The sequence below is a fragment of the Astatotilapia calliptera genome, chromosome 4 (assembly GCF_964374335.1).
Source record: "Astatotilapia calliptera chromosome 4, fAstCal68.1, whole genome shotgun sequence".
Taxonomy (NCBI): domain Eukaryota; kingdom Metazoa; phylum Chordata; class Actinopteri; order Cichliformes; family Cichlidae; genus Astatotilapia; species Astatotilapia calliptera.
The window spans coordinates 30,154,487-30,298,665 of NC_137425.1; the positions used below are offsets into that span (position 1 = coordinate 30,154,487).

The 144,179-nt window shown below is 39.2% G+C and overlaps 4 protein-coding genes and 2 long non-coding RNA genes across 7 annotated transcripts; 4 read left to right on the forward strand and 2 right to left on the reverse strand.

Moving 5' to 3' along the window:
* Window positions 1-27,526: 27,526 nt before the first annotated feature.
* On the forward strand, window positions 27,527-30,977 carry LOC145428614 (uncharacterized). Its single transcript, XR_013908913.1, has 2 exons — window positions 27,527-29,414; window positions 30,059-30,977. It is a non-coding gene; the product is annotated as an uncharacterized LOC145428614 (long non-coding RNA).
* Window positions 30,978-37,440: 6,463 nt separating this feature from the next.
* cbx1a (chromobox homolog 1a (HP1 beta homolog Drosophila)) lies at window positions 37,441-45,867 on the forward strand. The gene is made up of 5 exons (XM_080301040.1): window positions 37,441-37,721; window positions 39,757-39,991; window positions 40,343-40,514; window positions 42,264-42,358; window positions 43,126-45,867. Exons 3-5 carry the CDS (start codon window positions 40,404-40,406, stop codon window positions 43,274-43,276), a joined length of 357 nt encoding a protein of 118 aa, XP_080157166.1. The 5' UTR covers window positions 37,441-37,721; window positions 39,757-39,991; window positions 40,343-40,403; the 3' UTR covers window positions 43,277-45,867.
* LOC145428615 (uncharacterized) lies at window positions 40,521-41,788 on the forward strand. The gene is made up of 2 exons (XR_013908914.1): window positions 40,521-41,354; window positions 41,439-41,788. It is a non-coding gene; the product is annotated as an uncharacterized LOC145428615 (long non-coding RNA).
* Window positions 45,868-48,964: 3,097 nt separating the features above from the next.
* nfe2l1a (nfe2 like bZIP transcription factor 1a) lies at window positions 48,965-60,329 on the reverse strand. The gene is made up of 8 exons (XM_026165937.2): window positions 60,020-60,329; window positions 57,968-58,337; window positions 57,269-57,451; window positions 52,835-52,897; window positions 52,599-52,736; window positions 52,334-52,478; window positions 51,302-51,934; window positions 48,965-51,153 (listed from the first exon to the last, which is right to left on the reverse strand). Exons 2-8 carry the CDS (start codon window positions 58,241-58,243, stop codon window positions 50,210-50,212), a joined length of 2,382 nt encoding a protein of 793 aa, XP_026021722.2. The 5' UTR covers window positions 58,244-58,337; window positions 60,020-60,329; the 3' UTR covers window positions 48,965-50,209.
* Window positions 60,330-61,206: 877 nt separating this feature from the next.
* praf2 (PRA1 domain family, member 2) lies at window positions 61,207-67,044 on the reverse strand. The gene is made up of 3 exons (XM_026165938.2): window positions 66,824-67,044; window positions 64,981-65,198; window positions 61,207-63,703 (listed from the first exon to the last, which is right to left on the reverse strand). Exons 1-3 carry the CDS (start codon window positions 67,000-67,002, stop codon window positions 63,564-63,566), a joined length of 537 nt encoding a protein of 178 aa, XP_026021723.1. The 5' UTR covers window positions 67,003-67,044; the 3' UTR covers window positions 61,207-63,563.
* Window positions 67,045-70,527: 3,483 nt separating this feature from the next.
* copz2 (COPI coat complex subunit zeta 2) lies at window positions 70,528-86,715 on the forward strand. 2 transcript variants are annotated; one of them, XR_003272282.2, is made up of 10 exons: window positions 70,528-70,682; window positions 78,004-78,072; window positions 79,046-79,130; window positions 79,849-79,940; window positions 81,693-81,748; window positions 82,359-82,436; window positions 82,646-82,697; window positions 82,946-83,054; window positions 83,614-83,652; window positions 85,312-86,282. XR_003272282.2 is itself a non-coding variant. In XM_026165939.2 (9 exons), the coding sequence occupies exons 1-9, from the start codon at window positions 70,665-70,667 to the stop codon at window positions 85,357-85,359; spliced, it is 537 nt and encodes a 178-aa protein (XP_026021724.2). In that variant the 5' UTR covers window positions 70,532-70,664; the 3' UTR covers window positions 85,360-86,715. The 2 variants fall into 2 exon arrangements, 1 of the variants encoding a protein (XP_026021724.2); XM_026165939.2 differs by lacking the exon at window positions 82,946-83,054 and having other exon boundaries at window positions 70,532-70,682; window positions 85,312-86,715.
* Window positions 86,716-144,179: the final 57,464 nt, after the last annotated feature.

Genomic DNA, 144,179 nt, shown 5'->3' on the forward strand with positions numbered 1-144,179 from the left:
AATCTGACTTTCCTGTTCTTGAGCATGCCAATGGCTTGTACCTGGTTGTAAATCTTCAGTATTTGCATTCAATTACGTGTCTCTTGATTATAGACTTAGACAATGGCGCACCTACATCCTCAAGAGTGTACTTCATCCACTTTAGTTGTCTTCTAGGTCTTTTTCTCTTTGTCTTTATTTGAGTTTTCAGCGTAATGATTGTCTTTTTCATTTGTATCAACATCTCTGAACCTCATGTTGAGAGTGCAAGTGAACAACTACCAAATATTACTTCAACACTTAGAATAATCCATCCATCCATCCATCCATCCATCCATTTTCTTCCGCTTATCCGGGTCCGGGTTGCGGGGGCAGCAGCCGAAGCAGAGAAGCCCAGACCTCCCTCTCCCCAGCCACCTCCTCCAGCTTATCCGGGGGAACACCAAGGCGTTCCCAAGCCAGCCGAGAGACATAATCTCTCCAGCGTGTCCTGGGTCTGCCCTGGGGCCTCCTCCCGGTGGAACATGCCCAGAAAACCTCACCCAGGAGGCGCCCAGGGGGCATCCTTGTCAGATGCCCGAACCACCTCAACTGGCTCCTTTCGATGTGGAGAAGCAGCGGCTCTACTCTGAACCCCTCCCAAATGGCCGAACTTCTCACCCTATCTCAGAAGACCCCTATGAAAAGACCATAGAGGAAACAGTTCACCCTGCCCGGGATAGGGTTATCAGGGCCCCACCCTGGAGCCAGGTCCGGGGAGGGTGCCCGAGGGCGAGCATCTGGTGGTTGGGCCTTAATTCATGGGGCCCAGCGGGGCACAGACAAAAAAGGGACATGGGCCCATCTTCCTGCAGGCCCACCACCCACAGGAGGCACTGTAGGGGTTGGGTGCAATGTGAGTTGGGCAGTGGCCAGGAGCGGAGGCCCTGGCGTACCAATCCCTGACTACCAAAACTGAAAATTGGGGCATGGAATGTCACCTCTCTGGTGGGGAAGGAGCCTGAGCTAGTGCATGAGGTTGAGAGATACCGGCTAGATATAGTCGTGGCTCACCTCAACGCATGGCCTGTGCTCTGGAACCAGTCTCCTGGAGAGGGGCTGGACTCTGTCTCAGTCTGGAATTGCCCCTGGTGAGAGACGTCGGGCTGGGGTGGGTATCTTGGTATCCCCTCGGCTTGCTGCTGGTATGTTGGGGTTTCTCCAAGTGGACGAGAGGGTTTGTTCCCTTCGCCTTCGGGTCAGGGAACAGGTCCTGACTGTCATCTGTGCTTATGTGCCGAGTGGCAGTTCAGAGTACCCAGCCTTCTTTGAGTCCCTGAGTGGGGCACTGGAGGGTGCTCCTCCTGGGGACTCTGTTGTCCTACTGGGAGACTTCAATGCTCATATGGGCAATGACAGTGAGACCTGGAAGGGCGTGATTGGGAGGAATGGCCTCCTGGATCTGAACCCGAGCGGTGTTTTGTTATTGGACTTCTGTGCAAACCACAGTTTGGCTATAACGAACACCATGTTCAAACACAAGAGTGTCCATAAGTGCATGTGGCACCAGGACACTCTAGGCCACAGGTCGATGATCGATGTTGTAATTGTATCACCAGACCTGAGGCCATATGTTTTGGACACTCGGGTAAAGAGAGGGGTTGAGCTGTCAACTGATCACCACCTGGTGTTGAGTTGGATCAGGTGGCGAGGGAGGACGCTGGACACCCAAATGTACAGTGAGGGCGTGCTGGAAATGTCTAGCAGAGGCCCCGGTCCGCGAGTTCTTCAACGCACAGCTCCGGCAGAGCTTCAATAGCATTCTGGGGACTGGGGACATTGGACCATGTTCAGCACCTCCATTGCCGAAGCCGCTGCACGGAGCCGCGCCTCAAGGTAGTTGGTGCCTGTCATGGTGGTAACCCCCGAACCAAATTGTGGACACCTGAGGTGAGGGGAGCCACCAAGCTGAAGAAGGAGTCCCACCCGGCTTGGTTAGCCTGTGGGACTCCGGAGGCAGCTGATAGATGCCAACAGTCCAAGCACAATGCGGCGCGGGCGGTGGCTGAAGCAAAAACTTGGGTGTGGGAGGAGTTGGAGAGGCCATGGAAAAAGACTTTCGGACTGCCTCAAAGAGATTCTGGCAAACCGTCAGGCGACTCAGAGGGGAAAGCGGTAGAGCAGCACTCTACCTGCACTATACACAGTGCAGGTAGAGTGCTGCTGACTTCGACTGAGAAAATTGTCGGGCAGTGGAAGGAATACTTCGAGGACCTCCTCAATCCCACTGGCATGTCTTCCGTGGCGGAAGCAGAGTCTGGGGACGAAGGGGTTGACCCGCCAATCTCTGGGGGCAAGGTCACTGAGGCAGTTAAACACCTCGTCCGAGGTCCAAGAGAACAACTGGTCCCTGAATGCTATTGACACCCTTTTCTCAACGAGAAGTCTGGGCTCAGGTGAGCCTGAGTGTCCAGGTGGTACTTTCCCTGCCGGATACACGATGGACGGGTGGCAGAAATGGAGAATTGTGTGCCTGGCAGGGCTGTTGATCGAAGACGCTGAAGATATCTACCTATTCGGAACCTATCTACCTATTCAGAACCAATATAACAGGGTTCTTGCTGATCGGAGCTGGCTTGGCCCTGGCTTATCAAAGAATTAAGAAAGCGGAACTGGCTGTTCAAACCCCCACAAGGCTGCCCGCTGGGATTGAAATGATGGGACGAGGCATGAGTTCTCAGAATGGGCTTATTGAGTGCAGCATGGATAAGATCTTGGAGAAGCTCACAGCTGCCGTGAATGCTCAGAATAAGACCTCTGAGCGCAAATTGGATTACATCTTGGAGAAGTTCACTCAGAATAACACCTCTGAGCGCAAGTTGGATCACATCTTGGAGCAGCTCACTGCGGTCGTGAGTTCTCAGAATCTGCTCTTTGGGTACAAGAATGACAAGACCACAGAGCGCAAGTTTGATAACATCATGGTTCGCGGCTCTCCAACGGGAGATTGAGAGACCAGTGTCGGACTGTTAAGAACAGCTTTGAAATTCTCATCAGTGGTTCGCACTAAAGAAAAAACCACCATTATAATGCGGCTATCCCTTCGGCGCCAGCTGCGGGCTCAAGGCTGGAGCTTAACTAAAACACCCTGATAACGACTGTGTTTAGACTGTTCTTCCCATTCTATGCAAGGTCACCTGGGTTGGCTGTAAGACTGTTTACTTAGCCTGACAGGGCGAAGGACTCTGTCTCAGCTGAACTCTGGACATGCACACACATACACATACAGACATATATATATGCACATGCTGATGTACACTCATCCCCCCTCCCCCTCCAAACGCCTTTGACGCTTATTCCCTTCCGATGCTGACGGTGGATCAAGGAAACCAGCGCATAGGCTGCAGGCCCGGATGTACTGTCTCTCACCCTTTACCCATCCCTGTTGCTTGTCGTGTGTTTCTCTGGTGTATTAAGATTTTTTTTTTTCATGTGCTATGTGCAGAGGTGTTTTTTTTTTTTCTGTTCTCAAACTGATCCCCCTATTGGAGCTCAGTCTGGGGGGAGGTTGTTTTTTCTCCTTATCTTTCATCATGTGGTGCATTTTCCATTGTTATACCTCTCTGACCTGTCTTCCCCATTTGATGTTTTTGTGTAATGTATGTATGGTCGAGGGTAAGATGGCGCCGCCATTGCGTGCAATAGGTCGGCAGCCTTAACATGAAATTTCCCCTTGTGGGACTAATAAAGGTATCTTATCTTATCTTATCTTATCCCTGGTGAAAACTTAAGGATAATCTTTGACTAAAATTTGAAATATGACAAACAAACCCATGTTGTAGTCAAGAGCAGGTTATCCCAACTGAGAACAATCTCCAAACTAAAACATTTGTTTAAATCTATCAGATCCAGAAGGTGTTGTGCTTGTTTTTGGTACATCTAGACTGCACTACTATAATGCACTGTAGACTGAAGTTATTAAATCTTGTCTTGCTCATTTACAGTTAGTCTAAATTGCTGCAACCTGATTACTGAATGGGACAAAACAGAAAAGACAGTTTGTGTTACTACAGTGTTGGCAGCTGTGCACTGGCTCCCTATGCATTACAGTATCCAGTATAAAGTGAAGCTATTTGTATTTAAACCTCAAATGGCCTTGCACCTGCATATAGACACGCTGCATCCACACACTATCATTAAGGTCTGCTTCCCAATCACTCTTGATCGTACCTGAAAGAGTGTCATGCTTTTGTTGTCACTCTGGAATGATCTCTCAACTGACTAAAGAGTGGTGATTGTCTTTAAATCTAAATACTCATACCATTTTGTCAGGCTTTTTGAGGTAGCTGATCCCTGGAACTGTGGCTTGTTGTGTGTGAATAGTGTAAATATGTTTAGTATGAACTGCTGTGAATTGTGATTTTTTTATTATTATTATTAATTCATTTTTAATGCGCTATATAAATAAAATTTATTTAGTTACTCACCTTGCTAAAAAAAACTCAATCGTTGTTGCATGGAAATCAGGGGAGATCAGGGGCATCAATCGTGCAATTATTTTCATCCTCTGAAAATAGGATATGTATAAAAATGGTCATAATTTCTGAAAACATTAAAGGAATACTTTTGTTAAACTCCTTGAATTAAAGCTGAGCATCGGTACCTCAATTGCATCTTGATTGGTTGACCTTACTTGGTTGTGTCACTATCCAAGCAATCCAGACATCTTCTCCTTCTTATGGCTACTTTCTCCAGCTTTAATATTTGAAGCAGCCCTAATCATTACTGTTATAGACCGTATTGCTCTGAGGCTAGGCTATTTTAACAACAAACACACAGTAAGGCAGCAAAGGGAAATAAGTCAATTTTTCATTTTTGTTCCTGCAGCAGTTCCCAGGATTGTTGATACTGTAAAAAAAATACTATGTGTTTTCATATGGACTATGTATCTGTATTTATGCTCACAAAGCTATTTAATGGTATTTTCCTTGTGTGTGTGTGTGTGTGAGAGAGAGAGAGAGAGAGAGAGAGAGAGAGAGAGAGAGAGAGAGAGAGAGAGAGAGAGAGAGAGAGTATTTTTGCCTCCTGCTGTGCTGTAACTGTCTTTCTGGGAACAGGCTTATCCGGCATAGTCCCCCCTCTCAGGGTTCACAGCAGAGGTCAAAGGTGAAGTGTCAGAAAGGTCATTTCCTTCGTGATAATTCTCCGATTCAGACACAAGGGACATTTTTCACACTGTGAGAATCATGCAAAATCGTACACACCAGTGACTTGGCACAGTATGGGGGCAAGTAAGTATACATATCTATCTGTCTCCAGATACATATTTTCTTTGCTTTTGCTGCAGCAAGAACACTGACAGAGACTAGAAAGAGAGAGCATATGTCTACTGACTTCTCTTCATTGGATTCCTGTTAAATCCAGAATCAAATTTAAAATACATTTTGTCACATACGATCACTTAAATAACTGATTTCATAGCACAAAATCCACCCATTACTCACTCACTATGTATATATGTACCACTCTGCATTTATTCATTTGTTTTTTATTTAATCATTATTTAATAATAATAATACATATACATAAACATACACGTATACATTTATACATAATCAGGCTCTCTTCCAGCACATCTTTGTCCAGTCTTGCTATCCTCACCCACAACCAATTGTGGTAGATGGCTGGCCCTCCTTGATCCTGGTTTCGCTCCTTGAGAGGTTTCTTCCTGTTAAAAGGGAGTTTTTCCTTCCCACTTATTTACATTATTTAATACCTTAATTAAGATTTAGTGTCTCTAATCACTTCTTCAAAATATCTTGATAAAGAAAATGCAAGCTGTCCTTCAAGTATGTTTTAAGTAAGTTTTAGTAGTTATAGTTTCATAGTTGTTGTTATTTTGTACTTTTGTTTTTGTTTTATTGTTCCTTTGTGAAACTTATTAGTGGTAGCCAACCATTGGAACCACAGTGACATTCGCTGGCTAAAAAAACAACAGTGGACGAGAGTGAGCAGGATATTCTACGAGCATAAATAGCAAAAAAAAACTTAAGGGAGGGAAAAAAATTAATCAACATACTAAGTTGGGACTAGATGCATTTTTATTTGAAATCTTTGAGGGTGATAGTGTCCAATTTTCAGCCTTTGCAGATAAAATATGTTTTGCTCGACTAAAATGAGGATTTGGTGAGTCAAATTGTTTTTTGTTGCTGTTAGATAGCATGCTATTCCCTTGTGTTCTTTACTAAATAAGCTGTTGAACACACTAATAGCTAAGATGACAGTAAGTGTATTTTATATTGGGTCATTTATTTTAGTCGACTCATGTTGATCAGAGATAGAGAACAGCAGCTATAATAAATCCAGGTTAACCCCTTAAGGAACTAATATAGGTTAACTTGTAGTTTAAACAAATCAGAATTTCAAACCTAAACTGGAAAGTGAGAGATTTTGTTTTATTTTCTTTTGTGTGTTTGTCTTCGTGTTTAATTTATTTCCTTCTGGGTTCTGGATACAACAACTAAGGTCCACTCAAAATTGTGTATTTCTGTGTCTTCCATTTTCCTTTCCATTGAATACAGCTTTAGCAGTGAATTTCATAGTGTCTGCCAACAACCTTCTGTTAGAGTTTTCGGTTTTACATTATTATTGAACTTTGTTTTTTTATATTATTTATCATTTCTAGTCTTTTGGTTTCTTTGTTAGAGTTCTCGGTCTATTGGTTTATGTCTCTGTGTTCCATAGTTGCTCTGTCTCCCCTGTCAGCTGTATCTCCTTGTGAAGTCCGCGTCTCTGTGTTATGTTTCCTGTTTTACTTTGAAAGTCCGTGTCTCATGTTAATGTATCTGGTTTTGCTTCCTTTCTCTCGTTAGCCCTGATTTGTCCCAGCTGTGTTTCCTTCCTGTCTCCCATTCCCTTATTGCTCCCTCTGTTTATTTAAGGCCTGTGTTTTCCTTTGTCAGTGTTGTGATTTCCCTCATCCTATGCTGTGTGTTCTGTCTGGCTGCATGTGTAAGTTTATTTTGGTATTCTCAGTTTAGGTATGTTTGAGTTCACGTTTTTGCTTCTGCACATGGGGTCCACCATTCCTGCCTGCACACAGCTCATGACACCTTCAGCAAGCACTCAGATGGTTGACAGCTGGTTGTCAAATGGACATTAACTAGCCAAGGAATGTGTGGCCTGGGGTTATCAAGATTAATTATTTGATCCTTTGCTGAATTTGTAAGTTTTCGCACTTACAAAGAAATAAACAACCTCTAATATTATGGTAGTTTCATATTAATGGAAAGAGACAATAAAATCAGCTAAAAATTCTCCCACAGCAGCCTAGACTTATTGTAGAACAAGTAAACAAGGATTCATATGCTTTATCAAAGGGGAAACTTTTAACCCTTATCTTAAAAGTAGAGAGGGTTTCTGTCTCCCAAATCCAAACTGGAAGCTGGTTCCACAGAAGAGAAGCCTAAAAACTGAAAGGTCTGCCTCTCGTTCCACTTTGAAATACTCTAACAACCACAAGTAAGCCTGCAGTGTGAGAGCGAAGTGCTATATTTGGGTGATATGGTACTATGAGGCCTGTAAGATAAGATGGGCCTGATAATGTGTTTTGGTTGTTGTTGTTTTTTTTGGTTTGTTTGTTTTTCCAGTTAAGCATCCAATTTAGATTTGTCTGACCACAGAACAGGTTTCCACTTTTCCTCAGTCCTTTTTATGAGCTTGTTTCACCTTCACATACAGCTGCTTCTTTGTGCCTGGTTACAACTCATTCAGTGCTGATGGCACAATGACTTGCACTCACAGGCATGATTTCTGGAAGCATTTCTGACCTATGCAGTGAATTTTTTTTTTTATTTTTTTTTTTTTTAACTACATACACAGCAATTTCTCCACATTCTCATAGTCTTTTGATGGTATTAAATACTGCAGATAATGAACTATTCAGTCTCCACAGCTGCTTCACAAATATTATAGAATAGTTAACTGTTCACTGGTAATTTTGAGACGATCCACAAAATCTAAACAAAAACATATTTATGAGACAGAGCTCTAAGGTAGCCACAGTATACATTTTAGAAAAGAGAACTTGTTTAAGAAAAGAGCTACACATGTGACTTTTCTATTCATTTGAGTACATAAGTAAATTTAGGCTTTGTGTTTTTGTCATATCTTGTTAAATGTGTTCCCAAGTTCCTAAACATTCATGCACACACACACAGAGCGCGAGACGGGCAGAAACGGACACACTCACACAGGGTCTGATTTATTCCTCATCTTGTTCCTATATTCCTTCACCTCCTTCCACTTTTCCTCCCTTTCAACCTTCTCTCCATGTGATCCACCCATCGATCCTCCTCCACAAAAATTCCTCCTCCACTGCCCCAACATCTTCTACCCATTCCTTCTGTGTGACCCTTTGACCAGAACCACACAGACAAGCATTTATGCAGCAAAAGCAACATTCATATTCTGATGATTAAGCTAAAGCTAGACTCCAACTGTACCTTATTTCCTTCCACAGAACAGAATTGAGTACTTGAGCTTGAATGTAATGTTTTAACATGATTTAATGGTCTTCATTTGTACATGAGTCTGTTTAATGTGGATGTGAAATTGGGGACTCTCCTCAGGGTGAGGGATGGACTCCTGGAGCTGGTTACATTGAATTACACTGAAACTATGCACTATATTGTTGTACTTTTTGTGCAAACACTAAAAAGGTTTAAGTGTTTACATTTTAAAAGTTCAAGCAATTACATGGCCACTTATATTGTGCAAAAAGTGATAATACTACAAAATGGGTAATGTTATTAAACTAATATTATTAATTACACTTCTTTACACTAAAAAGGAGCAGCATTGCCAGTAGCGGCATTCTGGTTAATCTAAGTCTACAGGAAGTGAAAGTAAGTCTATATGATGTCCTCTGAACTAATGGAAACATTACTATGTGTAGTGTTAATAGGCTCGCTGTTTGAGGTCTCATGGTGTTAGTGATATTAAGAGGCATAATTGAGTTGCTCAACAGACCGAGGACCAATCGGCATTCTGTGTGTCACCCTGCAGAGAGACAGGGAGACTGAGCGCCACACAAAACGCACTCACACACACTAAGCCAATACATCAGGGTTAAACTGGCCTAACTCATTTTTCTGAAAAGGTCGTTGTTAAACCCTCAAGTCTCACCGAGATATTACTCTTATCATTTCTACTTGTCACATTTCTCTCTGCATGCAAGGCCTTTTATTTTATTTATTTATTTTTGTCCTCATTGTTTTTCTTTTGCAAAATATCTGTAATGTCAGTAACTGTGTGTGTGTGTGTGTGTGTGTGTGTGTGTGTGTGTGTGTGTGTGTGTGTTTATAAAAGTTGGTTACCAGTGCTGTGTGTTACACAAAATACATACCATGATAAATGTATTTAAATCTAAAGGGTTTAAGTGAGTGAAATGAATGCCAGAATGATTTAAAAGAAACACACAGGGGAGAGAGGAAAAGGGGGTTGAGCAGACAGGGATGGAGTAAAAGCAGGGGGGATGAGCTCAGCTGTGTTCTCATCTCATTTTCAATCTCAAACCAATTAATTGGGCTGAATTACTCTCACAGCGGACACACACACTACGTTCAGATTTTGTAACCTAAGGATAACGCGTGTGCTCGCTCTCCCACATGCACATGTACCATTTCCCATTTGAAGCACAAGATAAGCAAGTACACATGCACACACCCTGCTGTGAGCGCAGCAGCAGTCAGCACAGTCGGACATGAAATACTGTCCAGTAGCATCATCCATCTGCTGTGCTTACACCTCCTTCACCCTTTCTTCTTTTTCCCTCTCCCCTTCTCTATTTTTCTCTTCTCCATCATTACTCTCTTCTTCCTCTCATCACCACTGCTGTCAGTAAATTACATATTCCCTTTAAAAAATTGTCTTTGTAAAGTGGTGAACACAGATGGAAAAGACAAGAATAAAATTACACCATTACACTGAGCTCACATGTGAATTTTTCTCATTTTGAGGGAGGGAAATGTGACAGCAAAACAAAGTCTATCATCTTGTTTCCATAACAACACACTTAATTTGCCAAACTTGTTGGCTTTTTGTTGCCGAGTTTAAAAAAAAAAAAAAAAAAAAAGGGGTGCCTGTGGTCCCTCATAGCTATTACAGTTAAATTTGATTTGGATTTGCAGTCGGTATTTATTTTAAAAAAAATCTTGAAGCAACTGTTGTCATTTGGCACTATATAAATAAAGTACAGGTAATATGTAGGTAACGCCATATTATCAGAAGAACATAATGAAAACCTTAATGGTTAGAAACCTTCTGTTAGTTATGTTGTGAAATCCTGAAATGTAATTTAAAAACAACGCATCTAATTCTTGTTCAAAAAAGAATAGCGCAACAAGATTTGCTGGAAATCCAAAAACTTGTTAGCCACAAAATATATTTTTTGTTTTCAGTATATGCAGTAATAATCTTAAATATCTAATAATGAATACATTAAATGTGCTTTTTATCATAACTTATTGTCATGTAGTTGCAACAACAACCTCTTTATAGTGTGTCATGGATTAAGTCAACCAGTGAGACAACCAACCAGATATTAGCTTGTTTCCTTTCTGTCAGAGGTGCAAGAATTCATCTTATTCATTGTACTTTTTTGAACCACCACAAATGGTTCTTATGAGGCATTGTGCTGCTAACAGAACTTCAGCTCTTTGCAAGCACCTGCACTAATAGCAATAACTAATAGCTAATGCAAAACTAGCCAAAAACCCAGAATACTACATGATATTGATATTATGATATTTTACTACCACTCACAAAAAAGAAAATACATCTGTAACACACGTCAGTGTTAATTCGCCAAGTAACATGTGGACACAGCTGTTAAATGTTCTACAGTGCGTATATTTCCATGTTGCCTTTTCAGGCTAGCTCACAACATTTCTTTATCACAACTGATCTTTGCACAGCTGTCTGCTCTCTCTAATAATAAATCCATAAACAACATAAGTGAACAAACAAGAAATGCTCAGTTCCTAATGGAAAGCTCCCAGCAGTCTCGGCCCATTCAAGCATAACTAAAAGTTTTAAACCTCATCTTAAAAGTACAGAGAGTGTCTGAATCCAACCTGAGAGCTGGTTCCACAAAAGAGGGGTCTGAAAGCTAAACCTCTACCTCCTGTTCTACTTTTAAATACCCTCTGACCCACAAATATAAGCCTGCAGTCTAAAAGCGAAGTGCTCTATTGTGGTGATATGGTACTATGAGGAGCTAGCTGGAGTCAGTCCCAGCTGTCACAGAAAGTTGGTAGCCAGAACAGTTTAATGGTCTATTACAAGGCCAACTTAGAGACACCATCATTCACACTCACATTCACCACTTTGAAAAATTTAGAATCACCAATTAACCTACTATGGTGGATGTCCTTGGAAGGAGGCCAGATTCTGCCAACCTGTCCAAAATCTGGCAGGTTATGAGCCAAACCTGCCTGCCTGCTGGGAGGTTTAGCACCAGCTGGGGCAGTTGTGGCTCAGGTGGTAAAGTGGGTCATCTGTAAATCGGAAGGTCCTTGGTTCCTCTTGTCGATGTGTCAAAGAATTGTTGGTCTGCTCAAAGCTGCCACAATGTATCCATCAGCATGTGAATGTCTGGAAATGTTGGATAAAAGTGCTTAGGTATAGCTAAAAGCACTCTGAATTTGAGAGTGTAAATGGGAACCCCCTTAACGCCTGGTGTGTCATATTTCATACACAAAATTTTTGTGGGGTTGTTTTTAGACTTTGACATCAGCATTGTGACTTTCCCCCTATAAAAACTAAATAAATTGCACAATACATTGTAAAATTGCACAGAAATATGCTAAATGTAGCGAATATGACACAATTCAAATATATATACATATTTTAGATTGTCAGAAGATTCAAAAAACATTTAATTTTCAAAAAAATTGAATTTTCAGGCAATTGTTTTAGGCTTTAAAGGGTTAGATGTTAAAATTGAATAAAAATGCACAATGTAGGTACCAGTCCATTTTGCCAGCCAGCCCCTGCTGGTTTCTGGAATCAGAAGTCTCAGCATTAGTGTTTTGAAAACTGCCACTTGGTTCCTCTGAGTCAGAAGTGACCATATTTAGACTAAATAATGTTGTTAAGCTTTCCAGTAGTGCTAGCACACTTAAATAAAACTGTGCCCATATAATGCATGGGTGCAATGCACAGACACTTACATGCATCAGCTATTGAGAAAACAAATGAAGTTAAACTGAAGATACTTGAACGTGTTTGTGTTATTTCCTGATCCCATCTGGTGACAGAATAACTGACTAATCATTTAGTTTAGTTTTTTTTATTCAAAATTCATCAGCAACAGTGGGAAAGACATATAGAGTCACTGACCAAGTCCATATTGACTCAATGTGTATTTAGTCACTCTCTCTATTAGAGAGAGAAGTCCAGAGGGCAAAGGTGCCAGGCCACACTCCTCCTTAACATATATAAACATAAAGAGGCTCTTCTCTGACCTCTGACCTGCTGACTTCCCGTTTGTCTCACTATCTCTGTTTGACCTTCTCTGTTCATTTTGCTCCCACACTTCCACATCCTACAGTTCCACTTTTTATATCAAGACATGCTTCCACAAAGACAACGAAATAGGATCAGTCTTTTTATCTTGAAGCAAGCTGCCTGTTTCCTTAACATTCATATACTGAAAAAGTTAAATGGCTCCTGCTGTGGTTGTGCTGTTGCTTTAGAGATTGAATTTAAGTCTCTTGATCCTATAGAGTGAGCCTATGGATACTTCTACTCCGCTTAACAGAGCAGACATCTTGGCAACAACAAATAGGTGGAAATGACAAATAATCTGTATTTGAAGGCACTGATTTAATCTCCGTGTATTCAAGCTTTTACTGCATCAGTGGTACTTGTTTCCTTATCTGTTCCCTCACATACACTCATTGACCAGCAAAATGGTAGTTACCGGTGGACATCTGACACACACGCGCGCACACACACTCTCTCTCTCTCTTCTGGCCCTGAGAAAAGTAACAGCAGCTACAGTGACCAGTCCAAGGGTCAGTCTGGGGTCACTATGTTACCAAGGTAACAGAGACAAGAGTTTCTCAGCAGTCAAACATCAGCAAGGTCAGTAAATGGTCAAATACCAAGACTGGATTAAATGTATGCACACACACAATATTAAAATATACTATTATCACAATATGAAACCTTAAACAAAAAAGTCTAACAAGTGTTAATTCATATAAAACCAGCCGGACAAATGGATGGATGATGGCTGAGCTCATTAACTCTAATGATTGTACCAAAATAAAATGTTAAAAGATTTGTAGAACTGGGACCTGGACGTGAGGTGTTCCAGACATGGCCCAATGGATGGACACCCCAGACCAAGAACACGCTGGATAAGTTACACAGAGGAGTCAAAAACAGGATGGATGGATGGTCTTAACTTCAAAGCAGAAACTCAAAACAGCAAAGACATGCTGTAAATAACTAAAGAAATGACTGCTGCTCAACAAAATGACTTCCAGTCTGAAACTAGTCCAGATTAACTAAAGTAAAATTTGGGATTTTTATGGGCAGCGTCTATAATTGCAAAACTTTAACTTGAAAAATAAATAAGTAAATGTACATAACGAAAAAAGTTTTACATTTTTAAATTACCTTTATTTAACAGATCAAACCCAGACCTATCTAACACCCAGTGGTATTGTATTTTTTTACATCCCATTACAATTTTCCTTAACCCTGTGAAGCCTGAACCATAAATTTTTGCTAGAAAATTTGGAACATTTCTTCTTTTTTAAATTTAATTGTGCAATTTATTCAGGTTTTTCAAGAAAACAAATATTCCACTGCTGATATGGAGGTCTTAAAAGCTCAAAGTATATTTGTATTAAATACACTTGGTGTTAATCAACAAGCACATACCAGTTCTACAGTCAGCCTGCTGATGTTGATATTAAAATCAGTTGCTCTAAAACAAAAATTACCCATATTGAGTTTCTACATATAACCAATGAAAGAACTGTAAATCCTGGAATAAGCCACAATTCTAGTGTTTTTAATGTATTTATTTATTTATCTGTATAATTCTATTGATTGATATATATTTTTAATTGTATTTCTTTCTTATTTCCAAAAATTGTTTGTTGTAATTACAAATACAACCAGGTGGTAAAACAAATTACCACCTGGTAAACAGCATTACCAATAATTTTACTATGCAGCCATGGGGGTCTTTTCTTTTTTCCTTGTTCCTCCCAACAAATCCCATCCTGATTGCAAAGATAATTTTTTTTAACAATATATTTAATGATATAGTCGTCAGGTAGTAACAGTAAAAATATTTGTAAGCATATATTTGGAGATTTAGAATATACTAAAATCACTTGTTCTTTTGAATCAAATTCTAAGCAATATTTTGCTCAATAAAGATAATAATAAACATTATAACCAGATATGATTACAGACTAACAGAAGTAAAGAATGTTGCAGTCATTTTTGTCCAGCAGGAGGCTCTGCCCACACACATAATGAATACTCAACAGTGACCTGGCCTTCAACTCTATGCCTCTGCAGAGGCATAGAGGGACCTGGCATTCAACCCTGACCTTTGCTCCTACCCCCTACCAACTAGTTCAGCCTGGGGTCAGCTTTCCTACACAAAACAGGTTCAGAGAGTGGGCAGTGGGCAGGTACTGTTGATCAGCTGCTGCTCTTGTTACAACTACTTTAGGCACTGGCAATTTATTTCCATCACATTAAGCCTAACACTTTAATAAGATAAAATACTGTTAAAGAGCACTACTACTGTATCTACCAAATACAGTAAAACTTCTTCTGACTGTCACTGTATAAATAGGAGAAACATTTAAAGATGAAGATGATGTCGGCCAAAAAGTCCCATCTCATTGATCTCATTTTTTTTGTGTAAATAAAGTTTGCATTTCCGAAGTCTATCACAGCTAGTCACTAGCTTCCAGTGAATATCAATTAGTAATTTTGTCAGGAACATTAGCCGTCATTTGGAGCTCTGTTTTTGGCCACTTTGCAAGTAAGCCATTCACTCATTTTAAGCCTGTTTTAGTTTTTACCCGACTGCTGATAAAAATATAATTTTAAGCATCACAGAAGAAAAAATAAATAAATATCAGATGTACTCTTCTGATGCCTAACCTTACAAACCATACTTTTAATCTTAAATAGCTGCAAAAATAGATTTTTTTTGTGTCCTTTTTTCCACATTTATGTGTGCATCTGCAGACTGCAAGTTTTCAGTTTCTGCTGCAAGAGTTTTAAAGCTGCCAAAATAAAACACTGCTGAAATATCACAATTCTACTTAATGAAAGTGAATTTATATAAAGACACTTTCTGTATCCCTTCTGTTATATAGAATATCTTAGGCCCAATTATTGTATTGGTCTCTATAACTATGGAAACTTGTGTGTGTGTGTGTGTGTGTGTGTGTGTGTGTGTGTGTGTGTGTGTGTGTGTGTGTGTGTGTGTGTGTGTGTGTGTGTGTGTGTGTGTGTGTGTGTGTGTGTGTGTGTAATTGAAAGTAAACTAAATCAAATTTTATCTTTTGGTTCACTGTTGAAAAACAAAAATGTAAATAAAAGCAAATGTTTGGTTACTCAGTAATAGCAGAAATAAAGCTGAATTTTAAGGAGGCTATTATTGGGATTCTGTGTGTATATCTCAATCTGCATATGTGTATTTCAGCCTGAGTGGAGGGTTGTTGTGAAAATTGGTCAATAGATTTGTGAATCTATACAGAGATTTGTGAATTTGTAGAGGAATCTGCAAATGTGTAGCCAAAGTTTCTGATCAGATTTGTGACTGTGTAAATAAATGTGTAAGCATGCATAGATAATAATGGCTGAAAAGTCTTTTTGCATGTGTGATTTTTGCTAAAAAAAAAAACAAAAAAAACAAAAAAAAAAACAGTACAATGCTTTGAATCCACTCTGAAATACGTTTTAAATTTCCATCTGAATATATACAATGATGGTATGATGTTTGTGGCATTACCTTTGATTATATAGAGTCATATAATGTCATAATGGCTCTGTGGAAATAAAGTTTTCATAATTTTCCCCTAAACATTTCTTTAACTTCTTCAAAAGTTAATTCTATTCACCTGAACGTTTTCAGTGGAAGAAACATTTCATCACTCATCCAAGTGACTTCTTTAGTCTCAGCTGACTGCAGGTTTCACCAACCTTATAAACAATACATTTTTATAATGACTGAAACCAGCCCACTGAAGGAACAATGGGCTGGGAGGTCAGTTCCTTCATCATAATTATGCAAATTCTCATGACCACTGATCAACAACCACTGATCAGAGACCACTGATCAATGGTCATGAGTACCATTCACAGAAATTTTGGGAATGGCTGCAATCACAGCATTGTAAGATGGCGAAAGGGTACATCTTTCTTTCACTTATAGCATACATTTTTCATTTTGCATGGTAGGATACAGTTTATGAAGGACACTATATGGGGATCCAGAGATGTGCAGGCTCAATGCTAATCCAAATTACCTTTAATATCCGGGATTAGTTAGATATCAAATTCTCCAGTAGCTCCTATATAGTGAGGGGTTTTTTTGTTTGGTTTTGTTTGTTTGTTTGTTTTTTGTAGCTAACTACTTCAGCTAGCTCCTTTCTGGTAGTGGGTGCTGCTAGGTGAATCATGAACTATTCCCAGTTTCACATAACATTTTGTTTGGATTTTTATTTTCGGCAGGGGGGGGGGTGTTTGTTTGTTTGTTTATTACAAAGCTTTAATATAAGGTACTTATAGCTATAGTTCTTATAGGCCTGAGTACTTCAAGCATAATTACTGGTGGCATGTACTGAGCTTAAAGGACAGTATGAACCTGTGAGTGTGAGCTCATAGTTAATGAACCCTTGACTTACAGACAACTCTCCACACACATGGTGGCATACATTTACAGATCAATGCACTGAAGAAGGAATTAACTGAAAGCGTGGCTTTATTTGCAGCAGAGAAAAATATAAACAAAAGCAGAAAGCAATAAAGATTAAACTAACCAAACCTAAACTGGGAAGCAACTAAAAAACAAGTACAAAGAAACTAAAGACCTGAATACCTGAAACATGAAACCTAGAAGATGGAAACCTGGCCCACGGAACCACAAGTGGAGATACGCAGATGATCCAACGACAGGCAAAGAAAGACAGAGGATTAAATACACAAAGGATAACAAGGGACAGCTGGAATTACTCAAACACAATGAGACAGGGAGGAAGTAAAACTAAACACACTGAACACTAGGGGAGGGACTATCAAAATAAAAGAAGAAACATGAGACATTCACAAAGATGCAGACTTGGCACTGTGACATGGAGACATGACTGACTATAAAGAGAGGGAATACGAAACACAGAGACAAGAGTAACTAAACGTGGAACACGGGGAAGGCACAGTGACAGAAAACTAAAGAACTATAAATATAACACAAACAGACAACAATAAAGATATCCAACAAATCCAAGAATATAACTTAAACAGAATTATACATACTGGGTCACAGACACAGTACCGTGACAAATACATGATTGAGACACACACGCACACACGCACGGACAAATGGTTTTGCTGCAATTATAGCCTCATAAATTTCAAGCTTTGAACATTGGGAGGGTCTGAATGGCTTCTAAATGGGGTCAAACTGAGTTCAAAAGGTTGCATTTTTATGTACATAGACATATAAGTGAAGTGTGCATGTAAAAACAAAAATTGTCCTTTTTCTTTCTATCATGTGAGATGGTTGTGTGTTTCTGTTTGTTTGCTTTTTTGTTTTGTTTTTTTGTTGTTGTTTTTTTTAAAGAGAGAAAAAGCACTGCTTTAAAAATTTTATTGATATGTAATGACATTTGGAGTATGAACTGACATGATGAAAACTGATACCATAGTGATAACATATATGTTATGGTTAAAACTGTGGAAAGTTTGTAGTCCCGAGTGTTAAAAACATGCATTTACATTTTCATATTTAATCAAATACCCATTTCTCTAATGAGATTCAGCTAAAAGCACTGTGCTAAACAATCTTGTTTATATCACATTTTGTCAGATGAATCCACTTTACTTTTGGTAGATATTTTTAGTTGGTGATAGTCTTGTTAAATAAAATTTACATTGTTGTATGCTTCCTATGAGTAGTTAAACTGTCAAAAAATATTGCCAGCATTTTGCTCTCATCTTTGTTTGTTTCCATCTCTGTTTTTTCTTCTTTCACTGATCTTAAATAGTTCATTTTCTATGTTAATAATTTGAAGCATTATAGATTGGTTTTGTATTATTTTTGTTTTCAAAATATGTTATAGAGTCATTTATTGGTACAGAATGTAATTTAAATGTAGGTTTATGTCTCACCATTTTGAACAAAGGTTGTCTGTGAGTATTTGGGTACACACAAACAAATGTGCACTTGCCCCAATTTTTCCTCATATAATTAATTCCAAACTTCATAGTGGGTAAAATTTCTGACCTTCATGATTAAAGATCTGTACTATAAACAGCAAAGTACCACAATTCCACACTCAAAGGACTGGGAAATTTTCCTGTTTATCATAATACAAGGAATAATTAAATGTCACTCAAGTAAAGGGGGTATTAAAGTGGAGTAACCCCTGCAAGTTGAACTTGTTTGTTCACAGAAATATGCTAACTGGTTTCTATTGTGTAGTGTAACGCAGGTCAACAACGGTTCAAATCTAGGTCAGATTGAGTCATAAAAGCCATACAAAGTTCATCTGCTGATTAGTCTGGTCAACTATATCACCACAATTGAATTTGTCTGCTTCCTAATTTTTTGTGCTCTTATAGTATGCTTGTTTTTTCCACTGAGAACAAGTTCATTCTCATCCAGAAGTGTATATAAAAATTAATAAATACACATTTCACAACTGTATTCTTGTTCAAATTATTGATGGTTACAGTGGATATTTGTGATACAAGGTATTCTATCCACAATTGTTATTATTCATCTCTAGCTCTCTACTACAGCTTGTCTCTTGTCCTGTCTCGGTCGCAGCAGATGGCCGCCCCTCCCTGAGCCTGGTTCTGCTGGAGGTTTCTTCCTGTTAAAAGAGAGTTTATCCTTTCCACTGTTGCCAAAGTGCTTGTTCATAAGGGGTCATCTGATTGTTCGGGTTTCTCTGTATTATTGTCGGGTCTTTACTTTACAATATCAAGCGCCTTGATGTGACTGTTGTTGTGATTTAGCACTATGAATGAAACTGAAAATAACTTCCTGGTGTGATTGCCCTGAGTGGCATATTGGCAGTGGTTACATACTGAAAGATCCTAGATAGATGCATGGATTTCCCAATGGGATTCTGGCTTCCTCCTGTGGTCCTAACATACATGGTAGGTTATTTGGGTGAGTGAACATCTTACCCAATGTAGCTAATGAGAAAATCAAAAGTGCTTGTAGGTTCTGTGTGTCACTTCTATAGAGCCTCATCCAATAGTTGGTTTAAGTCTGAAAAGTGGTTTCTATAGAAACCACTTTCCAGACTGAACATACTAACAACTATATAATAACCATATAATAACTATATAATAACTATATAATAATAATAACTATAACTACATAATAACTATACACTGAACATACTAGCAACAGTATGTTACTGTTGTTAAACACAGAGTTACTGAAATACCAACTATAGTTGGTATTTCAGTAACTCTGTGTTTGCATGCATTTAGCTTCTCATAAGTAGTGTGTTTAATTGCTAGCCAGGTTTAAACCTATGAGGTCATCAGTGATGACCCCAAGGTGTGGGGGTGTGTGTGGGTGCGTGGGGGGGGGGGGGGGGGTGAGTGTGCATGTGCACTTCCTACAAGGTGTTTAATTCATTAATTCTGTAAATTCCTTTAGTTTGTTCTGTTGCTTTGGAAATGAAGATGGACAGGAACGGTTTCAGGCTTGCTATCATTGCACTGCATATGTCACACATGGGAAGGTGATGGAAGAGAAGAGAACCATAGTGGGTTCATCAGTAGGGCAATGACTTTCTTCCTATTCTCCATCACACACATACACCCTGGGGACATGCGACACAGCATGCTGCCATGCATTAAGGAGTGTGTATGTGTGCTTGTGAGTGTGCAGATATACCAAATGAGCACCTTCTGGTTGCTCCGGCTCAATGAGTGACTGTGAAGGGAAAGGTGTAAATAATAGAAAGAGAAGGAGACAGTAGAGTGGCTCCACTTACAATCCACAGACCAAATAGGTTCTTTTGAGATTAACCTCTTAACCAGGTCACTAGCGAAGACATAAAATTATGATTTGTAATTTAGCCACATGCTAAACAGGCATGCTTAGTTTTTTCTGGTTTGAGAAACTAGCAGATTTAACATTTCTAATTAACTGTCGTTCAACCATTTTGCCCATATGCATCTTCTATCAAGATATCACTTCATTCAATTCACTATGCCTTAACTACTTTACAGTTTCTTCAGTTAACTGAGGTTTGTGAGAATTATTTATGCATATGTGTCGTTTGGAGCCTGCCAAGGCATTTAAAAAATATTGAGCATCTTGAGCTTTTACATTTTCAGCCATTATGTTGTTTGCTGGTGCACTTGACATTATTGTCCTGTTGCATGACCCAATTTTTGGTCTGGTTTTAGCAGTTACATGACCTCACATTGACTCTAAAATATTTTACTATACTGAGGAATTTATAGTCAGCTCAGTGACTGCAAAGGGCTCAGGTCCTGTTTACAAGACAAGCCCAAATTATTACCCCTAAACCACCATTATTGACAGTGGTATGAGTATGATGTGTATGGTTACATTCCCTAACTGTCAAAACTTGAGGGACTTGAGGCTAATAAAAAATGACTTTGAAAAAACAGATGCTTAGAGCAAACACTTGCAAACTTTTAAGGACTCCAATTTTTCAAAGTTTTTTTTTTTTTTTTGCTGGCATCATCCCATTTTGATTAGAGGAGCTTTAATCAGAGTTTTCCATTCCAACATTACTGAAGTCAACAGTATTTCTTCTGTCTGGTTCATCTCAGTAAAGGAAGGTAAAGTGGTGAAGAACTAACTAACTGCTCTCCCTGTGCAGAGATTAGTAGGTTGGCAGGATATGATGACAGTTAGGATGTAGTGTGGAGGGACGTATGTAGTTGGTAGGCTGACATCAGTCACCAAAATTGAAAATTACAACCACAAGAAACAAGCTAAACTAAGGACTTCCAGTGAAGATGTTCCCAGGACTGCTTTAGAGAGACAAAACTAATTTGTCTGCTGTTGAATAACTGTTATTTAAAGCCTTAACATATTTACCCTTATTTACAAAATATTTTTTCACAATTTTTTACTTTTACGATCTACATTTTAACAAATATTACTACTTCCTTCTTACTTACATATTCTAAGCAGGCTCATTACTTTGAAAATATTTCAACATTTAGAGGGAGAAAACATAACAGACAGGCAAATCCTATTGCAGTCAGAGATTATTCATAGCACTGTGCTCAGATTCAAATCACCTGCATCAATGTCCACAGTTTGTGGAAGCAACTGTAAATATGGGGAAGTTCACAGTAATGCACTGTGTTTGACTGAAAGCGGTTGTGGCATTCATTGTAATTAATATTAATTAATAGCTTGTCTATAGTGTTTGGCATCAGCAAAGGTGGCAGGACAACACAAGAGGCTTGGTCAGAGGCCAACAGGAGTGACACAGACCCTGTGGTGGGACCCAATGCAGACTTTTGTAGCAACCTGGATAAACAAAAGATCAGACTTTATTCTGGTGGAATACGGAGTCCTTGAAAAAGTCCTAAAGTCTCCAAAACACACACTCACAAAGCTGAACAAAACAGGGAGAACTGAACAGACTGAAATCACTGAATATTACAGATGATCTGACAATAAAGAAAGGAAGACAGTGTGATTGGGGCAGAGCGAAAACACTAATTTGTCTGCTGTTGAATAACTGTTAGTTTTCAGTTTGCAGTTTTCAGTTTTATTTGTCATATGCAAGTTAGCACAGGGTCAACATTGCAATGAAATGTGTTTGACGAGCAGCAGTCACTCAGCAGCATGATACAGTAGGAGAAAATATAATAAAAGAAAAGAAAATATTAAAGAAAATAGAAAAATAGTAAGGAGCCAAATATTAGAGAGACATGGTAAAAGAGAAAAGATGACTAAATATATATGTATCTATAAATATAAATATATGTACACTAGTGATTAAATAAGAAAATCTTGAAAAGAAATATGACGGGAGGGCAGATGGGATATTGCACAGGAATGAGCAGCAGAAAATTACAGTATTGCACTTTTTTAAATATAAATATCAATGACAATAAAATGGAGTGACCAGTGCAGATTAAACAGAGTACTTGTGAAGCTGCAGGGTAGCTTCTGAGTGCTGTGTTGTGTGTGTTTAAGTGTTGTGGTTGAGGTGTTCTATGGCTTGGTGGTAAAAACTGTTTTTAAGTCTTGTAGTCCAAGCAGACAGGCTACTGTAACGTCTGCCAGATGGTAACAAGGAGAAGAGCTGATGTGCTGGGTGGCTGTGGTCCTTGATGATGCTGTGTGCTTTACGGAGGCATCGCTGGAGATAAATGTCCTGAATGGCAGGAAGCCTCGTGCCAGTGATGTGCTCTGCTGCCTTCACCACCCTCTGTAGTGATTTACGGCTGCTGGCAGAGCAGCGTCCGTACCAAACTGTGATGCAGCTCGTCAGCAAGCTCTCAATTGCACATCTGTAAAAATTTGAGGTGATGTTGGCATTCATGCTAAACTTCCTCAGCCTCCTCAGGAAGTAAAGCTGCTGGCGAGCTTTCCTGATAGCAGTGTCTGTGTGAAGGGTCCAGGAGAAGTCCTCAGTGATGTTGACTCCAAGGAATTTGAAGCTGCTGACCCTTTCGACCTTGACACCTTGATGTGGATGGGCTGGTGTTCTCTGACTGGTCGTTTCCGGTAGTCCACTATCATCTCTCTAGTTTTGCTGATGTTGAGAGTCAGGTTATTTTCCAGGCACCACTCGTACAGCGCCATCACCTCCTCTCTATAGGCCGTCTCATCGTTGTCTGTGATGAGGCCTATGATGGTTGTGTCATCCGCAAACTTGATGATGATGTTGGACTCTTGTTTAGCAACACAGTCGTGTGTGAACAGGGAATATAGGAGGGGGCTAAGCACACAACCCTGTGGCGTACCTGTGTTTAGGATGAGTGATGATCCTAAACACAGGACCAGGTGTGCTTACCAACTCTCACCACTTGGGGCCTGTTTGTGAGGAAGTTTAGAATCCATCTGCAGATCGGTGTTCCCAGCCCAAGGTTGACGAGCTTCGTGGCAAGTTTTGAGGGGATGATGGTGTTAAATGCCAAGCTGTAGTCGATGAAGAGCATCCTTGCATATGTATTCCCTTTCTCCAGGTGAGTGAGGGTGGTGTGCGTTGCCAGGGCGATGGCATCCTCTGTGGCTCTGTTTGTCCGATAGGCAAACTGAAGAGGGTCCAGTGTGTCAGGGAGGGAGGAGCAGATACGACCTTTGACCAGCCGCTCCAGGCACTTCATGATGACGGATGTCAGTGCAACAGGACGGTAGTCATTCAGACAGTAGACCACTGATTTTTTGGGAACGGGAATGATGGTGGATGCTTTGAGGGACGTGGGGACCACTGACTGCCTCAGGGAGAGGTTGAAGATGTTGGTGAACACCTCTGCCAGCTGGTCGGCACACACTCTGAGTAGCCGGCCTGGGATGCCGTCTGGTCCTGGAGCTTTGTGAGGATTTACCTTTTTAAAGGTCCATCTCACAGCTTCTGTTTTCAGAGTTAGAGTTGCAGCCTCACTGTCCTCCTGAGGGTAGAGGATCTGCTATTATTATTATTTAAAGCCTTAACATATTTACCCTTATTTACAAAATATTTTTTCACAATTTTTTACTTTTACAATCTACATTTTAACAAATATTACTACTTCCTTCTTACTTACATATTCTAACCAGGCTCATTATTTTTAAAATATTTCAACATTTAGAGGGAGAAAACATAACAGACAGGCAGATCCTATTGCAGTCAGAGATTATTTATAGCACTGTGCTCAGATTCAAATCACCTGCATCAATGTCCACAGTTTGTGGAAGCAACTGTAAATATGGGGAAGTATAAGTCTTCTATGTAGAGAAGATGGAGTGGGAAAAGTTTGTTAATAACTCCTTTAGTACATCAGCAAGAAAACTTGGGATTGTCTTTGTTTGCCTTTCTGTATAAGTCACTGCTTGAGCCTAACATCTTAATCTTATTAATATTAGCATATAACCAGCTGTTGTTGTTTACCTGGGTTCTTGTCAGCTGTCTGGAGATGGGATGGGAATCTGCTGACAATAAGTAATTATAATTATATCTGTAATAATCAATGTTTTAATGTGTTAGGGTTAGGGTCGTCACCTTTGATGACTTAGACCTCGGAAGGTTTGTTGTCGTATATATGTGACTTTGGTTGGTTTGACTTCTTTTTTATTTAATGTCTAGAACTACCATGCACCATGCAAAAAAAAAAGCTTTTGCTTTCCAAAACCTTTCAATGACCTCACTACCCTTTCTGCAAGAATTTGAGTAAGTCACACTCAAACAAAAATACCTTCTCCTAAAGCTAAACACATGGTGGCAAGCGTTTTGTCATGGTAATTTGAAAGACAGACACACACTTGGTTTCTTCTTTTCTCTGCCATTCTGAAAGCAATGAATGTCTTCACTAGATTGGAATCGGTGTGTGTGAGTATGTTCATTTTCTCTCTCTCTACAATTCCATTAGCTACTCTCTACTTATCTGTTTTTTTCCTGTATCTCCATCCATCCACTCTCAGGTCATTTTAAGGTTGGAAGGAAAACTGAGCTGCCTGCTTGCCACTGATGAAAATCTCTCATCCTCCCATCACTTGCTGTGTTTTCATCTTCACATGTATTTCCTGTGTTTCCTCTCCTCTTTGATCTCTGCACTTGTCAAAGCTTGATAAATGCATATGTACTGAATCTTCTCTTGCAGAGCTTACGCCATTCCAAAAGAGCTGCATTCAATATTTTTACTGGATTTTGCAAGTACAAATGTAAAAATAAAGACTGGTCTAGAAACACAGGCCCCAGAGAAAGCCTAAAAGCAAAACTGATACGTTTATATATACATGGATCAAGCTTTTCCACTTATGAGCATTACAAAATATCAGATTCTTTGATTAAAAAGTCAGAGGCGCAAAATTATGTGCAAGGACAGGAAATCAGTTTAGTACAAAACTGAAGCTATATTTTAAGATTGAGTCTTGGTTAAATATTTGCTTATTTTAAAGATGTAAGTATTAATGTATTTCAGAATTTATGTATCGACTGCAATAATAAAGCTCGTTGAAAGATAACTCCCATTTCAGCCTTCACCTGGATTCTTGTCCATAGAAACTAACGCTAGGTTTGAATGTTTAAGTATTTTTCCTGGGGTTTTTTTAAGTATTACTTTCCTTGTCTTTCCAAATTGTTTTCCACCCTTGTGCTTGTCACTGATTGTGTTTATATCTTTTTACTCTTGTTTATAAGATGATCTTTGTGTTTTGTCCACATGTCACCAGTACTAGTACTAGTATTCACTGGTGTGCTCCTCATTTGGGTTTTTGCCATTGCTGCTTTTAGTTTGCTTATCTAAAAAAACTAAACTAGCAAAGGCTGCTTGTATCTGAATTATTTTTCACCCTTAAGAATTGACTTTTATATTGTCACTTTTGCTTAGCCTTTTTACATAGACCAGTATGCAGGATAAAACAAAAACTTTTCCTAATGGGAAAAGTAGTGTCGGTGTGCTCGTAAAGTGGTGCCTTACCTTTATTATGTTCTAAAGGTTGAGTGTGGCTAAGGGGTTATAACAGGTTGACCTGCATGATAGCCAATTCAATGCTGTAGTCTCTTAGGAATGATAGATAAACAAATGGTTCCTTCAACTGCCACCTTACATCTAAAAATTATGTGCAGTCAGCTGCAGGGTCGGGGTTCAGGAATTTCACAGTGTTGATTATTGAGATTTGCTTCATATCACCACTGCACCAGTCAGTATCAACTCTCTCTATCTCATGCTCGCACAGCATGTTAAGTGTTGCGGTGAACTGATGGTGCAGCTGATGTTTAGATGTTTAACTCACCATTAATATTGATCATTTCTTTAGATGGTGCATATGTTCAGCTGAGTGTGTGCGTGCGTGTGTGTGTGTGTGTGCGCGCGCGCGCGCGTGTGTGTGCGTGCGTGTGTGTGTGCGTGTGTGTGTGTATGTGTGTAAGAATTCCAAGCGGTAGATTTGAAGAAAAGCAGCAGTGAAGTTTTGGTTTCCATGAAACTTGGGTTTATGATGTAGGCCGGTGAAGGTCAATCCTATGTCTAATTTTACTGTTATTAAATTATTAATTCTTGGTATTACTTTTTTTATCCTATTAAATAGGCTCTATGTGGGGAGTATACACAGTATCTATTCTTATCTAGTTGTATAAAGAGCTTTGAGTGCTCATGTACAGTAGAAAAGCAAGTCCATTAAGCTGTTTTCATTCTTCAACTCCAACCTCTGTCAGGATATTCAGACTAGGATACTGTCCCAAGTTTGCTCTTTCTCATGTGAAGCAAGAGCATGCAGGAGGCAGAACACAGACAGGTAACTCATTAGTTGACTACTTCTCACACCAAGAAGGTAGGTGAAAGGTCTTTTTTGTTTTGTTTTTTAATTGACAGAAACAGAAAATCTAATCTTATTTTATCAGACAAATCTGCCTACAGTCCCTTGACCTGAAATCCTGGACTGCAGCACTGCGCCCCCTGCTGCTTGAAAATAATATTTAACGGAAACTAGTCCCTTTTATTAGGTTTGGAGTGGTGCACAAGAATGTTGAATACAATTTTATTTTTTAAACATAATTACAATTATAATTACTGTTTTTGCTTTCATAACATTGTCAATAATAATAATAATAATAATAAATGTGTCCGTCTTCTAATTTTTGTATATTTGTACAGCAAAAAAATGAATTTAAAAGAACTGAAGACATACTTGCGTCAGTTGCTCTTGAATATTGTTATATTATAATGTGTACAAGCACATGTAAAAGGTGCGTGTGTGTGTGTGTGTGTGTGTGTGTGTGTGTGTGTGTGTGTGTGTGTGTGTGTGTGTGTGTGTGTGTGTGTGTGTGTGTGTGTGCATCTTATTTGTATATTTTTATATTATTTATATATATTTATATTCATTACAAGTAACCCTGAAATATTAAAAATAGCATTATTTTAATAATTAAAATAACATTCATATTCAAATGAATATCATGAATTATAAAATTAAAATACTTGTTTTTAAATATATTCTAATGAAAAGGTGTGTGCAGTAATTGCATAACATAATGGTAAATTAATAACAGAAAAACAAATAATTTAGGCAATTTATTTAGAGATGTAGGTTTTCTGGCATAGAATGAGTTGGTAACAGAAAATACAGAAAATAGTGAAAGATCGATGTTTCAGACGGAAGATTAAAATAAATAAATAAATAAATACATTCAGAATAGAAATAAATCTTTCTCCTGTAGCCAGGTTGCATATTTAAAATTATATCATATTGTGTTCACCAAATGACATTATATTTATGTATTTCCACACCATTTAGAGAGGTATTATATTACTTCATTTGGGTTCTTTTATGGTGTTGAAATCCCCTGCTGATGCTCTAGTGCTCTTACACACCAGCAGTCTGTGGTGTTCAACAGTTCCTGCAGTTATTTAGTGTTCAGCATTCTCCTTGACTTTATTACCTCAGAGCAGAGCTTCCCACGCATTCACTTATGTGTCACTACAGTTTTTCACTTCTACATTCAAACACACAAAGAGTAAACAGCTGTTGTATATTTGTAATGTTAATAAGGATCACTGCGGCTTGTGATATCTAACAAAAAGTTTCGCTTTCACGCTGGAGATCATTTACGCGAAGCCTCACAATGCCGACATCTGGTTGTTAGTACTGGCACTGCAGTCATAAAACATGACGAACATTATCTTTCAGTATAATTAAAATTAAATACATATTTTTTAAAGGACATGGGGAGAAATGAAATGAAATGTGTAATGAAATTATGTCTGTCCAAACTTCATATATATTTATATTCTTCCTATTGCTACATTTTTTTTTCTTTACATTTTTTCACTTTTTACTCTTCTTAGCCTGTCTGAGACTAATTTGTTTCCTAGTCCAACAGTCAATGATATTTTAAGGAAGACCTCCTCCTTTTGGTTTTCTTTTTATATGACTGTGGGGATTTGTTTTGGGGGGGTTTCTTTTTTACTTTTTTGTTTGTTTTCATGCTTACCCCATCACTGTTTTGTATTGCTATTTTTAATTTTAGATTTTAATATGTTTCTAGATGTTTATCCTGTGACAAGATGTTTCCTCTAAAAGGCTTTAAATGTTTGTTAAAATGTTCATTTTAATAATAGTAGTAGTTGTTCTTCTTCTTCAAAACAAATACTAAAAGCTGCACCTTCATTGTTTTGCCACTAGATGTGGTAATTGTATAAGTTTAGCCAAATTTTAAACGTCAGGACTTTTATAAATACTTTTTGCAGCCACCAGTTGTCGTTTTCTGATGGAACTACAGTCATTATATGGCTGTTTCCATTTTTCTTATACTCAACAGAAGAACTGTGATATAAAGATGAACAGGCTCTTTATATTACTTCCGCTCTCTTCCACTTATTCAATTCAGGTTCGAGGTGGGTGAAGGGTGGGTGGAGCCTATTCCGGCTGCCATAGGGAGGGAGGGTGCGTCCTTGATAGCTTGCCAGTCATTCTGTTTCTCTGTGTTAACCCTGTGACAGACTGGCAACCCATCCAGGATTCACCATGGTCTGAGTTACTGGTACAAGAGCCAAGAGAGCAGCCTCACCCTAAAATCAGCAAGCTCTTTTAACTCCGGTCCTGCTCTTTCAGACTGGATTATGGGCTAAGAACGACAAAAATGCTTCATAGGACATGAGAGCTGGAAGGCAAGTTAATTCAAGAGAAATTGTAACGCACGTTAGTGTTCATTTTTGCCCAGCGTAACACGCACATTTCAGTGCTCACAGTCCTTTTATTTATACTATAACTTATTTGTACTGTCTGCTCCAAGCTTTCAGTTCTCCTGTAGACAACATTTTAACACATAGCTTTCTATGAATTGCCATCTTATTGCAGTGGAGGAGTTTGTGTCTCCCAGTGATCCCAGGAGCTATGTTGTTCCATGGCAGATTGATCCCAGGTGAAGGGCAAGACTGCAGTCGATTTACACTAACCTCCTGATAGAGTCTCTAGGGCGAGCATCTGGTGGGCCAAAAACACGACATGGGAACGTCTTCCTGTGAGTCCACCACCCACAGAAGTGGCCGTAAGGGGTTAAGTGCTTAGTGGATTGGGTGGCACTCAGAGGTGCAGGTCCTGATCCAGTTTGCAAAACAAGCTTGTAGTACACAGAATTTAACCTCACTGGTGGGGAAGGAGCCTGAGCTGGGAATGTGCAATGTTGACTTGGAGAAGGCATTCAACCAGGTTCCTCGGGGTATCTTGTGAAAAATGCATACATTTACCTTCATCCTGAGAACCAGGGATAGAAGACTAAAGAAGAACTACTTGTACCTGTAGAATGGAAAAGCTCCTGGGTTCTTTGAAGTCTCCAATATCTGGTGCACTCTGCAGGAGAAACATGTAGCTATATAAAGAGAAAGGAAACAGTCAGAGAAACTCTCCTTTTCAAATAATAACAGGAATACAGAAGGGAACGTTATTACGTTGTGTTTACTTAGTGCAAGCCAAGTGGGAACTTCTGGAGTTGAAAAATGATGCCTGCAAAGAAATACCAGAAACTGCAGTTTCTGTAAGCGAGTCAATCTCCATACACAAGTTACTGTTACTGCCATTACTACTTATGTCCTCTAAATTTTTTGTTTGTGCTGTTGGTACCATTTTGCATTAGATCACTTTTTTTTTCTTTTTTTGTGAAAATAGCTTTATCCATCATCCATCCATCTTCTGCTGCTTTTCCGGGTCTGGATCGTGGGGCATACCCAAGCCACAAAGGAATGTAGTCCCTCCAGCCTGTCCTAGGTCTGCCCCAGGGCCTCACACCTGAATGACCAAACTCTTCACCCAAAACTCTTTACTAAGCTGCCAGAAATCTATTTACAGGCAGCTCATTATAACCACAAGGCTGGTCACATGGGATGTATTTAAACTCTGCATCGAATTCTAACCCAATTCTATTAGCCAGGTATCCGAGGAGATATGCATCACTGATGTAACTAGGCTTACCTTTGCATCCTTTACCATTAATGGAGGTTCTATTTAAACCTCATTGGACCATTTTACCATTATGTAACATGATATCCAGAAGCACTGCTTTTGCATTTCATCTCTGCCAAGAGCATGGCCAGGGATTGTTTGTTTTAGATAATCTCCAGAGTCAGCATCCTGAAAGAAACTGGTTTTGACCAGGGTTAACATTATGTCTTTGTCTTATGGCATCTGTCTATTATACACTGAGTAGCTGTACAAAAGAATGATAAATAATCAAAGTAGTCAACAAATAATTAATAAATATGTATGACTTATCACGTATAGGTATGGTTCTTAATGGTATGGCAAATGTTTTCCTAAAGTGAGGAGTGCTAACTAAGGGTAAATGTGCCCAGAAAAGCATCCATTGTTACCTAAAACAAAGAATTCAATTACTCTCAGCAAGCAAGGAAACACCTTCATTACAACATAGAACAGGATAAAGGACATAATAAATAAAACTGAACTGAACTGAATTAATGGTGGGACACACTACAATAAAACAGAGGAAAACCCCAACAATCAGACAACCCCCCATGAGCAAGCATTTGGTGACAGTGGGAAGGGAAAACTCCCTTTTAACAGGAGGAAACCTCCAGCAGAGCCAGGCACAGGGAGAGGCGGCCATTTGCCTCGACCGGTTGGGGGTGAGAGGAGGGAGACAGAAAAAAAGACACCAGGGTCACCTGATACAGCCCTAAGCTGTAACAAAAGGAAAAGTCTTAAGCCTAATATTCAAAGTAGAGAGGGTGTCTGTCTCCCAAATCCAAACTGCAGAAGAGCTTCCTGAAAGCTGAAAGCTCTGCCTCCCTTTATACTTTTAAACACCCAAGAAACTAAAAATAAGTCTGTAATCTGAAAGAAAAGTGCTCTGTTGGGGTCATATGGTGCGCATTAGATCTTTAAGTTAGGACAGGGCCTGATTATTCAAAATCTTGCATGTAAGAACAAGGATTTTGAATTCAATTCTTGATTTATAAGGCAGTCCTACATATTTGTTTAATATGCCAACGTGTTGAATGTGCACATTGAAGGACATAAGGTGGTCAAAAAGGACTCCAGGATTTCTCACAGTGTCATAGGTGAAAATTTCTCCATATTACTGTAAGCAAAAATAATACCATTCAGCATAAGTATGTATTTAGAAAGTGTCTGTTTCCTTATTTAACATCTTGCATTTATGCACCATGCATCAATAATACCTAGTGATGACCAGATGACACCACAGGAAGTCGTGAAGTTTCCTGTGTAATTGGTTCAGAAAAAGTGTAATTTCATGAGGCTTCAGACCCCCCCCCCGGTCATAATCTTTGCTGTCATTTCAGCTGTTTATAGTGGCCTCTTGGGTGTCTTATAACAGTAACACTTGAACCACCTTCTATAACAGCGAGGCCTCAGACATGATCAGTGACATCACTCACCCTGAAAGAAACAGGCCATGATATGTGCTTTATAAAAAACTTCCTGGATTTCTTGATACATGCTCCAAAGCTTCGGCACAGTACATCCCATCACTAATGATATCTAGTGATGGGTTAGAGGACACCTCACGGAGTGTGTGACACAGTTTCCCTTAATATTTTGACATTGTAGTGACATTGTTTTGATGTGTTTCTCGTAGCTAGATTTAAGAATCATTGTAGCAACCCAGATAAAGAGTGTGGAGAGGGTCAGAACTTCGTTCATTCATTCTGGCATCTGCACACCAAATGAGTGATGAATGATCCTGTTTACATAATCAGCTGATGATGAAGTGCTAACTGAATAAAAGAGAAAAATATTTATTTCAGATAATTTGATTATAACAAAAAAATAATAGGATTAAAAAATACAGTGTCCAATGCAAAATTTACAAAAATATGTTTTGCAAGCAAGTATAAGTGAAAAATTGAGATCAAAGTCAAAGTTTTGTTCAGGAAATGGGTGCTTGTGACAGTGGGAGTGCTTGTGTACTTGTGTGTGAGGGGAGAAAGTACGGTTTACACATTTTATTAATAATGAGAATTTTTTTGTAGCGTATTGTCACTGAGGCAATTTCAAGTCTTAAAAAAAATTAAAGCCAATTTGTAGAAGTGTAGTAAGTGTGTTTTTGATTCTGTCAGTATTCTAAGGTATCCTGCCCTGTGACGGATATCACTGGATTCAATTATCGCAGTTGTATTAGAATTCATTCTGTTTTCCAAAACTTCCATATATACCTGCTGCCATAGATTAACTAAGAAAGAAGATGTCTGAAATGGGTGCTAATGGTAAATGTTGTGATGAAGGTCCAGGTTGTGCTTTTTCCAATCTTCTCCCAATAGCAATTGATGGGGTCAGCTCAGGGCTAACACATTTTATTGCTTCATTGACTTTAGATGAACTTAGAAAGAAAAGACTCTTGTATCTGGGGTCCAGCCAGGGCTGGACTGGGACAAAAAATTGGCCCGGGCATTTTGACTAGAGACCTGCCCACCAGGTATTATAGGAAAAACCATAAAGCCTTTGAATGAAAACAAACACTGTTATCACAGTGATGTACACTGTCTTGTTGGTACATATGTATCAATCTAATAAACTTAAATCTACACCATCCTCCCTATTCTGGTATTCTAAACAGTACCCGAAAGTAGACTGCTTGGTCGAGTTAACCTCCTGAACTATCTACAACACATGGTGAAAACCTGAAATTAAGACAGAGAAGACTAGAGGTGAGACATGATAATTACTGATTACTGATGACAGATTGAGATATATTTTGATAAACCATTCATTTGCCACATCAATATGGCAGGGCAAAATATTTTTTCTAACATGGCAACCTTTAAAAAGTGAAAGGAGATAGAAAGACAGCTGAGAAAGAATAAAACTTAATTGACTTTTTGATGGCATTGTACACACAGTACTGGTACAGTATCTAGAAAATGTGGGAAAATACTGGCATCATATACAGTACTTACTTCTGAAGAAATTATGATGGGACCCTAAAAAAATTACTATGTACAATAATGGATTTCTATATATTTTTGATCAGATGAAATCGTTTGTTGTAAGATTCAGATAATTATTTATTAAAAGTGAGACATTTCAAATGAGAATAAGAAAGAAAAGTATTTTATTTGTGCCCCCCTTTCTGTGTTAATGCCCTACCTGGGCCCCTGGCAAAACTTTGCTAGACCCGCCCCTGCACAGTTACCAGCTGTCAGCTACTTAGAAAAGGATCCTGGTGTTATTTCTCAGAAACAGTTCATAACTTCTCCATCACCTGTTCAGCTCTGATGATTCAGTAAGGACATCTCCTGGTTTCATCTTCATGTTTCCTTCTCACCAGATAACCAAACCGATATCATGACCAGCAGCTTTTACAGCTGTGGCTCCAGCAAACATCAGCTGATACTAGAAATTAATATTAAATAAATTCTAACAACAGCTGATCAAGCTTAAACATGCTGCTGCTGTTTAGCGCGACATCCACTGGTTTCTGGGCGATAAACAAACAAGAGAGAGAAACACTGATCAGCTGATCATTGATCAGTTTCATGATTGAAGTAGAAACAGGAGAGGGGGGGGGGGGGTGAGAATGAGAGGAGAAGAGGCAGCTGTGCAACAAAGACACAGAATAACTCCAGCTTTGTGTCTTTTTCATTGTAGCTGAAGTCTGGGACAAACTGTGTTCCTTTTCACCTCAATACGAAATGCACAATATTTTCTCTGAATACGAGACGATTCCGTTTTTTACGGGACGGTTGGCAACTCTAATAACTAACCTTATAAATAAAGTAAGATAAAAACAAGTTCAACATCAATAATATCATAGCACCCGCCCAGCAGTATATAAACTCCGTCATGCTAGCTAGTACGCAGTACGAGTTATTGTAACTGACTGTAAAAAGTCAGCATAACGAAAATAAACTACACCTAAACTTGGTTTATATCTGACCCAGATAGACTGCAGGTCATAACTTCTTACCTGAAGTTCAGTTCACTGCCTCAGGTCTCTGCTCCTCCTGCCATTCCGTCATCCACCTGCCAGTGTGTTGCATCTGCAGGCTTCCACCACTTGCTAATGTTACTGAATCTGTGGAAGCTCCGCCATAGCCACTACCAAACAACTGAGTTATTTTTACACATCTCCCTTCATCTGGCCAATCCACCACCTTTCAGTGTTTATACCGTTACGGAAAAAAACGAAAGAAAAAGACCATCAGCCCATAAAAATGAAAAATCAACAAATGCCCGGTGGGCCGATGGCCAGTCCAGCTATGGGTCCAGCAGTGTTTCAAGTCCCGTCAAGCTGAATGGTTCCAGACTGCACAGTGTATCTGTGACTCTTCTATGAGTTTGTCATTGAGCTGTGTTGCAGTTTGTGTGAATACAGGTGAGGCATTTCGCTGAAATGCATTGTCCAGCATTTGTAGTATGGGAATGATCCATGAATCCTAAGGGTTTTTTTTCTTAAGAGAACTCCACTGTAGCTTGATTTATAGGAGTGAGTATGCTGAGTGTTTTCCTCTAGGCAGTTCTGCAGGATTTTTTTTTTTTTTTTTTACCATAGCTGCATCTCTCACAAACCTGCTCACAAACCTGCTCAACTCTAAGGATAAATTCTAGTAGACTCGCAGGTGTCAAAAGGCCCAAAAGCAATGATGAAATTATCAAATCAATTCAACTACTCGATTATTGAGAAAGAAAAAATACACACACACACATATATATAAATTAGTGATGTGCGAATCATGAACGAATCATTCAATTTGAAAATCACTTTACTGACTCGTGAATCATGATTCACAAGCCCAACTGACTCACTGACTCATCCCTGTTGCTGTTAGCAAACTAATTTCATTAGTAGAAATATATCTAGCTGCTCTGAACTGGAAGAAAAACCCTGAGTAGAAAGCTCACATCAATACAATAGCTCCTCGGTTCACAGTAGCATCGCTCTGCAAACATGCTAACAGCACATTTGAGTTACTCACCCGCTCCCTTCCTGTGCTGAATCGTAGCCAGTGTTGGGGAGTAACGGAATACATGTACCGGCGTTACGTATTTAAAATACAAAATATGAGTAACTGTATTCTGTTACAGTTATCGTTTAAAAAAGTGATATTCAGAATACATTTACTTGTCGAATTAAAAAAGGATTACATGGCGGTCTTTTCCTGCTTCATATGTTAGGCTATGCCCTCTTTATTTTTGGTAATTCCACGCCAGTGGAAACCCAAACAAAACATGCAATAACAGGCTCTAATGCCTGGGTCTCAATCTTGCGGCCCAAGTCACCCCTACTTGTGGCCTGCATAAATGATGTGAAGAAATATTTTTTTAATTATTATTAAAAAAATTATTTTAATGGGAAGGCAATAGGCAGAGTGTTGGCCCTAAGGAATGTAGCCTCATGGGCAGTGTAGTTTGTGGGGAGAATGGACTGCCATACCCGTTTATGTGTCTGTGAGAGTGAGGGAGGGAGAAAAAGGAGAGCCAAACAGTACGAGTTGTCACCAACCAGAAACGGGAGATGGAATCATGTAGATATAATAATAACCAGTGCAGCCAAAAAGAGTGCCTGACGAGCCCATTTGTAAGTAAGCTATTGAGACTCGACTGTACACTGTGTTCGTGTTTTCCTCCGAAACAATAAGTTCAGTTGGAGCAGCCTTTCAATGCCTCTCTCTGTCTCTCGTTAGCAAAGTTGACCAAGACAACAAAGTAAAGCTATTTTTTGGCTACGAGCCCGACACGAACCCGACGTATTAGCCAGAGGTCCCTTTACTACGTTTTGGAGCCGCGGACCTGTTTTATATATGCGCGCAATAGTTTTCTATATGAGATGACTGCAAAAAGTTCAATCTTTACCTAATGTCCATCCTATTGTTACTCATTTTATATTAAGATTTAAAAATCTTGTTGATATTTGTATGGCGAGTAACCTTCAATAATAGTAATAAATCACACAGCAATAGTACATCCATATACTTGTAAAAAGCATGATAACATATTAAGTAATAAAAAGTATTCAGAATATGTTACTCTCATTGAGTAACGTAACAGAATAATTTACAAAATACATTTTGGGGCATGTATTCTGTAATCTGTAGTGGAATACATTTCAAAAGTAACCTTCCCAACACTGATCGTAGCATAAGCAAATCACTGACTCACTCCCCCCCCTCACAGCTTCTTCTTCTTCTTGGTTGGCAACCAATGTTAAGGAGCATTACCGCCCCCCTGGCACACAGCTCAGTGGACATTTAGATGAGAAAATATATATTTGACACATTTAAGGAAAATACTAATAAAATTAAATAAAGATAAATAAAATAAATGTTCCCTTTAGAAATATTTTTTTGCTCTTTTATGCTCTATAAAAATAGTTTTTTTTTTCTTTTTCAATCACTCATCTTAGCAGTAGGATTTACATGAAAAGAGAAATAAATTAAGTTTGAGGGAAAATGTAAATTTTTTGCACTCTCTGGCCAACTGACTCAGTGACTCAAATGACTCAAAAAAACGATTCACTTTGGTGAGTGACTCATTCAAAGTCAGTAAAAATTTACCATCACTAATATATATACAGAGATGTGAAGAAGATAGATAGATAGATAGATAGATAGATAGATAGATAGATAGATAGATAGATAGATAGATAGATAGATAGATAGATAGATAGATAGATAGATAGATAGATAGATAGATAGATAGATAGATAGATAGATAGATAGATAGATAGATAGATTCTTCACATCTCTGTAATAAATAACTTTACTGTGTCACCGATTACTCTGCAAAGGAAAGTTAGTCAACATCCAACGACACGTGTTATAAACGGGGAAGCTATCATTTTTGTATGCTCTGCAAAGTCCAAGGGCACTGGCTCATTTTCGAAGCCTGTCTGAAGCGGATATGAGAGGAAATGCAGGTTTTAGCGTCACCACATTACATTCATTTTTATCTCCTTTGGGTTGCTTGGGTTGGTTATCGATAGTTTAGGCTGCATCAAAATGTTACTTAATCCACTGTGGTACTGTTCTGAACAAACGGTTTAAAAGAAGGCCAAGCTCTTATTTCAACTCCCATGCCTTGCTTGTAACGTTACCTACTGACGTAACATCCGGTGGTGCTGTTGGCGGGCAGAAGGTGGTCGTGCGGATTGTTAGCATCGAGGCAGAGGCTATTGTGTGACTCATTAAGAAAGCACGTTGCAAATATCGTTCTCGAGCACGCTGCAAAGCCAGCTCATATTCTTGTGTTGTCACTGCCGTGCATCCAGTTTCTTTACTCGTCTGTTGGATACGGCTAAATCTCCCTCGGGCCTGCCATTAAGCCATACAACCGCCGCGAAGCTTTCTTTTCAAAGGTAAGGCTCGTGTTCGTTAGCATTTTGAGGCAAAACGTGCCCGCGATCTGCCTCCTGCCCTTCGCTTGCAGGAGGCAGATCGTCTGGCTAGTCTCCGTGCTCATGTTGTGAACTTTACATTTCTGGCGAGTCCAGTTCAAGTAAACCCAACTAGTCTGGAAATTATATTAGCATTCGTCCATTCTTAAGCTAGTGCTGCGCAAGGAGCTCACGTCATGTGCATGCATAAGGGACAAACTGCGAGCCACACTCGTTGTCTTTGGCACTTGAAAATAGATTGGAAACACTGGTATTGTTGTATGTGTGATTACAAATTCATCATTGAATTTGTGTGTACAGGTTGTCGCAGTTTGCGTTTGCAGGTGGTGGCATGCTGCAAACTGCATTCATGGTGATACAGGCAACATGGAGGCGGGCGCTTTTCTTCGCTACCAAACCACCAGACTCGAGAAATTTAAACGGCGTATCATTTAGGATTTCGCGCTAGAAATTTGCTGCCGACTGAGGCTCATCTCATATCATTAGTCTTTTAAAGAGTGAATAGGAAAAACGTATTAGTTGACACGTATGTAGGCAGTGTGGTCATCGGCGTTTTACCGCCTCGGTGCATTCATCTTTGATGCTCGAAATCGCAGGGAAAGTTTAGCCTGCAGTATAGGCGAACAACCATTTGTTGCTTCAGCTGGAACCCCTGCATGCCATTAAACAGTGATTTGGTCAAGCCATTAAGCCATCAGCACCGTCCTCTCTTCCTGGCTAGTATTTACTGTATTATCCTATTTAGTATTCTCCTATTTGCCTATGTTGGTTCCACAAAATTGGCCAACTAACACTCTCCAAACTTTATACCGTTTTCATAATTTGCATAATTCTTACGATCCCCCACTTTCTGTGTGCACATTGTGGAAGCAAGAATACTGGCAAAGTTCTGAGAACCCAGTTTTTAGTTTTATTTTGTTTTGGGAGTTTTTGTTTTTGTTTTTGCTCCAATGCATGCATTAAGAGCAGAACAATCCTTAAATGATCATGAACTAGGGTTAGGGAAGCTATACTTTAAACAGAAACATGTCAATGCACAAACAGGGCTAAGTAACATTTGAAAAGCTGGATGGAAACCTGCAGATGCAGTTAGTAGTGTTCCAGCTTATGGTACTGTCTAAGAATGCTGTCAATGTAGAAAAAAACAGACTGAGTGATTGTCTGCAGTTTGGAAATGGACCAGTTCCGAAAAGTCCTGTAGCTGGTCATGTTTTAATGACCTGGGTGCTTGGAGGAATTTGTTTCTTGAGGGGGCTGGGATGAGGAGAAAAGAGAGGGGATCACATTCCTAACAAAGACTGTTTTCACCATTTGAGTTCACCTGTGACGCAAACTGGCTGAAAGAGACCTTGACTTTTTTTTTCTTTTTTTTTTTTTCCTTTACCGACAGTAAGGTTTAAATGAGAATGATCTAAATGTATTTTAGATAAGACATTTAGATGCAGGTAACCCCAACCTTTTAAACAGTACATTTGAATAATGAATGAAACTAGCACCACTGACCAGCAATGGGTCATATGTTTAATTTTTATGATTGTTAATGTGCAACTTGTTTAAGGTTGGAGAAACCTGCAGAATCAACTTCTTGGGATTTCCTTGCCTGGATGATTGAGCATGCATCAAGACAGTATGCAACATATAAGTGTAATCTATTGACCTGTAGAACGAGTTGTGGGGAAAAATAATTTGGTAGTGTAGAAGCATCATGCATTTTAACTGAGAATCATCTGCATGAACATTTGTTTTACCTGGAGACGGCCCTCTCACGCAAATTCTAGATGTTCAGTCTCTGCTAAACACATAGACCCACTTTTGTCATCTACAGGCTGACCAATTGCTGCTGATCAGATATGCGCTGTCAACATTTCATAGTTTTTGATCAAGGAGATAATGCAGACCACAAAGTAATATTTTGATGTCTTTTAATTGCAATGATACTTTTAACTTTCTAACCAGTTCATTATAACCTGTGCACTTTTCCTCCTGGGACCTTCAGAGGTTATCTTATCAGACATCAAGCTGGCGACCCAAGCAGGAAAGAAGCCCAAGAAGGCAGAGGAGGAGGAGCAGCCTGCAGCAGCTCCACCACCAGCTGCAGGAGCAACAGCAGCCCCTGTAGCAGGAGCAGCTGAGGAGGAGGAAGAAGAGGAGTATGTGGTGGAAAAGGTTTTGGACCGCCGAGTGGTGAAGGGCAAAGTGGAGTTTCTGCTCAAATGGAAGGGCTTCTCAGAGTGAGTGCAAATGTATCTTTCATATTTTAGTTAGATTCTTTATTCTGACACATCTTTATCAAATGTAGTGACTAGTTTTGTTTAACTGTGTTCAATTGAAAAGTGAACTTTACAAAACTTTAACTTTTTAAAATTAAATGTCTGAGGTTTTGTTTTTTTAGCTTAACCAAATTTCAGCTTTTTTTGTAGCTTTTATATTTGTCATGGTGACGTGCTCATTGAACAAGGCAATGGACTGAAAAATGTAAAAGAACTAGGGAATACAATTAGGAATTTTAGATTAAAGATTGATTTAATTTGAGCTAGAATATCTGCAAATCACATCTTTCCATCTGCACTCATGTTATCTAGTGAGGACAATACATGGGAGCCAGAAGAAAACTTGGACTGCCCCGACCTTATTGCTGAGTACATGCAGAAACACAAAGAGAAGGAAGAGAAAAAGAAGGAGAGCAAACGGAAAGCAGCCAGTGAAACCTCGGGAGATGGAGAAGAGCGAGGAAGCAAAAGAAAGAAGGAGGAGGTGAGAACCTCAGTAAAGAATCTGAGCAGTCAAGCTCCCCCCGCAAAAGTTGTTTGTGTTGTAAATCTCCCCACAGTTGCTTTAACCCTCCTGTTATGTCTGGGTCAAACTGACCCATTTTTAAAATCTTTAAAAAAATAGTTAAAAGGGTTTTTTGAGTATGGAACTTCTTGTACTTGGCTTAATGAGGGTAATCAACAAATAAAATAAAAATGGTTCATTTACGTATGTGCACCCCGAAGGCCCATTAGGCCCTAATGTCACAGTGGATGAAAGACTAGTGGCATTTCGAGCTCGCTGCCCATTCAGGCAATATATGCCTACCAAACCAGCCAAATATGGCATAAAAATCTGGGCAGCATGTGATGCAAACACTAGCTATGCATTGAACATGCATGCTGAAAAGCTGGGTGGAGGAGTCCCAGAGAAGAATCGGGGCACAAGGTCTCAGGGAGCACAGCATAACATGTGACAGTTTTTTCACAAGCTACAACTTGGGTCAGGAGCTTCTAAAGAGAAAGACTACAGTGCCACCTAAGGGGGGGTGGACAACTTGGACAAAGTCACAGTGTCCTACAGGACCAAGCGAATGACTGCACGCTGGCCACTGGTCATCTTTTACAACATGATTGATTGTCCGCCTATGACGCATTTGTCCTTTGGACGGAGATCTTTCCTGAGTGGTACATGTCAAAGCTGTACAAGAGGCGCATCTTTCTTGAGGAGCTGGGGAAGGCACTTGTGGTACCGCATATACAATGGAGGCAGCACATGCCAAGGACCCCACCTGCTGCAGCTACAGTGAGGGAGAGGGCTTCACCCATTACACCAGTGCTTGAGGTAAGTGTGTGTCTCTGTGAGAGTATGTTGTGTGTGTCTTGAGATCAGCAAAAAACATAGTAATCATCATCCTCTTCTTTCTAGATTGCTGCTGGTGGGAAGAAGCAGAGATGCCAGTTCTGCAAGCCATCTGATGATGTCAAGACAAGCATGACCTCTGTAAAAAGTGCAAAATTCATTTGCACAAAACATTCAGTGATGACATGTCCCTCATGTGCTGTGTAGACACATGCACCTGTTTCAGTTCCACCTATTAATTTTTGTGTATTTCTAGTTCTAAACATTGCATAGTGTTGCTGTCACAACATTGATGGTCTGTCACTAGTGTACTGTGGCGACTCAGACACACACACTGTCTTCATATTGCTAATCTTGTATTTTGATCCTTTCTGGATCTAAAACAGTACTTAAATAAAGTTTACTTTCACTACAAATCCTTTTGAGTCATTAGTTTTGATTTTAAGTCAGCGGGTCAATTTAACCCAGAAGACATGTCACATGTTACTTTTTCTGCATCACTGCATAAAAAAGAGAAAAATAGAAATTGTAAAATAACTTTAAAATAATCAATTTCATGTAAAACTATTGATATATGTTGATCTTTCCAACATACATTAAGTTTTAAAATGTTTTTTATGAAAAACGAGTGAATTATCCTAATTGAACCGTGATCTGTGAGGGGTATACACCATTACACCAAATATTGATTGAAATGGTTAGTAATGGAGTTTATAATGAGATATAATCAATGTTTATTGGGAATTTTTTGTTTTCTGAGACTTTTGGATAAGTAAACATGCCCCAAACATCATTGGTAATCCTGAGAAACAGTTGCTTTAATGTCTATGGAGTGATGTCCCCTGCCTGCTTGTTTTCCTTACCTTTTGTCAAATGCCTTCCTGTGTCTAGGGTGAGAAAGCCAGAGGTTTTGGCAGAGGACTGCAGCCTGAGAGGATTATTGGAGCGACAGACTCGAGTGGAGAGCTGATGTTCCTTATGAAGTGGTAAGTTTTCATTGTCACAAACGTATCATAATGAATCCGTTATTTCTCCGCTCTGTCATTTGGAAGTTAGAAGTTATCCAAATTCAGCGAAAGGTCTTATAAATTCATAGATGCAAGTTATTTTTTCCTCTCACTCTGGATTCCAGAGTTTATTGTACTGTGTAACTGAGCACTTTATTAGGGAAACTGTGAGTTTTAATCAATTTAACTCAAAGAGCTTTTGGTAAAGCTCTTTTATGGGTTTTTTGTTACTCAAGGTTATTCATTTTACATTTTTGTTAATGATTAGAAAAGTGATTATTTGGAAATTCCAGGAAGTACAAATAAGCCTGCAGACTGAGAGGGAAGTGTTGTGAGGTCTAAGATATATTGGGTCCTGATCATTCAGGGCTGTTGAATGATTTTAGATTAAGAGAAGGATTTTAAGTGACAATATCCCATCTAGGTTATCTGTGTCTGGTTGGACTGGGTTGTTCCTGAGATTTTACAGCCAAATAAAATCATTTTGTTTTGCATGGATATGGACATTTACAAGAAAAGATCTGGCATTTTTGTCAATATTTAAGAAGTGTCTGTAGTGTAACCACATCTACAGAATAATATACAATGTATTTTCAGCACAGCATGCATGTACGCACCAGCTGTCAGAATATAGCTGAACAGGTGGGCCTATTAAAAAGGCCAGTGAGTCCATTGGCTATGGCTTCAAAATAAGAAGTTTGGTTCTTGACATTAATGAGATTTCTCTCTTCAATAAAACTCAACAGGAAAAACTCAGATGAGGCTGACCTTGTCCCAGCTAAGGAAGCAAACGTCAAATGTCCACAAGTGGTCATCTCTTTCTATGAGGAACGCCTCACATGGCACTCCTACCCCACAGAAGAAGAGGAGAAGAAAGAGGAAGACAAAAAAGACTAGATTTTTTGGGGGGTGCAAAGAAAAAAGGGAGGTGCAGGGCAGGAAATCAACTGTGCCCTGGTGAGGTGTCATCCAGGTTGGTCAGCTCTAGCAGCAACTTTGGCAGCAAAAGCAATGAAAAATATCTGCCAATGTGGCTGACAGAGGGGGAATAAGAATTGTTTTCCTGCCCTGCAAGGAATTCTCAAAAGATGGTCCCACCTGTATCTTGGCCGAAAAATTTTTAATTATTTATTTTTACCATCTTTTTTTTAAACAAGTATGCTGATACTTAACTTCCTCCCTTAACCCCCACTATGTTTACCAATATTCAACTGAAAACAGTGGAAATTATGAAATTTTCTCCTACACTTAGTGAAAAGTGGCAGCCAGCTGTCAGCTTACCTCTTTGCCTTGAAGCAAGCTCAAAATTTGGCTGTGATTTGTAAGTTTTTCTCCTCCAGTCACTGTTCCTTATTTCAGATATCTGTTTGAAGAGGGGGGAGGAGGGGAAAAAGAAGAGGGGGGGAGGTTGTAAAAGAAGATCACAAATTGTGACAGACAGGACAAAGTTTACTTCCTGCTTTGTCAGGATACAAAGGTGGGAAATTCTTTTGAATGGGGATGAAGTGAGGAGTGAAAGAATGGACAAACAATGTCCTTTCAGTGTCTGTTCTTTGTGCCACCCATTTTCTCATTATTGTTGATGTGGTCATTTTAATCTCATGCATCATTGACTGTTCATAGTGATAGGTTAGACTACATGAGGGGCCTTAATCATCCTACCAGCCAGCGTGGCAGCTACGGATGTCACAGTACAAGTGGACCAGGGAATTTCCACTATTCTGAGATGTGGATTTAATACCAGTCAATGTATTTTCACCAAAAAAAATGCAGTATAGTTGGACATTTTGACACTCAACTACTATGACAGTAGCTTCATGTTATAAGCTATGTGTTGGGATAAACAGGCTCTTGTTAGCCGCTAGTTTACAGACATTTCAAGTGGTAAAGGTTGTGTTAAATGTGAAGAGTGGAGTATGTTACCTGCTGTTAGTTGCTGGTTTTGAGTCCCAAACTGCAGCCAGTATTACCATGTTATACTTGGTTGTTTGGTTACCTAGTACTGTCTGGTGTGGTTATTATTTTAAACGAGCTGCTTGTGAACATTGTATGCAGTGTTTCCTGAAAGTTACTCTCTCCACTCTGTCTGTACTCAAAACTATTTTAGTGATACTAAAGCCCCTTTCAGATACATTCTGTCAAAGTTGTTACATTGTTACTAAAACATGGGTCACTGATACATACAGTTTCCAAGAGCCTTGTGTCTTGTATGCTAAGACTTCATGTTTTTTGACAATGTGCATAGACTTGAAGTGCTGCCAGGGTTGGAACATGTAACCTCTGCTGCGCACACTTGGTGAGTCGGATCTTTCTTCTGAATTTGTAAAAGGCGAAAGAGACTGAGACATGGGGGGACATTTTGGTCCCATCTATTCATGTGATCTTCAGACCTGTGCCCTGTTAGTCTCAGTCTGGTAATAGATAGGATTTTTTTTTTTTTTCAGGAAAAAAGTGCATGTCTGGAAGGGGCCTAAGTTGAAAAAACTCACATCTTGAGCTCTCCTAAGAAGCTGTTCTGATTGGGCAAAACATTTAAGTGAACTAAGTCCACTGAAGGTCAGCTGCTTCTGTAGTCTTGGAAAGAACAGGAAAACGGCCATATGAACTGCTGAACTATAAAGGCAGCTTGTTAAGTTTGCTGCCACTTTGGCTGGTAGGTGGCGGTGTCTTCTGACTCGATAACAAACAAGTGGGTTTCACTGCTGTGGCAGATGGCTGAAAGTTTGTCAGATGATCTTTATTTCCACTAATTTGTTTTTATATCTTCACACACATTTACCTGTGTTTTGTAGGCTGTATTATTTGAGCTTGCACTGCCCGGGCAACACTTAACATACAGTATTCTTTCACATTCTTTGCTTGACACTTATTTTGGTGAATAAATTAGGATGTATCTTTAAAACTTTAGCATGCTGAGCAGAATCAGTTTAAAAATACTTGTCAAGTGTTCTGTGTTGAATGTAGCCCGGTTGTGTACATGTATGTATACTGTATTAAAGTTAGAACAGTAGCTGGCATATCTGGGTAAGCTGGTTCAAAACGGTTCATACTTCAGGTGGCGTTTTGCTGTGCCTGTTTTGTTTTTCGCTCCTTTTATTAGCCTTAGCCCTGACTGTCACATATGGAAGCCGTACAAGAGTACTTCATGCATACACAGACTGGGTAAAGGTTGCAACAGTTTCTTGCCTTTTAAATCAAACACAAGAGGCTAAACTAGTCTGGTTTAAGTTTTTACTGTGAAGTCCTGACACGTCCTGCATCCTGACTACTTCACCACTGACTGGAAGGAACTGAACTATCTGCACCCAGGTCTGCTACTTAGGTTTTCTCATCTTGTGTCAAACTTTTGTTGTTGTGTTTTTGTTTGTTTTTAGTGGATTAGCTTGTGTTGTCTTGTTGCATGTTCATTTTCCTTTGCTATGTTGGCATCATGGCTGATCTACTTTTAGCTGTTTTGAAAAAAATAAAAGGTTTTTGTTTTCTAATTATTTTGGGCTTTGGACTCTCAATTACTTTTTAAAGGTGCACACAAAGATGTATTACTCTGACCAGAAAAACTGCAAAAGCAGAATCTCCATACAGTTACCAACCAAGACACTTAAAATGTGTTCTTTTCTAGTAGCCACTTTTCTCAGTATTAGCAGATGCAGAATAAGAAAAGTAGTGGAGATGCTGAAATAAATATCCTGAGTTGTTAAGTGCAGATTAAGATTCTAGATTCTGTATAATCTAAGATAGGGATGTGTCTGTCTGCCATAACAAAACAAAAAGGTTTAAAAAAAAAAAAAAAAAAAAGCCTTTCAGGCAGGGTGTAGGCCAAAGCAACAGCTTATCTGCACCTAGCCTTCAACGCCTAAATACAGAGTTTAACCAACCACATTTGTTGAACTACTTCTAATGGCCGAATACTCAGGGGTTGCCACAATAGATCTTCTACCTCCATCTCACCCTAGCCGTAGCATCCTATGTCGATGTAGCATCTGCATGTCCTTCAACACATATTAAATCTTCTGTGTGGTTTTCCTCTGTCTGGCAGCTTCATATTCAACATAATTTGTTGAATATATTCACTATTCCTTTTCTACATGTGTCCAAGCCACTCAACCCTCTGACATACTCAATTCTAATCCTGTCCATCCGGGTATCTAACAATGAAATCCCTAGCATCCACTCTCCAGCTCTGCTTCCTGTCTTTTTATTTTGACCGGCACCAAACGATACCTTATAGCAAGTTTCACAACTGTCTTGTAAAGCTTCTTTTTCACGCTTGTTGTTGAAATAATTGAGATGAATGACATTAGATCATCAGAATTTTATCATCTGTTTATAATGTCTTAGAGGTCACATGCATGGAACAAAGAGCAGACAGATTAAAATTATTCCAGACATGTACTTAATGCATTGTGACGAAAGGAACAATATTTCACTTTTGGGAAAAAAGATTCTTTAAAAATTAATTCCATCCATCCATCTTCTTCCGCTTCATCCGGGGCCGGTCGTGGGGGCAGCAGCCTAAGCAGAGAAGCCCAGACCACATCCTCCCCAGCTACCTCCTCTAGCTTATCCAGGCGTTCCCAGGCCAGTCGAGAGATATAATCTCTCCAGCGTGTCCTGGGTCTGCCCCAGGGCCTCCTCCCGGTGGGACGTGCCCGGAACACCTCACCCAGGAGGCATCCTTGTGAAATGCCTGAACCACCTCAGCTGGCTCCTTTCGATGTGGAGGAGCAGCGACTCTACTCTGAGCCCCTCCCGGATGGCTGAACTTCTCACCCTATCTCTAAGGGAGAGGCCAGCCACCCTTCGGAGGAAGCTCATTTCCGCTGCTTGTATCCGCGATCTCGTTCTTTCGGTCACTACCCACAGCTCTTGGCCATAGGTAAGGGTAGGGACGTAGATCGACCAGTAAATTGAGAGCTTCGCTTTTACACTCAGCTCTCTCTTCACCACAACGGACCCGTGCAGCGTCGGCATCACTGCAACTCCAGCACCAATCCGTCTGTCGCTCTCCAGCTCCCTTCTCCCATCACTTGCAAACAAGACCCCGAGATACTCCCCACTTGGGGCAGGAACTCATCCCCGACCCGGAGTGGGCACTCCACCCTTTTCCGGCTGAGAACCATGGCCTCAGATTTGGAGGTGCTGATCCTCATTCCCGCTGCGAACCGTTCCAGTGAGAGCTGGAGGCCATCACCCGATGAAGCCAGCAGAACCACATCATCTGCGAAAAGCAGAGATGAGATTCTGAGGCCACCAAAGTGAAATTGAAAGCCCTTCGTCACCATTAATTCCACTATGCTTAAAGATACTTTTTTTTATTTAAATCATAAAACAGTAACAGTACATGTACACCGATTAGCTTGAAGTTCAAGTGTTCTAAAAGTCACACTGTTTCTCTGATAAACAGTTTACATTCGCCCATTCACAGTGTCTGAGTCCAGCAATGTTAGATCCACAAGTTTCACTAAGGATTGCCACTGCTTACTGATGGAAAACATCAGGATATCATGTAGTATTTAGATTTTACACTGTGTTTCTAAGTTTGAATTTGGAATAAAACCTGTTCTATATCTTTGTGCTACTAATTGTTTAGGGTCAATACACATTTCTTACAAACTCTATCCTTATTGTTACATATCATTGTGAATATACTATTAATATACCGGTACTAGAACCAAAAAGGATACATCTGGCAAAGGCTATATTTTCAGCATAACCAATAAATCAGTCCACTTCCTATATATTCATTTGGCGCAATTTGTGTAAATTTAGCAGTAGCCAGCTGTCTGCCTTTTCAAATTATGACTGCTCTAACACTCAACATTTTTAAAACATGTTTACTCCCTAGCTTTTAATTGTGACTGAGCTGTTTGGCTTTTGAGTCTTGTTTTCTATTTTTCTATATTTATTTATAGTTTTGTTTTTTTTTTGTTTTTTTTAGTTTGTACAGCACTTTAGTCAACTTGTGTTGTTGTTCAAATGTGCTCATAAATAAATTGATAAACAACTGTTTATCAGCAAGAAACTTTGGTTTGAACGGTGTGGTGATCTGGAGCCTTTCTGTGTGGAGCATTTTCTCTATCATATCAAGACTATCTCTCCACTCTATTACATATTCCATATGCACGGAGTGGAGAGATAGTCTCTCACTCAGAGAACCTTAAACTCAAAACTAGAAAAATGTAGAAGGACAAGTTATAACAGCAGATGATGCCACCTCTGAGAGTGCACGGACTCTTTAGTCTGCTTGGATAAAATTCAGTAGTGATAACATGACATTGCATTGTTCTGCAGAATTTAAAAGATAGTTTCCACTAAGAGCTTTCAATGAAATGGTGTTTATTAATATTGCTAGCATAATGTCAGCCATCCTCACCATTATTGCATTATCCTTCCATTTTAAGTGTTTGATTTTGGGGCGCACTAGCTGTAATGCAAGATTGCATCCTCTCAGCAATTTTTTTTCCTTAATAGTTGCCTGACATATATAACTGTAACAGCAGGGGAAAAAATACAGAATGAAACGTATACAGGTTATATATTCCAAATTCAATATTTCAGCATCAATGGCCAGAAACACAACACTGCTAGGCGCAAAGTAAAACTTTTATTTTTATTTTTTCATGTTTTTTATATTACAAAAAGTTAAGTTCCCATGTCCTTGAATACCAGCAAGCACATTGGGAATTAATAGAATACAAACAAGGCTTGTATGCAGGTTGGAAATTTCACCCTTTTTTTAAAATCAATTTCAAAAACAGGATTCTGATTATGTAGTTGTCTTACTGCATTTCTTTGACTTACAGGGATCACAGACAATGATTCTTTACATTGTGTGAAGCACTGAACGCCTGCCATGATAGTTGTATTTCCCAGTGTTTTAGACAATAGTATCAGCCAGCATGTCCATCTGGTTGCGTTAACAACTGAGCAAATCTCTGTTCATTTTCCTGGTTGTTTACATAGCAGTCCATCCGAATTGACACACATTCTGAACCAACAGTCCTGAAACATCAACAATATACAGTGCTGCTACCAGAATTTGTTCTCACATATAATTCTAAATCATGACACATGATGTTGCTAATATTTAATCTTTTTTTGTTGGATATGTCCTATGAAATGCTACAACCTACTGATATAGCTTATTTAGCCAAAAAAAAAAAAGGTATATGCAATACCACAAAGCTTCCAATGTGCCTAGATCTGAAAATATACATCTGAATATTCTACCCTATGTCTTCAAGTTTTGGGAAATTAACTATGTTGTCCTGAGGGTACTGTGTGGGTACAGTGCAGTCTAGGAACTGAATATACCCAGGTTTGAGCCCCACAAATCCAAGTCTTCCCTGTGCAGGTTTCCTGTATCACTATAAACAACTCGTGTACGCTGGCTCATAGTCAGTGTAGTGTCAACGACTTTTGGGGTCTATTAGCTGATAGCAAGGATCAGGCCTTCTATCCGTTTTCTATACACTGGCTGTTGAACACAATATTTTTAAGCATAAGAAATTCTTAGGCATTAAACTAGCATTCTAGAATGCTGGTCCCGGGTTCGCTACCCACTTAAATAAAAACTCAAATTGCCCTGAAGCTTAACACAAGCCAGAATCAAGTCTTTTTCCATTTACTGCTCAACTTCCATTTTCCCAATACATCAATCATGCCAACAAGTAAGGACCCTTAGGGAAACATGCTTGGTTCTTTGAGGTTTTGGACACTCAGGACTATTTGTTTAAAAATGACCCTGGGTTCCTTCCTCACCAACCTACCACCTTCATTTTTGTGGTCACACTTCCTTTTAAAGAACCTCTTTACATTTTTGATATCTCTTCACTTCTTCTTGTCCCTTTGACTCTGTTTTTTACTGTTTCTTCCATTAGGTTTAAAATGAAGCATGTACTCTGTAGCATCCATGGGACTCCCTTCCTCCCTTGTCAACCTGGAAAATACTTCCTTGTATAGCCTTTCCATATGGCGTCTAATTTCCTGCAGATTCCTTAGGGTTTCCCGTTTTTCTCTTAGTAGACGTGAACGGTGCCGCCTTAAAGAGGACACATCGTCCTCCAGGCCCAACAGCACATCTTGTTTCCTCTTCCTGCAGTTCTGGGCAGCTATCTTGTTCTTACCACGACGTCGTATGTCCTTGATAAGGGTAAGTTGCTCCTCACTGAGCTGGTAATTGGACAGTAGGCTATTAAACTCCTCCACTGGCAGATTAACAATTAGCTCATTGGAGAAAGGGATCTTCAGGGTTCGTGCACGGCACTCATCCTGACTCCAAATTTTGTTCTCTGAGATGGATCTAGAAAAGGACTGTGGGTAAGGTTTGACACTATCGTGTTGTCGAGTCGATTTAGCGTGTTTGGTAGGCATCTTGCCGAGGGGGATAGAACAGGCGGAGGACGAGGGCATGTTATACGTGTGATCATGGCCAATATGCTCCAGCCAGGAAAACCCATGAAACAGACTATGATCAGAATAGTCGACAGGAACAAGCTTATTTTCATGATTCTCTCCTCCTACTGCCCCCATGGCTTCCTCTTCAAGCTCTTCCTGCTTTATCATCATTACTGCTTCCACATCTGAACCAGCTAAGTCTTCCTCAGAATCTTCATCATCATCTTTGGAGAAGGAACTTCCCGTAGCTGAGACATAAAATGAAGAGGACGTTGACGAAGAGGAACAAGAGGAGGCCTCAGAAGTACATGGAGAAGCAAGGCTGTGGCTGAAGTCCAAGGATAGACCGGAGTCTGAATCTAGCTCACCCTCACAATCTAGGAAGATTAAGATAAAAGTAAGATCAAAGTAAGTTTCACAGTTTCATTATCTGCACTTTTTTTTATTTATCATGCTCTTCAAAGAACTGTACTGAACTGTAAGTGTTACAGATTTTGTAAATAAAATAGTTATGGTATTGCCTACCTGTGGAATTGCCATGATGATGTGTTGATGGTCGACCATGATTTTCTATGACTGCAATCTTAGAGCCTAAGTGGTCATCATCACTGCCAATTTCCTGTTCTGCTAGTTCATGGTTGAAGCAGCTTTCATCTTCCAATCTGGCTGCCATCTCAGGACTGAATCCTTCCTCCAGAGCCTGGTCCAACAATCTAATTTCATCCAAAATGGCAGCATCCTCTAAAAGATCACTAAGTGGAACAGGAAGATCATCTTCATTGTCTTCATACCCCAGTAGGTGACTGGAAGGAGACCCCACAAGGTCTTGGGTCATAACATTTCCATCTAAAGGTAGGGTGGAATTGGAAGATTGAAAGTTAACATCAATGCCAGGACGATGTTCTGGTTCCATCCTACCCACATCAACTTGTGATAAAAAACTGATAATGTTATCTTCTTCCATTAGTTCCATGCTGAAGTCTTCTATAGGTTCTTCTGCAAGCAGATCTGTTTGGTCTGGAGGACTATTCAAGGGATGTCCATTAATGTTATTCATAGTGTCCCGTGTGTTTAATGCTGAGTTGTGGTCATCCAATTCTGCAGTAGGGGTTAATGGAAGCAGGACTGGCTCAGACTCAGATTGAGGCTCTAATAAACCTGGAAAGATGGTGTGGGCATGGTGGCAAAAATATACATATATTATTTACAACAGGTTGTGGGTTTGGAACAAACATTCACAGAATTGTCTGTAAACAAGAAAAGCAAATTATGCCATATATTTAGAAAATGTCCGGATCTTATATAGTTTCTCTAGAGTTTTCTTAAGGGTTTTCCAAAGTTATTAGAACTTACAAATTCCTATCTGTAATCTTGACTATGAAAGTGATCAGTGTTTTGTATTATTTTTAAAAACCCAGACAAAATTTTGTTAAGTTGGGCTCAGTGTCCTAATTATTTTTTCTAAGCATCTACTGAAAAAGGTCCCAAGATATTTTTAAAAGCTGTGGAAACATAGACATAACATAAACAGCTATGGTTTATTATGAAATTAATTACCATGTTGCAAATGAGTCTCCTGATCAGCTTCTGTAACAGGATTGTCACAGCAGTTAGACATTGTTCCAGACACATTTCCTCGAAAGGTTCCAGATGGTCCTGAACTTAGATTGTGGTCTGATGATGCCATGTCCATGTCTGTGTTCTGGAGGGCAGAAATGAGAATTGTATCTAAATTTACTGTATCTTGATTTTTTAATTTTATCCCATAATTTTATCTCACTCTATTTAGTAAATATATTTTCATTTTTTTTCTCCTAGTCACCTCAGGTTCCATGATATTTAGCAAATCCTGCCAATGGAGCTCAAAATCCATGGAGGGATTATCAGTGGGGAACAGTAGAGAGTCTCTGTCTGAGGGCTGCCTCTCCAGGTCCCCCATTCCACCAACAACATCATTTAGCTGAGGTCAAAGCAACCAAAAGAAATTCTGAGCACTGTTAAACGTAAGGAAAGGATTAAAAACAAATGAGAAGAGAACAGACTATGGTGGCAACCTACCCATTGTTCCTCTGTGGAGGGGAAGGTCTCCTCCAATAACCTGAAACACTCCTGGAGGGAAGTCTAAAAAAAAAAAAAAAAAAAGTGAGTTTAACCTATCGTTAATCTTTGCTGGATGACTAAGAAATCAGATACATCTTTATCTATAAATCTCTTCTTGGGCTGATTCCTGCTTATTTATGTGTTTATATGCGTAAAAACCACAACCAATACAGCCTTCATTTTCACAATATCATACAATTGATTGTCCCAAAAATCAGAGCAGAATTGGGGAAAAAGGCTTTTAAATATGCTGCCCCTGCTTCCTGGAATAATCTGCAGAAGGAACTGAAATTATCAGAACTGGTTACCTTGGGGGAGTTTAAGTCCATCTTGAAGAACGAGAGAATAACTCTTTTACTCAATGTGATTGTTTTTAATATCGCTCTTAATTTGATCTGTTATTGTATATTTTTCACATGTTCGTACAGGATATTGTATTTGTTTTAATGTTATATACATATGTAGTACATGTATTTTGACATTTGTTACCATGATGCCAGGTCTCTCTTGGAAATGAGATTTTTAATCTCAATGAGATTTTACCTGGATAAATAAAGGACTAATAAAAAATAACCACATGGGTGCTTATTTTAGCTGACCTTCAGGGGTGGTCTGGATAGTGGTGTCTGTAGTTTATTAATCATGGTTAGCAAGAGATTGTGCACTTTCGGGATTGGTTACAAGATGCCCCACACCTGGATCCAGGAAAGCCTAGAACTGTACATCAGGACCTTCAGTTGTTTCATCAGGAACTCATGTGGCGAACCAACTTCAAGTCACTATCATGTGAGATCTACCAAGGAGATGCTCTGCATAGGCCTCAACCCCCTCAGTGAGATAAAGACTGGCTATGGATACTGACTACAGAATGGAGCAATTGTCAGCAGCCTCCTCTACATGGATGACATCAATCTGTATGCCAAGAGCAAACAAGACATTGATTCACTGACATACAGCCGTGACATTGGAATATCGTTCAGATGGTAACGAGGAGAGGAAAGGCTGAGGGGATATATATATAAAACAAGATTTATTTTCACAGTCAAACCAGCAGTTTAGCAAACAATGTACATTAAACCAGGGGTGGGGAACTCCAGGCCTCAAGGGCCAGAAGTCTTGCAGGTTTTAGATGTCACCCGGGGTCAACACACCTGAATCAAATGATTAGTTCATCACCAGTCCTCTGGAGAACTTCAAGACATGTTGAGGAGGTAATTTAGCCATTTAAATCCGCAGTGCTGGATCAAGGACACATCTCAAACTTGCAGGACATCGGCCCTTGAAGCCTGAAGTTCCGCACCCCTGCATTAAACGAATATCTATCTCCCTGGTTGCCCACTTATATTCATTTCCAAAGATGGTAAACATTTTGTAAGAATTTACCACAAAAGTCAAACAGTAACATTTAATAAAAGATACATTATTTAATTACAATTACAAATCCAGCAACTACTGCTCACCAAAGGTTTCACACGTGTGCCAGTTATACTGGGTAATTTCCATACTGAAATCTGTCAGATGCATTTTCTGTTTTACCAGGCAACAAACAGACAGACTGGCTCAAAATATCTTCGACCTTCCTGACCTGGTTGGGGACTTTCGAGACAAACACAAGACCCCCAGCAGCTGGTCAGCTGAGACAAATATGTGGCTTTCAACATACAGAATATAAATCAAAGCTAGATTGCTGCTGCATGACAGGAGTTCAGCTTAGTGTCTCATTTTGCGCCCATATCATTCCATTCATCATAACTGCTAAATTGTTTTAGTTGTGACTATAGCAATGTAACTGATTTATTTACTTATTTATATGATCAGTTTCATCACTGCTCGCTACTCCTGTTTACTTCCTACCACAAGTGCAAGTTAAAACCTCATGCAATAATGTGCGTTTGTTTACAAGCATGACGGCTCATTGCTTGTGAATGTCTGAACTGCTGCTGTAAACAGGAGGGATTGCAAAACGGAGTAATGCCGATGTGTGTCAGTAAGCAATAAGTTAGTGATCAGGTTTCAAAACAAGCCAGACAGTCACAAGGCTGAAGGACACTAATAAGGCTTTCATTCTGTATGAGTGTGACTGTGTTTGTGTGTACGCTGGCTAGTTGATTCTGATAGCTGACATTATATTTGTTTTCATTTTGATGACGAGGGGATAGCTGTGTGTGTGTGTGTGTGTGTGTGTGTGTGTGTGTGTGTGTGTGTGTGTGTGTGTGTGTGTGTGTGTGTGTGTGTGTTTGTCCTGACTGGACATGCTGGCCATCATGTGGGTTATTTTTATACTGTACATTCTGTTTGTTGGCATCGGTCACAGTGTTTTGTTTAGTCATAATTTAGTGTGTGTAACCCCGTCTATAGTGATGATTAAATAATGTAAAATGCACCTTTCTGAGCATACACTCATGGTGATCTTTCTATGTATTTTTCAAGAAACCCTTAACACTGTAAGCTGAGAGAGATGTGGTTGCCCTTTTACTGTTACAGTACTCAGATACTAAGACAGGTTATGTGAGTGTTTAATTCTGGTCAAAGCTTGACCAGGCATGTGAGAGCTGTTGCCATTATTAAATGGAACTAGCAGCAAGCAGTAACATGGAGTGAACTGTTCATCAGCACATTCGCTTACCTAAAATTAAAGTTAACATTTTGACACTACTACTATTATTTATGGCTCTGTTTCAATGTGGGATATTCATCCTTAGTTCACCTGCCTTGTTTCCCCAGTGGATTTGTAGATATGAACTGGAAGTAAACTATCAACATGGATTCAACAAGTCACACTGTGGAGCACCACACAGACCTATAGAGCCGCTTGTTTGTTTTTTCTTTTTTAAGATGTGACTATATTTGAACTACTAAATTATCCGTTAACGCTAGTAAGCTTAGCTAGCAAGCTTCATCCATAAATTGTAGGGGTGCAAAGCACAGACTCAGATCCCTCCATTTAGTCCTCAGTAACTGAGTCTATATCACACAACAAGTTATATTGTTTGCCATTAGCAAAAGGTACCAAAACAACAGAGACACTGGAGAAGTCCAATCAGCAGCTGCCTGGGTCTACACACCTGTCAATGAGGCCAGGCCCTAACTTCAAGCTTCAACAAATTCTCAAGGGGGAAATTCACTAGGAAAATATCTGAATAAATTAAGATTAAAATATAAATAAAACTCAAACTGTACAACTTGCAGTTATTCAGTATCTAGTACCATTAGTTGAACCAGTCGGTGGGCATTAAAAGAGTAGTGAGCAGTGTGCGTGACCCCAAAGACTCAAACAGTGTACTACAAGAAAAGAAGAAAAGCTACAGCTAACAGCAGGCTCTTGCTTTTATTCTTTCATGTGTTGCAACTGTACTGATTTTATTACTTCAGCTTCCTAGTGAGGTCATGTGCGGTGAGGTGAGGTTTCCTAGTGACTCATCAATCTCTGACTCATTCTCTCTCATGACATCAAGCTCAGTTTGGGTGACAGTCAACAAACAAAAACAGCTCTTTAGTCGACATCACTCGTTCATATAGTATATATGTAAATAATGGCCAGCGGTTTCTATTCATTCCAACATATCTACACTGATACTTCAGTGATAATATGGGTGGACCTACAGACTTGTAAAAATCTGTTGATATTTGACAAGAAGCAGCATTTTTATTTTCAGTGCAACCTAATGATTTGGTGGTCCCCTGTGGTTTGACATTTGTGGTTTTAAATCAAACTATTGAATGGATTGGACATATAAGCACGCTCACTCCGTTCTTCCTCCGCCTCAGTGCATATTGAGGTGTAAGACAGTGGTTATCGGGCATATGGTATCCTTTCACTTTCATGAACCAAAAATGGAACTTTCAGGGCCGTTTAACACAGCAGCTTGGCAGGTGTTATACACAGATGTTCTCTTGGTCTGCTCTCTTTCTTCACAAGAAAAAATTATTGACTCATCATCTCCACTCAGTTCACATCTATTTCTCCCTACTCCCAGCCCTATGAGTGCCAATATACCAATTAGAAAAGGCTTTAAACAGACAGAGCCAATTGTCAAGAAACAATTTCACAAACAGCTGTAAAAGCTGCATGTGAACAGGATTTTATCCTCTAGATAACACATTGTTATCTCAAGGATAAAGGTCAACCCTTGTAACTTAATTCTCTTTGGCCTAGTGTTAACTATTACAGCATAGACATCCCTGTATAAAGGCTGTGTGTTCTCTTATGGGACTGTTTATTGATGATTTTATCAGAGAACATGTAATAAACCTTTGCACACACTTGCACTTAACCTAGTTCAGACATAAGTCAAAATGGTTTTAGAGGAGCATGGCACATGAAGATGAAAATAAACAGAAGAAAAACCTATATTTGAATGTTGCAAATCACTCCATATAAAACTGCTGTACCTCTGTATCCTCTTTCTCCTCTTCATCCTCAAGTTCAGCTTGTGGCTCCGCAGGCAGAGCAGTCAACTCTCTCTCTATTTCAGCAGGAGTTCTTTCCAGCAAGGATGCCTGGTCTGGAGATCTTATGGGGAGGGGTTCTGGCTCCCGCTGGACCAGCCATGTCTCTAGTTCTGCATGTGGAACCTGTGGAGAAAGGTTCACAATTATATGAACTTTTCTCACAAGATCACAGGAGTCTTACCAAAAGCATTCATTTTGCTGTCCTACAATAAGCTGTATAGGATTAGAGTTAGGTGCACCGCTACTACTTTATGTAGAATTCTTTATATAGCATGCCCAAACAGAAATCTTACAACAGAAGATCAGATATGTGTAAAACACTCTGATTTGATCTGATCTTGTAGTTTCTGAAACTATGTTTGTTTAACGTGTGGGTAAAAATACACTTAAGCCTACTCCTGTGGTGACCTGGTGGATTTTAAGAGGTAAATGTTTCAGGTTTTTGTGCTAAGTCAGCGAAATCTGCTGCCCGCTGTAACTTGTTACTGAACAAACTCACATGACAGTTCTATCTATAATCATATCTAAGCATACTTTTAAACTGCTCCTTTAATCCTTAAAATTGCATGAACTTATAATTGGAATGCAAAGTATTGATGACTAAAGAGATAACGATTAAAAAGAAAAACATTTTTTTACGTGTAGTCTGTCCAAAGAGCGCACCCAGCCCAGCAGCCTTTGTGCTGTGGAGAACCCATCTAGTTCAACATTTTTGGGGTGCAAGCCTTCCTCCAGGTGATTGCGGAGGTTGTGGAACTGTGTTTGGGTGAGGGCTGAGGTTGGACCCAGGATCATGTCATGCAAAGAGGAAGGCAGGTAGGGCTCCAGTTCCACGTCCACCCTCACGCCACAGAGACTCAGCAGGATGGCCATCTGGATAAGGCCTTCTGTAAAGTATTTCTTGAGGTGCAGCATTGTTTTGGCAGATGACAGTAGTTTTAGAAAAGCAGACTATAAAGCTTGATGTTGGTCACCACCGCTGTGGTGTCTCTTCTTTTGCGTGGTTCTCCTGCAAGAAGCAAAAAGAAGCTCTTTTAGGTTCTATTCTATATCGTGGCTCAATGGGAAAGTAAAGAAGATAGGAAAATACACCAATTCTCCATTGATCAGGGCCTAATCCGAAAAAGGCAATCTGGCAAATTTTAGATGTTGTTTCTTATTTAATCATTGCAAATAAATATATTAAATATATTTTAGTCCCTTCCATATGAAAATGTGTTGTAATTTGAGTGCAAAGCCCTGCAAAACTGTGATGCCCAGACAGTTTCTGTCCCATTTACAACTTCACAAAGTCTGATTCATTTTAACAGCTGTAACAAAGTTAGAACTTTCTTACTGCTACGCTCTAACCACTAGAATTACCCTTCGATTAGCCTATAATTGATGCTAGTACTACACCCCCCACCATTATGATGTTGATATTAACTCCAGCTATCAAATGTAATCTTCCACTGTCAGTGTAGCCTGCTTTAGAGCAGTTGAGCTCTGACAGTTAGTATGAGGAGATAAGGCAGGCACAGGGCAGGGCTGGCCTGTATCACTGCTCTCAGTAACTTTGACCTACTTCTAGAAAGTCTTTGGTAACCACCTGCCTGGCACACAACGCCTGTGTTACTCGCTGCAGCCACATGATGTAACTACCAATGTTTGCCTGGAAAACCCCTCTCCATGTACTCCATCCAAGAATTGAGTTTACTTTTACTTCTGTGGTGATCTGTTTAGAGAAGGTGGTGTAGAACTCCTGACTGAGACAGTCATCTGGCATTGTACTTGGTACCTGGCAAACTAATACAGCCCTGCAAACTTCTCATTGTGGGAAGTATGATTAATAAACTCAGGGTTTCCTACGGAAAAGTTGTTAGCGCCCACAACTGTGAAAAAAGTGTGAACGCAAAGGAATTCAGTACTCTCTTACACACAGAAGAGCAGTAGCTAACTTTGATTTGTGGTCATAAGTGAGTGGATTTTAAATGAACAGGTAAAACAATATTAAATCATAACATTTTAGCCCCTTCTCAGTTTATCAAACAATTCTGTGTAATGTAAAAAGCAATTAGCGGAAAAAGAATGAAAAGCTAGAATTGAGGAATGTTGTTGTTATCTGATCAGTCTTCTCATCTTATGATCATAACCATAAGAATCAATTAAAGCGTATTAGGCTATTACCAAGTATCAAGTAATCATAATTCAGAAAAATGTTTCTCTGCTACTGGATTAATGTGTGTCTTTACTGGTCCGGCTGGCTCTTGTATATGTCAAATGTTAAATCTTACTTTGTAAAATACGATTGCATTTTACATGTATTATGTAACATTGCCTCTTGAAATTAGGCTTGGTTATAAATATGACGGGAATCTAGTCGGAGAGCCTGAGCAGCAGGTTGCACAGTGTTTTTATCCCCGATCATCCAGAACATCCTGATAACTGTGTTATCGCGGAGAAGCCGTTTATACATACACATGCATTTTATTTGTACCCTACAAAAAGAAACATAACACAACGAGAGCCTAACAGTGTAAGCACGTTAGTAGCGTACATTATACAGCATTACCGGGATACTGCTGTGACTCCACTGGCGACTCCCAAACACACCCTCACACAGAAGTATACAGACACAAAATAATATACAAAAGCACATCAAAGTAATTAATATATCGATAATAAGTGTGGGCATAAAAGATGCTGTCTTACCAGTCAGGTTTAGTGTGTGCTCAGGGTGTTTGTTGATCTCTCCTACACTACCGCAGCTTATGTTTCTGTTCACTAGAACTGCCCTGGAGGGTGGGACCTTTTTAAAGTAGCACCCTCGTGGTGACGTGTAATAAGCCCTCCCTAGGAAAAAAAAACCCCACTGGCGTGTGTGTTAGCATTTCCCTACTTAAGCTGGGGACTTCTTTTAAAAGAAATAAACAAAATATTGCTCACCAAGTAATGCCTGCGACAACAATAATACAGGCCGTGAAGTTTCCTCTCCGTTCACGCAAAGCTGACGGCAGATTTTGAAGACGTGTTACTTCGGTCTGTCGCAAACAGTTTACTAGAATTTATTAGTGAATGTGAAATATAAGAACAGGCTGCTGGTCTCGTGATTTGTGTCTTTCTCCCAGCAATCAAAATAAGAATACAGGGACTAATAAGTAATTTTACTAACATATTTCTAAATATGATATTTTGAATATCACCAGCAGAGCATATCATATGGCTACATCCCTAACACCGAAAAATTTCCACTGTGTTTGTCTAGAATTAACACTGTATAGTTAACAAGCGCAAAGAAACAGACCTGAAACTGAGCATTCAGGTTGTGCTCACTCTCTCGAGAAGGGTCACCAGAAATGCACAAAGAAATAAGAATTACATAAGTAAGAAAATATATAGATCATAAATCTCTGTCTGTTCTAAGGTGAATCACATTGTTTTCCATCATCTTGCAGCAAACAAGGAGTTTCCCCTGACCTATACAATGTCAAAGTGCCTCATAGTAGATGCTCCCTACCTTCAGATGCTGCTCACAGGCCAAAAACACACAACTGCTACAGTGATTTCCCTGGGTGTCATGTCAGCTCTATAACCACAGCCGAGCACATTAAAGCCATACAATGTAAGGACAGACCTAGGTTAAAATCTGCCTCTTTTTATAACATTTGGTGAAGTAAGATAGATTGATATAATTTCTTCTGTATTCTAACCTGCCAACTAGTTGACTGTGACCTCTGTCTGGCGTTCGCTGTCATACTTTTACTGTAAGATATTTACTTGGTACATCATTCTGACAAACCAAAGGTTCTTTGAAAATCTCTATATCATGTTTTTTTGCACATGAATTTAGTTGAATTTATTCCATTTTTGGCATTGCTTACTAGAAAATCAGCACAAACTGCAGTTTGACATTCTTTTTTATTTATAAAAAAATGCTATAAACATTCCAGGACATTGTTCAAGAAACACAATTCAAACATTAAGCTGATTTGAAGGCAACACTTCAGGATTTGTTACATTTTTATCGTCATTCAACAAACTTCTTTCAATTTACATTCTTGCAGCTCGGATTTAAGTGTCCAAAGTTATGTTGTGAAGCAGGGTCAGACCAACCATTAAGAGGTTTGGCTGATGGTTAAAAAAAAGATTAGCAGAAGCATGACTTGTTCAGGATCTATAAGAATCACGATTGCTGTGTTTACCTGTACTAACAGAGATTTTCAAATCTGTAATGGCACATATACAACAGGGTAACAAGTTCTTTAAACATTAAAAAGTGCACACATAAACAAAATCTTATATTGTTTACTTCATAATGACTGGTTTAAAGAGAACAGTACTGGAGGAACCTTTTTGAAGCATTATTTGCAAACTTGCATTGAAATGAACAGAAGAAAAGTCACAAATAGGATTAAAATAATATATTCAGTCACAAGCGAGATCACTAAAGTCTATCAACATTTTCTCTACAGTCCAGAAAAATAGTGAAGAAGATTTTCAGACAGTCTGTGCTGAGACACATCAGTGTGGCTAGGAGAAAAGTGTACTGTTACCACAAATGCTCTTAAAGCAGGCAATGCATTTTATTTATGGTAACAAAACTTTATTAAGAAATTCTAAGAAAATTTTACTTTACTGATCTCCTCCTGAAATGGTTTAATCAGCTGTCAGCACTGAGAGACTGGGCAATCCCAGTGATAAGAAGATGTGGAATGTAATGGGGAGCTATGTGAGTAAAGCTTATTCTTCTTGAGAAAATAGATATAATAATTATTTTTAAATATTAATTTGTTTCTTTCATACACCTATTCTGCACTTACTGGTCCTCAAAGATTTCTACAATCAATCAGATTTATCCTGACCTCATTCTTCATATCACACCAAGATTTTCTTGTAGCACAACCCCATTTTTAGCACCAAAAACAGGAAACTGACTTATAAAAAATTTGGTTAATACAGGTTGGGTTACTACAATACCAAGGGTGTTTCAAGATTTTGGCTCTGCTTGTTGTATTAATACAAAATATCCATCTTATAAAGTCAATTTCTGTTGCTGCTTCCACAAAACCATATTAGCTTAAATGCTATAATGTTTATAGGTTACACTACATTTATTGCCTTGTTACAAATGGATTGATAGATAGTTTGTAATTTTGACTTCTAATGTCCCGTATTGGCAGGACAGTCAGATTTATTTGGACGTTACACTTCAGCTCTACCAAAGAATTGACATAAAATATGGAAGTAGCCACTCTAAAGTCGCTGATTGAATACACAAGTTCCACTGCGAAGCCTTAAGTTGAGGTTTTTGCCTGTGCAACCTAGATGTTTTAGTTTTTAGTACTAATAATACTATTATGTCAACGGGGAAAAGAAATAACTGAAAACAGTAGAGTACTAAAAATCAGGGAAAAATATATTTGAAGACATTTTTGAAGTTAACATTATACAATTGATTTGTAATTGTATGAGGAAAACATGGTTGGATTGATACTTGGGCGGTTAGATTCATTATTCAAAGTAAACAGGCTGGGCTGGTTTAACATGAATTCTGCTAATAATCTCATATGACAGCTTTTAGGAATAAGCTTTGTCATACTTTAGGATATGGAAATAAAAAGGATTACTTGGTATTCAGTGTGAGACAGGATGCAGCACAGTTTTTGTTCTGGTTCAGACGGTTGATTTGAAGAGTGCAGAGGACAAAATTAAATTGTGGCATCAGATCTCACAACAGAATAAAACCCACAAATCATGGTTTTGTTTCTTTCTTTTTTTTCTTTTCAAAATACATATTTTGATGTAAAAATAAATTTTCTAGATATTACACACTGGACGGATATAAATAAGCCACTTTGAGAGTGTATGTGTTTTTCTTTTTAAGTAATTTCCAGAAATATTTAGAGTTTATCAAGCTCTATGGAAATATCATCCACAGAAAGCTAAATACATGGTTACATCACTTCACATGTAGTGAATTGACAGACTTTGCAAAACAATGTGCTTAAAGTGCAAAGACAGACCAGAAATGACTTCATATCTGTTGACTTCTGAGACTGTCACCTGTCAGTCATGCTGTTACTTCTGATTTTGATCAGTTAACAAACCAAATCACAACTTGACATTTTTTGGCTGACTCCCCCTCTCTCGCTATGGTAATGTTGTGATGCTCTGTTTTCTCTCCCTGCTATCGCCCACCTACATCTTCACCTTCATCTCTCCCCCCAATTGTCCACCATCATCTTCTTCATTCTGTTTAGGATCCTGCCTCCTGCTCCTGTCCCAAGGCCTCTAAAAGAATTCCCATTGGAGTCCTCTTCAAACCAATGCTTTCGAGTTTGTTTTCCAGCTTGTTCTTCAGACTGCGGAGCCTCACTGATGCATGGATGAGAACCACTGGAAAGAAGAGAGACAAGACTTTCTGTACAACAGAACTTTTCTGCTTCTTGTTTGAATAAGACCCACACACACTGCATTCAGACACACAATAAGTCCTCAACAAGTTCTGCAAACTATTTGCTTTCCTTCTTCTAGCTTCTGCTCAAATTCAGCAGCTGTCCATATTGACACCAAAAAACAATCATGTTATCTTTGGATGACCAGGCAGCTATTTTCTTATCTGTAACACATTACCTAATAATAAAGGCCTTTATTTTATAATAATATTTATAATTTTTCATGCTTCGATTTATGTTTGAACCTTATCTGTGTTTTCCCCAAACAAGCTGCTTTTTTGCAAATTTGTGCAAAAAAAGTTGATAACTTTGTGGTTCTGGCTAGAATTTTAAGTCTTTTTCTAGAGCGACAACCCAAAAATATGATGGCTCTACCCACAGCATAATTTCATAAGTTTGATTTTAGAACTTAAACTAACTTCCTAACAAACAAACCTATGGCCTGAGTTATAATTGCTATGAAAACCCAAGGACAAAGCAATAAGTGGTTCAGGAGAATCCAACAGAAACGTGAGGCTGTCATCTGCAAGAAGCCTTTACACGTCATACTATTTCCCTTTAATGCAATGAGAGAATTGTACAACCCAATAATGAATAACCATTAATTTACAACGTGTCCTTTTAATGTCTCATCTCTCTTTTTTTTTTATCCAGAATGCTCACCTGCAACTCCTCATTTATCCTATTTTGTATCAAAGCACAGGTACAAAAACTCAGTATATGTATAACTTCTCTCAATTTAAATATGAGCAAGAGACAGAGTCAAAACATCAACGTTTTTTACATTGCAACACCAAGACTGATCGGCAAACACCATATACAGAAGTAAAGATGGGGCTGTTATGCAGGCTATGATGCTATCTGCTCTACCACCTAGCTGTGGCTCAGTAGGTAGAGCTGGTCATCATGCATCAGAACTTTAATGCCTGGCTACTCCAGAAATGTCTTTTAAAAAGCAACTTGATAAACAACAATGAAGACAAATTTACTGATCGGTCAGACTAACTCACAAGTGTTGACTCCAGTGCTAATAAAGCAAACCAATGTATCACATGGCAGTGGTTTGGAAAGTCTTTAGAGATGTTGATTTATCAAAACCAAGCCCATGCACTTGTGAAAAGAATGCCTGCTTCACAGGTTCCCAAAACAGCCAAACTTTGTTTTCATAATCTGGTCAAATTTGCAGCATACGATTTAGTGTGTATTTTTCTGTCTTACTGAATATAGGGAAGGCTATCCCAAACAGAAATACGGCCACTCCTCCCAGCACTGATATGAAGAGGTAGCTAGCCACAAGAATGGCCAACATAGAGACTGTTGGGTGGTTTCTACGGAAACGGCGAATAGGAGCTTGGTTCTCTGCAGCCCAGACAAAGCCAGTGAACAACAAGGTGACCACCGTCATGCCAGTGAAAAGCTGGAAGGGCTCGAAATACCTGAGAGGAGACAGGAATAACTGTAAGTAATGGATATACATAATGAGACTAGCATCTTGACCTCCAAAGACCCGAACTCTTTCATGTCATGCATTTTCAATTTCTCTTTGCTATTTGGGCTGATTGGGACCTGATGACTGTAAAAATAAAGAATTACGTGATTTTTTTTTTTACCTGATTTTTGGTTCTGAAAAAAATGACATCCACATATGAAGAAATTAGTTTTAAATTTCGATAGAACAGTGGCAGTATAATATCCTCGTAAGTGGATATCAGGTCCTTGTAGAGCAAAATTTAGTATTTTGGTCCAGACAACCCAAAATGTGATGTCCACATATGTGGACGCCAGGTCCTAGGAGCTTAATGCTTAATAAGGAAAAAACAAGTATTACTGAGAGATTCTCTGTTGGTTCTGCCAGTCACTGAGAAATCAGCTGCTTAAACCCCGTTCACTCAGACCAAGAAACTGGTCAGTGATCCTGCTTTCTGGTACAGACCCCTGATCTGTCGTCTGCCTTTGTTATTTGGACTAACTGTAATGAACGTTGTCCTGATTCACTCTCTATGTTATTGTCATATACAGACTTTGGATATTACTAAGTGTACTATATAAAGTAACTCTACATGAATTCATTGAATATGTTAGCAGTCCTGTTGGAAACTAAATTCAAAGTTCAACAAAAACGTGGGTCTGAAAAACTGTCTACAGCAGATGAACAGTGTGTGCATTCAATGTCCTAAAGAAAGTAATTTGAGTTTCTTGAGGAAAAAAAAACAAAAACACAAACAGTGCTTTTCTTACATTCAGTGTAAATAATCTAAATTGTGGTGCATACCAGCAAGCCATATTGTGCCAGAAGAGAAACTACTACAAACTTCTTTCATCACCTTATGTACTTGTCACATAAGAAGATGATCTTGATTAGTCAAATTGAAACTGGATGATATGCCTCCAAGTCATCTGCTCCACTCCTTAAAGTTACAACTTGCATTTGAATCTTTTGGTTCAGTGTGGTCCAGAAGATTCTCCTAGTGCACGTTTATGGAGGCAGGAGGTCTGTCCACAATTAAAGTAATTAAACTTGAACCAATGTGGAGGTTGTTTGGTTTGATGTTTATTTCTAATACGCTTTTCATCCTTCCTATGAGCTCACTGTCCGGTCTCTAAAACTTGTTTGTTCCCAATTTGCTACTCTATAAAAACAAACAAAACAAACAAAACAACACACACTCTTGGTGCACAACCTCAAATTTTGGGTTTAAGGATAGAACTGGAAGGAAATATGTTAGTTCTCGGACTGTGTGGCATTTCCTTTAACGTGCTGTAACAGATCGTTGAGATCAGCTGCCTTCTTCCATTCCCACGAGAAATGGAGGTTGGCAGATCTGACTAAGATGTTCATTACTCCAAATCTGTGTCTCGCTCTCGTGTGTGAAACTGTATGGCCAAGAGACGATGTCATGATCATGGAGCCTGTTCGTTTTGGCTGTTGCTGAAATGCAAGTCACTAAAAGGAGTTCAGCACAACCCTGCAAATTCATAAACTTTGCTGCTTACTAGAATGAGAGAGAGAATGGTCAGTGTGAGAGGGGGGTGCTGACCACGTCAGAACAACGAAACCTACCCCACTATGAGCAGGAAGCCAAGCACGCACAGGAAATAATTGCTCTGGTAGTAAAGCAGGTTGTTAATGATGCGGTTATTCCAGCGGTCCAAGTTACGCACATCTGGCGTGGCGAACCGGGTCGAACACAGGAGGAAATCATCCAGACTCCGGAGGGGTGGCGGCTGCACGCCTGCCATCTTTTCTAAGCGATAAATACACGAGCTTTCCCAGAGTGCAACGGGGGACGAAGAAATGGGGAAGAACGCTTCAGAGCCGAACTGGCTCGAGCGCGCAATCCCTAATAGCGAGAATGCGCGCTCGTCCACGCAGTAGTTTGGGAACACTGAAGTATCCTTACTAATACCTCTTATTACCACTCACTTGTAGCCCGTTGTGTTTTGTACTCAGTCAATAAGTGGAGCATATTTTAGGATGTTAAAATGTTTTACATTAGTTAAACTGCCACGTTTGCCAATTAGCACCTAGTTTCGACTGTATTCAGTAAAATCGATTATATTACACAGAGTCCACGCGTGGCACAGGAAAAAAAGTTTTGGTTTTTTTTGAAAGGCACCCATAGTTGCTTTGTGATTTAATCTATTTAATATTTTTATTTTGTTTTCTCAATTGTATATAGTTACTGAAACTATAAAAATAAATTTGAGTATTCAGAAGAAGGGAATGGTTTTGGGGTTACCTATTCATGTTTTCAATCTTAATTTGTAAAACTAAACTTATGAAATAGATGTACCGTAAAATAAAATGTTTCTGTCCCTCCAGGTGTTGTCTTCAAAAATACTAACAAGTGATAATTATTTGACTTCAAGGTACAAACCTCTGGATACGTCCTATGATTTCTTTGAATGATACCTTTTGGACAGAGGATTTAGATAGTTCCACATATCAACAATAATATGGTAAATGGTAAATGGACTGGTTCTTATACAGCGCTTTTCTATATCTGAGCCCTCAAAGCGCTTTATGGTTCTGCCTCATCATTAATCTGAAAACACAATTTTCTCTCTTCCATTAATGCCGTTACAATTAATTTTATACTAGTGTTTCATCTCTCAACCAGCATCTAATTCTTTCAAACCTTTCCAAATAAATAGTCCCACTGGATCAAACCAAATTTGATCCAGTACAAATTAACCACAACAATTTTACAGATATTCTATTCTTTGTTGTTTTAAATTTCCAGGAGAGACCTTTGTCAGACCTTTGTCATTGATAGTGAGATTTGCTGGCTGAGGCAGCTGAAAAACTGACCACAAGCTATGACATTTTACAAAGTGAGACCTCTGTGGGAGGTGGATATGAAACAGGATACTTACATACCTTGCTCATACATACTGATCACTCTAGACCAGAAATGAATTTGAGATATGGTTGGAGTAATTCATATCTTTGCATTTATCACTCTTTACAAAGCGTGATAAATGCAGAGGAGGAGAGCATAATCTTTATTCTTTTCATGGCATTCTGAAGGAAGCATTGTGCTGCAAGCCATCATGAAAAAAGCTCGTAATTCTTCAAAGCCAGTCATAACAGACAAAGTGCTGTGCCAGTAATCGCCTTTTATTTAAAACATTCATGTATCAATGTACAAAAACTAAGACATAACTGTTGAAATGGCTCTTTGGGTTGTTCTTCCTTTGTTTTGTATGTTCATCAAATGTGATTGTTTTTGTGTCAAATTTGGACTTTTTTTATATATCTATTTATTTATTTTAGTGTGTTGTGCGGTGCCGTTAATTGTACAGCTTGCTTAACCTCTTCACATCTACCAGGTCACCAGTGACCGATTTAGGTCTAAGATTACATCCTGCTGTGAGTATTTTGCGACCCTCTTATGGTCCTCCGTCCATCCTGCTTAGCTCCTTCCAGCTGTCTCAGGATCTCCTTAGGGTTGCAGTGGAGGGCTACAGAATGTGTGACCACTACTTCAAATGATGGGTCTGCCTTCATCACCTCAGGGTTGCTGCTTCACCATCTTCAGTTAGATACAGTCACATTCCCCACCATGTTCTCTACCAGTGAAAATTTCCTTTACTGGACAGCACCCAGACCTTGTCCACAGTGACATTGCCACCCCCACTACCCAATGCAGTTGAATGAGAACATGGATAGGACTAGTGGTAGTAACTTTTCCAAAAAGTACTTTATTGAAGTACAGTTTCAGTGTGCTTTTTCTATATATTTTTTCTGTATCTTACTCTACTTCTGCATCACTATATTCTTGATTCAAATGCTATACTTTGTGCTCCATACCATTATTTCTTTTAGTTAGTAATTTTTTATTTTGCTTGGTTATGAAGAATAATGCACAGATTAATTGAATCTTAAACAAATAAATAAATAAAACAACAAAACTTTCCTGCAGCAGACTGGAAGCCAGTCCAGAGTGAACAACGTCAGCTGGGATAGATTTGGGAAGTTAAAGTTGCATAAAATGTCATGTACAGGACATTTGTCTTCTACAGAACATAAAATAGATATTTGGGGCAAGCACAGAAGCAGCCAATATCAGGTCAACTGACAATCTGTGTGGATATTCATTCTTCACGCTCTGTATTTATTTTTATTCTAATGTGCAGATAAGTGTCAGGAATGAAAATCATGCATATTTTGAGCATTTAGAGGTTGAATCCTCGAATCTCTGCAACACAGGTATTGATAGCAACATTAGCACAGCTACTAGACATAATAGCTACTTTTATGGAGAAATACAGCAGGTTACAAAGTACCAGATTTCTGTAAAAATCAGTCCTTACATAATCCACAATAACAAACACTTGTTGCATTTTTATGTCATTGACAAAAAAAGAAATGTAGAACCTACATGGGGTTATTTGACCAAATCTGCAAAAGTATGGGGGATCAAACAAGAGACAGCAACACAGTGGTGACAACAAAGGCATGAGCTTGTGAACAGTATAGGCTGGTGGGATGCAAATGAAGTGACTATGGCTATATGCACTGCAGGATCCTAAGGTTGAGATGTCTCTGCAGGTAAGATCTGGGTACATAGCACTATATGAGAGAGGTTTGACTACCGTATAGATTTGACAGTATTTAATATAATCACCTACCCCCACTTAACATGATCAGTGCACTTCACATTTCAGCTGAATCATTCAAACAAAGAATTTGATTTTAGTAATGAATACGTTTTTCTAATAGAACACAAAAGAATAACCAATTACCTCTATAAAAGGTTTACAGTGTTTTTATTTGTGATCTTTCTCATTTTACAGGGAGAGCGGAACATGTAAAGCCTTGACTGTGATTTTCTTACACTGTAAAAATACAATGTTTGCTTTTCCAAATTCACCAGTCAGCTGTCATTATATTTCTACATCATAGCAGAAATGCACAAAGAACAGTTTCCACATCTAACTTGTTAAGATCTAAAAATACTTTCCACCAATCCCCCCCGTGGAATATTCGTGACATCACCACACTAGGATTAGGAAAAGTATTGCAGTAAATAACTGGATCAAGGAATGATTTTACTGTAGATGTGGATCGAACTAGCATGTGCGGGGTGGTGTGTTTGACTGCCGCCTGCTACATGTGGCACATGAACTGCTCTTATCCAGAGTAGACTCCTTAAGAGCATCTCGACTTTTATCGTGAAAGGCTCAGACAGACAAGAAGTGGGAGGAGGGCGAAGCGTCGGGATCGCGCTTCACTCCTATGGTTCTATCCGGTTGGCTGCTGCGAGCGCGTGAGCGCGCCCGGGCGGCTCCGTAAAGAAGAGAAAGAAAAAAAATAAAAGCGCTGATCTCGGCGTGACAGCTCAGAGCTGTCCACGTCAACACACCGAGCGAGCGGAGCGACGGCAGCAGCAGCAGCAATGGATTCCACGTCTCCGGTGAGCCTCTCCGCCGTTTCACCAACTAGAACGGGAACCAGTGTGCTTTCATTTCCAGGTGGATGGGATATTAATGTGCTCGGCGGTTTATATATTTTGGTTAGCAGTGTGCGGGACATTTGTTGCACTATAGCAGTTAAGGTGTTCGGCAAGAAAGGGGGTGGTAGACAGGCGGGAGGGAGGCTGGGAGGGGGGCTTGGGTGCAGATTGTCCATAAAGCAGAAACAGCTTTTATTTTTAAGTTAATGCTAGTGGACTCGGACTGGAGCTGACTGTGGACACGCAGGCCTGGTAACTGTTTGTCACGAAGCTAAAGTCACACTTTTTCTTTCTATGTGTATGTCATATGTACAAATATTATTGCTGATGGTGCTGGCAGCGCGACAACTTCTTACGTTGTGAAGTAAATTCCATTACCGTGGAGCGGCTGACCCACAGCTGTTACACACTTATCCACACAGAGTCCAGCGTGGAGCGCAACAGGATGGCGCTACACGGTAATCAAGCAAAGCTTCGGTTCCTGCACGGATCACGCGTGTAAAGCGGACACTGTAGTGTTTAATGGAACAAGCGGTATGGTTAAAGCCGGTCTGCGTATTTAAATGCCTGCGTGTGTTGAGCATATGTGGACTGACGTGTAGACCAGAGCAGGTGCCACGTCCACTGTTCTCTCTCTCGCTCGCTCGCTCCTCTTTTGCCCTGCGCACCATTTATTCACTCCCTCTCGCCCTCTCTCTCTCTCTCTCTGCGTGTGTGAGTGTAAGTTTCTCTTTCTCTCTCATCCGTGCTTCTCCAGAATACCTCTATCTGTCCTAATTCTTTCTTCTTGGTTTACTCTTTCTCGGCTCTTAAAAGTATGATCTTAGCCTGCTTATCATCGTTTTCCTTATAAAGGACCGTAAATTGCATCATTTTGCATACAAAACTAGTGATACTCCTACACAATGTTTTGCTTTGTTATATATTGTTGAACAATATGCAGCAAAGGCAAAAAGTAGCTTTCTTATGTAATTTTACTAAAGTATTTTAAAGAAACTTTGCATTTTACTGCATGTTACTGTAGAACTTTGGCATTTTTTACATACAAAATCCTTTATTGTCCCAACAGCCCCAACTCGAATATCTATAACAGGAGAAATCTACTTGATAACGAATGAATATCATATAATATAAGGGCTGTTACTTTCAATATACTTATCTATTTACACTTTTCTAGTCAGTAGTTTCTGTGTAAGTAGTCTGTGAGTGTTGAGTATTTTTACATTGTGGCTTTGCTACTCAAGTAATCACCATGTGTACTACAACAAAGTAACTTAATCTAAGTGAAAGATTCACATTTTCCATTCCTTTCTTTCAGCTCTAAATTGGCTGGAACAGCCACAGCACCAAATTGCTGCTTACATGTTTATAAGAGGAATACATTCATATATAGGACAGAAAGCAGGGATAATGTGTTTATTGATATCAGTGTACTATTTTTAGTTGTGTTACAACCATTTTCCACTGGCTAAATGTTCAGAGATCGTGGTTTATATTGATATTGATGTTTAAAGTAAGAATCTTCTACAATTAACTGGCTGATTTACAACTAAAAGTGAGCAATGGAAAAGTAATAGCAAAAGTCAAATATAAAAACATGTATCTCGTGTATAAGGTAGGTCATGTAAAAATGCAACTCTTTAAAATACTACAGATGCCACTGGTTACTGCCCAAATGTTACTGGTATAGATGTTGGCCTACTGCATCCCCATCCATGCACTGATGGATATTTATCCAAATACTTTTGGATAAATGTAACTGTAACTACAATTCTAAATTGACATCCTAAATAAAGTAATATAAGTACATTATTCTGATAATACTCAGAACTGCATCGTCAGCGTATGATTCTTACAATGCCAGCTGTATAATTTGATTTACGTCTAGCTAATGTAAATTATCTGAGTAATTCTTTTACTTTTCTCTTACTTCTTCTCACCATCTTGCTCTTTCACTTCCGTTGAGATTTTGATTATGCGTCTTTCTCAGACTCATTCTTTCTTTTTCCTGCCTCCCTGGTTTCATCTCTGCCCCTTGTATGTGTCTTGCTCCTTTCTCATGCATTTGCATCTTAATAATAGGGTTACACCCCCTATTTACTATTGCATGTCTGTGAAATTAAAGTTACATTTACATGATCTGTTTTTAATCTGGCCTTTTCTGGTTCTTTTCTTTTGGATCACTGTTATTAAGTGGAGTCATTTAAAACAACTGATCCTTCAGAAAAAAAACCCCACTATAAGTTGCACATTTAAAACACTGGGGGACATGGTTAACTCTCAATATCTACACAGGGGATTAAAAATATTAATTAAAAAAAAGGTCAAGTGAAATATTCAGCCAACAAATTCATTTCACATAGATGCTAAACCAGCTAAGTCTGTACTTGGTTAGCTAGCCCAATTTACTGGCCCAGACATGGTGAGAGCTGCTGTTGCTTCTCCATCTCCATCATCATTAGAGCTTTGCTTGTCAATGTACTAAAGGAGTTATTAATAACTCATGTTATCTTCTCAACATGTTGGCCAAGGTGGTTAGCAAGAGGAGACTAATCTATTACAATGATAAATCACTAAACCCTGTTTATTTGTTCATGCTAACTGTGCTTCCACACAAAGCGCAAGTTTTGCAGCTCAAAACTGATCTCAGAGATTTGAGACTGACATTGTAGTCCAAAAGGTGTAGATGAGCCACAAAATATTTTCAAAAGTTTAACATTATAACAGTGTACCAGAACAATTAAATTAAGAGGACAATAAAAGTATCAGCCACAGGGGTAAAATTTATAATCAGTATTGAACATCCGACAACCCTTCAGCAAAAAAGAAACATAATAGATCACCAAACTACGGAGCCCCTCTGATGACATGGTCCAAAAAATAAATAAATTGTGGCCACAAAATACTATTTCGTGGGCACAAAATGGGTATAACGTGCGCACGAAATGCTAATTTGTGGGCACAAAACACTTGACCGATAACCGTGATCCTTCCCAGGCCCTTGCAGTTGGTTGGCAATAAAATCTATCCCGGCGTCCAGGTCGTACTTACGTCTGTAAAGCAACTGGGCTCTCAATAATAATAATTGCTATATAACTTTTGCACTGTCCACTTCCTGCTGTGACAAAACAAATTTCCCACGTGTGGGACTAATAAAGGTTATCTTATCTTAATATCCTGTTTAAATGTCTCTCCGTAATAATGGTTCCTTGCAATGCCAGGATTTTCAAAATGCATTTGTAGCTCATTCCCAGCCTAAAATAAAACTCAATCATACTGTCTCTGTCCATGGTGTATAGGTTTAGCCTACTCTTATGCTTATGTCTCTACACAGCTGTCCAGGAATTGTATCAATATGATGTGCGCACGTTATCTATTTTGTTGCCACAAACGCATAATTCGTTGCCACGTTATACTCAATTCGTGCCCACAAATTAGCATTTCGTGCGTGCGTTATACCTATTTCGTGCCCTCGAAATAGTATTTTGTGGCCACAAATAAGTATTTCGTGGGCACGTTATACTATTTCAAGGGCACGAAGTAGTATTTTGTGGCCACAATTTATTTATATTTTGGACCATGTCATCAGAGGGGCTCCGTACCAAACAGCAAAGAGGTCATTGATAAAGTACAGTTCATTTTTTTTATTAAAATCAATGTTTGACTTTAAAATGAGCCACATTTAGCATTTCCTTTATTACAGCATCAGCTAAAAATATCCTTTATTTTGCAAATTGTGTTCCTACCATGCAATCGCATGGCAAGATGCTGTAAATGGACCAAACTTCAGTCAGGAGAACTGAGATAACCCATCCACAATACGAGGTTAGTCATTAATTTACTGTTGCATGGGCTGGGCTGTAGTTACATCATAAGGTTTTAAAAACTGAGCTTTAAAATGTATAGTGGTAATAAAAACAGAGGCTGACAGTGATCACTGCCTTTTTTTAGGGGCTTGTTCAGATTAAATAGAACAAGATACAAAACATTAAAACATGTTAAAAACACAACAGCCTTAATAAACGCAGAGTAGTTTGGACCCAGAAGCAGGGTTGATACGTCATCACTTAAAGACCGGATACTTAGGGAGACAGTATTTTTCAAAGTAACATCCACATGAATGGCAGAACCCAATAGAACATTGAACAAAGCATCACACTGCCTTTGCCAGCTTGTCTTCTTCCCATAGTGCATCTTGGTTCCAGGTGTTCTTCAGGTAAGTGACATACATGCCATCCACTTGATGTGAAAAAAATTCAAAGATTTGGCAGACCAAGCTACCTTCATCCATCGCTCAAAGGTCCAATTCTGATATTCACATTCCAATTGTTGCCACATTCCACGGTGAATAGGGGTCAGCATGGCATCCTGAGTGTTCTGCGGCCATGATGCTCCAACTGTGTATTCTGAAACCTTTCTATCGGAATCTGCATTACATTTTTCAGCAGTTTAAGCTACAACAGCTTGTCTCTTGAATCCGACCACACAGACCAGCCTTCATTCCCCATATGCATCAATGAGCCTTGGCCACCCATGACGTTGGTTCACCACTGTTCCTTCCTTGGACCACTTTTGATTAGGGATGGGTATTGATAAGATTTTCACGATTCCGATTCCATTTTCGATTCTGTTTAACGATTCGATTCTTTATCAATTCTCTTATTGATTCTTTTAAAAAAAAGGAGAACACTAAAGTCAATTAGCTTAGAACTTTGTTTTATATCTTCCCTTTGAACAAGATAGAAATTTAGGAGTAGCATGGCCTTACAAACCCAACAGTGAGATCTTAAGAGATCCAGCCTATGGCTCTTCAATGGGGTGTCACAGGGTCCCCGGGGAAAAAAAACTGTAAAATAATAAAATAAATATTCTTCTGTAGGAATAACAAAGTATAACATAAATTATTCTGTAGCAATTACACAAGAATATCCAGTAATGTCCCTGCCTACAATTAAATACATTCACTTACCGAAAATCGGGGCATCTGCTGTGGCAAATGGGTGCAAGCCTTTTACCACAAACTTAGTCACTGCTCAAACTTAGTCACATTCGTCTATCCTGGCCTGAAAGGAGACGCTACCGGTAGACTGCAGCGAGAACTGCCAGCATCTGAGCCAGCCAGACTCTGTCTCATCATGGTCACTAAATGCACAGTAATAGCAGGTTTTGTAATAAGGCGGATCGCGCTAACATAATACGCACTGTTAGTTGATTATTTACCTGCCGCATTAACGGGAGAAGACGTGCAAACGTTACCGCTGCTGCTGGGTTGAGATTCACGAGTCCGGAGCGGAATTAAAATCACGACATTCATTTAAGGTCATCGCGTGTTTTGTGAGCAAATGCTTTTGCATATTCGCAGTGTTTCCTCCCTCAAATGAAATATCTACTTTGCAAGTATTGCAAGTTGCCCTGTTGTCATCCGTTCTCATAAAGTATAACCAAACTTTTGAGCGTTTAAGCCGCTTAGGCGCCGTTTCCTGCCAGGTAAATGACGCTCCGCAACGTGGTGACGTCATTCGGGGCGACTGGAATCGATAAGGGAATCGTTTGCAAAAATGGCAAACAATTCCAAGGAATTGAAACAGTGGGAACCGGTTCTCAACAAGAACCGGTTTTCGATACCCATCCCTACTTTTGATACATATTGAAAACTATACACTGGGAACATCCAAGAAAGAGCTGCAGTATTGGAGATGCTCTGACAGTCATCTAGCCACCACAATTTGGCCCTTGCCAGACTCTCTGGTGGAACAGAGGCCATGATGAAGAGTTAATCAGTGTTATTCATATCACCAGTCAGTGATCATAATGTTATGCAATGTGGATATGAAAGACAGGGTCAGAGGCAGATTGCACCAGAAGTTTCAGTATTCAAATCTCTTTCCAAAATATGATTCTTCAGCTTGATATCTGTTAATGAGTTTAAGTTTGCTGTTTATCTAAACATAGACTGCACAATACTTAATAATGGCTGACATATTGCACCTGGACCCTTCAGCACTTAATAAAACTTACTAACTAGGTGACTGCTGAATGTACTCGTGCTTGTAGCCATTAGCAAACTAGCTAAGAACAGAGACATAAGCATATAGGATCTGTTCTCATGCCTGAAACTCATATTTGTTTAATTGGACAGTGGTACATTTGTCTCCTAGTAACTAATTCATAATTCAGTGGCATCTTTACCGGCTAAAACATGTTCTGAAGACCCAATGAAAACTATTTGATGTAACATTTTTTAATATAATATGTATTGGGCTATAGGTTGACATAACCTACACTCCATGATCAAAGATATTCTTTTTATACTTTAGAGTTTCTGGTTTCCTGGAAAAATATTGAGAACTCCTTCTGCACTTGGTAGCAAATAATAGTCTTTATTTTTATGGCCTTGCCTTGTGACTTGAGCTAGCTGCTAGCTTTCCTTCAGTCAGTTGTCAGCATACACCTCACGTGCACTTTGCTAATCAGAATGTTGTTAAGAGTAGGTATTTCTGCTGCATCTTCACCTGCTTCCAGGGTGTATGGAGAAAGGAAAAGAAAGGAGTAAAAAATAGTATTAAGAATGACCTCGTTACATGACAAATTAAAGTAAAAGACTTGCAGTACTTGTCATTGGTTATGTAGTGTTTACCTACAAATGCTATATGCTATAACTACAGTATGTTGGAGTATGTCCGTGTATGTTTACTCATCACTTAAAGTTCAGTCAGCATCAACATAACAAGAAACACGTTTGATCAAATGAAGGATAGACTGAGCCATCTACAGCTTTAGGACTCTGGTTATGTGAGCCTGGAATACTGGACTTTGGATGAGCTAAGTGTCTGGTCTAAGTTCTGTGATACACTCTGACTGTGAATCTGTGCTAGTCAGTGCATAACAGAACTTTGTCCCGGGTCTGAAAAATCATCGCAGGGATGGACAGATAGCTGTCTAGATGTGGATGCAGGAGAACGGAAAATGTATTAAGTAGAAATATGTGATAATTCCCAGAACTGGAAAACTGTAAAACAAACCAGGATAAACAACAAAGATTAAAACACTGAATAAACTGCAGCATAAATTGTAGAAACTGGTTGGACTGGGCAGCTTCAGTGTGTGTAAGTAGATGAGAGAGTATTTAAAAGAGGCTGCTGCTGCAATGCTCTTTTAAGTGTTATCCAGGTATGAGAGGAACAGATGTGACTGAAGCTATGCTATTATGTTCAAGATGTTTCCCCAAGATGACTCAGCGAAGCTAAAATATTTTCAATGTTCTTTCTGTTTATCGCTGCAGGAACCGTCCCTCTACACAGTTAAAGCAGTTTTTATTCTCGACAATGATGGAAACAGACTTTTGTCAAAGGTGAGTTCAATGTGGTCTTTACACAAGGGAAAAAATGGAAGCGCTTTAATATAAACTTTGTTTTGTATGACAAAAATATGAAAGGGAGTACTTTCATGAATAAGTCACAATATGGGACATAAGTTTTATATGACTTAAACATGAAATTTACATTGCACAATAAACAATAACCATTTACTACTGAGGGTAATTTAAATTTACTTCAAAGCCCTGTATCTGAATTTTTTGTACTTTTTTCTTGTAGAAAATGTAAACAGTATTTTGAGGAACACATTAATATATTTGTTAAGATGTGCCTTGATCAGCCTTATTGTTGTCTTATACATCTGCAATGTTTATTTCAGAACTGTTCCAAATAATTATTGCTGTACAATATTAGAAAGAGACCTCTGATGATTAAGAGCAGCACTTAGTGAGAGTAGGGTAGAAGAACGTCCTTTCTTCAAAGCACCTCAATCAGGACCAGGATCAGTGAGAGACAGTCACCTGCTGTGTGTGTGTGTGTGTGTGTGTGTGTGTGGGGGGGGGGGGGGTGAATGAAAAGCGAAGACAGAAAATAGGACAAGCAATGTCTGTAGAGTAAATATGAAACCAGTCAGTTAGCTTACCAACTAACTTGGAAATTTCCAAACAAAACAAAATCTGAGTTTTCAGTGACTGATTCACAAATAACGACTGCCCTGATTATCACCAGCTGAGTCGTCTACCTACAGTCAGAAATAATAAGTGGCTATGGCCGAAGTAGATAAACCTGAGAAAAGATTTCTCAGCTTCAACTTGATTAAAGTAACTAACAGTGAGTGCAAAGGATGCCGCTGATATGTTTGTGTGGGTTAGGGGTGCATTTGATTGAGTTGATTTCATTGTTTGTAACAGTAAATACTAAGTGGTAAAGTTTAACTATCAAGTTTAGAATTTATTAGCAATGCACTATGTAAGTAAACTGAGTCACTCATAAAAGTTCCTGTTTTAGTACTATGACCCAGAGCTTTACCCCTCCATGAAGGAGCAGAAAACCTTTGAAAGGAATGTTTTTAACAAGACACACAAAGCAGACAGTAAGTTCCACTCTCTTCTGTTTTATGTAGATCTGTTCTGGTGTGTGATGCATGCGCCCCCACCCCCACCCGTCGCTCCCTCCCTTTGTATTGTGCTGAATGTTCACAGACGTCTCCAGTGTCCAGACTGTTACACACTCTCTTGTCACTTGTAACCTAAATCACTTTTTACATTGACCTGGTTTCCACCCGCCAAACCATGCTAGACCATTATTTGTGGCAGAACGCTGTAGTTGGTATTACCCTTGTAAAACTTTTGGGTTTTCATTCATTTGGATGAAAAACCTGACCTACCCATAAGCTTTTTTGTAGGATTCCAAGTTTCACCCAACTGATACCTGAGTCTCTACCCCTGGCCTCTTTAACACGTTGCCATTATCTCTCCTTTTGTCCTAATCTTCATTCCTTATTTTCTCCACTTCTGCTTTGTCTTTCTTCTCCCCTTTTATGTTTTATCTATCAGTTCCACTCCTTCCCAACATTCATTTGTATCATTTGTTTCTCCGACTCATCTCCTTCCTCTCTTTATATCAAGTTTCTGTCTAATTGCTTTTCTGTCACTCGTCTCTGCCTTCTTTCCCTCTCACCCCTTTGCTTGCCTGTCACTATATATTTGGCAGTTGTGTCACTGAATAAACTTTATTTTACACTTCTATATAGAAGCAAATTAATAAAGTCATGCTTATGCTAACCCTGTCACGTCTCATTCTCTATCTAGATGAAATAGCTTTTCTGGAAGGCATGACCATCGTGTACAAGAGCAGTATAGATCTTTTCTTCTACGTTGTGGGAAGTGCTCAGGAAAATGAGGTGAATTAAATTTTGTCTGCCAATAAAGTACATCTGCAGTAATAAAATTAAAATTCATTGTGAATATGTTACGTCAAGTTTATCTGCATATGTTTTAAAAGGAGCTCAGTCATTTTTGTTCAAATGTTTACTCACATAAGCGTGCTTTTATTTTTTTATTAATTTTTTTAAATTTTATTCTGCTTTGTATTCTGAAGGCAGAATGGCATGTGTTCCATGTCACCAGACGGTTTCTTGTTTCTTCTCAGCTCTTAAACAACAAATTCATCCAATATTATTTTTCACACAAATCACATAAGTTACAGTAGTAACCTCTTAACAAGAGTTAGGCTCATATCAATATTTTTTTATGGAATTCTCAGCTGTAGGCACACAAGACAGTTTAAAGGTAATTACTTGTTGTTTCTAAATTCAGTTGCCTGCTCTGGTGTCACAGAAAGGTTGCATTTCTTATGCAGCATTCTCAGAGTCAGATTAATGTTTCACTGACATTAAGACAAACAGGCAAAGAAAGCAAAAAACAAAAAACCTTGAATAGGTCAGCATGTCCACTGGACACTGAGCCAAAGTAAGAATGAACATTTTAGGAATATAAGAAACAAAGACAGTGCTGGGGTTTTCTTTGCTCTGTTAGAACGTTGTTGGGGGTTATTTGAACTTTAATAATTCAGTGTTAGAAGTAAAATACTCCTTAAAGTTAATCAAATGAAGTCAATTGTCCAAATTTCTAGAAGACTATAAAATATTATATTATATTATACATATTATAATATTACATATATATTAATATTATATTATATATTATATTATATATTATATTATATTAATATTATATTATATTAATATTACTATATAATATAAAATAAGACTATAAAATATATTGTATTTTGTCTACAATATATTGTAGACAAAATACAATATATTTTATTGTATTATGTATTATAGAAATACATAAATATAATATTTATGTGTTTCTATAAATACTCTTTGGTGCAATGCAAAAAAAAAAAGTAAAGACGGAAAAAAACCTGGAAAAAGTTGTGTGTTTATACACTACAATTGAAAACTTGGCGATACCTTCACATAATAATGATTTCTATTGTAAAATGCTAAAGATTATTTTCAAGGAAAAATAAGATACTCCATGAAATCTACTTAATTAGTCTAGTAATTGCTCTTCAAATTGAGGTGCTTCAGGGCAGTAACATTTACCATAAAGGTTCAGTTAGCTACAGTCTCTTTCATTTGTACAGCCTGTGGGATTTATGGATTTTTTTAAGCTATTTTCAGGGATTGTTCTATATGTTGCAGTTGTGTGGAGATTATTTTGGGTTACAGCTTGGTTGGAAAGTTTTAAACCTATAATGATTAATAAAAGAACACTTCTCATGAGCAGCATATTCACCGATATCACAGGTGTCGAAATCCAGGGCTCGAGGGCCGGTATCCTGCAGGTTAAATGGCTAAATGACCTCCTCAACATGTCTTGAAGTTCTCCAGAAGCCTGATAATGAACTAATCATTTGATTCAGGTGTGTTGACCCAGATTGAGATCTAAAACCTGCAGGACACCGGCCCTCGAGGCCTGGAGTTCGACACCTCTGACCTATATACTTTGCTAAGCTGGTATATGTTGAATGTGCAGTATTTAGCTTATTTAGGCCATGAAATCTAATTGATTCTGCTTTAACATCAATTTGCATTGATTTATATCTTTGTATCTCATATACTGACTTTTCTTTTTCTTGGTAGCTCATGCTGATGTCAGTACTTAACTGCCTGTTTGACTCCACCAGTCACATCCTCAGGTACCGTCTTCAAAAAAAAGTTTTTTGTTTTCAAGAAAAAGAAAAACTGCATAAGTGAGTGGTTTCATTGATATTTTGTAATGATGTTTAGAACAATACAGAGGTAATCAGAGCCCAAATAGAGAAATTCACAATCTTCTTTTTCAGACTTTTCTTCATGCAAATGAATTAGAGCTTTTGTCCTCCATGTAGCCTCAGTAGCATCAAAGTGTTATAATAAATAATGTGAAATATAAATAATTATATTTAATAAATAAATTAAACTAAATGACAAATAGTACTCCTTTTTCATTTTAACCTGTTAAAGCTCATATCAGAGTCCCTCACTGTTTATTGCAACATTAGTCAAACAATGATGGGTATGGTTACTATGGGAACCAATGCAATAGTAATGCAGTGTGTGAGTAACTGAGACTAAGGAGAGATTGAGCTATTGTGAGGGCAAAAAATAAAAATAAAGCAATAATGGGTTTTTAAAAAGCCAGAAATGTGAATACTTTAAGTTACTTAAGTTAGAGGAATAAAAACTTTAACTTAAAATGATGATGATCATATGAGATCCTAAGTAACGTGTCTAATGACGCGTGTAATTTTTTTATTTATCCTGCAGGAAAAATGTGGAGCGGAGGTGTTTATTGGAAAACATGGAAGGAGTGTTTCTTGTTGTGGATGAAATCATTGATGGGGGGTGAGAGAAAGAAAAGTTTATCCAACTAGAATAGTCAATATGAGTTCCTTTTGATCATTTTGCCTGATATTTATAGGCAAAATGATGATAGGTATTTCTATTATTAAAATAAAAAAATGTTTAGTATGTAAAATGCCATGATCCCATAAGCAATCCCAGTCCTGCTTATACAGAACTCTACCCTTATTGGTTGTTTTTCCTGTTGCCAGGGTGATTCTGGAGAGTGATCCACAGCAGGTCCTACAGAAAGTCAACTACAGGGTAAGATTTCTGTCAGTTATTCCCCAAAACCTATTGTATCAGTATAACCATTGGAAATTCAAACAGAAAACAAGTGTGTTAGATTGTAGAAATACAAATCAATGCAGGTGTTTGGTCTGATTAGAACGGCTACATCAAGATTTGCTGTAGCTCCCTTTAGCTTTTTTGACTTGCTTCTTGCCTTCTCTTCCCTGTTTTACTTTTCTTCCTGTCCTTCTCCCTCTCTCTCTTCTTCTGATTGGTGTCAGCTAATGTCAGAGCCAGCCTATGGCTTCGTCCTCTTTGATTACATCACCGGTAACCTAGAGGCACAAACAGACAGGAGCCAGCTGCTGTAGACAGACAGACAGACCGAGGGTGAGAGAGGAAGAAGGCCAATGTGAAAGATAGTGACGTGGAGAGAGAGAAAGAGTGAGTGAGTGAGAGAGTAAGAATGAATGGATGAGAAGGAGTAAGACTCAGTGAAGGGAGGAAGGAGGAATGGGCAAAACAGAAAAGGTAAATGCATGGTGGGAGAGCATGTGGACTAACATGTTATTTTTCTATACTTGATAACTATGACCTGCTGGTGGCGCTAGAGTAACACTGAAGACGTCATCCAAGTGAAAAGAGTTAGTCTCTGGGAACTGTGTCAATCAGATAATTAAAGTGAATGATTGCATACCAGACGGTGCTTGCCCTGAAGCTACACCACAAGCATGGCTACAAGCTCCACTATGAATTGTGACTGGTTGAACTGTTAACTAGCACTGTTTGAATGTCACTGGGTTATAGTGTGCTATTCTTTGTTCCACAGATCTAATGCACTGTGTGTGTGTGTGTGTGTGTGTGTGTGTGTGTGTGTGTGTGTGTGTGTGTGTGTGTGTGTGTTAAGTATTTGACTTTTTGACTTTTTTTCATGTCATTTTGATTACAGGCGGATGAGAACCCATTAACTGAACAAAGCGTGGCTCAGGTAATACACAAGCAAACAGACTCTGTGAATATCATTGCCAAAGCTATACACACAAACATGAAGGCATCACATGCATACACAAATGCAGTTCAATTCAGTTCAGTTTTATTTATATAGCACCAATTTGCAACAACAGTCTTTTCAAGGCAGTTTTAATTGTAAAGTCAATCCTTCAGTGGGTCGGAGCTGTTTTAGAGGCACTGGAAGGACATAAAGGCATTTAATAATGTCACCCCCAAAAAAGCTAATGCTCTATAACTGACACACCACAATGAAGAAAAGGAGGATAACCATTAGTGGCAGAAGAGGAGATTCTCTAGTTGATGTATCAATTGCTTACTGAGCAATTACAATTATGTTTTGAGCTATAACAGACAATGCCTGACCTCACATATTTCCAAAGTTTTAGTCACATGGTAAATGGACTGGTTCTTATATAGTGCTTTTCTACAACTTGCCTCATTCACCCATTCATACAAGCATTTTAATGCTTTTTCTGCTAAAGTGCTTTATATCTGACATTCATTCATGCGCTGATTGATGCATCGGAGAGCAACTTGCGGTTAGTTTTTTGGCCGAGAATATTTGGCATGCACATTTATTATTTATCTTGATTGATGGACAGATGGAGGAGAGCTGAATACTAAACTCAGAGATCATGTCCACTCGTGTGTTTTCCCCATTTACTCAAATTAAAAGAGTTTTTGAAAAGATTATAAGCTATGAACGTTCATACCTTGGTTGACATTCTCATCTCATTTCCATTAGTTTCTAATTATGCTGCCTGTACATGATGATAGAAATTTGACAGCTTGTAGATCTTGACCAATGCAATGCTATTGACTAAACACAACTTGCGGTATATCTTGACTCTAACGTGCATCTAACGTTTTTACGTGATCAACACAATAGACACGCTGCACATTAGGCTGCCTTTAAATGCCATACTGAATCAAGGGCCTTTAAATTTGAGCTTAGTGCGCCACCTGCTGGCCGATTTCTCACTGCTGTAATTTAACCTCTTCTAAGGACTGAAAAACAGTTAAAAGATAAACCAGTAAAGAACATACAAGAACAAGCTGTTGAAACATGTAGATTTTGAAAACATTAACCCACTGTATTTATTTAGTGGCAGTAGAACAAAGATGTGTTTTGTATTACGATTTTGTTGCGCTTTAACATGGTGGCATGACTTCACATGGTTGTGAGCATAAGCTCAGCCTGCCCTCTAGTGTTTAAACAGTCGTACTGTAGCACCATGCTTTACTGTGCAGGAGTTCTCAGTTATGTAAAGCATTAGAACCACTCTACCTTTACTAAACAGACTTGTATTCTACGGTAAGATACTTTTTGACATTATATTGTAATGTAAAGGGTAATACTGGACTGTGCTAAGGTTTCAAAAACTTCTGTAACACATATATGAGAGCAACAGAACGAGCAGTGTTATAACTAAGTTACTATAGTCTAAACCCAATCTTTTCCTAAAACGAACTATTTCTGATGCCTAAACCAAATACATATCAGAAGTTAGAATAAACACATTAAATGATATATGTGCATACTACACAAAGGTTGCATTTTCTGTTTGTTTATAAAGCAGTTGTCATTCATGTTTTGTTATTATATAATTTTCTTTCATTTTTTTTACTTTTGCAGGTTTTGCAGTCAGCCAAGGAGCAGATCAAATGGTCTATACTGAAATGACTGAAAACAAATCTGATTTTCCAAAAAGAATGTTTCCAGTCCCAAAGCTATTTTACAGGGCCAAACTGAAGGGATGGATGTTACTGAAGTGATGGCCAATAGGCTGCCTTAGGTGTGTTTTTTGTGACATTTTTTTTCTATTGTGTGTGACAAGTATTTAATTCATTTGGGAGTAAACATAGCCCATATGTGGAGGTGCCATTTAGCAAGCCAAATGACACTTCTTATTTTATTATCATAAGTAATATGCAGGCAGCTATCCAGTACCTGAATTATCAAAAGAAGTGCAAGAGATTGGTGGAACAACATTGTTCTCAGTCCCACCGAACTGATCGTGGCTTCTGGCTTTCTTTGAAGAGTTATGCTCCCCCCCCCCCCCCCCCCCCTTTCACATTGTGTGTGTGTGTGTGTGTGTGTGTGTGTGTGTGTGTTTGACTGTGTCAACAATATTACAAAGCCAAATTAATTTCTATTACAACACTACAAGAATACAGAAGGTAATACTAAAAGTTTGTTGTATTGAGTTTCAATTGACTCGTTACACTCATGATTTCCATAATGCTTCTTTGAAGCCCAAAAGCAAATGCAGTTATGTTTTATGACACTAAGAAGGCACTGTGGTACAGATGCAGGAAATCTAATTTAAGGAAAGTCTGCACATGTGAATGAATTTTAGAACCAATGGGAGCTTAAAAAAGATAAAAATAAATAAATAAAAAAGTGCACAGGATCCTGTGGCCAGAGTTACAAAGAATATTGTCTATTCTACTGTTGTGATGATAATTAAAGATTTTAAAAGACATTACATGTTTTGTTAGTGGAGAGAAATATGGCCAAAGAGAAACTAATTATTATTTTTACATATGAATGTTGTTTTCTCTGTCTGCAAGAGAGATAATAAAACTATATTTGTCCTGGTTTCAGATGGTCTGCTTAGCCATTATATATTCTTGTACTTTTATTTTTACTTTCAATTAGTTCATCCCCGTGGATGCCGCATTTATTTGCGTTCAAAAGTGTCTAACATAATGAATATTAATAAGCACTCTAAAGGACTTCGTTTGTGTGGGCGTGGTCTGGAAAATTATTTGCAGAAATCAGGTGACGTCAGTTGGCACGTGGTTAAACTCACCGAGCCAATGGTTCGTTATGGGTTTATTTTCCGATGATATTATTGGCTGGCTGCCGCACACGCCTGCAACTCATCGGAGGGCACAAGAAATCAGACGAAATCCTTAAATTTAAGGTACAAAGAGAAAATTAATGTTTTTATGTTATTACCAGATTATTTATTATTTTGGCTGAAATTGAATTATTATTGATATCCTGAAATAAAACTGAATAATACTTTTGAAATGAAGGTTGTCTTTTCTTGATTTTCACCAGTGTTTAATCGTAATATTTGATCGTAGACCTATTTGATGTATTACTTCATAGGTAATTATATTTAATGGTTTAAAGAGTAACAATGCATTTAAATAAGTCATGAAAAATATATTTCCATGCATTGTATTGTTATTTTTTGATTATTTATTAATTTAGTCGAAGAAAGAGGTAAATCATTTATAACAGCATCAGTAAGATTCAGCGTGATAGCAGCTACTCTTATTTAATTGATCCTTGGTGAAGGTGCAGCCTGAAAATAGGTGGAATAAAAGTGCATGCAATCAAAAAAAATATTAGTATGGATGAAATATTAGTAGGAATTCGACCGAAAAATGTTTTCACCATATTGAGTATCTTGGTCTGGCTGACATAGAGCGACAGAGAGCCATTGACTTTCACACCTACAGCCCATCTAGAATCGCCAAGTTACCTAATACATCTGACAAGTCTGAATACTAGTTAAGAATGATTATTAATATCCATTGTACCACATGTGTAGAAACGAACATGGGGTCATAGAGATGAATTTTGGAATAGAACAGAAAAGCCCTTTATGGTTATTGTACATGTACAACAAAATTATGGGTGCTCCAGGCCAACTGTGCTTGAGTAAAAAATATGAATACTAAAGACATAAAGAATAAATAGGAAACAGAAAAATATATATACAGTCAAGAGGAATATATACAAAACAAGAGAAAGACAAAAAAAAATGATAGAATGACAGCTTCTGACTCAGTTTTATTAATAATTAATTGTCCTCTCTTTATTGTCAAAATTGATGCGTTTAGCATGACATTGCTCTTCTATGGTTTGTTTCTGAAATATGGCAAAAGTGGGCATTAAAGGTCTGACTGAAATAGTGTCAGTCAAACAGATGTACATTATTGGACATATCAACAGATGTACGATAATATAGTATATATTATAACACAATATGGTACTTATTCTCTTTCACGAATGAATTTGAATGAGCCCCCATCCTTCTTTCCACAGATTGTAGTTTCTATATCACCTTGTTACATTATCCCACTTTAAATATTTTCTTTTTCTTTCTTTCTTTAACTTTCAGTGGGTCTTTCAGATCACTGTGGAGGAATTCTGGTCCATTCTTCTTTTCAGAATATTTGTAATTCAGCCACACTGAAGGGTTTTCCAGCATCGGAAGTAAACTGTTTTTCACGCACTGTACATATATGAATAAAAATACAGTTAGAGGCATGAAAACTCACTTCTTGTCTATTTAGACAAGAAGTGAGTTTTTCATGCCAAATAACCCATTAACCAAATGGTTAATGGGTTATTTGGCATGCTGATACTCTTCTAACCTCATGAAGAATAAAAGGGGATCCGTTGAGTCATCTGCAGGTGCAAGATCAAATGGACCCATGACGCTTGCACTTCAGGCTAGGTAATTTATTATGATTAGGCAGATGACCCTGGCTAATAGTTCATTTTGTTCAAAAACGCTTTAACAATTTAGATTTCTGCTAATGTTCAAACCATGTTACACATGTCTGTGTCTCAAACAGATTTTCAGAAATCAGTTGTTGTATGAAATCATAATTCATATTTTGGAAACAGATACGTATCTCTTAACTTTGAAGCTTCAAGGATTTAAGATAGTGAAGGTAGCTAATTTTAAATACCTGAGGTCAAACATCCAAAGCAAAAGATTTTTCACAAGAGCGGTGAAGAAGAGAGTGCAGGTAGGCAGGAATGGGTGGAGACAAATGCCGGGTGAGATTGGAAATAGGCAGAGGGGAACAGGATGACATGACAATGAGCTAAGAACAACTGAGGGAGTAAATATAAATTGGGATGTGGCCAAAGTGGAAACACCTGTAAAAAACACAGAGCTGAACTAAATCTAATAATGAGACATAGGAAGTAAGTATAAACAAAGCACAAGCACAGATGACTAACAAAATAACTCATGAAGAACTAAACAAGGGGACATCACTGACAGATACTAAAGCATAGACGGGGAACACTTGGCGAGACGGTTTAAACTGAAAGAAGAAATATAATAAGCTCAATAAGTGGAACAAAAGCACAAAGCACAATTAATAAGAACGAGGACTATAACCACTTCACCAAATTCAAAAAGAAAAAGGAAATGACAAAACTCAAAACAGCAGGTCAACAACCCAGGGACCATCACGCACCATTTCCCATTCTCATACAGTTCCTGCAGCAGCTTAAGTTTGCCTGTTTGACAGAAGTGGGAAGTAACAAAGTACAAATACTCTACAATATTACTGTACTTTAGTAGAATTTTCAGGTATTTTACTTGAGTATTTCTTTTTCTGACAACTTTTTACTTTTACTCCCTACATTTTTAAACAAATATCTGTACTTTCTACTCTTTGCATTTTCAAAACAGACTCATTAGTTTAGGTTCAGCAGTATCATCTATAGCGTTTATACACAGGAGTTAAAGTGACCGGAAGGAGTACTTCAAAACTCTAGCTAGTGCAAAAGAATAGGAGGAAGCATGAAAAGAATGACGATTTTTAAGTGTCAGGTAATTTCAAATTCAATGTCAGCTCAACAAACATCAGCAAACACACAAACTGTTTGTGTGCAGTTTGTCTCACAGTGTGTTGCAGCTAAAGATCCAGCTGTTGTATTTCACATCGAGAGAAAAGAGAGAGAGCTAACTTCACTCAGAGATGGAGAAAGATAAGAAAAACAGAAAGACGAGAGGTTAGATTTAAAGGTAAGGGCTGCTCAGGGGTGTTTGATGAACTGCAAATTTAAAGCCTACTTGTAATGTCTTAATTTTGATCACATATTGCATGTGTATATGATATGTGTTGAGGAATTATATATTTTCATGTTGTGAAGTATTCTGCAAAGCAAAGCTATACAAACTTTGTGTTATTCAGATGTTGCCTGAAAATACTGGGTAGTTTTGTTCAGGATAAACAGGTTAGTTTGCAGTACTGTGGTGAATTCACAGTAAAGTTCTGTGTTGGACTTGTGCACAGTGGCTTTGGTGCTCATGGTAAGATTTAGGTTATATTAAATGCAGAAATAAATTTGCATTTACAATGATGAATTCAGACTCAATCACTGAATTCCAGCTTTATACCAACCGCATACTGTATAGTATAAAGACTTTCAGTGCAGAGGATGGACATGAACCATCAAAGCTAGTGAAACTGCAGACATCTTGTTAAGTTTAGCTGTGTAAATCCACAAAGAGCAGCAGGTCAGTTGATCATAACGTGTACACTAAGAAAACCCACTGAAGCTCACATTAGAAATTATTGTAAGTTGTGATTCTTTTCTCCATGCTGAACCACTACACTGACCTTCGGGTTTCCCAACCTGCTGAATTCCACTTCAACGCCTGACTGATCTTATTTTACTGTTTATGTGTGGAGGTAAAGTCACCCTCTACAAATCAGGGGAAGATAAATATATATATATATATAAAATATTTTTCACTGCATGTGTCCTAGACAACACACTTCAAGCTAAGTAAATTCATTAGAATTAGACTTTAAATTTGAACAATTTTTGTATTATCATGTACTAATATTATTTTATTATCATATTAACATATCCCAAGGTTCAGCTACCTTTGCACAAAAGCTGTTAGTAGAATTATCCATTAAGGAGCTACCTTTTACTTTCTTAATCTAAGTACATTTGAAAGCCTGTACTTTTTCCCTTTTACTTAAATAAAAACGTTGCTGCAGTACTTCAGCTTTTTATTGTTGAAGTACTGCAGCTATCTGTACATCTAGGTAAGTAAAGAAAGTCTGTGCTTTTGCCACCTCAGCTGCTGACAACACAAAATGAAGATGCATTTTTCCAGAACCGAAAGCACTTTTGCATATAGGATCTGGCGACCCCTAAAGGCAGCAGTCACAAAAAAAAAAGATAGTGAAGTCTTCAAACTATTTACGCAGATGTGTTTTACAGATTGAAAAATATACTCAGAATACAGACAAATACACATATTTACAATACAAATATATGAGTATCTATAGTGTCTATACACAGAGACTGGAACTCTTAGACTTTACACAAGTGTGCTCCTTTTATCTCATGTGATTCCTAACACAGGTGGCTGCAGGAGGGGTGATTACTTACAAGGGGTCTACAAAAGGTTTTTGCTAAGTTTTTACTAAGCTGTAAAAACACTATTACTATATACATTACTATATACAGTTTCATAGATAGATTGATTGATCTATGGGGGAACAGATTGATGATAAGAGCGGTCTGTGTGGGGTGTCTGTAGCTCAGGTAGGAGAGCAGGTCGCCTACTAACCGGAAGGTTGGTGGTTTGATCCCAGTCTCCTCCAGTCTGCATACCAAGATACTAACCCCATTAATGTTGAATGTTAGATAGATGCAGGTTGGTGAATGTACAATTTGTGTGAAGTTCAGATAGAGCAGAAAAGCTATATAAAAACTGGTCTATTTATTAAAAAAAAAAAGACAATGGAGAAGACTGTGAAAGAGTAGGTAGGGTGTTAAGGAGAGAAATGCAGAAGTATGGATGCTAACAGATTTTGCACAACACCGGGCATAAACCGGTCCGTGGCGCAAAAAAGGTTGGGGACCGCTAGATTACATCTTCTGCAGAAGGTGCAATCTGAAAGAGACAGAAGACTTCAAAGTTGCATCAGGGGAAAATATAGCTGTCTAACGTTGGATGGTAGTCTGTAATAGGACTTTAGAAATCAGAGAAAGCAAGTGAAGGCAGAGGCAAGAATTAAATAGTGAGAGTTCAACAAAGAAGAATGTTGCACAACATACAGATGCCGAAGCATGCTCTGGGAGTAGGGGGGGGGGACTGGAACAGTACAGATGTAGAAGGTGTTTGGTGTGTCCTCTGCACAGAGCAAAAATTCAGATGAAACTAACATTACTTTACTTGACCTTAAAAATCTTAGAAACTAGTTGTCTAACCAGATACTTACCCTGGATGGCATTACTTTTGTTCAGGATATGGCCGTCAGTGTGTATATTAAACAAATATGTATATATGTATGTAGCTGCTCTTCACACTCACATATGAGGTCTTGAATAATCAGGCCCCATCTCATCTTAAAGACCTCATAGTACCGTATCTCTACAACAGAGTGCTTTGCTCTCTTTGTTCTTTATATAGCACCAAATCAAAGCAACAGTTGCCTTAAGGTGCTTTATATGGTAATATATTTGACAAAGGATGGTGAATATGTCGCTGCCCAGCAGTTGGAAATGAGGAGCACCCCAGAGGAGATTCATGGATGTAGCGAAGGAGGACATACAGAGAGATGGTGTCACAGAACAGGATTCTAGCGATAGGATGAGATGGAGTCAAATGATATGCTGTCGTGACCCCTAAAGGGAACAGTCAAAAGACAAAGAAGACTTTTATCTAAACATAGTTGCAGTTTCAGAATGTGGAGGGATTTGTCCATCTCTTACCATCTCTTACTTACCATCTATCAATGTCTTGAGCCACTCCTTATTTCTTGATATTTTGTCAGGAAGGCAGCACGGTGGCACGGTGGTTCGCACTGTTGCCGCACAGCAAGAAGGTCCTGAGTTCAATTCCACCATAAGGCCGGGGTCTTTCTGTGTGGAGTTTGCATGTTCTCCCCGTGTTTGCGTGGGTTCTCTCCAGGTACTCCGGCTTCCTCCCACCGTCCAAAGACATGCAACTTGTGGGGATAGGTTAATTGGATAATCCAAATTGCCACTAGGTGTGAATGTGAGTGTGAATGGTTGTCTGTCCCTGTGTGTTGGCCCCGCGACAGACTGGCGACCTGTCCAGGGTGTACCCTGCCTCTCGCCCTATGACAGCTGGGATAGGCTCCAGCGCCCCCCGCGACCCTGAAAAGGATAAGCGAATGGATGGATGGATGGATGGATGGATTTTGTCAGGAAACTAGGAAACAGGTTTATTGAAACATGGGCTAATATACTTAAAGGAGTAAGGCAAAACAGAGTGTGTACAATTCTGACAACCTTGAAAGTCAATATTTGGTACGATCATCTTTATTCTTTAACACAGCCTAAACAGTTTTATTTAAGCTTTCTTAGAATTTCTGTCAGTAGTTTTCTGGAATAGTTTTCCAGGGTTCTTTTCCATTTTCTCTTAGGACACACTACTTAAATAATATTGAGGTCTCTGCTGTGGGGAGGCAGATAATGATAATGTTCTATTGTGTGTTTTTCTACCCGTTAGGGATCACTGTCATACTGACAAATGAAGCTGTCGCCAATCAGATGCTTTCCTGATGATATCGCATTATTGATCAAAATCTGATGGCACTTTTCTACATTGATATTTCCATCAATTTTGGCATGATCACCAACACCATTCACTGATAATTTGAATAATAATTTGAGTAAGAAATTTCCAATTTGGATTCATCACTCCACGAGACCCATTGCCACTGATTTTCATTTCAGTTCTTGTGTAATTTGCGTAACTTTTACTTGTTTACTGTCATTTTAACTTCCACTAAGGCGATTTCTAGCAAAGCTTCAGTAACCAATAAATGAATAGTAGATGGAAGGCCCTAATGCATCTCTCAGGCCCTGTGTCAGGCTATTGCTGGAGTTTTTCCTGTTTCTTAAGGACATGTCTTTCAGATACCTTTCATTTGCTGTATATATTTTTATAGGTGTGCCACTTCTTGTTTTGCCCTCCACTTTTTAAGGACACGCTACACATCATGCTGAGATATAGTTTTTAGCTAATAGCTCTTTGGGAGTCACCTTGCTGATACAAAAACACAATTTTATGCCTGTCAAACTGTGTTAACTTTGAAACCTTTTGTAGAGTCAATTGAAGAAATTAGAACAAATTAAGTGTTTTTTGACAGGTTGCTAGTAACAAAGTGGCAAAAAATACAATTTAAAATTGGTTATCTACTGCGTTGTCTGGTATAATATGTGTAGACACCAGATCACTTCATCCTTTAGGTTACGTTACGTTTGTTTTATGTCTGAATGATTCTATATAAGCAAAAAAAAAAAACATTCCTCTGAAAAAGCTGAACACAAGGATTGGACCGAAAATGAGTGGAAAAGTACCCAATGTCCAAAGAAAACCTTCTGAAAGCTGGAGAACTGTTGTTCAATATCACTTTAAAAATGATAAGAAGGTCTGGCTCCTTGGAAATAAAATGCAAAGAAATAAGGGGGTGGCTCAAGGCTTTTGCACAGCACTGTGTATCCAGTATGTAGTTTTCACTGTGACATTAAAGGTTCTTTAGCTGTTGATCAGTGTGAAAAAGGCCACATTAAAGTAAATGTGAATGACCTTTTATGTGCTTATGCATGCATAAACACATAAAAGTCATTCACATTTGCTCTAGAGAGCCAGTTTTGTGACAGCTGACACTGAGATGAGATGCAGTGCACTTCAGCAATACAAAGAGATGGAAAATATACTCTACTGTTAAAGGGTGAGAAGGCTGTAATGTAATGAATGTGTTCTGAATTTATTCTAACTTGACAGGGAAAAAAAACATGATCAACATCATCATCCAGTCTCTCAGGATGGTCTGGCTCTTATTACAGCAGGTGTTTACATACAGAAGGGAAGCTGCCTTTTACTGACATAAAATTTTTAAAATTAGTCACTTTGTTTGATTTGGCACTGATGTGTGTGTCTAAGTGTGTGGTAGAGGAAAATATATGTATGTATATCTATACACACACATGCACAGAGAGAGAGAGACAGGGACTACTTGTCAAACATGGACCAGACTTTCCCACCTCCCCATATTGTTTGAGTACCTTCCTTTATTCATGAAAGCACATCATGCTGTCCTAATATGTGTACTGCATGTAAGCAGATTAGACTCTTTTTCCTTGTTTTACAACAAACCAACCGAGGCAGGCTCGCTGCGATTGGCTTGTGGAGAATTTGAATGTGGCAAATGATTGGCCAAGTGCGTGACATTGATGGACTGGCTTCCTGGTGATTGGTTAATTAAGCTCTGACATCACCAGTGAGGGTTGTTGACAGAAGGGGAGAGAGACATAGTGTGCATGAAGGGGAGAGAGAGAGCACGACAAAGAGAGAGAGAGAGTGGGAGGGATGAAAATTGATAAAGAGACCTAGTTTTAACATTGGTGAGAGAGGTGGGCGGTCAAAACTCTCTCTCTCTCTCTCTCTCTCTCTCTCTCTCTCTCTCTCTCTCTCTCTCTGTGTGTGTGTGTGTGTGTGTGTGTGTGTGTGTGTGTCTTCCCAGTCATCCATTTCCTTCATTTAATCATTTTCATCTTGATTAAAGCAAACTAAACAGAATAAAGTCAGCAAATAGACTTCTAGAGGAAAAGTTTACATTACATTTATTGTTAAAGTTCTGCTGCACTTCCAGTCTTATTTAGGAGCAGCGTTGGGAAGTTATTCGCTTTTTCCAAAAGAAAAAGAAAAAGAAAAAGCGAATACATTTCCACTAGTTCGTGCAAATGCAAAAATATCTTAATTACAAGCCATCTTTGCCTGACTGGTGAAAGGCGGGTGACAGTGGACGGTGAGAGATCTCAACAATTTCACTAATAGAACTTCTAACTAGGTCACTGTGAAGCTGGCTAATAGCTGAAGTTACAATTTGTTGTGTGATTACAAAAGTAATGACAGTTCCATTTGATCAACTCCCCAACCCTAACTGTGCTACTTGATATACAAGGAAAACCTGAATGGTAAGTCTTTGGGAGACTGTAAGGTCAAAAGAAGCTTATATCTGTATCTTTCTGTACAGTAAATAGACAAAATATATGTAATATATGTATAGAAACCTTTCAACTTTCCATGAATTCTTTTTCTGTCTGACTTAATTTTTTGGCTGGAGGTCCAGTGAGTCAAGGTAACTTTAGACAACATTATTTTAGACTACAAGTAGGCTGCCGGGACTGATAAATTACTTTAGGAACTCTTGTGGCCAATAGTTATGTCTCTTTTTTCTTTGGCATCGTAATGTCTCGCCATGACATAACCCTGTTCCTAAAGAAACAGAGTAGATGACGTCTCAGGTTTCGATTGGGTTTGTCTGAGCATGGCCAAATGTTCTGTCTGCAAACCCTCATCTTTAGGTGATGTGGAAATGTAATTACGTTACTTTTCTACAGTGCTTTCCAGCTGGGACCCTGGCTGTAAAAATTAATTAGCACTTTCAAAACGCCAAGCCTGTGACACCATAATGAGTAAAGTGACAGGCAAAGAGTCACTGCCAACAACAGCAGGCAGGCACAGTTTCCAGAAACCTCCAGAGATCTCCAGAGCAACTAAGAGAGAACCCAGCTGAATGCCTGGAGACTGCTAGGTGTTTCCACTAAAAACTTGCCAAAAGCACCAGTGAAACATTTTAACAAACTGGCTGAGAATTTAAACAAAAAGATCAATACATTTTTCATATCTAAAAAATAAATAGATACCTGGAGGGACCCATGACTGAAAAGTTAAAGAGTAGAGGTTAAACGATCACAGAAGGTCTGGTGTCCATGCAGGTACAACAGAGATCTTTTTGGAGATCTTTGGACTGTGTTGTTTAACCTGCTTTCATAGTCTGTATCAGATGTGTCAGGACTATTTAAACATGTTAAATCAAGTTCTGTGTTTATAGTAATAGACATGGTGAGTTTTGATCAGCACCAGAAGCAGTTAAAAACATAATCTTCTCAGAGTATAGTGATCCAGACCTGTGCCCACCAAAACTGGCCCCACAACAGGACCATAAACAGCCTCATCATCGAACTTCCATCATTCCTTAATGAGAGGCAAAAAGAGAACCTTTATACTGCTGGGCGGCTGTATTCCATCTTTTTCACTAAATACAAACTAAACAAAATCTAACCCAGTCTTGGCTGGAAGAAACAGTGCAGCCTGTTATGCCACCATCTGGCCAAAGATGAAGATGAATCAGTGAATATAAACAACAAAAAAAACATCCCACCCTCGAATGAAACACTCTTGTTTGTCATTGGCTTCTTACAGCTACACGCCCACTTCTTGGTACTCATCAGTTATTACTTTAATATACTTTTTTTTTTTTACCAACCTCGTCATGAAATTAGGATTCTGGAGTTTAAACATTACCTTAAACCTGTATCTGTGGCATATTCCTAAAATGAAATGTAATTGGATACAGAGCTGTAAATTCTAAGTATCTTTTGAATCTGGGGGCACGTTTTAGGCCCATGAGATAGCAAAAACTGGGTCACACAGACAAACACATTCACACACATTCGCACACAATATAAATGATGCCTCTGTGCTTGAAAAAACAAGCAGGTTCCATGCAGGATCTCAGAGCTCTGATTGGAGAAACACAAAACCAGCCAACAGAAAAACACACAGCCGCAATTAGCAACAGAAAAACCATTTATCCCAGTGTGAATGTAAACATATAGAGACAGGCTGCTGATAAATAGAGGGAGCGGGAATGAGAAGAAGGGTTGGAGGTGAAAGAGCCAGGAAGCAGAAAAATGATCTGAATTAAATAAACCGAAGAATCTTTGGTTATATATGTGTGTAAGCATGTGTGTACATATGTGTTTGTTTGTTTTTGTTTTTCAGTTTCACAAAAAAAACAAGTAAAAGGCCTACAGTGCCATCTAATTTAATTTTTTCATATTTATTTATTTATTTATTATTTGGTCTAAAACCATAGTTGAGTCCAGGTGTTTGTTTGTTTTTTTTTGCTGACCATAAATATTACATTGTTTTAAAATCTAATTTTCACAGTTTAAATTATAAATATTACAAGGAATTAGTATGCTAGTTTTTTTTGTTATATTTTTGCTATTCACTTATTTAACCACTAGGTGATGCAAAAACCTAAAGACAAATAAATGACATTTCCCAGGCCAGACATTAACAGTACGTTATTCAGTGTTCTTTTCTATAAGTATTGGGCTTCCAAAAATGAGTCTTACCACTCTTAAAATTACTCCAGACACTTACTTGGGCACTCCGCTATAAGTCATACTTGGCTTAAAAAAAATAATTAATTTCAGGATCCTGTCTGGAGAAACGATGGTGAAAGGTGCCATTTCTCTCTATTGTATGAAGTCTGTGTAATAAGCATATTAATAGCATATTAATTGTGTGAAATTTGGATTAGAATAGTAAAGTCACACCAAAGCACAGCTCTGCGTCTCACCATTAGGTAAGCAGAGCTTCCAAAATTGTGCCCTGTAAGGCTTAGCCTTGTGCCTTATGCCCTGGACATGAATACACAAAATAGCTGATTTATTTATTTATTTTGCTCCATTAGTAAATTCTATAGAAAATACACAAATTGTACACGTCAAAGGTTGCAGTTACTAGTACGAAGGATAAACAAAAATTGTGACCGGGAGGAGGGGGGTTGGAACATTTCCTTGTGTGGAGAAATGCCAGACGCCAGAACTCACTAAAAGAAAAAAGAAAAGAGATCTGTCTGGAGAAACGATGGTGAAAGCTACCTGTCAAGGCTTCAGCAGGACCCAGAAAGTAAACAGCTATCAGCTCAAGTTTGTCATTCATTGGGAGGGGTTGGTTAATTATATCATGTTGCCATGGAAGCTGAAGAAACGCTTGGAAACCAAACCTCCCTTTTATCTTAAAAATATTTGGCCCGATTCAAATGACTGCTGAATTTAAACCAGAGGTAGCAAGACTGTTTGTTCCACTGTGTGAAAATGCAGAGTTAATTATAAAAAAATAAATAAATCTTATGTCAGATGACAAAAGAAATGATTGAATAGACGTGAACAGAGGTTTGGTTTGAAATTTTGGCCTTGCTTTTGGTGTGCTGCTAAAGAAAGTTCTGGTACGTGGTAACTGCAAGACTGTGAACTGTGCAAAGTATAATTGTGAGTATAAGTTGAAATCCTATATAACCTTACACAAGCATTTCAGTGTGTCTGTATGTGTTGAAAAGAGTGTTTTATGGAAAAGTAGTAAAAAAGTCTTGTGATGTTACCATGACATTGCTACATGGTGCCTCAGTCTGCTTTGATCCAGTGGTTGCCAGAGCTTCTCAATGATTGTCACAGTGGCATTCACACTCATATTTTCACACATACACACACGCACACAGTTGTGTGAATGGCTGTCTGTTCTGCTTGTCTAAACAATAACCATAGGGTATCCAGGACAAAAGGGAAGTGACAGGCCTTTCTGATTGGTCATGGCAGACTTTGACTGACGTGTGATGGCAGCTTGGTGTTGGAGTGTTTGTGGGAGCTGTGCTACCTCACAGTGAAGTTGTGTGTGTGTGTGTGTGTGTGCGTGCGTGCGTGCGTGCGTGCGTGCGTGCGTGTGTGTGTGTGTGCGTGCGTGTGTGTGTGTTTGAAGAACATTGCAATGACTTTTTATCTGAACTATCTAACTACTGTGTTGAAGAGGTATCAGCACACTTTGGGGTATGATTTGTTGTGGGGAATGGGGGAGGGGATTTCCTGGGGGATTTCCCAAGATATCCTGATGGTGCAGCTGCTGTAATGGGTTGGAGAGACAGGAACAGTGCTTACTGAGAGATCAACCCTAACCTTACCATCATTCACTGCATCATTTACAAGTTAGAGCTTGCAGTCAGTGATGCTGTAGAACGAGTTCGTTCACAGCTTTATTATATCTCACACTCCCCGACTTTGCTGATGAGCTCAATAAATGTAACAGAGTTCCCTCCTTCTCTGTATGGACTTAGCAGATGTGGGTAATAGAGGAGACACACTATGCAAGGCACTCCAAGCAACAACAACAACAACAGTTTAAAAACAGGGTTGGAAACTGTTCCATAAACTGGAAGCTGTTGTAACAATAGTTGAATGTCTGACTTTGATCACAGAACTTAAGTTAACTCTTTTTTTGGCATGTCATTCAGTTAAAACAAAATCAGTATGTGGCATTTATCTCACTGTGCCACACTGTTAACTGGGGAAGCTCAGGTTAAGTATTGATTTTTGTCTGACAGGGGTGGAAACTCTTTCTTAAACAACTCGTGGAAGAAAACATTTTACATGAATTTTCCAGGGGGTAATTATAAAAAGTACACTTGATTGAAAATACACCACATCATAAATACTTCTACTCAGGAGGGCAAACTGATCCCAGCTGAATGAGGAAAAATAATCTGGCTCTGATATGCAGTCATGTCCACAGCTGTTTGTGTTCACAAGCAAGAATAATATTGGGTTGTCTAACTTTTCAAATTTGTCTTTTGCCCTCCTCCAGCCACCTTGACTGGTGGTTGGAGGAGGGAAATCAAGTATACACAATCCTGAGGGTTGGTGTGGTGTGTATGTCTTCTTCTCCAAACTCATCTCTTCTACCAGAGGCCTGAGAGGATGAGGGCTCTGTGCAGTATCCACTCGTATGACTGTTCAGAATTTAACACGTAATCTTGACATAACAAAAGGATGAAGAGGATGATGATGTACAATCAAGATAAAATAATAACTTTATTTACATAGTACTTTTCCAAACAAAGTACAATTAAAAACATTTGAAAACATTTGACATGTAAGAATATTATAAACTATACAGAAACAGAAACAGAAACCTGAGCATGCCCACACAATGATAATGATGATGATGATGATAATAGTGTGTGTGTGTGTGTGTGTGTGTGTGTGTGTGTGTGTGTGTGTGCATGTGTAATTTATGTGGGTAATACAGCTAATTACAACCACTTGTTAATGGCTGAGGTCTGCATCTCATCTCATGCAGTTTTACACACTTGCACACTTGCACACTTGCACACACACACACACACACACACACACACACACACACACACACACACACACACACACACACACACCACTGCAATTCATTATTCTCTTCATAAATGTGAAGCCAATCAACCTACAAAACACAGAAGTATACGTCGCTTACACACCCACACAAAGACACACACAAACATGCACCATCGTGTTCAAGCTAATCATGAGCCAGTGTTCATTTATAATCAATCTCAGTCACCTGACAGTAGCTGTAAATAAAACGAACTGTGTGTGTTTGTGTTATTTCCTATCCATCAATTTGACTGTGTTGCAGTCCACATACCTTGATTTACCCACTCGATCCACATGAGCGTTTGTGCATTTGTGTGTTACACCCTCTGATTGGTTGTAATGTTTAACACATGGCTGTAATGGTGAAGTGCACCCCTTCAACACTCACACACACAAACTCACACAGTTTTGTTAAATGCCTTGCATAATATGTTTGAAAAACTTACCAAGGGCATTTTCAATTCAATAAAACTTTATTGATCCTGAAGGTTGACCCCGAAGGAAATTGGGTGACATAGAGTTTGACAGAACCCATTGAATGATGGTTAAAGAAAGTCACTATATTCTTAGGATTTTGTAGTTAACAACAGATGCCAGTTCTGCCCCTCTTTTATCCATATAAAGTTAAACTTGAAAATAGAAATCTAAAAATCATGCAGATATGTATTCATAACTGTTGCAATGCCAGATAAAATACAATCTTCAAAAATATCTTTCGAGATCATTCCAGACGACACTTGTCCTCACCCCACAAACAGCATATTGCTGCCCTCCCTGAGCCTGTTGTATGGTCTTTTCCTTACAATATAAAGCACCTTCAGGCAGCTGTTGTAACCACCTATACATTAAATTACATTTTCTACAAATAACCATTGATATTCAAAAATAAATAAAACTTAATTGAATTGGATTAATGACTCATAGATACCCTGCGAATATGGTATGTGCGCTCTGCTCATGATTTACATTTTATTTATTCTCTTGTTACTCTCTTCTTCACTTTAAGAAGTGTCACATGGTCACTAGTCTTCATTGGATTGCATCAATGTGGCCACTATCTCTCATGTGAAGTTGCATCTTTCTGATACACGAATGTCTTTTTTTATATAAATAGTTACATATTATATACATTCTATCTAACACAGTATAGATGTTGGAGGTCTTTGGAACAAATGTATAAATTATGACAAAGATAACCACAACTGGTACTCATTATTTACTGCTACATTGCTAACTTAAAAAGAGGATTTTTTTCCTTCTTTCTTCGTGCCTACAATTTCTCCTCCATCTATTCATTCCCAGATGGACAGATTGTCTGTGCGCTTACCCTCAGATCACCTTTGATCTGGAAGTGCTGTGATTGGTCCAAAGGTCATTTAGCTTTCTTCTCATTGGTTTAGAGGTTATTCAATTGCCCTTTGTAGGTCCCACCCCCATCCATCACTATCACCACAGCTTCTGTTGACACCATTATTAAACGTCAGTGTGTGTATGTATGTATGTGTGTATCATGTTTCCTGAATGTCTTTATGTTTGATAATTTGCTTATGTTTTATGTGGGTAAAAACAATGTGCTGTCTTTCTAAATGCAGTCCAATCTGTACTAGTGTAGCCCAGATGACCTACCTGTTTTTATAAAAGTCAGTGAATCAGGACACTGTCAAAATTTCACATTTTTCCTTTAATTCTAAATGAGTAAGTAAATTACATAACTTGCAGATAAATAGCTTTTCCATAACAGGACATTTTGAATATTCACAACAACATGCATGTGTTTACATGTGTACAGTTATTTTGTTAAATCTCATTTATGTCAGGAAACATTTGAGTAAAATACTGTTTTTCATAATTTTGGAAAAGATAGTGCATAGTGGTTTTTGCCCATCTAGATATTTTCACATGCGGATGGTTTGACCAGGCACAGTATGGTGCTCAGTCTTGATACAAATATAGCAGTTCTACATTTAAAAATGTTCTTTTATAAAACCGTTGGTAATAATTACCCAACGCTGTTTGGTTAAGAGGTATTCTATGTTTCTGTATAGGTGAAGCATTAGCCGAGTGCAAGCACGAGCTAGCATAAGCCAAAACAGTGATGAAATATGACTGTCCTGTTTTATTATGTTGTTCTGTTGTATGTATTGTATGTCATATATGGTATACAAAACGGAGGGACCAGCATGCTGTATGACTGAGTATAAAGCAAATGTCACTATAATGGCAAAGCTGTCTTGGACATGACAAAGTAACTCCAACTCAAAGTACATGTTGCATAGGTGAATTATAGCTAGCTATATAGCCGCCACCCCGCACCCACAGGATATAGTGATAAAACTGATGCTAATTTTGAGGTTTGAAAAGAGAACTTTAGAAACCAACAGATGACTGTGGTAGCTATGTCTGTCTTTTATACTCTCTGTGGCTGACTCAGTTTCCGTATTCTGTATTGATATATCAATTGTCTCAAAGCTAACTAACTCTATTCTCTTTTTTTGTTTTATCTGAGCACATACGTGTGTGTATTTACATATATATTCGTATTTGTAAATGCAAGTATGTGTACTTGTGTATATATTATATTGTTTTTTTTCTGTATATGTCTGAAATAAAGATACAATACAATACAATACAATACTCTAACTCCACTTTGCAACACTAGCATCATTTCACCTGCTACAAGTAATAATAATAATAAGTAATAAAACTTCTTTTTCCTTTTTTTAGGTAAGGTTAGATCCAATTCAGGAAACTGCTTAAAACATTAAAAAATGGCATAATTCATATTGAGCTGAAGAGTCATTTCTCCAGTCAAGTTCAGCAGCGCCGTTTTAGTTAGGACTGTAGTTTCAGCCAGCTGTGAAATACTGTATACTCTCCACTCCAGTTCACTCAATAAATTGTGGGCAAATTGCAGCTTCATGTCACCATCAGCCTTAACTTCATGAAATCAGATAGCAGAGCAAACATATACTGCTGAGAGAGGAAAGAAGCAGCCTGATCTCTCTGCTTCCAGACTGGGCTGCATTCTGGGAATTAACAGCTAATTAAACTGGCGACCTTCTGTCTGTGTGTACGATCATTTTGCACGTGGGTGTGAATACATACAGAAATGACTGTACGCCCTTTTTGCTTGCATGTGTTCTAGAACATATCGTCTTAGACTGTGTATTTGTTTGTGTTTATTGTGACTACTATAGAAAAACAGGTAATTTTTCACCTGTGGCTGAGTTAACTCAAGGGGTGCAAAGATATAATAAATATGAATAGAGTCTTTAAACTTTAAAGCTTTTCATATTTGCTATGCTCCAAACACATCTTAATAAGGATTCAATCCATCCTTTTTTTAACCTACTCACACTGGCAAAGGAATTATTTTTAATGTTTAATAATATTTGTAAGATATTTTTTAAAGAAGAAGCTGAATTCTCCCACTCACATACTGCCTAGGGGAAGTATGTATAAATAGTATAATATAAATCGAAATAGTTGCAGCACAGAACCCTGAGGAACTCCATAATTAACCTTAGTGTTTGACGAAGACTCCCCATTTACAAGGAAAAAATGTATTTTAGTTTATTAGATAGATCTCAGCCTTTGAGACACTTCACTTGAGTCTATTGGGCTTTTATATAAAATAACAATCAACTGTCAGAAGGAAAATCTAATCAATGGGTCGAAAGAATTTCCTGTCCCCTGGGGAAATGACGATGTTGTGACTGTGTCGAGGCATAGATCTAGGAAAGGCTAGATAAATATTCTGAAGCAGTGAAAATCTATAATTTTTGAAATGGGGGAAGTATAGAAGCACCCACAGTTTTCCTACCAGCCGAACTGCTGGGAATGAAGTGCTTTGTTCAGAAGGGAAATAAAGCACTTCATTCCCAGCAGTTTAGTTCAGTTCAGTTTTATTTATATAGTGTCAAATCATAAGAACAGTTGTCGCAAGGTGCTTTACAATATAAAGCACTTTGAGGCAACTATTCTATCTACCATTATAGAGAAAAAAACCTAACAATCAGATAACCAGCCAGGAGCAAGTAAACTCTAAACAGTGCAGAAAACTCTCTTTTAATCTCCATCAGAACTAAGGGAGGGTTTGAAAATATGCTCTTTCTTTCTGGTCCCTTTCAGCATTTTGGATCAACTGAAAGCTTGTCAGGATGTTTTTAGGACATCCTAATAACAATTAATTACAGTAGTCCAGCCTAGAAGTAATAAATGCATGAACTAATTTTTCAGCATCACACTGAGACAGGATGTTTCTAATTTTAGAGAAATTGCACAAATGGAAGAAGGCAGTCCTGCCAATTTGTTTAATATGTGCATAGAAGGACATATTCGGCTAAAACAAAGATTCCTCGTAATGTTACCAATGCCAAGGTGATTATATCAAAGTATCTGCTGAGACACCATATTTCTACGATTTGGTAGGACAGCGTACAATAACCTCAGCTTTATCTGAATTTAGAAGCAGCGAATTAGATGTCATTCAGCCCTGTATGCCTTTAAGATGTTCCTGCAAAATAACTAATTAGTGTATGTCATCTGGCCTCATGGATAAATAAAGCTGGGTAATACTGCCTAAGGGAAGCATGTATGATATAAATAGAAATGGTCGCAGCACAGAACCCTGACAAATTCCATAATGTTTGAAGAAGACTCCTCGTTTCCAAGAAAAAAATGTCTGGTAGATAGATCTGATTCAAACCACTGCAGTGCAGTACCTTTAATGTCTATGGCATGTTCTGATCTTTGTAATAAAATATTGTGTTCAACAGTATCGAACGTTTCACTGAGATCTAGTAAGGCAAACACAGAGAGGAGTCCACTGTCAGAGGCCATAAGAAGATCAGTTCTAACTTCACTAAAGCTGTTTCTGTGCTGTGATGAGCTCTAAAATCTGGCTGAAAACCATAAAACATTCCTTTGCAGCTGATTAGTTAGGTGTTTTACAACTACTCTTTGAAACAGACGGGCTTATAATTGGCTAAGACAACTCGGTCAAGTGACGGCTTTTTAAACAATGTTATAATTGCTACTAAAAAGGAATCATGCAGATGGACCTGCAAATTTAATTTAATTTAATTTAATTTAATTTAATTTAATTTTATTTTATTTTATTTTATTTTATTTTAAGTAGAAAAAAGGAAAAAATCTGAAGAAAAAAAAAGATGCCCTTAGTCTGTCATTACTGCCAAAATATAAAGTGAAGGATCGGACTATTCAGATTGTATTTGGAAGAATAAAGGATTAAACAAATCTAAACAGGACCAATATTAGAACATTAGAAAGGATCTGAAACTTTAAAAATGCAAAGTATAATGTATGGGGTAGCAAAGTTTCAGAGAAAAAGGAGGCAACGGGGAGCCTGGGAGAGGGGATCAGATGAATAGAAGAAAACAAAAAACTATCATCTTTTAACCTTTGATGTGACCAAAAGCCTAACGAGTTTGAGTTGTAGAGGACGTAGCTGGAATGTGTTTAAATGAACAAATAGTAAATTTCTGGTTGGAATCAAAATTATGTATAAAAGATGGATTTTTTTATCCACCATGATGCCACCCACAGTTTTGGACTCTGTTTGAAACCATCACATGACACACATTTCTGCTTATTAGTCTGCTAATACTAGTAAAAGTATTAGCAGACTATTGCTTAGGCAAGGCCATTAGGCATTAAGCGTATAGCTGATAATACTTAATTTAAAATATTATGACCAAGATTTATAAAATAGCCTTAATTCTTTATTCAATATGACTTTAAATGAGTGACTGAACATAGAAGTGTTTATAGAGCTTAAGTCAGGGAGCTGCTGCCCAAAGACTTATAGGACCAGACGTCTTTAATAGCCACACCCACAGTTATAACCATTTGATGGCCATTAAAAGAATTCCAGGTTTATGACACTTTACTTTTCAGACCTGGATGTTTTTTCTATATGTTATACTGTCTCTGGGACAGACAGCTGAATATAGCTGCAAAGATGTCATTTTAGAATATGTCAGTGACACAACTTCATTTAATACATTGTTGCTATAAAATAGTTCACTGAAGCTAGAGGTCTAAAGAGCAGAGCTTTAAACAGCCATGGTGCTCTTTTCTAAAACAAAGCAATGGGCGCACATGCTCAAAAGGATGTTGCATAGTAGTACAGAATCAATACGTCCATTGAATCTGCTTATCACACTCACACACCCACGCCACCCTATCATTGTCACCATAACATGAAGCTAATCCATTAACGTGTCACTATCAGAACTGATAACTTTGTGTTAGAAAGCGTGAGAGCATGTGTGTTCGTGTGTGTTTATCAGCAGTAACTATCACCTTAAATTCTACAACCTGATTTAGATCCCATAAATTTAATTTCTATTCTTTTCATCAGTAGCCCCATCAACTGGGGTTTGGTGTGTGGAAATATGCCAAAAGAGATCAAGAATAAACCCAACCCTGAGGTAACATGTCATCAGTGCATAGGTGCTATCAGTGATTATCTGTCCAGTCCACATTGTTTCTGGCTTCAACACATTCTGACTGGCAGCTTGTTTTGGTAGAGATGTGGTGCTGAACAGTGAGGCAGCACCCAACCTCTTCTTAGTATACAGCTATAAATGACTTTTGAGGCATATACTATGTAATGTTGAGATATTTTAAGTGAAATACCTATTTGACTTAAGTGGACATTTTGCTTTATAATGAGTGGACACTGTCAGATTCATTAATAATCACCTACTTTTCATTGTCTCTCATCAGTTGCAGTAATTAATGTTCCTTTTAGAAAGGTAAAGGGAATCCCTTCAGGTGGTGAAGTTCGACCGAACTGTAGTCATTCATAAACTGTGGTGTCACATGTAGCCTTATTTAAAAACAGATTGTACTGCTGATGTTTGTTAGTGTTAATGAATTTTCCCCACGGCCACTCTGAAACTGCGTCGTACATAAATGTGATATACAGTACAAAGACGTCAAATTTCAGTAAAAAAAATTATGCCAAAGTAGATTTTCTTCTAATGGGCACTTCAGACTGGCTCCATAACACATGTTAAACTACTCAACTGCTCATTTGTATCCATTTGTACACTGGATACTTTTGGTATACTTTTGGTTTTGGTGAAGAAATAGATATGAATCAATGGGCTAAATATTTATTATTTAATACATCATCTGAATATAAGTCTACAGGTAACTAGTCTGCTAACACTTTGAAAATGAACATTAACTAAGGCTCATGACATGAGTCATGACTGAAGCATAACTTTCAGCACTATAAAGAAACCTGAATATTCTTTACCTCTCTGAACTCTGACAGTGACCTCGGTCTCTGAGACTGGGGTCTGGGTCTGCCTGAAGGATTTCCATCCTCCTTTCTTTGTTTCTTTTGCTGCGTACTTTTGTTTTTCATCATATTTCATGTGTTTGTATAAATTGGTGGTGTTGCCATAATAGAGAATTTCCATTCTAGTTTGCCATAAAATATTTCCATGGGATGCTCCTCTTTCTTCTCGGCCAATCATGCTCTCACTCAATGCAGCCAATATATGTGATTGTGAAACAAAACACCAAGCAGAGAAGGGGGAGGAGCCAAGAGTTTAGATGATGTGAGGGGAATAGTGTTTGCATAGACATGTAATTTTTGATGGGAGCAGGAACATAGGGGAGAGAAACTGAGAGTAAATTCACACTATTGTCGATCAAGTGCAATAACAATGTTGATATATATATTATCTGTATTATGATCAGTCCACCCAGGGGAGAGAGTGGGAACTTAAGCTTCAAAATTTAGTCTGAACCAATCTGAGAACTTGGGTTGACTGAACTTATGTAATGAAAATACTAAAGAAGGTTTAAAAACATCATTAAATATAGTTAGCCAACCTGAAAAATCTGAAATTTTGTCACACATTGTTATGAAACCCCCTTTTTATATATATTATGTTCATTTTACCTCCCCATGAATGGGACATTCTCCATTTTTGCTTGTTTCACATGTTATGTCCATTGATGTCAACCATACGTAACTTTACCAAAATTTGTATCTGTGATGGAATTTTGTAAATATTGAATGAGGAATTTGAAAAAATAAATGACTCAGGCCTGGCAAAAAACCACCATTAGGATAGTGACTTTATACAAATAATTTTATTTGCACTGCACTTTTTACTACATAGCTAATTATTTAATGAGGTGTAAATATTCCAGCGTACACAGAAAAAGAAAGAGTCATTTGTGAGCGCTGCTAGTTTATTTAGTAGAGTAAATAACTGAAGATGGGCTGAGAAAGGGTTTGGCAGAATAGTCCAAGGACAGTCTCTTTCATCGAACTGACCAGTTGTAATTGTGGACCAAATTAGTTATATGGTTAGCTGTAAATACACATGTATTAATGTCCTAGATTTCCTGTTATATTTTTTTTACAAAGAAAGCCGTGACTAAGACTTTTGTCACTGCTTTCCCAGTCAATACAAGCAATTGAAGCATTGAAAGGAAAAACAAGAAGTACTGGAGGTCTTAGTAGATTTTGATTAGTTAAACACTGGACTTTTAACACAGAGAAACAAATTACTGTCTGCCGACCATGTGGTATGTTCAGCTCCTCTGCTCCATAATTAACAGATGTAACGTCAACTATAGAAGCCCACTTTAGTGAGTAAAAGACATGAATATGTCCATTCTGTCAGAGTGTGTTATTTCACACCACTTCTCTTTCTCTGACCCTTTTCTTTTCTACTCTCCGGCTACTCTTAGTATGTCACCAGCTTCCCACAATACTGGAGCTAGAGGGGGTGTATGATGACTGCAGTGCATTACTTTCACGGCTCCACGCATCATTTTAGTGTCACATTCATCTATTTGTTGTGTGTGTGTTTGTGTCAGGTGGTACCTAGCCAGAACAGACCCTACTGGCCCTATGTCCCCTGACACACAGAGACACACACAGAGCTGTGCCAGCTGCTCTCCTCTTCTACAGGGAATTGAATACACTTCTACCACCAGCTGAGCTCACAGAGAGAGAGAGAGCGAGAGAGAGAGAGAGAGAGAGAGAGAGAGAGAGGGCATCTGTTCTTGAAGAGGGAAACTTAGGGTCTGTAATGTGTATGTGTGTGTTTCTGTGTGCACGTGCACTTGTGGTCATTGTTATTCGCAGGACTGTTCTTATGTCCATGTGCATGAACCTGTGCATTTAAGTGTGTGTGTAGGTGTGCGTGTGTGTCTCTGCGTTAGTGTGAGGCTGTTCCAAAGGGTTACTTTGATTAATGCCCACCCTGCTTTCATTCCACTTTGCCTCAGAACAGAGAAAAAGCAAAACACAAAGAAAAACAGAGAGAGAGAGAGGGTTGGTGGGGTGGGGGTGGGGTGGGGTTAACAGCTCCTTATGCTGTGTTTCCCCCTCTTCCCCCACCCTTTCTTCTTTTCATGCGATCCTCACTTTCTGTCAGAGCTGATTGATAGTCGAGACAATGATTGGACAGACGTACAGAGAGAAAGAGAGAGGAAGGGGAAAGGGGTGGATAAAAATAGAGAAGAAAGACGGGAGGTGGAGTTAAAGTGAGATAGAGAGAGAAAGAGTGAGAAATTCAGTCAACCAATCACGTTCCAGGAAAAGGGTTGCTTTACCAATGGTGGTGAAGAGAGAATGGTCGAGCAAGAATAGGGCGGACCTTGATCGCCCTCTGATAGACAAAGAATCGAAGCGAGAGAGGAGGGAGGGGGAGAGGAGAGATTTTGTTATTAAGCTTGTCACATATTTAACATCAGTAAATCTCTCACTGTGTTTTGATTGTTTCACTGTGTGTGTGTGTGTGTGTGTGTGTGTGTGTGTGTGTGTGTGTGTGTGTGTGTGTGTGTGTGTGTGTGTGTGTGTGTGTAATAATCTTATTCAAATGGCATATTATGTTTGTAACAGTAGTATGCTATTACAATGAGCATGCATCATCTTAAAGTGGTAAACACAGATGCACATGCTTTAGTCGTGGTTACAGAGCTGTACTGTGACTGAAACACTGCCCGTGTTACGTCTGCTGACATCCACCTGTACACAGACTGATAATGTTTTACATTATAAATGCCGTTATCAATTCTAAATAAATAATACAAATATTATATATTAATAAATAATATAAATAATTAAAGGAATTGCAGATTATGGGTACTTTTTATGATCAGAATTAAATAAATGAGTTATTTTAACATATAAATAAAGAATTAATTACACTTCAGATCATGTTCATTATGAATATATAAGATATGAATTATAATTATATGTAAATTATAATTTTATAATTAGAAATAATTACAAGTATAAATATTAATAATTTGCTTATGCATATAAGTCTGTATGGGCAGAATATTGGTGTAATAATAACTTGATGATAAAACTAACAGCACACAAATAATAAACAGATAATTAACTAAATTAAAATAAAATGAATTACATTTTCACTTTTTAAACAAAGACATGTTATTTTTTTACCTACCAATGTGCTAGAAGTATGACTTCATACAGAACTTGGACAGATTTAGATGTAGAAAAAATATTTTAGAAATAAGAAAAGCAATTATTAGATTTAGATTTTTTCCCTTTTTTTAGTTTTAAAGACAAAAAATTATAATTACCACAAATTCGGGTCAAATGAAATACAAGTCATTTTTATATGTGTTTAAAATAAACAACATTTTTTGTGCGGTAAAGTTGCTCAAAAAATTCTATTTGGTCAAATTTTTTCTTCTTGACTTGTTTTGGAGCAGATTAAATGGCTCTTTGACCCTGTGTAAAATACACAAACACACACACACACAACTGCACACACTTCCCAGTGTGTTGTCCTTATTGAATTAGAGAACACATGCAGAGTGGCTTGGCTGAGTGGGAGCAGGAGGGTTGGTGCAGTGACGGCGCCATGCTGCCTGTCTCCCTAACCCTTCCTCTTCTCTGTCTGTCTCACTCTCTCTCACACACTCAAAGATGCTAACTCTCTTAGTGTTATAAATACACAGAGACACACACTGGCCAAGCACTGGGGTATATCGAGTTGGCTTTGCTTGGTTAATGTAATTTGGAGGACCAGTTCTGTGTGGAAAGCAGGGATCAAACAGGGGTTGACGACTGCCTGGGTACATCTACCAGACTCCAACAACCACACATAATGTCAGCAGCTGCTTCTGCCCTTCGATTCATCAACTGAACTGCAAGAAAAATTTGCAAAAACAATTGTATTTTATTGAACTAAAAACAAAAAAGCTCATAATCATGAAACAAATGTCTGTATTGTAAGTCCATACTGAATGCTAGCACAAGGATTAAAAATAATGTTATATAAATGTGAGAATATTACATTATAGAGTGTTTTAATTAAGTCCTTAACCAAAGAGTGCTGTATTATATACACTTTAAGTGCCTGTTAAGCCAGAGTACCCAGAGGAAACTAATGTTGGCCTGGCGAGAAAACTCCACTCAGTAATTTTAATTTTTGTCCTGGTCTCCTGCACACACAGTTAATCTACATTCTCTCTATCATATCAGTCAGCTCTCCCTCTTTGCCAGTCATAGTCTCTGCATTTAAAGTCCCTACTCTCACCACCAACTTTTGCTCCCACTCTCTATTGCTAACACACCTTGCCCTTCTCCTCTTTCAGTTACAAACTGGACAGCCAACAGTACTGGAGCCAGATGCTGATAACCCATGCCGGAACTGATCTGCTATATAATATTCATTCATTATGATCTGTATGTTTGATTTGGTCAAGGTTTTATACCAGATGCATTTCCTGATGCAACACTCCTAATTTATCTGGGCTTCAGGCTGGCACTAGGACCACACAGTCTTGTGCACCAACCCCTGAGATACTGGGGTTCAGTAACCTGCCAAAAGACTGAAGACTGAAGGAGCCCAGAACTGGATCACCAACTTTCCAGCTGTTAGACCTCATGAACTACAACCACCATAAAGATTTTAATCACTGAACTATATTTGGACAGCTGTGTTGACTGTGATATGATTTTAACTGTACTATTAGGGCTTCTAAATTCACATACACTTTATCTTTAAATCATATTTCTGTGTAACATGTGGAAACATTCTTACCTACAGTTCATGTAAGAAAGGTGTTTATGATGTTTAATGTTTAATATACGTAGCAAACAACTTCCACTGTATTACCACCTTCTGGAGTAATACCAAGATTTTTGTCTAAAGCCCATGAAAACAAAGGCAGAGGGCAAGCAAAATTATTACTGGGACCACAGAAGGACATGCACTGCAGCACTGAACTGCTTCAGACTAACCAGCAAGGCTGCGTGTAAGAATGCTAATGTCAAATCTGACATTAAGCAGACTTTCACTCTGCCAACTTGCTAGAACAGAGCATGTGTAATGTCCGCTGAGAAGACTGGAGGTAGTTTGTCATGTGTTCTGTTTCCTGCACCCTTCTCTAAACCAGCAGAAAACACATATGGCACTGTTACGTGCTGCAAGTGAGAGAAGAGAAAGAACAACTTCAAACAATCCTGCACAGGATTCTCCAAACACTAGACCCTATTAACAGTGTGAATGCACAAATCTGTGAAAAGCTTTTCTTCAGACACAGCATGGTCCATAATATCTAAAGCAAATCTCTTATCACTTTTCAATAAGTCTGCAGAAACCAAATATTTCAAGAAGTCAGTCCAAGATGGAAGAAAGAATGTAAATATTTTATTGGTATTAGAACAGGGCAGGAGGAACAAAAAGCCTGCAGCATTCTCTTCCCTCCTGCTTTTCATGACATGTTTTCCATCTCTGTTTTTCAATAAACAAGAAAAAAGAAAGTTTTTTGTCTGTGAAACTTTCTCACTTACACACATGCACACACATATTCTCAAGCCAAATCAATTATTCCCTAATTAATGAATATCCTGTCTTCCTGGAACACACCCACTCATCCAGCACAGCACAAATACAACATACACACACACACACAAAGAGAGAGAGACCACACTGTGCTTTGGTGCTGTCTGTTTGACTTATTTCGCCTGGTTTAATGAGAAATATTACATTATCACAGCAGTGAAGGCTGAATAGAAACCAGGCTGGAGAACATATGAAACAGTAAACCCAGAAATGCAATCTCACCATGTTTTTTCGAACATTATTAAAATTCCAACTTTGCATGTCCCAAATATGAGCAACAGTGGTGCACAGACGGTGGTAGAATGTATAATTTAATGTAAGTGTTCCACTAGTAACAATTTGTATAGAATTTGTAACAGTATTTGTACTTTTTGTGTTTTATATATAAGGCAGACAGTTTTAAAAAGTACAGACTAAAGTGGTTATTTTGCAGTATCGCGGCTAGGTGCACAGTAAGAATCTATATTAGAGGAGTGCTGAGCAGGTTGTTAATGATTACGATTAGGACAGGTCAGTAAGCTCAATTTATGCTGGTGACGCTCTTTAGCAGAGCTTGACAAATTCTGGCTGGGATTGGAAAGTAGCTATAATATGCCATGTAACCTTTGTTTATATACAGTTAAAGTTTTTCCGTGATTGGAAAAACGTGCTACATTACTTGTGTATTAACCACTGCAACAACTTCATTGTTTTTCTTTCAGATGCATGACCTCATATTTAATTCTAGAATACTTTGGTATACAGAATAGTTCATGATTGACTCAATGACTGCAAGGATGCCCGGGTTATAGGGTTCTTAAACAAACCTAAACTGATCAATGGTATGAGGTGTATGCCACATTTGCATTATGCTCAGACATCTCCACTATGATGTCACCATCTGTCCAAAGGGCATTGTTCCAGAAGTCTTACAGTTTGTTGAAAAGCAGCTTTTGAGAAATAAGCAATGCTTCTATTTTTAAAGAGAAGAGGGTTTCTCATGGTAACCCTTACAAACAAGCCATACTTGTTCATTCTTTTTGTAATTGTACTCTCATGATCTTTGTCATGCTAATTAAGGTGTGTAGAGTCTGTTGCAATTTCCTGAGTGTGTTGCACTACTACAGTCTGTCCGTGTGGTGAATTTGCTGGGGCATCCCGGGAAGATTGTGGCATTTTGTTAAAAACCTGAATGCTTCTGCTTTCAAAGAAGTCATTTAATAATCAGCTATTCAAGTGCATTAGATTAGCAGTATCTAGCTGCAAATTACCCTCTTAAGTTCTATTGAAGCATTAACTTTTTCATAGGACTGCATCAGCAAACTTTAGTTTTCACTATGCCAATGCGCCCATGAGTGTGCTCCAATATGTTATACCGTATTTTTCGGGCTTATAAGGCGCACTTAAAATCACACGGCTCTCGAAAATCTGTCAAAAAATGTTTTAGTACAACTTTGCTAAGCTACAAAGCTGCACCGCTTGATGGATTGTCGGAGCATTACGCCTACCGTAGTTAGGAGCCTCACAGACTCTGCGAACACTGCGGCGTCACTAAGAGTTAAAAACTGTCTGAATTCTTTCATCTTTAATAAAATGATCAGTGTTGCTGCTTTACCAGGTGTAACAATAAAGTTTAACATCCAGGCATCCATGAAAACAGGATTTATGAAGTTTAACAGAGTTAGAAGCTAGAAGGAAGTTAGCTCGCTAGTTTTTAACTAAACATGATATAGCATGTTCTGACTGAGAGATTTCTTAAAAACTAAAATGTACAGCTCTGCTATCACTTCCAACATAAATTGAGACAGAAAACTAAACAGTAGTGACTTTTGTAGGTTACTGAAGTTGGACTAGCTGGTATACGTGGTGGCTAGTAACACAGCTATGTTAGCATAAGATAAAAACAGTGAAGCTGGAGGATGAATGCTAACTTTTTTCCACTTGATAAAAGTTAACATGAGGGTTCCTGATGGTTAGGGACAAATGCAATCACATGGCAGGATGCTGTAAACGGACCAAACTTCAATCAGAAGAATAACTGAGATAATACATCCACAATACGAGGTTAGTCATTTATATACTGTAAAAACATGGGAATAGAGCAGCTGCAAGAGAATTAAACACTAATGAAGCAAGAAGAAGCAAGAAGAATGAGTTGAGTAAAGTTTGACATATCTGACTGTTTCGTTTTGCTTAATGCGCCTTATAATCCAGTGCGCCTTATGTATGAAAACAGACCCATTCATCGACAGTGCGCCTTATGGTCCGAAAAATACGGTAGTAGAGGCCAAAGCCTGTGTTACATGTTTAAGTTAGAGACGTTATTTTTGGTATCTTGTACTAAGGTAGTGCCATTCCAAGTAAGTAAGTATGTAATGCTGCTGAACATGTATGAATTGTGAAAGCATTAATTTCATGACAAAATGCAAGCTCTTACTTAACAATACCCCAAATCGGACTCGCAACCCTGACCCTTACATAATCTTAGTGACAGCCAGAAAACTCGATCCTTAAAAATCTTAACCCTCACAAGGATCTTTAAAAAAATTAAAATGTCAAATTGGTCCTCGCAACGATAGATGTACCAGAAGACACACACCCTAACCTGGGAGCTTGTGTTGCAAGAGGACCCCTCTGGTTCTGTTAAGTGAGTTATGAGTGAGACTGATGGGGGTCAAGACCTGCCAACACACTCAAACGGACTGACACACATACACACAATGATATACAAACTCACACTGCTGTGTTAATCATTTAAAGCATGTACACACGTGTACACACACCACCAGACTTAACCCTGAGGCAGTACAGTTACAGATCCCCCATCAACCAGAGCTGCAGCTGTGCCAACTTTACACATACACATTTACCCACTAGACATGTCATGCTGTGTGTATCCACGCATAAGCATGTTACCGATTGTGCACATATATGTGCCTATATGGTGTGTTTGTCTACACTGTGCAAAAATAAAATCTATGCAAATTTGAGTGTGTAATGTCTGTGCATGCCTTTATTTGCATGTGTGTATCTATAAAGTTTCAAGGAGGAACAAAAAGCCTGCAGCGTTCTCCTCCCTCCTGCTTTTCATGTCATGTTTTCATCTCTGTTATTGTCTCTTTTCAAACATTTTAAGCCTTTTTTATCTTCTTCAGCTACAAACAGGAGGACAGAATGAGTGTCTACAGACATGCAGACAAGAAGAGATGCAAATGTGTTTTTATTCAGCACTTTTCTACGCCACTGCAACGTAATTCTGTTTGTATTTTACACTCCAAATATCTATTGTAAAATATATGCATAACGTCAGAAAACCACTCATATTAGTGGCGCCCACTCCTATTAACACTTTCCTTACCAAATTATTATTTTGAACTGATTCAAGATTCAGTAATCATCCAGGACTCTTTTTATTTATATATATATATATATATATATATATATATATATATATATATATATATATATATATATATATATATATATATATATATATATATACAGAGACAATCACACCTACACGACTACTGTCTGTTCAGCACTATTACAGTGCAGTATTGCCTGCACTACCATGTATAACCCAAGTTCTAAAAAAAAAATGGACACTGTGGGAAATGTGAATAAAAATACAATGATTTGCAAATCAAAAATCCATGTTTGATTAACAATAGAATATGTAGAACAAGGCAAATGTTTAGAATCAGACATTTTATGGTTCAGTTTGAGCATTTTGAATTTGATCAGCAATACTTGAAATGGTTGAAAAAGGAGGGTTAGGGTTAGGGTACTAAAAAGAAACAACTGGAGGAACACTTTGCTATTTAGGTTAACAGGTCAGGTGTCACGGTTTCTAGATTTTACAGATTCAGATGGAAGACAGACCTTCAGTAGCAGATAAATAGTTTTTAAAAAATCCAAAAACCTGTCCGGTTTGGCTCTTTTGCCATCAGAATTGTTGTCTAAAGGCAAAGAAAGATGCCCAACAGATTTACTTTACCAAATTGACCATCCCAGCCTTGCCGTAATGGTCCATTTGATTCACCTTTTATTGTTTATTTTATTTTCACTTACTGAATACGGGACAGACTTGACTGGGGGAAAGAAGGGGAGAAAGAAAGAGGGAAAGAGAAACAGCTGAGAAGAGGGACGGGGGAGAAGGGCAAAAGACAAAAACCAACAGAACGGGCATAGGAAAAAAAATGCATATATCAATCACCTGGGTCACCTGCTGAGAAAGAAAAAAGAAAACAAGCAGAAGAGAACAAGAGTAATAGAATAAACAACATCACAATGATATATGGGAATATGACAGTAAATACTAAATATTAAACATTATTGTGCAGCACATAAGATCAACAGAACACAGTGTGCTTTGAGGTAGGAGCCAAAAAGGGTGTAGTTTGTGGGTGTGATCACCTGTGTGTACACCTGTGAGCATGGACACGCTTGTTTTGTTTTTTTTAAAAGGTTCCTTCATGTAATAATCTGCTAGAGGGTGTGGGGGGGCCACAGCCCCGTCCTCCAGGGCATGAAGCAGGTATGGAGGAGATCAAAACTCCAGACATCCAGAGGCCCCCAGAACACAAGAGACCAAGGAAGACCAACAGAGGGGCAGCCGCGCCACTGTCCCAGAAAGAGCTGAGGAGAGTCCCAGATGAGGGCTCACTCAGCAGCCGCGGAGCAGAAGCCAGGGGGAGTTGCAGTGACGTGCCCGTGAGCTCCGCCGGCAGCCAGCCGCGCCTGAGTGACCGAGCCCCAGGCCGAGAGGCCGGGGGCACCCCTCCTCCGAAGTGGCCCGAGCGAGCCCCAGGCTCCAGGCCCCGATAAGCGGCCGCCAAGGAGTGAGCCGGTGTGTACCCGGACGCCCATCCCCGGACACAAAGAACCACCAACGCACCGATGTCTGAGGGGGTCCACCACTGGCAGGGGAAGTGGTGGTAGGGGGAGATAGGCCTCCAAACCTTGGAGGGCCTAAGATGTCCCCAGAGAGGTGGCGCCTGACACCCAACCTGACATATAGACACAGACATACAGGCACACACAGATACAAACATCCATTCCCACCCTCATGCTCTCATATGCACTTACTCCACACTCAACCAACGTGGAGATAGACATAAAGAGACGCTGTACACACGATCACACTCCCCAAGCGTACTCTACAAACCGGGTCTAGGTGCCCTTGCCCCTGGAGGGGGGAACTGCACCCAGACCCAGGTGGTGTTACCCTTTTCCCTGCGGTGGGGGGAGGCAGACCGCCCCGACTCCGCAGCAGCAGGAAGGCCCCACACTCCAGACCCCAGTCGGACGGCCAACTCCTCCTCCGAGCCCCCCCGCTCCAGCAGGCCGCAGAGAACGGGGGGGTGAGAGAAGACTCCAAACCTCCCTCCACCCGCTCATTGTAGTGTTGATGCATGTGTGTTCTAAGGTGCATTTAAAACCCAGGAGGGCTTGGAGCTACCTGCCAGAGAGCAGCAGGTAAGCGCGTGGTCCCTCCTGCTAGCCCTCAATGTCTACGTGTATTTAAAATTGAGAGGTGGGCAACGACGCCAGGGGTGGGGTGTACACCCTGATGGTACTTTGGACTCCGTGTATTGTGCCCACCCCCAAGATCCTATATGTATGTGTAATGAGAGTGTGAGTAATGTGAATGTCTAAGTTGTGGGATAAAATTGAGGCAGAGGCAGCCAGAAGGGGACAGAGGGGGGGGGGGGGGGTAGCCTCCTCTGCACCCTGGTGACATACCCCTACTCCAAGGTCCTGCATGTGTGGGTGGTTGTGGTGGAGCGGGAAGAGGGAGGCAGCTGGAGATGGGGAGGGAAGGAAGGGAGGGGCAAGTGACCCCTCCCTGGGGCCAGCTCCCCCGCTGACCCCAGTAGGCACCCCCATACTCCGCGACCCACCAGGGAAAGGGGGCCCAGGCCCATCCAGACCGGGGCCCAGTGCAGCAGCGCCTCCCGGCCCCACAGAGCCCGGGACAGTCCACCCAACCCCACCACAGAGAAAACTGCACCCACTCCACCATCCACTCATCTTCCAGACTACATAAGACAATAAACACCCAGGCTGAGATCTTCCTCCACCTCTCCTGTATCTCCCCCTCCTGCAGAGGGAGCCCCTGAGGAGAGGAAAGCTCCTGCAAGATGTGACAATCTCCCCCACCAGTTGAAGAGCTCCCCAGGTGGCTCGATGCACCGGCGGCACCCTGCTCCAGGGCTGGGCCCCCATGCACCCACCCGCCCACAACCCCGGCAACACACCAACCAGGACCCAAGCCCCCGAGGCCCGGTCCGGGTCCCAGCCCAGAGACGGAGCGCCCCCAGAACCTCACGCCCATCCCGGACCCACCCAGGGGCAGCCAGGCTACCAGGTCAGTAACCCACGTCCATCAGCACAGACCCTCCCCTAGCCCCGCTGCACGCAGCCGCGAGGAAACAGTCACCTGAGAGCCAACAGAGCCCCTAACCGGACATGACCGCTACCCCGGGTTGAGCCCCCCAAGGAAGATGCCTCCGGGGAACCCCCCGACGCCCTAAGCCTGTCCCTACCCCCACACCAATCACAACAGTGAAGGCGGGACCAAACTATGACCCCCCACCCCCACTAGGTGATGGAGCTGATCAAAGGAGCCCAGAGCAATTGATCTGATGTGGTGGCAGAGGCTGTATCAAGACTAATGTAATCTAATAGATAATTTCTATATTGGTTAGAATTAAGATTATTTTTATTTTTCCAGTTCATGAGGACCGTTTTCTTGGCTATGCATAGGGCAGTGAAAACCATATGGGCGATATTCTTTTCTGAAGTGACATTATCTAAGCTGCCCAACAAACACACTAAGGGGGAAGTTGGAATGTTACATTTCAGACACTTCGATAAGTCTTCACATATCTCGCGCCAAAACTTCTGAACTGGTGGACAGAACCAAAGAGCGTGGATATAATTGTCCGGTGAATTGGTTTGGCAGTGTGAGCAGTTGTTGGTAGACGTAAAGCCCATCTTGAACATCCGATGACCTGTATAGTGCACTCTATGTAATATTTTGTATTGAATTAATTGAAGACTGGGATTTCTAATTAGATGAAAGGTTTTTAAGCAAATCTGAGACCAGAAGTTTAGGTCTAAGTTAACTGATAAATCCGCTTCCCATTTTGCAATAGGAAGTGATATTGATTCATCTGTTTTAGAAAGCATTCTGTATATTTTGGATAGTAATTTGGGGGTTTTAAGAGTAAGAAATTGAACCACACTTGGTGGTGTTTGTAGTTCAACTTGACCCGGTTTAAATTTCTTTTTTACTATGGATTTAATTTGTTGATATTCTAAAAATCTTTTCTTGTTGATCCCATATTGTGTAACTAGTCTGTCAAATGAAATAAATTCTGTTCCTTCTAGTATATGTTCTAAATATTTGATTCCTTTACCACTCCAATCTGAAAAGTTTATCATATTATTGTTTTGTAATATGTCAGGGTTGTTCCAGATAGGTGTACGTTTGCATGGGATTAATGAAGACGCCGTCAATGTTAGAAACTCCCACCATGCTGTCAGAGAAGAGCTGATGTTGATGCTTTTAAAGCATTCATGTCGTTGGATGTTTGAGCTGATAAATGGTAGGTCTGAGATCTCTAGATTATTGCAAAGTGCTTGTTCTACATCTAGCCAAGGTTCATCTAAGAGGGTATGTTTTAGCCATCCTGAGATAAACTGAAGCCTGTTGGCTAAGAAGTAGTGCTGAAAGTTAAGCAGTTCTAGTCCTCCTTTATCCTTGGTCTTTTGTAGTGTTTTTAAGCTTATACGTGGGGGTTTATTTTTCCAAAGGAATTTGGACATACATGAATCTAGAGATCTGAACCAATCTTGTGGCGGTTTAGTTGGGATCATTGAGAATAAATAATTTATTTTTGGTAAGACCATCATTTTTATAGCGGCAACCCTTCCCATGAGTGATATGGGTAGACATTTCCATCTAGCCAGATCACCTTCTACCTTCTTTAAAAGTGGGATATGGTTTAATTTAGTTAGATCTGCAAGCTTGGGAGAAACATTAATACCTAAATATTTTATATTTCCCGATTGCAGTGGTGTAGAAGAGGAATTATGGAGGGAGCAATTAATCGGTAGGACTGTAGATTTTGACCAGTTAATTGAGTAATCTGATATTCTTGCAAAAGAGTTTATCAATTCAATCACCCCAGAGATATTGGTTTGTGAATTTTGGAGAAAGAGTAACACAGGGGCAGGGATAGCTCAGTAGGTAGAGTGCTAGCCCCATGATCGGAAGGTCGGGGGTTCGACTCCACTGAACGGCTACCCTGAGGTACCCCCGAGCAAGGTACCGTCCCTACACACTGCTCCCCGGGCGCTGCACTGGCGGCTGCCCACTGCTTCACTGGGTGAATGGGTTAAATGCAGAGGAACTATTTCCCTATGGGGACTAACACGCACACTTTACACACTTTTTACTTTTTACTTTATCATCCGCATAAAGGCTGATTTTATGTTCCACGTTCTTGCATTTTATGCCCTTAATTACTGAATTCTGTCTAATTGCTGCTGCTAGTGGTTCAATAAAAATTGCAAACAGTGAAGGGGAGAGTGGGCATCCCTGCCTGGTGCCCCTCAAGAGACAGAAGCTGGAGGATGTCTGGTCATTTGTTCTGACACAAGCTGTTGGGGAATTATACAATATTTTTAACCAGTTTATGAAAGAGGATCCAAAACCAAATTTGTGTAAAGTTGCAAATAGAAATTTCCAGTTAACTCTGTCAAATGCTTTTTCTGCGTCTAAAGAGAATATTGTAGTTTCTAGGTTTTTACTGTATGAGTAGTCTATCAAATTAAGTAATCTACGTGTATTTGTTGATGAGTGCCTACCTTTTATGAAACCAGTTTGGTCAGGATGAATTAAGAGGGGGGTTATTTTCTCCAGTCTCTTTGAGAGAGCTTTGCAGATTATTTTAAGGTCTACATTTATAAGGGATATTGGACGATAGCTTGAGGGATATACAGGGTCTTTGCCTGGTTTTAGCAGGAGATTAATGTTTGCAGAATTCATATTTGATGGAAGTCTGCCCTTTTCTTTAATTTCCAACAATGTTCTGTAGAAAACTGGTGCTAGAATCGACCAGAATTCTTTGTAGAATTCTGCAGGAAAGCCATCTGGACCTGGAGCCTTATTATTGGGCATACTTATCAGGGCTTCCTGGAGTTCACCTGGTGTCAGTGGTGAATCCAGTGCCATTGCTTGAGTGTCCAATAATTTTGGAAGAGTTATGTTGTCCAAAAACTGATCAATTTCTTTTTTAGATGGGTTTATTTGTGGTGAATACAACGTTTTATAGAAATCCCTGAAAATGTTGTTTATTTGTATCGGATCATATATTGTGTTCCCAGATGTTGAACAGCACATATAGTTGTTTTTTCTTTCTTTATTTTTAGCTGGTTTGCTAGAAATTGACCGGATTTATTACCATGTTCATAATTTTGTAGGCGTAGTCTTTGTACTAAGAATTTTGTTTTTTTTTATCAATTATCTCATTTAATTCTAGTTTTGTTTTGCATATTTTGTTCAATGTTTCCTGATCTTGGTGGGACGCGTAGGCTTCTTCTAGTGATTTGATGTTTTTTTCTAATTCCTGAATATTTTTGTTTTCTTTTTTCTTTTTATGTGATGAGAAAGAAATTATTTTACCTCTCATCACAGCTTTCCCTGCTTCCCATAGAACAGAAGCTGATGTTTCGGGAGTGTCATTATAGTCCAAATATGAAGTCCACTCTTTTTTAAAATATTTAATAAAGTCTTCATCTTTAAGTAGTGATATATTAAATCTCCAGTTTTTTCTTGGCATAGTATTATTCTTGTGCATTAGTGTTAAAGATACAGGACCATGATCGCTGACAGCTATAGGGTGAATCTCAGTGTCTGAAATGTCGTTCAGCAGTGAGCTGCTGACCAAAAAATAATCCAGACGAGAGTAGGAGTGATGGACATGTGAGAAAAAAGTATATTCCTTACTGGTGGGGTGAAGGGAGCGCCATGCATCGCAAAGACCAAAGTCGCTCATATACTGTTTGATTATATTTGTGGACTGCCAATTACGCTGAGTTCCCGCTGTATTGAGCCTATCCATGTCTTCATTTAGTCCAAGGTTGAGGTCGCCTCCAAGAACAAGTGTGCCATCTAAGTGTTCAGAGAGTGCACTGAAAAAACCATGAAAGAATGAGGGATCATCAACATTTGGACCATATACACTTGCAATACATAGCTTTTTATCAAGTATAGATAGTTTAATGATTAAGAATCTGCCCTCTGGATCTATAACTGTATCGAGTACTGTGAAATTAATATTTTTATGTATTAAAATTGCTACTCCCCTTTGTCTAGAATTATAACAAGCTGAGAACACATTGGGAAACTCAGGTGTTTTAAGTTCATTCGAACCTCCAAGAGGTCTGTGGGTCTCTTGTAATAGGACAACATCCGCCTGTAGTTTTTTGAGTTGGTTAAATATTTTTAACCTCTTTTCTCTGGAGCCAGCTCCATTTATATTCCATGTAATGAACCTCAGTGTACCCATAGATGTTTGTGTATAACTAGGGATGTATGCTGTGTGCGTCGCTTAGACAGGTGGAGAGAATACGTCACTTGTTCATAAATAAAGAGAAGGAGAGAGAGAAAAAATGTGTGGCGAGATGCTCCCTGAGTCTGACTATGTGTTTGCATATTTACTAATATGAGTAGGCTTGGCTTAAGTGTGTGTATCCTAAACGACTGTGTGCGCTGTCTGACTGATGTAAATGTGCTGCCGTTGAGCGCATGGTATGTGTTGTATGTGTTGAAATAAAGGATGTTTGTGGATGAGTGTCGAAGCAGGTGATCGAGGCAGTGAAAGGAATAAAGAAAGAAACCAAGGACAGGGGTGAGCAGCATAAAACCAAGAGGGGGAAAAGAGAGGAAAAAAAAACGAGAAGAAAAAAAAAACAGAAACAAAACGTAAACATTCCAATTAAATCACTGACGGAGAGTGACGGTGTTAATTCTGCTATGAAATCACACTTTAAGATGCGATTTGATACCGGTAAGTTAAACAGATGTTAATGCAAGTTAGTGTGAGTGGATAGGGAAATGGTGTAGCTGATTCTTATCTGGTGTGAGGTTAATACAGCCACGGAGTGATGTTGGGGTCGCGGTGGAGCTGTCCGTCCACGTACAGCCGGTCCACAGCGATGACAGCGCGGGAGCCCTTCTGGATGAAGCCGCGTCGGATTGGGAAGAGGACCCTGCGTCGTTCCAAGATCTCTTTGGGGAACTGGTCGTTCACGATGAAGTCCGTTCCTTTTAATTCCCTGCCGCGGCTTTTCACATGTTGCTTTTGTTTGAAGTGGCCACGATAGGACGTGGTCTCCCGGCCGTAGCCCGAATGGGGCCGAGGCGATGTACCCGATCGAAGACGATGTTCTTCACAGTGTCCTCCGGCAGCTTCAGGTGGGTTTTGATGAAGCTTTTTACCGTGGTCTCCACGTCCTCTCCAGCGGCTTCTGGAATACCAGAAAATACCAGATTATCACGCATGCTACGAGCTTGTAGATCGATAACTGTTTCTTTTATTTTTTTATTTTCTCTATTGAGCTGGGTAACATTATCTGTGAGACATTTCACCGACTCCCTTAGCGTGGCATTTTCAGCAGCAAGCGTTTCCACCTGCTGCTGGCTGTACTCCAGGGATTCTCGCAAGCATTTAAATTCTCGGTGAAGAATCTCCACCAAGGACAGCCTTGCGTCGAAACTGGACAATCGCTTGTCGATTGACTCCAGTATGTCGGCAATATCTTTGCCGGCTGGCGATGTTGAGCCGGGGGAATCTGCCGGGCGTTGTCTTTTCGATGACGGCGTCTCAGGTTTGGCCGGGGAAGCTGCACACTGGGTTTTCTTCATCACGAGATCCTGAAAGCACTGATCAATATAATCTTGGAGAGCCTCTAAACTCTCCTCGTTGTTCTCCAGGGTGTTGGAGATTATTTAGACAAATAGTATTAGTTATAAGACAATTGATAAGTGTATTTGGTAATACTGAAGCTTAAATAAATTTGTTCAAATCTAAACTACCATTTGCTTTAATTTTCCGCCAAAATCTCCGGCGTCTGACGTCAGTTACAACATGAGTCGCTTACCTTGTCCGTCACTTCCGTCACTTACCTCTCACTTCCGTCACTTACCTTACCTTCCCCAAAGTAACCTAACCAGAACAAGCAGGAGGAACACTAGGAAAATACACTAGGGAGGTGGACAGACACTCTGACAAAGACTAAGAGGAAGACAGTGCTATATATGTATACAAAAGGCAATCATATGGAGACAGCTGGGGGAAACAAGACACAACTGAAAAGAATAAGATGACAAAATAAGGGGACAAATAACAATTAAATCTAAAAAATTAAGACAAGACAAGACAAAATAAGGAACACTGAAGGAAGAATTAAATTCTAATACAAACTGGAACTATAAACTTGAGACTGAATGCAAAGAAAATACATAAAGAAAATATGAACAAAAGTATAACTAAGAACTAAGAACTCGGGAATAAATAACACTGAGGGATAAAAGAATCCAACAGAAAACATTTAAGTAAATAAAACTAGAAAGTCCAAAAACTCCAAAACTGTTGATCAACAATGCAGGAGGTGACACTCACGAGCACGATTGAGTATAAAAGAAGACCTTAGAGAGGCAGAGTCTCTCAAATCTGCAAAAAGAAAACATTGTATTTACAAATTGTATTTTTATGCAAATTGTTGGACAATAATATTCATCAATGTAACATTATGAAGACTGAGTATCTCATCTTCTACAGTAGATAATAACATCAAATAATTATAATTACCAAAATCTGGAGAAATCTCTGTGAGCAAGGAACAATGCAGAAAATCAGTAGTGTTCTCAGGGCGCACTGCATTAAAAACAAGCATGTGGTGGTTCGCGGTGTCCAGGGCTGGGTGCTCGGGTGTGTACTGGCTCACTCCCAGTGGTTGCTGGCCCCCGAACTCTGTCGGGCCCTCGGGTCTTGGTCTGCTCTAGCATAGCCAGCTGCCGACAGAGACTCCAGGCTTGTCGTTGCAACCCACTGTGGCTACTGCACCGTGGCTGCTGGGTGACCCACATCTGGGGCTCACCTCAGCTCTTTTCCAGGTGGGTGGCCTGATTGCGCTTGCAGTGGTCCTCTTTGGGCTCTCGTGCTCTGGGGGGCCTACGGATGTCTGGGGCCTGGATCGCCTCCATGCCTACTTCATGTCCTTGGTGTCATGGTCCAGGTGAGTGGCTGTTTCTCTAACAGGTTTCCTCCCCTGGGTGGAGCCTCATATGCCTGACTATTCTCCACACCTGTTGAAATTCAGCTGGCAGTATTTAAAACTGATGCTCTCAACGAGTCGTCACCAGAACATCTGCTAACCTTAGTTTAAGTTGTGCTCCTTTTGTAGTTTACTCTCGTCGTGCTAATTCTCTTCTCTTATGTCATAGTACCTCCCGGACCATTACTCATCTGTGCAGTGTGTCTCCACCAGTCACTCACCATTCTGGTTACCTGCTCCACCTGCCTGCCCTCCTGCCATCCCCTCTGGACTTGGAACTCCCTGGAACCCTGGATCATAGCCATAAGGTCCCTCACCCAGAACCCGCCGGCAGTTCCCCCCCCCCCCCCCCCCCCCCACATTTCCTCCAACCTGCTCACAAGTAAGACAGAGACTCAATACCACCTGTTCACTTGTCCTCCCTCCTGAAACCACCTGACACTTGTCTCCTCTGTTTCAGAACCTCAAAGCCCAACACATCGTATCCAGATCAGCTGCCTGTGCAGTACCATAGTTACTGTCACTGAACTCATTTATAGCTAAGTTTCGTAGTTGCCTGTTTTTGTGTGACTCCTCACACCTACTATTAGACACTTGCTCACACGCACAGGTGTATACACAGGTACTCACAGACACACACTATCTTCGTTGGCTGCTGCCTCTAAACATATCATGCATTATTAGTACTGGATGCTGCTCAGTAACATTCTATATTTATTATTTACTGTTACTTACACATATTTTGGTTGTTGCATCTCTGATGCTATGGGCAAGTGTCAGTGCCTGTGGAATGGGCAGCTTCCAAAGGCACCATCAATGCTGCAACACATGGTCCCATCCAGATGAGAGTCAATAGACAGTGTATGTTATAACTATATACTACATCCATTAACTGTACGGGTGCAAAGCACGCACACATACACAGTGTCGGTGTTATGGATGGACCTTGAGGGGTTCAGGTCCTTACAAAAAGGTTACTTTTCCTACTCAGCTGAATTCTGCTGACACACTTCTACAACTATTAAATTAAGTTAGTTTGGTAATGAATAACATAAACACCCACATCACTGATTAGTCATTGCAGCACAAGCTCAAGTTAATTTTTCAGCTGATAGTAATTTAGTCCTTCTAGGACCACTGTGAGGTATACCGACTTTGGATAGGATGAGCCTATGCAAATCAGACTTTGGGAGCCAACACTTCTAAAACTGTTGTTACATTTGTCTGTGTGTATACAAACAAAACACAGTCCCGTGTATGATTGTAATTATAGCTACTGTTCATGAAATAATTTAAAATGGCTTTATTATTCTTAAATTGGATTTGTAGCCTATAACAGTGGCTAAGTGCAGTGCAGTTTAGTTTCTTGTTTGATAGAAAGTATAGAGAAAAAAGTGTTTGTATGAATGGTTGTGAATGAGGGAAGTTGTAAAAAGTGCTGTGAGTGTCAGGTAGAGTAGAAAAGCAGTCCATTTACTATAGGATGTGTAAGCGCACAAGCACAATTGCACATAAGTGACAGTATGAATGTTTATTTTGCAATTTACTTGCAGAATTTATTTATTAATTTATTTTGTTTCATTTCTTTCAGCTTAACTGGAAGTGCCACAAGACCTTGACAGATAAGAACAACAGAGATTTGGGGGCTTCTCATCCATATGCAGGACAGATGTTTCTGTAAACTAGCCCATCTACTTATCTTATCTTCAAATATTTGCAATTCATTTCAGTTTTATTTTTACAGCGCTAAATTACACAGTCGCCTCAAGGCAGCATCTTTGTAATGTATTTGTGGGTGCTCCATAAATACACTCACTAAGCCTCATCCTCCCTCTCTCTGCTGCTCATAGAGCCTCATAGTAGACCAAATGTATTGAATCTTGTACCTACCATTCATCTGGTTTCTCAGCATCCAGTTTACCTTCTGGAGGCATTTGGCTGTGAGTGAGCTTTGTGCATCTTGGCCTGTGGGATATCCAGGTCCTTCAGTCCATATCACCTTACCTGTCTTTGCAACCATTTGGACAAACTTATCCAGTCCAAACAACATCCTGATATCCTCACTGAAGATCCTGGTGACGTGGATCAGTAAGTTGATGCCCACACACTTTCGGCATACAGCTTGATGCCATCCATGTACAGGAAGTGGCTGATCGTCACTCCACACTTGAAACTATATCTGTATCTGTTGTTAGTGATCAGCTGGCTAAGTGGATTGGGGCCTATCCCAACTAGCATCTTGGCCTTGCTCTACACACGATGGTGACTTGTGCTATTGCCTTGGTTTTGGCCTCCAATGTTGTCATTTAATTCCTGATGATTGTTATCAAAGCTATTGGCTTTGATACAGTGCTAAGCACTCCAGTGTCCATTTGTGGGACATTTCTTATAGTCAATCCAGGTGGTCCTCAGGTTGGTCTGCCTGGTACAAGAGTCCTGGTGTACAGTGTTGTCAACTAGGAGCTGGTGCTTCAGTCTTCTGGTGTTATTTCCATTGCCTTTCTGTACTGTGTTCATGTATTAACTCATGTGCCTAATCGGCTTGATTGTTTTAGCCTGTTCTCCAAAGGACTTAGCCTGTACTTCTCTGATATATGATATATGTAGCAATACCAAGTGATAGCAACATAAAGGATGAATGGGGATAACCTCACTTAAATATACACTCACTTAAATCATTTAATAAGTGCTGGTACAGTAAAGTTAAAGGTAAAGGTAAGTAATTTTTTAAAGGTTTTTACTATAAAAAAGAATGTTGCACATATACATTTTTCAACATTGTATATGTGCAACGTCTTTCAACAAGTTGATGCATTCTCATAAATGTAGAGTTAATCCATTGAAAAAAGTAAATTTGAGCAGGCGCTGGTCTGTGGTCTTGTTTTAGTTTTTTAATCATTGAAGTCATTTGCTGTACAATTATTCCACCCTGTAAAAACAACAATACAATGCCTGTTCCAGACAGTTAGCTATATTATTTCATAGATTATTCTAACAACATTTCCAGAAATCACCAAGTCAGCAAATCTGATGTCAACATCAGTGAAATTAACTAACTAACAGACAGCTTTCAGCTGCAGCTGATTGCACCAAATGCCACCTGTCAAAAAACATGGCTACACATGTAATTTGTGGCCAAACGAGTTATAAATTGCCCCTCCATAGAGTGATGAAGGAGTAAACTGTCTATAGATGCCAAAACCATCTTTCTATGAGACCAATGACAGGCTTTTTAATGCTGGACAAGCTTGGTTTTTAATACGGGAGTCTGCAGGGATTGATTTGCTTTTGGTGTTCAGGTGACGGTTTAAGGACTGCAGTTCACTGCACTTGGATTTACATTTCAGTCGCCAAAGGTTGCAAGTTGTCTTACATTAGCCACCATTTATAGCAGGTTTGAGGGATGTGAAACATGATTATGAATAATGAAAGCAGCAGAACGTGAAGAAGTCACTTGGATGAGTGACGAAACGTTTCTCCCACAAAACGCTACGTCCAGATGAACAGAATCAACTTTTGGAGAAAGCAGCAGAAGTGTATCCATCACTTTGTGTGCAGCATCAAGATTAGCAGTTTTGAATCCATATATAATGAGCATAAAAGTCAAGTCATCAAGGCTTGTGACTATCTGTTTAATTTATCTGTTTAGCTTTATGCATTTATTATATATACCCTGCTACACAGGAATAAAAATTCCTGCTTAGTGTTGCATAATATTCAACATACGGTAGTTTGAAAGATATTCAGTGTAGTGTCCTTTAAATAATGGTCAAATAAGTTGACTCAGGTCAACAAACACACCCTTCAGATTGTAAATATTTTGTTATTCGTCTTCTCCACTGTACGTCCAAGTCTTCCCTGACTAATGTCCATTCATCTTCTTTGTTTCTCTGTCCCCATCTCTCTTCAGGAAGCAGAGGGTGTGTTAGGTAGCTAATGGCTGGAAGCTTTTCATTCCTCCCAGCCTCTAATGTGTTACATACACACACACATACAGATGGACACCTACACACCCGAATCCCACTGTGACATCATGATGAAGTGTCAGGTGCTGCTGGCTAATTTCTGTCTCAATGTGTGCATGGAGGAGAGGTAGCGTGGACTGGTATGAATACTAAACAGCCAGCTAATGATCTCTATTTTCAGTGTGTGTGTGTGTGTGTGTGTGTGTGTGTGTGTGTGTGTGTGTGTGTGTGTGTGTGTGTGTGTGTGTGTGTGTGTGTGTGCAGCAGCTAGCTAATGATATCTATTTTCTTAGTGAACAAGCCCACTGTTTATCTCTGCAGAGGCAACTGCTCTTTTCCACTTCTGCTGCCGACTGTTACAGGATTATGTGTATGCAAACACTGTCACACAGGGTAGGATACATATCACCATAAACGTGAGTGATGTTCCTGTAAGTTCATTTAGGAAGCATAATAAAGTTGCTGCACAATGAATGAGTGCTGATGAGATTCACTACTTTGAGTAAAAGTCGCAGAATTGTGTGCTTGTTTTTTTTTTTCTTCCCAAATATTCGAAGAACCACTACAGCAAAAAAGCAAAAACGAGTCTCCATGTTTGACTAAATAATGGTGAAATATTGTGGGGGAATGTTTTTGAAAAGATGAATAAAAAATGGATGTAGCCACCATCCATCTTTTCTAGCGTGTGGCCAGTAAATATGTTTTTAATGCTGTAAAGTTGGACAGCTTGACATGTGAGTCTGCAGATACTGAGTTCCTTTTGGAGCCAGACCCAAGTGGCACCTAGAGGAATTGTAGCTTTTACCCCTTGGTGAAAATACAGACAATATCACATTGTCTGTATTGGCTTTAGCTGTTGGCTGTCTGCTCGACCCCACCTCTCCTCTCTCCCTATACTGGTTTTTCTTCACCATTTCTGTGACTTTAGGGCAATTTGAAGCAGTTTTAATCTGACAAATAATATCAGATAATTCACTATAATTCACTTTTGATGACTGAAATTATTATTCTGTTAGTGTCTGTGTCTACGTGCTGCACGGGTTTATGAAATTTATGAAATTTATGAAAAAAATTTCCCATCCAAGCTTTCTAGCTTAAACTAATAATTTAGCACTCCCAGTTAACCCAGTTATTCAAATACAGTCACTTCAGGCACCAAAAGGCCGTGTTGGCAGCCAAAACACTAACATTAAAGCTTCAGAATGCACAATCCAAACCTAATGGTTAATGCCAAAATGGCTGCGTCCAACTATTGCATCACCTCTGGGTCATTCTAGGTAGGTGCAGTGAACACTGTGTTACAACTATTTCATAACCTAATCCAAAACCAAACGTTCTTGCTCAATGGCAAATATATACATCACAGTTTTCCCTCCAGTTGTGTATTACACAGAAATACACCACTTCTACTCCTGGTGTCATGAGTGCTGACCTCGCTACCGATTTCATTTCCGTTGCCTGATGGCAAGTGATCCCTGAGGACAGAGGGATACAGGCAAACCTCTGTTGATGAGTGTGTATCTGCCTCACACATGTACACTGTGTTCTGGAGGTCTATATGTGCATGTGTGTGTGTGTGTGTGTGTGTATTGTCATAGCTCAGTGGGTGGCCTGTTTACACAAAGAACCTTCTTCTGAACCACAGATTTTAATCTTTCCTAATGAAATTATCAGAATTCTACTCCAGACCATGCAGTCTCTCTCTCTCTGTCACTCTCACAAAGACACGCACACAATGGTATGCTCCATCCCTACCCATTACTCTTAAATCTATGTAGTGTGAAGCTCATAAACAAATGCATGTTCAGAGGTTCTGGCAGATAAATACTCACAATTTCACAATACACACACATTCACACAGACTTCTCAGGATGCCATTCATCACTGTGGCAACAGCAGCAGGCTGGAATGTTGACCTCTGACCCCTCAGAGGTCAGTTCCCAGGGGTCAGCATAGCTGTTTGAAAAAAAGGAGACATGCGGGCATCTGGTTTGAAACAACGATGGTCTGTCTACACTGGTTGGTGTGTGTGTGTTGTGTGTGTGTGTGTGTGTGTGTGTGTGTGTGTCATGTATGCATTTTTTTGTTTGCACTTTGTGCTGAAAGTTACACAGACAGAAAACAGAAAATAATCATGCAGTGTTTCATATTCAAATAAATTTAATTTACCTATGCAACAAAATCATATTAAAGAGCACCACTAAAAATAGCAACACACTGAAGTGGGCAAAGAAAAACCCTCTTTTATGCTTTTTAAAATATTTTTAAATGTTGAGAAAGGCTCGCCGATTTTTTGTACAGTAAAAATCACTGATTTGATAAGTGTAAAGTTTAAGATAAATGTGCACATCTGGAATTATCCACTCATTCTTGAGTCTTTTCTGCTGCTAAATGAACAGCTCCACTTGAAGCATAGTTTTCAGAATGGGAGGGGTGACTCTTCATATGGAAACACAACAAGCCAAAAGTCTACTTCTCTACTATTGTAGCGCAGATCAATATAAAAGATGAATGCCAAATGAAAAGGGAGGAGCCCTTGTGGGATGTGGAATAGCCTTAAGTGACTTCGCTTGCTGCAAAAAGAATTTTAGTTGTGTCGATGTTTATACAAAAAAACCATCACAGGTCACAGCTGGTGTACTCTTGCTGTTGAAAATACGAGCACTGGTTATAGAACAAACATGCTTAACAAAAGTGTGTGTGTGTGTGTGTGTGTGTGTGTGTGTGTGTGTGTGTGTGTGTGTGTGTGTGTGTGTGTGTGTGTGTGTGTGTGTGTGTGTGTGTGTGTCATTCCACTTCTCACGTGTACACCACTTTGTGTTTGTCTTTCATGTGGAATTCCAATAAAATTGATTCATGTTTGTGGCTGTTATGTGACAAAATGTGGAAAAGTTCAAGGGGGCCGAATACTTTTGCAAGCCACTGTATGTACACCATCAGTCAGTCATAATTCCCTAGTTTTTATGTATAAGTTATTATTAAAACTCTTCCCATGCCGTTAGATAGGTGTCACTACATAGTGTTCATTCGTTGAGACCAAATCCAAACTGGGTACCGGTATTTATGCAGCACTATTACATACATAGCCTAAACTCTGATTTGAAAAACTGAAAAAACAGAGTCATTACTTTATAAGATAAGAATCTCCCATAGACTATGGATTTGACTGACACAACTCGAAAATGGAGTGCAAGCCAGAGACTTAAACTCATTATTATTATTATTTTTTTAAAGGCAACTTCTGGTTAAAAAAGAAAAAAAAGGGAAAAAAAGTGAAAGCATTGGACGGCCTGGTAAGCTCTGAAAATGTGTTCCTGTAACTTGTAATTTGGTTGTACTCTTCCTCCTGTCACAAGCTGTCATTACCAAATATTTGCGTTTTTGCAAAAACACTTTAGTGACTTTATTTGCAAGATTACCTTGAAATGAAATGGTGCTTTGCATTTGGCCTGAGCAGAGCTTGTCACTTTCCCGGGGAATTTCTGCAAATGAAAACTCTATCCATAGACAAAATCGATGTTGCACAGTTCTGGAATAGTTACAGTGATAAATCAATTCAGTAAAGAGGTAATGCAACAAAACCCACCACAGCACCCCTGTGTCTGTCAGGTCTGACTCGCAAAATCAAGTTATACATTTGATTCCGTAATACAAATTCCCATGTTACCACAATACAAGCATCAACCACTTCTTAGTGTGTGTGTGTGTGTGTGTGTGTGTGTGTGTGTGTGTGTGTGTGTGTGTGTGTGTAATATAAATTGAATTGACAGCACTTTTTCACCCCTTTCCAGCTCAAGCACCCTATGTGTTCTGCCAGCTGTCCATCACATCATTTCCCAGTGATGACCCTTTCCCATAACCTCTTCCCCAACTAGACACACACACACACACACACACACACACAAAGAGAGAAGGAGAGAGAAAGGAGAGAAATGGTGTCAGTGTTAAAAGTATCAATCACAATGACAGAAAGACTGACAGGACACAAATAACTATACACACACACACACACACACACACACACACACACACACACACACACAAAATACACACACAGCTACTCTCACTCCCTCTATGTCATGCACCCATGCAGCCATATAATCACTCCCACCACCACCAAATACACAAACACACGCACGCGCACACACCTTTTTCTCGGGCTCTTATATACACGGGTGTGCGCAGGCAGCCAGTGTGAGTATGAGTGATGGTTTCAGCTTGTGTCTATCCATTACAGCGGTCTGGCTGAAGACAGGTGAGCAGGCTGATACATGAGCAGGGTTTTATCTGCACCCACCGACTCCCCGCGTCGTTTCATTCAGCGGCTCGCAGTGTTAACAGCCCCCCTCCACCGCTACCACACACCCTCCCACACCACCTTCATCACCACAAAGAAGGCAGGAAGGAAAGAAATATCTTCAGCTACCATTAAATATAAATTCATTATTAGAATATTATATTAATAGCTGGCAAGTATGAAACATGAGGTGGTTGTTATCTACGCTTCACCGGTAATATCACTCACTGTTTTATTTAATTGGCATTCACACACTTAACATACAGCAAGTGAAGTGCTTATTTCTCAAAAATATATTTCTGTGTGCGTTTTGAAAAAAAATAATTAGAGAGCGTCATTATGTCAAGCTCATAATTCAAGTTAAAGTATAGAGCACTCTCAAAAACTGTAGTTCCAGGCAGAATGAAAGAGCAGTAATATTTGCTGGGTGTCACCTTTTTTAAATGACCTGTGTGCTGTTCTGAGACAAACCTTTTTTATACTCAAATGTAATCATTTACAAGCTTTCACATTAAAAGAAAATCCTTTTCACAAAAGAAAGTGCTGTAGCATCCTGTCATCACATACTGATGCTTGATAGGCTTCACAATGTGGCACATTGGGTGGTATGATAGAGTTCAAGCTATAGTTCAAAAAGAGAAAATTTGAACCCAAACCTGATGTTATTCCTAAACCTAATCAGGTTTTGTGCCTAACATCAACTACACATGTATGGAACAAAAACAAAAAACAAAAGAAAGTACCGGTAATCAAAAAAGTGTGAAAATAAGAAGTTTTATGATTGCTCCAACCAACCTCCAACTTCTAAACATGGACTTTGGTTGGTTGTTAGTTTTCTTCAAGTCAAAAAAAATTGTATCCTGATGCTGAAAAATCCAACTAAGGTGAAAACCTTTAGTCGGTATGACTAAAGGTTTTCATTAGGCCATGAACTGGGAATGAGAAGGTGTTGGCAGAAAGATCTTTCAAGGCAGGACAGAAAAGTTGGTGTGTATATGAAGACAGATTAAAACAAAAGTTGACCAATTACCACCCAAAACTACTACTTCTCTACGTACTGAGCTGTAGCTCATAAAGTTCTTCTACTTATTGGAAGGTTGGTGGTTCAGTCCCTGAATGCTCCACATCTCCTCTTAACATCCTTACCATACTAAGCACAAATAGCTCTCTGATTCATTGTCTCTGTTGGGAAGGTTACTTTTAAAATGTATTCCACTACAGATTACAGAACACATGCCCCAAAATGTATTTTGTAACGTATTCCATTACGTTACTCAATGACAGTAACGTATTCTGAATACTTTGGATTACTAAACCCTTGTGTTGTCCTCAGGTCAAAAATGATCCCCAGGTGTATGGCAAACAAGTGTATGGGAATCCCGAGGACAACACAAGTTAATATATTATCATGCTTTTTACAACTGCATGAACTATTGCTGTGTGGTTTTTCGCTATTACTGAAGGTTATTCACCATACCAATACCAACAAGATTTTTAAATCTTAATATAAAATAAGCAACAGTAGGATGGACATTAGGTAAGGCTGCACTTTTTGCAGCGATTTCATATAGAAAACTATTGCGCGCGTATATAAAACAGGTCTGCGGCTCCGAACCGTAGTAAAGGGACCTCTGGCTAATATGTTGGGTTCCATGTCGGACTCGTAGCTGAAAACTAGCTTTACTTTGTTGTCTTGGTCAATTTTGCTAGCGAGAGACAGAGACAGGCGTTGAAAGGCTGCTCCAACTGAACTTATTGTTTCAGAGGAAAACACGAACACAGTGTACAGTCGAGTCGTAATAGCTTACTTACAACTGGGCTCGTCAGGCACTCTGTTTGGCTGCAGTGGTTATTATTATATTTACATGCTTCCAGCTCCCGTTTCTGCTCGGTGACAACTCGTACTTTTCCACTCTCCTTTTTCCTCCCTCCCTGGTGCTCACAGACACATACTGTAACGGGTATGGCAGTCCATTCTCCCTGCAGCACGGACTACACTGCCCATGAGGCTACATTCTTTAGGCCTATGCCTGTAACGCTCTGCTTATTACTGTATTCCGCTACTCCCCAACACTGTTCATTGTCAGAACGTGAATGTTAAATAGAAAGCACTTAAGCATATAAAATTATTCTTGTGTGAATGGGTGAATGAGGCATGTTGTACAATGTGCTGTAATGAAGTAGACATGAGCTAGTGTCACATACTAATGTCAGCATTGTGAGTGTTGCTTGTTTTCACTGTGAAGGGCACTGCTCTAGTTGTTGGGTTGATGTGACACAACTGGTTTGCTCACCGGGTGGCTCAAAAATGAAGCCAAAATCATGATTTGGGTTTCAGACGAAGTCTAAAAATACAGTTAAAATTGTTACATATTATTAGTCTGTTATTGAGGACTAAGTAGCAGATATGTGTCTGTGCATTGCAATTAGTGTTAGCTAGCAAGTTAGCTGTCCACCTTCTCACGTTTGGTAGTGTCCAAGTGCTACTTTTAAAGCTTTAAATGCAGCGTGGACAGTCACAGTGACTATATTTCTCTTTCATACGAAGTCTATGATGCAATCAGATCATTTCAAACCAAAAGACAGGGCTTTTGGTCCCATCAGTTTTCAGGCCCCTCTTCTGTGGAACCAGCTTCCAGTTTGGATTTGGCAGACAGACACTATCTCTACTTTTAAGATTAGGCTTCAAACTTTCCTTTATTCTAAAGCAAATAGTTAGGGCTGGATCAGGTGACCCTAAATCCCCCGTAGTTATGTTGCTGGGGGGATTGAGTTTTTGATTGAGTATTTCTTCTTCAGTCACCTTTCTCACTCACTATGTGTTAATAGACCTCTCTGCATTGAATCCTACTTGTTATTGGTCTCTGGCTGTATCCCAATTCAGGGTCTGCAGCCTTAAAGGCAGCATTCTAAGGCCGATTACGTCACCGCGACGCGACGAAGGCTGTCCCAATTCGAAGGCTCCTCGAAATGCGGCCCTCAAATGTGTCTTTCATTTCCCTGAATTTTAAGGATGTGGCGGTGTAGACTTCGTGGCCCAATATATCCCAGAATGCATAGCGCAGCGGTGGGTGTGGATAATTTTGCCGAAAAAAACGGCGGATGAGGGGCGCCCAAAGAGTAAACTTTAAGTACTGAATATTATGTCACTTATTTATGTGCAAATGTTTAATAACGAAGAACACTAAAACATTACTGTTGGCCACATGTCGGCAAAGTTATGTGACATCAGTGACGTTTGTACTAACTTGGTTTTAAAGCCTTTACTTTAAAATATACGCCGTTCAATAGCTGAGCTTAATCTTACAGAGAATGATCAAGGCTCATGTAGAAACAAACAAACAAATGAACAAAAGATTTTCTCCTTCATTTCTGTTAAACAAAGCTGTATGAAACGTTTCCAGCTGTTAGTATCATGGTTGCTAGTCCCATTTCACAAGCCTCGCACTTCCGGCCTTAGCGGTCTTTAAGTACGCGGCCCTTGAGGATCGTTGAGGCTGCGTACTTTAAGGCTGCAGACCCTGAATTGGGATACAGCCTCTGTCTCTCTTCCACAGCATGTCTTTATCCTGTCTTCCTTCTCTCACCCCAACCGGTCGCAGCAGATGGCCCCGCCCCTCCCTGAGCCTGGTTCTGCCGGAGGTTTCTTCCTGTTAAAAGGGAGTTTTTCCTTCCCACTGTCGAGTGCTCGCTCATAGGGGGTCATATGATTGTCGGGTTTCTCTGTAGTATTATTGTAGGGTCTGCCTTACACAATACAAAGTATCTTGAGGTGACTGTTGTGGTGATTTGGTGTTGTATAAATAAAACTGAATTGAACTAAATTGAATCTGGTGCCACTGTTTTAATGCTTCCAGTTTAGACTTTTAATTTTCTTGTTTCTCTTTGTTTATGTTTAGCTTTAGGTTAGGATCACTGTGAAGGTTAAAAAACTTCCTTTCAGAATATTAATCACATGTTTCAAGGCAAACATTTGCCATCTACATGTCTTTGGTTTCCAAGCTTCTTGACAACACTAGCACAGCACAGTTGGCTGCCCGTTTCAGTTATTCAGGGACTTGGTGGACTCAAACTACCATACATGCTGAAAATTATACTAGGGTCCACAATGCTTTAAACACCTCTGGGTCCTGATCAAGTGTCAGTATGAAACAAGCTTTGAGTGAGAATGTTGCCTGGTCCTGGCTTTAACTCCACTGGTCAGCTGCTTCGAGTTTCTCTCTGGGTGCTCCTGCTTCCTCCCACAGTCCAAAGATATGCAAGTTTAAATCTAAGACATCACAGATTTTAACCCTACCCTAAAAATAGTCTTTATAATTATATATTATAAAGATATATATATTATATATATATATATATATATAATTTATTTGTCTCAGACTTGAGAGAATAATGGGTAAAGATTAAGGATAAGATTGATTTGTCTCTGATGTTGACTTAGACCTCAAATAGATAAAGGATTACGATCAGCATTTTGTTTGTATGCTTGAATTTTGTGCCTGGCAGTAGTCAAACTGAGCTGAGTTTGTGACAGACGATAATGTTCAACCTTTATTGTCCATTTTTGCAAAGAATGACATTCGGAGGAAATTCAGCAGGGTCAATTTATTTAAACTTCCCAAGGCCTTTTCCCTGTTGTGAGAGAACAATCCATCCCCATCCCATAATGTCATGCCTAATGCCATTTAGTCAGGTGCATCTTCTCATTACATGCATGTTGTCCTGTGGAGTCAGCTTCCTGGTGCACCAGCCATAGCACCCGGATAACAATCCACTTTTTTAGAGGTTTGCTAAATCCAGTAGGAGGTTGGAAGGATGGTGATGGAATACAATGGTTTTGCTTCTTCTTTGTGTTTTGCATTTTATTTGGATATAAGGTAACAATGTATCTTTTTTCACTGAGTGAATAAATACTGTAACTGTTTAACATGATGATTTAACAGCTGAGCGTCTCACTCCTATCTCACTCTCTACAAGAAAGGATACGAGAGAGTTTGTAGTTGAGCAGTTGCTAAGAACGTATCAAATTTCAGTAGCATGTAAACACATTCTATATGGAAACAATGAATTCTTTTTCATATTTTGAAGTTTTAATGTATAATTGGAGTGAGTCCTGGTCTTCATGATGGATTGTTCCCTTTTCGTCACGTTTCAAAATCATGTATAATATCTGCTACTTTTACATATTGGAGATTGAAAGATAGACAGTGAAAACAATCAATAAACAAAGTAGATGACTCAAAGAAAGAAGTAAAGAAGGAGAGCAAAGTATTAAAAAAAAAGAGAAAGACCAATGTTTTTTTCTTGATTTGAGAAATTAAAGACTGGGTGAAAAGGTAAAAGTGAGGCAGAGAGCAAGTGGAATGAAAAAAAACTACACATGGCACATGAAAAGACACACACAAGACACACTCATACACACAGACACACTCGCAGACTTCACTAGTTTTCACCACTCATGTTAAGGCACACACATACATTCAGTCACTGTTACTGTGGTGAAGTTAAACAGTGCTTAGTATGTGACACCACCATCTATTACACTAAAACAGGAGAGTGTGCGCCAAAACCTGAAACTGCACAGACCGTGTGTGTGTGTGTGTGTGTGTGTGTGTGTGTGTGTGTGTGTGTGTGTGTGTGTGTGTGTGTGTATGAGAGAGTGAGAGAGTGAGTGAGAGATCCATCCATCACACCTGAATAACTGCTGATCTGACAGGAAGTGCCTGTGGCCCTCCTGCTTCCTGATTGGGCTGTCTCTCTGGGGTAGCACAATAAACAGGGGTTAAATGTTACATGATGGTGAATTTGAACAGCACTTTCAAACTCTAATGGTATCGCTTACTTGTTCGGTCCTTGAAAAATGCCTGCCACTGGAGGGCACCAATGTGAAGATAACTGATGGATTTTAAGTTTCTTTTAAATCTAATGAAATTTTGGCATTACATGTTCTTGGTATATATGAGATGGGTCAACTGTGGTCATAAAAGGATGACATGGTCAGGTACGCTGGGATTAAACAAGGCAGAAATCAGAATTCATCAGATCAGACAACTTTTTCCAACCATCTATTTCCTGTTCTCAGGTCACAGGAGTGACATCCGGTGTGGCCTAATGCTGCTGTAACCCATTGAAGGATCAACACGTGTGTTTAAAGATGATCTTCTGCATACTTTGATTGTAACAAGTAGTTGCATTATTGTTGCCTACCTATCAGCTTAAAGCCAATCATTCTCTTCTATCCTCTGACACCAAAAAGGAATTTCTGCCCAGAGAACGGACACACGGGATATTTTCTCCTTTTCAGAACATTCTCTGTAAATCCCAGAAAATGTGCAGAGATGTCAGCCTTAGTGAGAAGTATCTCTGAATGCTTCACTATCATTTCTATTATGAGATTTTTATTATGATTCCTGAAAGATAACATTATTGGTGGGATGATTTAAAGTAAACAATCATAAATACACTACCGGTCAAATGTTTGGACACACCTTCTCATTTAATTTTTTTTTTAATTATTATTATTTTTACTACTTTCTACATTGTAGATACATACTGAAGACATCAAATATATGAAGCAAGATATGTGGAATGATGTAACAAAGAAAAAAGATACATAACTCTAAATAGGTCTAATATTTCAGATTCCTCAAAGTAACCACCCCTTTGCTTTGTTGACAGGGCTGCAAACCCTTGGCCTTCTCTCAGTGAGCTTCATGATGTAGTCACCTGAAATGGTTTCACTTCACAGGTGTGTTGTGTCAGGGTTCATTTGTGGAATTTCTTTCCTTCTTATTTGGGTTGGGAACATCAGTTGTGTTGTCCAGAAGTCATGTTAGTACACAGCTGACAACTGTTAGAATTTGTATTCTGACAAGAACCAATCAGCTAAGTAAAGAGAAACAACAGCCCATTATTACTTTAAGAACTGAAGGTCAGTCAGTCCGGAACATTGCTAACTTTGAATGTGTCCCCAAGTGCAGTCGCAAAAACCATCAAGTGCTTCGACGAAACTGGCTCACCTCTGCTGCTCAGGATTAATTCATCTGAGTCAACAGCCTCAGAAATCTCAAGTTAACAGCACCTCAGATTAGAGCCCAGATAAATGTCACACAGAGTTCCAGTAGCAGACTCATCTCTACAACAACTGTTCAGAGGACACTGTGTGAATCCGGCCTTTATGGTCAAATAGCTGCTAAGAAACCACGACTAAGAAAAATCAACAATCAGAAGAGATTTGTTTTGGGCAGAGAAACACATGGAATGAGACCAGTGGAAATCTGTGCTTTGGTCTGATGAGTCCAAATTAGAGATCTCTGGTTCCACCCAATGTGTCTTTGTGCGACGCAGAAAAGGTGGTCTCTACATGCATGCTTCCCACTGTGAAGCATGGAGGAGGAGGTGTGATGGTGTGGGGGTGCTTTGCTGTTGGGGATTTGTTCAAAACTGACGGCACACTGAACCAGCATGGCTACCACAGCATCCTGCAGTGGCATGCCATCTCATCAGGACTGGGTTTCATTGGACCATCATTTATTCTTCAACAAGACAATGACCCCGAACACACCTCCAGGCTGTGTGAGGGCTATTTGACCAAGAAAGAGAGTGATGGAGGCCTGGCCTACACAGTCACCTGACCTAAACCCAGTCAAGATAGTTTGGGATGAGATGGACCGCAGCATGAAGGCAAAAGGGCCAACAAGTGCTCAGGATCTCTGGGAACTCCTTCATGACTGTTGGAAAACCATTTCAGGAGACTACCTCAAGAAGCTCATCCAGAGAATTTCAAGAGTGTACAAAGCAGTAATCAAAGCAAAGGGTGGATTTGTACACATATGACTGTGTGGCCACTACCAGCTCCACCACCATCATCAAGTTTGCTGATGACACCGTCGTGGTGGGCCTGATCTCTGATAACAACGAGACGGCCTACCTGAAGGAGATTAGGAATCTGGAGAACTGGTGCCAGAGGAACAACCTCCTTCTAAATGTCAGTAAGACAAAGGAGCTGATAGTGGACTTCAGCACTAAGCAGGAGAGGAACTACCAGACCCCTGTCATCAACGAGTGCCCAGTGGAGAGAGTGGACAGCTTCAAATACCTCGGAGTTCACATCACGCAGGACCTGTCATGGTCCTGTCACATCAACACCGTGGTGAAAAAGGCCCGACAGCGTCTCTACCACCTCAGACGCTTGAGAGACTTCCAACTGCCCTCCAAGGTGCTCAGGAACTTTTACTCGTGCACCATAGAGAGCATCCTGGCGGGAAACATCTTAACCTGGTTCGGGAACAGCACCATGCAGGACAGACGAGCTCTACAGAGGGTTGTGCGGTCAGCTGAGCGCACCATCCGCTCCGAGCTCCCTGACCTGCACTCAATCTACAGCAGGCGGTGCTGGACCAAGGCCAGGAAGATCGTGACGGACCTCAGCCATCCCAACAACAGACTGTTCTCTCTGTTGAGGTCAGGAAAGCGATTCCGCTCCCTGAAGACCAACACAGAGAGACTGAGGAGGAGCTTCTTCCCGCAGGCGATACGGTCTCTCAATCACACCACCACACAGTACTGACCCACACATATGGTTCTTACACACACACTGGACTTTCTGGACTTTGGTTTTGCACAACACTGGTCACTATATTCTTCATTTCCGGTTAATACTTGTACAGCTGCTGTTATTGTGTATATATTTATTTATATTTAGATTTCTTCATACATTCTTATATAGTTCTATATTGTGTATTGTGTATTTTGTTGTACAGTTATTTTATTTTCAACTTTAATTTATATATTTATCTTTATCTTATTCTTCCCAGTTAAATTTACCCTTCATTCTAATTTGTGTTGTACAGTTATTTCATTTTTAACCTTAATTTATATTTTATTCCTTCCTAGTTAAATTTACCCTTTTTAATTTTTCATATTTATTTCCTATCTTATTCATAGCCTTTTCCTTTTTTGTTCTCTTTAGGTCACGAGCAGTTGTCCAAGCATTTCACTACATATCGTACTGTGTATGACTGTGTACGTGACAAATAAAATTTGAATTTGAATTTGAATTTGAATTTGGATACTTTCAAGAATCTAAAATATAAAACATGTTTTGAGTTATTTCACACTTTTTTGTTTCCTGCATGATTCCATATGTGCTCATTCATAGTTTTGATGCCTTCAGTGAGAATCTACAATGTTAAAAGTCATGAC

What these genes read in the sequence shown, in the direction of transcription:
- cbx1a (XM_080301040.1), top strand. Translation starts at nt 40,404, where the DNA reads ATGCAGAAACACAAAGAGAAGGAAGAGAAAAAGAAGGAGAGCAAACGG. An exon ending in GCAAAAGAAAGAAGGAGGAG is followed by an intron (nt 40,515 to 42,263) that starts GTGAGAACCTCA and finishes TCCTGTGTCTAG; the next exon opens with GGTGAGAAAGCCAGAGGTTT. An exon ending in CTGATGTTCCTTATGAAGTG is followed by an intron (nt 42,359 to 43,125) that starts GTAAGTTTTCAT and finishes AAAACTCAACAG; the next exon opens with GAAAAACTCAGATGAGGCTG.
- nfe2l1a (XM_026165937.2), bottom strand. Translation starts at nt 58,243, where the DNA reads ATGCTGCACCTCAAGAAATACTTTACAGAAGGCCTTATCCAGATGGCC. An exon ending in TAAATATCATGGAACCTGAG is followed by an intron (nt 52,479 to 52,598) that starts GTGACTAGGAGA and finishes TCTGCCCTCCAG; the next exon opens with AACACAGACATGGACATGGC. An exon ending in GGAGACTCATTTGCAACATG is followed by an intron (nt 51,935 to 52,333) that starts GTAATTAATTTC and finishes CCATCTTTCCAG; the next exon opens with GTTTATTAGAGCCTCAATCT.
- praf2 (XM_026165938.2), bottom strand. Translation starts at nt 67,002, where the DNA reads ATGGCAGGCGTGCAGCCGCCACCCCTCCGGAGTCTGGATGATTTCCTC. An exon ending in GGCTTCCTGCTCATAGTGGG is followed by an intron (nt 65,199 to 66,823) that starts GTAGGTTTCGTT and finishes GTCTCCTCTCAG; the next exon opens with GTATTTCGAGCCCTTCCAGC. An exon ending in GATAGCCTTCCCTATATTCA is followed by an intron (nt 63,704 to 64,980) that starts GTAAGACAGAAA and finishes TCTTCTTTCCAG; the next exon opens with TGGTTCTCATCCATGCATCA.
- copz2 (XM_026165939.2), top strand. An exon ending in GAAACAGACTTTTGTCAAAG is followed by an intron (nt 78,073 to 79,045) that starts GTGAGTTCAATG and finishes TTCCTGTTTTAG; the next exon opens with TACTATGACCCAGAGCTTTA. An exon ending in TCCACCAGTCACATCCTCAG is followed by an intron (nt 81,749 to 82,358) that starts GTACCGTCTTCA and finishes TTTATCCTGCAG; the next exon opens with GAAAAATGTGGAGCGGAGGT.